The 127,901-nt window shown below is 34.1% G+C and overlaps 7 protein-coding genes, 1 long non-coding RNA gene and 3 pseudogenes across 24 annotated transcripts; 6 read left to right on the forward strand and 5 right to left on the reverse strand.

Moving 5' to 3' along the window:
* Window positions 1-1,681: 1,681 nt before the first annotated feature.
* Window positions 1,682-4,765, reverse strand: LOC148199387 (arginine--tRNA ligase, chloroplastic/mitochondrial-like). Of its 14 annotated transcripts, none has more exons than XR_015785565.1 (6): window positions 4,217-4,763; window positions 3,107-3,255; window positions 2,871-2,940; window positions 2,277-2,753; window positions 1,992-2,060; window positions 1,682-1,844 (listed from the first exon to the last, which is right to left on the reverse strand). XR_015785565.1 is itself a non-coding variant. In XM_088111616.1 (5 exons), the coding sequence occupies exons 2-5, from the start codon at window positions 3,146-3,148 to the stop codon at window positions 1,707-1,709; spliced, it is 342 nt and encodes a 113-aa protein (XP_087967742.1). In that variant the 5' UTR covers window positions 3,149-3,255; window positions 4,217-4,761; the 3' UTR covers window positions 1,682-1,706. The 14 variants fall into 14 exon arrangements, 2 of the variants coding, with proteins under 2 accessions (XP_087967742.1, XP_087967741.1); XR_015785566.1 differs by having other exon boundaries at window positions 2,277-2,369; window positions 4,217-4,760; XR_015785570.1 differs by lacking the exon at window positions 3,107-3,255 and having other exon boundaries at window positions 4,217-4,765.
* A 26,463-nt stretch (window positions 4,766-31,228) lies between these two features.
* Window positions 31,229-46,005, reverse strand: LOC148199388 (uncharacterized). The gene is made up of 14 exons (XM_088111673.1): window positions 45,831-46,005; window positions 45,641-45,728; window positions 44,721-44,823; window positions 44,304-44,388; window positions 43,938-44,015; window positions 42,734-43,149; window positions 39,383-39,458; window positions 39,119-39,295; window positions 38,978-39,031; window positions 37,391-37,480; window positions 37,235-37,303; window positions 33,408-33,454; window positions 32,315-33,028; window positions 31,229-31,658 (listed from the first exon to the last, which is right to left on the reverse strand). The coding sequence occupies exons 1-14, from the start codon at window positions 45,957-45,959 to the stop codon at window positions 31,280-31,282; spliced, it is 2,505 nt and encodes an 834-aa protein (XP_087967799.1). The 5' UTR covers window positions 45,960-46,005; the 3' UTR covers window positions 31,229-31,279.
* Window positions 46,006-55,918: 9,913 nt separating this feature from the next.
* LOC148199389 (pentatricopeptide repeat-containing protein At2g15690, mitochondrial pseudogene) lies at window positions 55,919-58,011 on the forward strand (annotated as a pseudogene).
* Window positions 58,012-58,155: 144 nt separating this feature from the next.
* LOC148199390 (uncharacterized) lies at window positions 58,156-60,059 on the forward strand. Its single transcript, XM_088113618.1, has 2 exons — window positions 58,156-59,070; window positions 59,611-60,059. The coding sequence occupies exons 1-2, from the start codon at window positions 58,456-58,458 to the stop codon at window positions 59,617-59,619; spliced, it is 624 nt and encodes a 207-aa protein (XP_087969744.1). The 5' UTR covers window positions 58,156-58,455; the 3' UTR covers window positions 59,620-60,059.
* A 1,285-nt stretch (window positions 60,060-61,344) lies between these two features.
* LOC148199391 (SNAP25 homologous protein SNAP33-like) lies at window positions 61,345-63,445 on the forward strand. Of its 2 annotated transcripts, none has more exons than XM_088111776.1 (6): window positions 61,345-61,499; window positions 61,763-62,232; window positions 62,348-62,441; window positions 62,529-62,659; window positions 62,895-62,992; window positions 63,159-63,445. In XM_088111776.1, exons 2-6 carry the CDS (start codon window positions 61,783-61,785, stop codon window positions 63,256-63,258), a joined length of 873 nt encoding a protein of 290 aa, XP_087967902.1. In that variant the 5' UTR covers window positions 61,345-61,499; window positions 61,763-61,782; the 3' UTR covers window positions 63,259-63,445. The 2 variants fall into 2 exon arrangements, with proteins under 2 accessions (XP_087967902.1, XP_087967901.1); XM_088111775.1 differs by having other exon boundaries at window positions 61,356-61,499; window positions 61,630-62,232; window positions 63,159-63,444.
* An 18,358-nt stretch (window positions 63,446-81,803) lies between these two features.
* Window positions 81,804-84,099, forward strand: LOC148199392 (UPF0481 protein At3g47200-like). 3 transcript variants are annotated; one of them, XM_088112147.1, is made up of 3 exons: window positions 81,804-81,878; window positions 82,198-83,586; window positions 83,962-84,099. In XM_088112147.1, the coding sequence occupies exon 2, from the start codon at window positions 82,217-82,219 to the stop codon at window positions 83,582-83,584; it is 1,368 nt and encodes a 455-aa protein (XP_087968273.1). In that variant the 5' UTR covers window positions 81,804-81,878; window positions 82,198-82,216; the 3' UTR covers window positions 83,585-83,586; window positions 83,962-84,099. The 3 variants fall into 3 exon arrangements, with proteins under 3 accessions (XP_087968273.1, XP_087968275.1, XP_087968274.1); XM_088112148.1 differs by having other exon boundaries at window positions 81,808-81,878; window positions 82,202-83,586; XM_088112149.1 differs by lacking the exon at window positions 83,962-84,099 and having other exon boundaries at window positions 82,198-83,713.
* LOC148199393 (uncharacterized) lies at window positions 83,996-85,096 on the reverse strand. The gene has a single exon (XM_088112150.1). It carries the CDS (start codon window positions 84,753-84,755, stop codon window positions 84,327-84,329), a length of 429 nt encoding a protein of 142 aa, XP_087968276.1. The 5' UTR covers window positions 84,756-85,096; the 3' UTR covers window positions 83,996-84,326.
* Window positions 85,097-86,603: 1,507 nt separating this feature from the next.
* Window positions 86,604-87,250, forward strand: LOC148199394 (glucan endo-1,3-beta-glucosidase 2-like; annotated as a pseudogene).
* A 9,316-nt stretch (window positions 87,251-96,566) lies between these two features.
* Window positions 96,567-103,206, forward strand: LOC124825075 (receptor-like protein EIX2). The gene is made up of 6 exons (XM_088112644.1): window positions 96,567-97,151; window positions 97,238-97,473; window positions 97,548-97,709; window positions 100,634-100,775; window positions 101,729-101,842; window positions 101,944-103,206. The coding sequence occupies exons 1-6, from the start codon at window positions 96,603-96,605 to the stop codon at window positions 103,204-103,206; spliced, it is 2,466 nt and encodes an 821-aa protein (XP_087968770.1). The 5' UTR covers window positions 96,567-96,602.
* Window positions 103,207-103,554: 348 nt separating this feature from the next.
* Window positions 103,555-105,335, reverse strand: LOC148199395 (sugar transport protein 10 pseudogene; annotated as a pseudogene).
* Window positions 105,336-113,306: 7,971 nt separating this feature from the next.
* Window positions 113,307-116,084, reverse strand: LOC148199396 (uncharacterized). Its single transcript, XR_015786224.1, has 4 exons — window positions 115,527-116,084; window positions 114,184-114,567; window positions 113,591-113,683; window positions 113,307-113,375 (listed from the first exon to the last, which is right to left on the reverse strand). It is a non-coding gene; the product is annotated as an uncharacterized LOC148199396 (long non-coding RNA).
* Window positions 116,085-127,901: the final 11,817 nt, after the last annotated feature.

Raw genomic sequence — 127,901 nt, forward strand, 5'->3', positions numbered from 1 at the left:
TGTGACACTGAGACAGGACATGCCCCTTGACATTGCCCACTGACAGCGACCAAGAAACGGTTTGTGATTGCCAAGGCGTGAAGTTAATGATGCAGAAAATTGCCCAGATCAAATTTTGTCATAATGGTTGGGTTGAGCCAGTGCATTCAAGGTTGTCATATGAGCAGAAACCTGTCATTGAGCAGCAACAAGGGATAGTTCTTGAATGACAAACTTCTCGAGGAGGTCATCAAAAGGAATGGCAGTGTCCCTTGCATTGATGTCGTCGATGATAGCTCTGTAGTCGTCTTTGAGGCCACACAAGACATGGTCAGTCATGTCTTCAACGGAGACAAGAGAGCCAAGTGATGCAAGGAGATCTGCAGTTTGCTTCAGAGAATGCATGTAGGTGGTGATGGATTGTGTACCTTTGGACACAGTGTGGATTGAGTACTCTTTTTGTTTGTCTCTTGCACAAAAGAAATAATTAACTTTCTAATACTCGATTCTAAACCTCAAGTCATATAAAAAAGAAGAGAAAAATAAATTTGTGATTATATTACAACAATATATTCTAAAAAAATAAATCGGTGCACCAAGCTTATAGTTTGAACTAAAAAGAAAAAAAAATGAAATAAGAAATTTAAAGAAAGTTCATAAGTAACCAAAACTTAAGAAAAAAGACCTGAAAGGAAAATACATATTTTTTAAATTACTAATTTTATTTAGTATTATGCTTCAAAAAGGAGAAATTTCATTAACATGTCTGGACGACTAGAAAAGAAAACAAGTTCCAACAAAACAAATTTGTACATATTTGACTTAAATAATTTATTTTTCATGAAAGGATACTGAGTTTTAGTTAGTATTATCTATCGTTTTATTTCTCCAACTAATTCCTTTTTTCTTTTAATGATTCTGTTTTATTTTATTTTTGTTAGTTAGTATTGATAACTTCGTTTCGGGATTTGATGGCAACAACAAAAACCAATGCGACAAAAGGTGTCATTAATTGTAGACTTTGTTATTGTCTTAACAATCCTACAATAAAATAGTATCAACAACAGGATCTTACAATAAAAAGTTATCGGCCATATCATCTCGTGATTGTCTTAACGTAAAAGGTTATCACTTAGACGACCTAAATCATGAACACTACAAAAAAGAAGGGCATTACCGAAGGCCAAGAGCCCTCGGAAACAACCCGAAACCGTCGGTAAAAGATAATTACAGACTGCTTATCGACGGCCAAAGAGCCCTCGGTAAATCCCTTGTCGCTAACATTTACCGAGGGCTTCCGCCCTTCGGTAATTACCGAGGACCAAAAGCCTTCGGTAATAACCGAAGGACGTTCTGAACCTTGTCCTGTCATGCACCACTGAACTTTCATCAAACAGTTTAGTTGTAGGATTTTCCAACAAATTTAATCAAGCAATTAATACGCTTGCAACATAAGGTGGCACTCAAAATGAACTTAGGAGAGACTCTAAAGTGGATTTAAAAAGCAAGAAACAATTATAAGTTGCAGATATAGCTAATTTGAACTCAATTTTAAAATAGGCAAAAAGTGTTTGATAAAATGCCTAAGAGAGCTACTGCAAAATGTGCATCACCAAATTTACCTAGGATGCAATTCTCTAGGATATAAGTACCTTAACATATGTCACAATAAATATAAAAAAATCTATTTACGAAAAAAGAATGGGAAAAGCATAGAAATGTAAATATTATATAGGATAAGTTAATGCCTTTAATGGTATACCTGACACATTAGGATAAAATTTCTTTGTAAATATTTCTGATAAATTGTATAGGTATTCGAACAACAAATCCGGTAATAAATTAGTGCATGCCTCTTCAAAAACCTGACAAATGAAACAGTACACAACCTTGTATAAGGTACAAATCTTTTGGATTGGAAAATAATGTGTAGGAACCCCAATGACAAAATCTTAAATATTACTAGTATAAAAAAAGTCTCAACACCAACATATATTATTCATGTATCCCACCTCAGGAAATTGCAGCAAATGGAGCCCTAGTGCACGTTCATCTTCACTATCCAACACTGTTTCTCCATTCTGTTAAAAGTTGATAATTGTGAGAAATGTGCACAAGTCATTATTCAGCTAACGAATGACTAAAAACACATGATCACTAAGTCATCACATTTATAATAGATTAATGCTTAATTGAATGCATCACAAAAATTAAATAAAGCAAATATTATTTCTTTAAGAATAAAACTAAAATAAACTATAGTGAGTTGTCTTCCTGGGAAGGAAAGGTAAACTTACTATTTTTACTTCTTCTATGTCTCTACCAGATTTCCTAATGATAGAACAAATCCTAGGATGTGCACACTTAATGAAATATACAACACTATTCCCCTGTTTCATAACAAGCTTACGAAGGTGAGACATAAATAACTTCAGATCAGTTAATTAAGTTGGGATTGAAGAGTTCAACAAATGGCAACATAAGTTTAATATGCATATCTTTAGATGTTTTGCAACAATTGTTACTTAGAAAAAACACACATTTATAGGCTTGAAGGAGTAGTTTAAACTCAAAAAATTATATGACTCTTGAAGTGATGGTTTCACTTCAGAGAGTCATCGATAAATGATAGGAACTAAAGAGAACACCATAGGGAGTCAATTCAAACCAATGGTTTGTACCATGTTCTTCTTTTATTTCATCAAAGTCAAGAATAGTGATATTTTTCATCCATGGTCATCTACCACAGACTTCTCCAGGAAAATATGAATAACCTGTATATATTAACACAAGAATATGCTCACAAAAAATTAACTACGACTTAGCATAAATGAAGAGAATGTTGATTTTGCTTAAAAGTAGGGGGGCATTATTGAGTTTAAGGAGCTTACTTAACAACTCCATAACCAATTGCCTGAGATGTTTTCTCAATCTCCTCCTCAGACCAATCTTTAGCTGTAACTAAAGGAACATAGTATCTGGAAAATTAACTGTCTAGTCCCAAGAATTTCACTTAATGAAATTTAAAATACGCACCAGCATTGATGAATCTTAATAAAGCATAAAATTCACTCATGGTTGCTTGCATGCAGATAAGGAATAGGTAAAAAGAGCTTAGGTGCTTTACCACGTTCAAGAATGGAAGTTCTACATCGTCTTTTAAATTCATCAAGTAAATCAACCAACCGAACAACCTCACTACTACAACTCCGAAATCGTTTCCTATCTTTTACTTGAACAAGACCAAAACCTACACCAACTTGCACGCCTGTAGGCCTAAAAGGAAAAGTAAAGGAGAAGTTTGACATTTTAACTCATTGGAATACTGGCAACAGTAGGTCAATAAATATATCTTAGTCCAAGATTTATCCTTTAAAAGTCAAATGAATAATATGAAATAAAAACATTCTGGACATTAATATCATAAAACATAGACAAGTCAATACCCAAGGTGCAAGTACAAATTGCTACTGCCATAAACAAGTAGAAAAAGGTTGTTGGCAATAATTAGTAATCATAAGATACCATGAAAACTATCATTCGAAATATACCTTAAATAGCATATCAAAGTGTTGTTGTTGCCCAATATCTGTAACATATACAATCCACTCAAGTTTTTCTTCATTTATCCTACCATTTCACTATAAATATCCTCGAACACAAGCTGACCTCCTTATAAAGTGCCCTCAAATCTTAACCCCGAATTTCACATAACTAGAGAGGTTAGTTTCCTACCAATTTTTTTATTCCTAAATTAAAATCAGTTTCAGCATCTAAAAGATAGACAATCCACGATAGTTGGATCATGATAAAGAATATAGCTTAGCTGAGAAAAACAAGATGATCAAAATCAAATTTAGATATTATAAATGAACTGAAGCTACCTATGAACAATGAAAAAATCTATTATTTTTCAACATCAGAACACATCTAATTCACCTATACAGTGTGGGTAAAAAAAATTACACGCCAAAAAGGGAATTATCAGTCGATCCTTCAATTTACACAGAGCATAACCAAGCACGCAGAAATGCCCAATTATGAATGTTAATATAGTTTAACTTTGCATTGCTTTCTCATGAAAGTTATAGGATTCATCACCTAAAAAGAAAAGTAAGAAAACACTCATGTCAGCCAATCCCCTGTCACTAATTACAGGGTCTGAAATGTGTGCTCCAAAGGAAATTTCAAAAATTATGACACTTCACTACAAATTCCAAAGCACACAACTCCTGACCTTTGGCAATTGAGCACTACGCATCAGCGAAGACCACTTCACTACAACGTCCTCGACACGCCAACCTCCAACAATCCCCATCCCTGTCGCAACACTCACAAGGACCAAAAGACGAACCCTAGGCGCAAACCAACCACCAACGAACCGTCGTCAGCGTCGACAACAGCAACCGCTTCAAACTGCCTTAGGGCGACAACCTCATGCAACCAACGAACCGCTTCGAACAGAGAGTAGAATTGAAGAGCGCCACCCAGCAACAAACCTTCGTCAGCATCCACACCACCAAACTCGCACTGTTAAACTGTAGCGTCAAACCGTAGCATCAAACTAGCTCACCGCCACCAAAGTCACGACCCTAAGTGACTGAGTTCGACAAACCAGAGGGAGGGAGTTCTTTTGGGAAATTTGATGAACGAATAATCAAATTTTAAATTTAAATCATCGTAGACATTACCGAAGGGTAGAGCCCTCGGTATTTAATTTCACCGACACATTACCGAAGGTCTACTAGCCGTCAATAATGAACCTTTGGTAATACGCGCTTTTCTTGTAGTACAATGAATCCAAAGATTTCGTTGATCTTAATATGATCATCAATTTAACTTATTTGATGATATAATGTAAACACATGAGACAAACTTAAATAAAAATAAAAAAACTCTTGAAGGATTTATTGTGAAACTCCATGTCGATGATACTCTAAATTAGTACATATACAAACTTTGAGTTGAATACATAAAACCTATTTTTGGTTCGCAATCTATGTGAACAAGTCATACTCTTTTGTTTTTCTATGTTTAGTTATAATTTTTCAACTTCTATTAAATTAAATTCCGTTAACTATTCTACCTCCATTATAAAGTTAACAATATGTAATATTCGTTTAGACGAGCATGTCAATATTTTCATTGATATTTTAAGTATTTAAAAGAACTTTTCCTTTCATTTACTTCCAATAAGTTCAACTATAAATATCTTCAAGAAGGGCGTTCTCATGCTTTGAAAATTTAATTTTGTAAAATAAAATTAAGAAATTCTTCTTCTTTTACTTGAGTTAGAAAACAGAACTAATCTTCAACCAAAACCAAAATAAAAACTTCAATATTTTCATGTGTTCAATCTCTTAACTTGATGGTGGCTATCACCAACCACCACAATTTACTGTTTATTTTTTTATTTGTCAAACCTAACACAACTTTACGACATAACTACCCTAATTTTGAGATATCAAAACAGAATTCGATTTCAAGATAAAATGTAATGTGTAACCTAGTGATTTGCTCAAATATCAAAATTCTAATTTCACACCAGTTTCAATTCAAAAGTTTCAATTCAAACTAAAATTAAACACTATTTACATAAGTGGTAATTGATATTTAAACACTGTAAGTTAACATTTAAATAATATATACTTCTTGTACAGTTTAAAGACGTTATCCATCCATTAGCTCGTTCATTGATTGAACTAACTTCTTTTATTCCTTCATTTTTTTTACCCTTATTATAGCAAATGTGAATGTGATTATTTTCTTGGTAGAAAGTATCTTAGAACACCCACATCAAAATAGAAAAACTCTCTGACCTGCAGATCAAACCTCAAGAGAACATATTTCACTAGGAACCAACCAACCTAGTGGACCCAAAGACCATGCATATGTTGCAACCTACACACATATAAAGAATAAGAGAAGACTCGCTTTTTCATTGGTAAAATAGTCTTCACCACTCACTCTAAACTTTAGAACAATCGTGATTCCGACAACAAACTACACATTTTATGAAGTTCAAAAGGTTATCATGATTGTCTTAATGATCTTATAGTAAAAGGTTATCACTTGCATGACCTAAATCACGAAGGAATCCAAAGATTTCATTCACCTTAATATGATCATCAATTTAACTTATTTGATGATATAATGTAAACACACGAGACAAACTTAAATAAAAAGAAATAAACTCTGGAAGGATTTAGTGTGAAACTTAAATAACAATAAGTAACCGGTTACTTATATCATCCCAAGCATATATAATCAATGTTATATATGATCTCAACTTAACTAAATTTTTTTCATTACAAATTATGGTTATTTTTAACCAACATTTATTTTTATTTTTTAATTATAAAAAACTCAACATACAATATGCAACATCCCAAAAATACAGCAATAAACTATATAATAGAATAATTACATTTAATAATATTTCAGTTCAGTCTTACACTAAAAAAAACGTACGCTTATGGCCGAACGGCCTTATAGAAAGATTACAACTAAAACTATACAGGATAAGCAAAACTGACCGAACGGTTTACAAAATAATATACCGATCAGTCATACATAACAAAAGGGGAAGGTGATCGAACAACCACCTCACTACAAAACTAAACTACTAACCGAACGTCCTACTGTTCGGTCTTAACTTCGACTTCTACCAAATTTTCTTCTTCCAGCGTATCTTCCAACAGCGCGTCCCCTTCTAATCACATCCACACGGATGATCATTGCAACGACAAGACGAACGTACAAAACAAGACAGAACAGGAAAACACAAGGTAAGCTTACGTAATTTAATTCATGCATAACCATACATTTCATCCAATCAATCAAACAAGATAATTCATCATAGCATCATACAAAGCCTATTACTAGACTGACTGTCCAGACTGTATGAAATCTGTGTAGCTACAGGCGTTCGTGCACCCGAGTGATGTAGTAATTGGGATGCCCTCAACAGCTGCCACCCGAGGTTAGCCCTATCTGTCCAAAGTACCCCTCCGGACTAGGACCTCCTGTCGTTCCCACACATGACCTACTCTCCTCTACGTGAAGACGAGTACTCACAGAACATCAAGATGAACAGTCAGCTTAGCATTACCCACAGTCATACTTTACAAATTCAATAATCATCCATGAGTCGTTCCTCCCCAGAACGCTCGTCCATATTCCACAACATTTCCATATCACATTTTCTTCATCATTTATTACTAAACATCTCATTTAATCACCTCGTACAAAGATTCATAAAAATTTTAAATGACGAACGTTCGACCCGAACTCAGAACGAGACCGAACACTTAGAACTAGTCCAAGAGATCTCCAGTTCCATAATGGATTTAGAACAAGAAGTTTACTATCGGTTTGAGAAAGAAACCGAGTACAATCACACATCATGAGAAACGAGTAGAACGAAAGTAAATTATGAAATGAGCCAAATAGATGAATTGACTCTTACGAACTCCAACTGAACATCAAAAAGACCATACTCCGCACTAAGGCACTAGGCCGGAACCAATGGACACAGACACTACAAGATATTCAAAGAATAATATGTACAGGAGTTTCCATGAAGAAACCGAACGCTTATGGACACTTAGATTATTTACATTTGGTATCAAGAAATACGATTGCCAGTTAAAGACTGAACACTATAGTGAGCGAACCCTAGTGGTTTGAACGAACGCTCGTATTAGAAAATTTAGTTTAAGGAGATAGAACGAGTGTCTATTGTAAGACCAAACACTTGTTTAGGACGAACACTTGGTATAAGACCAGGTCCTACTAAACTTATATAAAAGAGGCTTGATAAATATACTAAGATACTATTAGATTAGTATTTAAGAATAACTAAAATATACAATTTCACATATATATATATATATATATATATATATTATATATATATATATATATATATATATACATACATACTTAAGTTCATAATAGGATATTAAGAAAGAACTATGCTTGGCCGAACGCTCAATTGAACGATCGTCCTAGAGGCAGAAGTATGGTTTGTCTGACTACAATTCCTTCTACTCTCAACGCTCAACCAACTCTTCAAACTAAAACAAATAACAGAAAACCAGAATTGGTTCAGGCAAGATGACAACATGCACTCAGAACTTGAGTTGCATGTACCAGAGAACGAACGGCTAGAGACGAGAAAACTTACCAGTTCAGAACTCGAAACTGTTCAGTTCAGAATGAAGCTTAGGACGCCGGAAACGCTTCTACGGTGCCTGAATGGTGATCGGAGAAGAGAAAGGGTAAGATTTCTTAGAGAGAAGGGAGAGTTTTTAGTGAGAAGGAGGAGAAAATGAGAAGTTCAGAGTTTTGGGGAAGAAGGGTGCATGCAGAGAGAGTGGAACGGGGTTTTCAGAAAAATTAGTTTTTCTTCCCACGTTAAAACGAACGTCCGCTCATCTGCTGACACCTGCCTCCCACTATCTGATTTTTGGATCCTTGTTGCTTGACACCTGGCGTCCGCGCAGAGGGTTTTGTGTGCGTTTTTAATGGTTCTGACAGAGGGGTTTTTGATGCGTTTTAATGAATGGTTCTGACATAATACTATCATTATTCTTATTATTATTATTATTATTATTATTATTATTATTATTATTATTATTATTATTATTATTATTATTATTTTAATCTATAATTTTCGTCTTCACTCACCTATGACTTCGAATAGTAGAGGAAAAAATTCTCTGTGTTCAAATTCAGTAAAAATTACTTTTCGTTTAGACGAACATGTGAATATTTTCGTTGATATTTTATGTATTTAATTGAACTTTTTCTTTCATTGACTTCCAATACGTTCAAGGATATATACCTTCAAGGAGCACATCTCATTCTTTGAAAATCTAATTTTCTAAATCAAAATTAAAAAATTCTTCTTTCTTTTACATGAGTTATAAAAGATAACTATTTTTCAATCAAAACAAAAATAAAAAAATCTAATATGTCCATGTGATGTCAATTCCTTATAATTGGAATCAAATTTTATTGATTTTGTGTTTTTCAAATGAACATTTCTCTTTATCAGTCCAACAATGTTAATTTGTAACATAGTTATTAGTTAAAATATCGAAATTATAATTTCACGCCAATTTCAATTCTAATTAAATTTAAGCACGGTTTACATAACTAGTAATAATTGATATTTAAACAAAGTAAACATTACTTAAACTTACTTTTTTCTTATTCCTAATTCTTTTATCCATTCATTAACTTAAAATAATATTTACTTTTTGTGCTGTTTAAAAGTCATTATCCATTCATAAACTTGTACATTACTTAAACTTACCATTTTTGTTATTCCCTAGTTCTTTTATCCTTGTCATAGCAACTGTGATTATTTTGTTAGTACAAAGTATCTTAGAACGTTTACATCGAAATAAAAGAAAAAAATCGTTCTAAAAAAGAGAATTGTCCTCAAAGAAAATCAAGTTTGGAGGAAGAGAAAAGAAAACAAGTTTCAACAAAACAAACTTATACATGTCTAACTTAAATAATATTTTATTTTTCATCAAAAGGATCTTAGTTTTAGATAATATTATTATCGTTATATTTGACCTAATAATCTTCTTTTTCTTTTATTCAAAACCAACACTTCCAAAATCATCTTCAAAGTTATGCATTACATTATTTGCAAACTCCAAACAGAATTGTTCCATTCCACTAAACCCACCTATATAAAACACACCTATGAATCTCTTTTCTGTCATGCAATTGTTGAATATTCATTATCCAACTGAGGTCACTGCTGGTCAACATGGTGACACTAGTACACTAAGAGCATACTGCACCGGTTATTTTTGCTTTTAGGCACCGGTTCTACAACCGAGGCATATACCGGCGAGGTAAAAAGATTAAACTTTATGCCTCGGTTATAGACCGGGATAAAATGAGACAAGAATATGCCTCGGTTCTTAAGATAACCGAGGCAGTAGAGTGTATTTTTTTTAATTTTTCGTACTGAGTGTCGTTTCCGGTTCATTGTTCATTCATTTCTCAGTCATTCTCTCATTCACGGTTCATTTCTCAGTCATTCTCAGTTCATTCTTCCAATTTCAGCTCCCAAAATTTCTTTCATTTTCAGCTCAAAAATTTAAAACAAAGAAGAAAACTGTAACAGGAATCAATCAGTCCATACTAAATCAGCAACACAGTATCATCAATGTCCAAAACCAGAGAACCAAAATGCACAAAGCAAAGGGCAACACAGTATCTTCCCTTCCCTTTCCTTTCTCAGTTCTAATCAATCTATTTCCCTATCCTCTCTCAGATCCCACTCGCAGTCCAACAATCACCCATGTAATCCACATGCGCCGCCGCAAGATCCCGCCCGACGCCGATTCCATCCCCCGCCGCAAGATCCCGCGCCCCTCCCCGAGGCCCGCGTCCGCCACAAGCTCAAAGACCTCTTCGTCTCCTCACCTCCGCCACCCCTTAACGAAGAAGAAGAAGAAGAAAACAACAGCAAAGAAAAGAAGAAACAGAAGACCTCTTCCATCAGCAACAACAGCAAAGAAAAGAAGAAGAAGAAGAAAACAAGATCTACCTGTCGAACTCATCCCTAACCGCCCTGAGCCTCCGCCTCCGCACCGGATCTCCCTTCCGGGGCACTCCGCCGCAGCTCTCCGCCCGGTATCCTTCGTCTTCCGCTACCGGTTGCTGAGAAGAGCGTGGCGCCGCAAGATCCCCCGCTCCTCCCCTCGCCGCAGCCACGTCCTCGCCGCAGCCTCGTCCTCGCCGCCGTGCGTCCTCGCTGCGTCCTCGCGTCCACTGTCGTCGACGTTGTAGGAGAAGAGGAAGGAAGAAATGGCGCAGTAGGAGAAGAGGAAGGAAGAAATGGCGCAGCAGGAGAAGAGAAGAGAAGAGGGGAAGAGGAGGATTTGGGGAAACTTTTGATAAATCTCAGATTTAAGGCCCAGTAATATGCCCCGGTTCTATTTTCAACCGAGTCCGTAGGCCCAGTAATATGCCCCGGTTCTATTTTCAACCGAGTCCGTATGTTTCGCATTTGAGCATTACGCCTCGGTTCAGTCTGGAAACCGAATTAGTATCTTTTTTAGACACCGGTTATCTAATAACCGAGGCATATAATGCTTTTAAAATTACCAGAGTGCCACCGCGTTTTGATAGACTTCGGTTCCGTAAAAACCGAGGCATAATGTCCGAGTTTAAAACGCCATTTTTTACTAGTGTGAAACAAAGGTATCATGAGAATGTGCTTATGTATGTAAAATTTTGAATGCATAAATGATTTCTATCTAATTGTAAATTTTTCTTATTTTTATTTTTATTTAGCATAAGATTTTTAACATATTTTCATGTTAACACATATCAATTACGAGGCTAAATATTAATGGTAGTTCGATAATCATAAATAGATTTAACAGACAACAAATTTTAATAGAATAATTTTTTTAATTTTAATATCTTTTTAATAAGTACATTTTAAATTTAATTTTATCTTATTGTAAAATAAAATTCGTATAAATTTATGTATATTATAAATTTAGTTTACCTTTAATCCGATAAAAAAAATTATAGTAATAAGAGGAGAATGCTGAGGGTCGTGTTCATTTGGTACATGAATTTTGATAGTGTGTTCGGATTTATGTAGCAACTACTAACTGCCAATTCATCTCAATCCATCAAGAGAAAAGCTTTTACATTTGGACTCATTGGAATGTCACACAGTTAAAAAAAATTGTTTTTTTATTTCTATTCAACCTTAAAACCATTATCTATTAATAATCTATTAGAAAATATTCTTTAGTGAACAATATAGTATTGGTTGAGTTTGTTTTCTCTCCTCAAATTGGGAAGGCCAAGGGTCCAAGTCTATGTTGACTGGGTTTTTCATTTTGTAATTTGGCTCACATCTCTTATTCCCACTTTGTTTTCTCCTTCCACAGTAATTGTGCATGTGTTTTTCTTCCCAGAAAAAAAATAATAATAATTCTCTCTTTCTTTTTTATGGATTCCAAGTTAAACTAAAAAAATTATTAGGTGAGGAAAAGAAGGCAGAGAGGTGGAAGAAAAAGGAACCTTGAACCTTATATTTCTCACTATAGCCTGCTAACCTTATTTTGTTTTAAAAAAAAAATAGAAATTATATAGTTTTGATTCATCTATATACTTTAATAGTTTTTTTTAAAGAGTCTATGAACACATTTTAATAATTATTAAAAGTTATTTTTTAATATAATTTTTATATATTTATTATATGAAAAGATAAATTTTAATTTTAATTTATATATTTTTTAATTATACCTCTCACTTATTCTAGTCTAACTTTTGTGTACAAAATATAAACATTCCATTGAATTAAAAAATATTTTACAAATAACTCTTATAAGAAAATAATCATTCCTTTGAATCAGTAATCATGTTGATATATTTCGAGATATTTTATTTTTTTAAACTTTAATATAAAATTGACCAATATTAATTAAATTTAAGTAAAGTTAAATAAAGTATTGTATAATGTTTCATAAAATTAAGGATACAAAAAATAAGACAAAAAGCAAGTTGGCCAGAAATAAACAAATAAGTGAATAAAATTAACAAAGCAAACTATTTCTTTCTATTCCCGTTTACAGTGTGTTTCATACACAAATATGATTTAATATTTTGTAAAAGAAATTAAAAATCTTAAGAAAATAAAAGAATAACAACCATCCAATTTCAAAAACAGTGTGTAATGGGTTAAAAACAAATAATTTATTTTTAATATTTTCAACTAATCTAAACTATTTAATGAAAATTAGGTTCATTTTTTGTGGTAAATATATTGTAATAAAATAAATCATTATATTTTTTAATTTATAATCTTATATTATTTTATATAATTTTTTATTAAAAGAAGTTTTATAAGTTTTAATGAGGACCAAGTGAGACAATACTATAAAAAGATAAGTGTTTTTAATACAATATTTTAATTGAAGTATTAGACATCATTATATATTTTCACAATAATTATATAATAAATATTAACTTATATATTGATTCTCAAATATTTTATTATTTTTTACTAAATTATTAGGATGATTAGCTTATTTACGTGTGTTTGTGAGATCATTTGAAAAACAAAAACCTCTCCCATTGCCACTCTCTCTCAACCTCCATCTCCCTTTCCTTCTTACAGCTTTCACCTTCTTTTCTCTTTTTGGTTAGGAGTCGTCCTGAAATAGCTATGGAAGACCTTTCAAGCTAAACCATGGATGGAAATTAAGAATACAATAAGTTTCCTTCTCCTCGACTTTTAGATACTCAATATGTGTTTTTCGTTTTTTTAAACTTTTCTGAGTTGCATGTAGGTTTTCTCTACTCCTACGAACTCTATGCATGTTGGTGAGTTCAGTTTTGTTTCAAGATCAATAAGATGACTCCTTTGCGTGTAGATCGGGTTTCGTGAATGAAAGTTGTTGGATAAGGTTGGTGAGCTTCAAGGACACCAATTAAGGTGAGAGAAACTAATCCTTGTTGTTTTTGAGTCATGAATTGTTTAGATCTATTATGATGTTTGAGATTTAATTTTGGATGTTGAGAGGAGGGTGAAACTCTACTATTTTTGCTCAAGAAAGAGAATTTCACTTTACTCTCTATCGAGTTCTCACCCAAGCGACATATTCTTGTCCAAACGAGACTTTTCTCGTTCAGGCAAGAATGTCATTACACTTATTTTGGTCTCTATCAAGTTGTTGCCCAAGCGAGAGTCCTTTACTTAGGGGAGAGAACTCGAGTGGCTCATCCTAGACTCTTAAAGTGGACCCAAGCAACTAGATATCACTAAGCGAGACTTCCACTAAATTATTTTTATTTTAAATGTGATAATGGATTATTGGTTGATAATAAAATGTATTTGATGAGTTTATCATGATGAACAAACATGTGTTATATGAAGTGCAAAGCATGCACTGTGATGGAGCATGTGGTGGATAGTGCATGAAGTTTATTTTGACTAAAGCGGAGTTTAAATGTTAAGAATACAAAGAATACACGTGGTTTTTAGAACCTTTATGGAATTTTGTTACGATATTATATTATGATATCTAATAATGAAGGAGAAATGTTGGTGAAAATAGTTGTGAATTGTGTTATAAGTAAGTGTGATAACTTTAAGAGATTGAAAATGGATCAATCAAATGGAATGAGAAAACTTTTGAATTATATAATTGTTTGGGGTTTTGACTTTTAAGGAAGAATTACAAGTCTTTATTAATTGTGTTATTCATTAACTAAGGATATGTATTTGTCAAAAGTCATCCTATACTCTACTAGGCATACAAACTCACATAAAATGTCATAATCTAAGTGGTGAGAGTTGAAGGAGGTTTTTATGGTAGAATTAGGGTGAGACCCCTCGTCTCACAATGCCATAAGTTAACTTACCCTGTCCAAAGAAATTTTATTAGTTTATTAGACTAGGTGGAGTTAGGGCCTTTGTTGCAATCCACACTAAAAGATTTTATGACAAGTGCAAGGCCTCTTCTGTCCAAGTCATTGCATAAATCTGAATATCGAGTCTAGTATTATGTTTTTCTTATGTATATGTGAATGACATGATGGTTGGATCATGAAATGCTAAGTTTTAGTTTGTTGAGATATGGAGTATAGACGATTTATGTATGTTTAATGTTATCACTAGTTTACCCTCATGTTGTTTGTGGATTTCTTGTTTATGTGTTTTTCTTTTGTAATGATCACCATTAATTGATATGTGTAGATGAAGAACTAGAGGTTGAGCTGCCTCAAGAAAAAGGCGATGCAACTATGCAAATATAAAACCCTGAAAACTATGCAATACCTGTTATTAGTTTTAAGTTCCTTCCGTTGAAGATGTAGGACATCTTAATACTAGTATGGTTATTTTCGATAACTATTATTTTATATCTTATTTTAATTTTTTATGGATTATAAGCTCTCTTATTTAAAAATTTTATGTTGAGATGTTACATTTGTCATAAACATTATAAGTAATATCTATCCTAATCTTAGACTTATTGATAGATTTTTGTCGCATATCTTCTAGTGAGAAAAGTAAACATGTAACTGACACTAATATTGTATGTCACAAACAAAATGTATCTACGGATTTATCAATTGGGCACCTTTGTGACTAGGATAATGTGAGGTTTCTCAAATGTTATATCCCAATTGTTTTGAGGTTTACTTCCAAAGTTACTTCAAGTGTTGTAACCTTAAAACCTGTCATTGGATGTGGTCTTTTTCACTCACAAACATTTGATTAGTTTTGTTTAAGAAGAGACTATGCTATATATTTGTAATGCACTGAAATAGTATTCAACTTCAGAGGACAATTGGATCCCCATGGAACATGAAATTTTGAATAGCTTTAGTAACAACATTGCAATCATGCCAAAAGTTTAGATTGGAGTCCCTTCATTTCATTTGATGTAGGTCAAAAGGGAATGCCAATAAAGAACATATAACACTGAACACTTGGTTTCTTGAATCATGGGATAGGCATATGATGATTGTTGCACAGTGCTTGCTTATTCCATCAATGGTAAAATAAACCCAAACCCACACGGATGTCATCCCTATATTAAAGTTTTAGAGCATCTGAGGGATGTACAAGTTACCTTTCCTATCAAGCTAGCATTATAAACACAATAGAACTATCAGAGCAGTGTGAGGTGTCATCTGAAATAAGGAACCAATGGTAGTATATCAGAAAAAATGGGCCCAGCAATTCATGTAAGGTAATCAACCGAAGCAGCAACTAGAGAAGAGAAATCCAAGAAGTTGAAATTGCGTGAAGCAAAGATCATGACAATTCTTGTTTAATGATTTAATCATCACTATTCATATATTAGATCTTAAAACTCTAACTCCTTTTTATCACTGTATGACATATTTGTCCTCGTGTCTATGTGACACCACTGTCGTGAGGTTATTCTTCTAGTTCGCTAACAAAGAAACACCGCTGATCAGATATCTAGCAGATTCAAACAATATCCAAAGAGTTCATGGCACATGAGCAAGTGTGTTACGTACCTGAGTACGAGAACTTGCCACTCACACCCTTTCAAACTCCCACAGGCAATAAACAATGGTATTTGACTGAATAAAACTCTTTATTAACTGGAAATCTTGGTATCACAATAAACAACCAATAACTGGGAGCAGGGTCTCCGTCAGTTACCTGAGAGCCTAACCTCTCTTACAAAACTCCTTAATCAAAAACCTCCCCTAAACCCTAGGTTCCTCCTTTATTAATACTAATTACTCCTTCCCAAAAAGGTAAAGAATAATAGTAATTATGCCTATTTATTATAATTATCTGGTAAAAATATTTCTATCCTTATTTACCATATTTACTTCTATAATATCCTGAAGTACGTCCTTTGAGTTTCCCGCCTGTCCTACTACTATCAGATAGAACGCTCGTTGTTGCTTCCACTCGCTTAGGACGCTCGTCGTTGCTCTACTCGCTCAGCCCTCTTTTTCTCTTCCCCCTATCGTTCGGTCATCGTGCTCCCCCCTTTCCACCGTTCGGTCATCGTGCTCCCCCCTTTCAACCGTTCGGCCCTCATGCTCCCCCTTTCAACCGTTCGGTCATCGTGCTCCCCCCTTTCCACCGTTCGGTCATCGTGCTCCCCCCTTTCAACCGTTCGGCCCTCATGCTCCCCCTTTCAACCGTTCGGTCATCGTGCTCCCTCCTTTCAACCGTTCGGCCCTCATGCTCCCCCCTTTCAACCGTTCGGCCACTGTCCTCTACCGTACAGAACCCTTCTCTCTCTCTCCTATATCTTCTTCTCTCGTAAACTCGCCAGCCCCTAACAAAGTGTTTACTTGCCAAACTAAAATATTCCTGTTGTAACTACTCTCAATGAGGTTAAACATGCTTCATGAACTACGGATTTCTCTTCTATTATCTATACATTGATAATGGTTAACATTTATACAAGTAATCCTCCCTCCCCACTCTATCTTCAAAAGGATGAAAGCCTTGATAAATTAACTTTGTTCAAATTATCTTACATTTGAAAAATATTTGCATTTTTTATTTTGCAGCTTCCACATAACTTTTGAAGTAAATGATTACTTCTCATAATTAAATAGATTCCAAACAACCCATTAAACTAAAATATGAAGTTGGAATAAAGGCATGGCAACCTCTTAAAACAAAAATAAGCTACTTGTATAAAAATAATATTAAATATTCTTATACGGGTCTAGGACAGAGGAGAAAGTCTGGTTGTTGTCTCTGTAGCAGTATCCCACAAAAGGGACAAAACGGTTTTGAGGACACTGCTTGAGAGGAAGATTTAATGAAAGAGTCTGAATCTACATGAAATGAAAACATTCTAAAAAGTGGCTCTGGTGCTAATGTAAACCCTGACCTACGGCAATAGACACAATACCACAAGGGAGTAATGGGGCAAACCTACATACAAACAACACATCTCAGTAACCTGTGAGGCTTAACTTCATCACTGGAATTTTCACATTGACAAAAACCAAACTCAGGGGAGTCAAATGGAACGGATGCTGAACAAAAACTGCATGTCTCCACTGCTGAACATCTATTGGCCAGGAACCTGTATTTTAAGAGAAACACATTAATATAGAATAGGAAGAATCAAGAATTGTGTTCGACTGCTTGTTGTATTAAGTGCGAAATATAAGTTAGTTTTGATATTAATTTGACAGTTTTGATTTTATTAAATATAAGTAGAAATCATTTAATTTAATTTGTTGATTTTGATGACCACATAAAGTTAAAGATGAAAAGTCAGAAAATGGTGGAATAGGGAATTTTGGGCAAAAATGACTTTAGTGCGGTTAAAGCGAAAATCTTGAGGTTTGAGTCACACAAGCAAATCCACCTTGGAGGGAAGCCTTAAGCACTATACCTGAGGCTAAGCCACAAAGAGTTCTTCTTGAAGAAGTCATCTCACGGGCTACAACACCAAAAGCATGACGCCTGAGCCATAAACAAAGCCCACATTGGAAGGAAACCTCTGTAGTTAGAGCCATGCTTCCATCGTTGAAGCCACGTCCTAGAAAGTTTAAAAAAATAGAGTTGCTCCTTTTTTTTAGGAGACTTCTGGAATGATCTTAGAGAGATACTTTTAGAGAGTTTTTCATACATTTTCCTCTATACTTTTAGAGAATATTATTAGAGGTTTAAGAGATGATATCTCTTTTTTGTATTGAATTCTTTCCATCCATCACGAGGAGCTAAATCTCCAAAAATGTTGAAGCAATATGTAACCCTTTGAATCTCTCTTGTAACTGGTATTGTTTTATTTATGAAAGTATGTTTTTAATTACATGTTTGCTAATTGGTTTATACTTGTTGTTGGATGAACTGATCACTCAATACAAGCCTTGAAAAGTCCTTGTGATGATAACTTGCTTGTGAGTGTGTTTGGTATGTGGTTAAATGAAAGGCAAAGTTGATTCATGTTACATTATGATGGTGGATGTAAGAGTGTCACCTCAATATACACTTTTGAGTGCTTGAGTGAAACACTTTTGAGTGCTTGAGTGAAACACTTTTGAGTGCTTGAGTGAAACACTGCCTTTGGTGAGGAATAGTTTCATACACATAGGGTAACATTTTATCTGCTTGTTGATCACTCATAAGGTTGTTGCATCTGTTGTGTATTTCTTGATTATGTGAGCACCATAATTGAAGCTTGATTGGCTATGACATCATCTATCTTGATTGATCTTTCTATGATGAGCAAACATGAGTGATTTACTTGTTCTAGATAAAAATGCTTTTTTGGTGTGCTAGACCAATGTAGTTTAACTATGTTATTTAAGCCAGGTTTTGTTTTGCTTGAGGACAAGCAAAGTTTCAAGTTTGGGCTTGTGATAACAGTTGAAAAACCGTTATTTTTATACTTAATTTTGATATTAAAAACACCCTTTCTGACTTAGAAACTTGCTTTAACTCATGTTTTTGCTTTAGTTTTGTGAATAAGAGAACTGAAGGTGAATTTAATGGTTTTGTGCTAGATTCCCTTGATTTTGTAGGCTATTGGAATGATTTGAAAGAAGAGTTAAAGTACCGAATGGTTGAAATGCAGAAAAGTCAACCAGAATGCAGAAAAGTCAACCAGAGTGCAGAAAAGTCAACCTGAATGCAGAAAAGTCAACCAGTCAATCAGAGTGTAGAAAAGTCAATCAATGTGCAGAAAAAGTAGCGCTGAGCGCCAGTTTAAGTGTCGTTTTCCGCCTGGGCGCCCCACTTAGGGCGTTGAGCGTCAGCGAAGTGGGCTTGGACCTGTTTTCTGTTATTTTTCTGGTCTATTTAAGGACTTTTACGTCCTAGGGAATGTATCTTTTGATGGCTTGATCACAAAAACACATTTTTCACCCCTTGGGGGTAGATTTTGGGAAGTGACAGCTCTCCTCTTCTCTTTCTAGGTTTTTTCTATCTCTTTCGTTCTTTCATTCTTTCATTCTTTCATTCTTTCATTCTTTCATTCTTTCATTGTTCATCTAGTTTCTCCATGATAATGGGGAACTAAACCTTATTTGTTGTTGGGAAAGATGTAACCTCTTAAACTCTCATGTATTTAATTGATTCTTGATTATATATGCTTTACTTCATTAATTGTTAGGGTTTTTCCTCTATACTCTATGCATGCTTTGTTTAACTCATTCAATTGCATGATTATTGGTTGTCACTATGGACACATATAAGAAAATCTAGAACTGGGAAAATTCTCCCGAAAGCAATATTACCTAGACTTAAGAATAGGAGGATCGGTTGCCTTTAAGCTTCTGTACGAATGTAATGCATGATTAATTGCTAGGGAGACAAGACATTGTGAACTAGTAATTAGGAGTAGGCTTTCTTCACCGAGACATCGGGTTTAAGGTAAATTAAAAAGTGGCATTAACATTAATGAAGAAGATGAATTCATATATGCATGAGAGTAAATTAGGTGAAATCTAAACCCAACAACAATATCATCAACTTTAGTCATTCATTATTGTGTTTAGCCTCAATTGATCAAATTGCATTCATGTTTATTTTATTGCATTTGCATTCAAAAACCCCAAAATTTGTTCTTTAGAGTCTTAATTAGTTGAGTAATCACATAAATGTTTAGTGTCATGAGTCTCTTGGGAAACGATACTTGGTCTTACCATTTATTATTATTTGATACGATTCGATACACTTGCCAAGGTCTTAACAAGTTTTTGACTCCGTTTTTGGGGATTAAAAATTTGTTTATCAAGTTTTTAGCGTCGTTGTCGTGGACTCGTGGTATAACTATTCTATTTGTGTGATTCTTAACCGATTTTAGACTTTTTATCTTTTTATTTTTTTTATCTTTTTATTTTTTATCTTTCTATCTTTTTATCTTTTTCTCTTTTATCTTTTTCTCTTTTTATCTTTTTCTCTTTTTATCTTTTCATCTTTTTACCTTTTTATCTTTTTATCTTTTTACCTTTTTATTTTTATTTTTCTATCTTTTCATCTTTCTATCTTTCTATGTTTCTATCTTTCTATCCTTCTATCTTTCTATCTTTTTATTTTTTTCTTTCTATCCTTCTATCTTTCTATCTTTTATTTTTTTCTTTCTATCTTTCTATCTTTCTATCTTTCTATCTTTTTATCTTTTTATCTTTCTATCTTTCTATTTTTTTTATCTTTTTAATTTTTTATCTTTCTATCTTGTTCTAAAGTTGCTCTATTGTTCTATCTTTCTATCTTTCTATCTTTCATATCTCTTCATTTTTTTATCTTTTTAATTTTTTATCTGTTTGTGCTAATTGGGTGATCTAGTGTAGTGTTCTTTAGTGTTTGCAGGATAAAATTTGAAAATCTGTACTAGGTGCACAAGATCATCAAGAGAAGAAGGAGGAAAGCATCTACTGAGGGATGCTAGGAGGACTCGGATGACAACATCTACTGATGGATGCTGTTATGATGAGGGTGATGAATGATAGCGTCTATTGATGGAGGTTATGTGATTAAGCATCTATTGATGGATGCTATGTGATTAAGCATCTTCTGTGAAGCATGAGAGAAATATAAGGCATTGTGAAAAAAATTTCCAAACCATAGATTTGATGATCTATAGCACAACTGAACATGTTTTACAATGGGCTTAAGCCATAGACCAAGATGTCACTTGATGGTTATGTAGGTGAAATCATGATGATGAGAAGTGTTGAAGAGGTCATTATAATCTTTGAATCATTGGGAACAAGTGACTATCAAGTCCAATATGACAAAATTCACCCTTCTAAGAGAGGAATTATGGAGTTGGGAAGACAAGGTGCTATTCTAGCACAAAATAAACTCATTTCTCAATAAATGGAATAATTAAAGAAGCAAATGACTACATTGAACTTAGGTTGCGATCGTAGGCTCAGCTCAACAAAAATATTGAAATGTGACGTTTATTACAACATTGACAAGCACATCAAATCGTTTCCCAAGAGACTCGTGTAATACTAAATAATCATACAATTAGTAACTCATATAGACTAAAGAATAGTTCATGAATGTATGTGCAAGAATGGAAAAACTTAGAAATAGACATAAGGGAAGTATCATTTCCAAAGACTAAAGTTTTAAAGAGGATAGGTGCATAAAATGTGATGACATTGTTGGAAAAAGGGAATCAAAGAGAAAAAAGTGAGTTGAGGTTTGTATTTTAGTTCCGTAATGTTCTTCCATGGATGTTCAACATCTTTGGCTGCTTTAGTCGCCTTAACGAGATCTTGAAACTCCTCTTCAACATTATCCATGCCACAAATCTTTTGCAGCATTTTCTTAGCTTCTTCTTTTTTACCTCTTTCGATTAAGGAGTTAAGGGTGTCACCTAAAAAAAGAGATCCTACACATAGCATGATTTTAGGAACTACATCAGCACCTAAAGAAATTCTCCAACCATATTCTAGTTTGCCAGTGTCGTAATTAATAAGGTTTGCAACCAATATGGCAATTGTGATCATTATTTGAAATCCAATATTAAGTGCACCTCTTATCATGTTGGAGCCATTTCAGACAAGTAGACAAGTACAGACTATTGGAAATAATAATAGCAAAAAGAAAAAGGAAATGTTAAAAAAATTCAATAATGAAGGTTTCCCCATAGTCATATAACCAAATTGGAAAGCATTGACAATGATGCAAAGCCTTACCTGATTATAATATCCAACACCAAAACCAAGTAATAATCGACCTATGATGAGCATTTCAATATTGACTGCAAAATTGTTCAACAACGCACCAGCAAGGAAGAATAAACCACCTACAAACATTAAGGTCTTGTGTCCCATCATTCTTGAGGTGGTGGAAGTAAAGAAAGAAACTATTAATGCACCAAGATATAAAGAAGTGAACAAAGTAATGAGTTTGTTGTTAAACTTGCGGTATTGACTTTCATGGAGAGACTCATCTTTCATTTTTTTATAAAAACTTGGGAAGAGTTTTAATAAGAATGGTTTCATGGAAGTCACTCCTCCCGTGATTCCAAGAACATAACCAAATAATAGAACACTCATTGCTACTACAAAACATGTGACCAACACGAATAATGTGATCTTACTTCCATATTGTCTTCCATTTTCTAAAGTAGCATAAGCTCCATCTGCCATCTTTAAAATGTTATATTTTAAGTGGATCACTTTCTTTTCTTAAACTTTCTTTCTTTTTCTACATATAAGATTTTACGAACTTGTTTTATAATCTAAAATATGCTAATAATAACATCTAACGGATAAGAATGAGTTATTTAATTGAAATAACTTTGCTAACAATACAATATCTTTTTATGCTTCTAATTATCTATCATGTTGTTAATAGCCAAACTGAAATGTATGGTTCTTTTTCGTTAGAACTCATAAGTTATTTTAAGGACTTAAGATAAGAACTAGTTAGTGAAAATTTAAAGAGTAGCTGTTTTTTTAAACTAAGGTTAATTTGGTCATTATGGATGATAATAATTTGTTTATAATTTAACAACATCGATTAATACTCAGTTTATTTGTTCATTCGTTTATAAGAATTTATAAAAAAAAGTCAACAATATTTTAATTTATAAAGTAAAGTGCTTTTATTGAAATTTTGAATAATTGATAAAAAATATTGTATGCACAACTTATTTAAGAGACAATTGAGTACTCTTGTTGTTTGTCTCTTGTAAAAAAAAATCGACTTTCTAATACTTAATTCTAAACCTCAAGTCATATAAAAAAAAAGAGAAAAATAAATTTGTGATTCAATTACAACAATATATTCTAAAAAAATAAATTGGTGCACTAAGCTTATAGTTTCAACCACAAAGAAAAAAAATTAAATAAAAAATTTTAAAAGAAAGTTTATAAGTAACCAAAACTTAAAAAACAAAGAACTGAAAGAAAAATGCCTATTTTTTAAACTATAAATTTTATTTAGTATTATTCTTAAAAAAGAGAAATTTTATTAACATGTATGGAGGAATAGAAAAGAAAACATCTTCCAACAAAACAAATTTGTACATAACTTAAATAATTTATTTTTCATGAATGGATCTTAGTTTTAGTTCGTATTATTATCATCTTATTTCTCCAACTAATTCTTTTTTTTTAATGACTCTGTTATATTTTATTTTTGTTAGTTAGTATTTATGACTTTATTTCATGTTATGGCAACAAAAGAAAATGACAACAACAAAAACTAATGTAACAAAAGGTGTTATTAATGGTATTGTTATTGTCTTAAAATCCCTACAATAAAACATCATCAACAACAAGATCTTTCAATACAAAGCTATCGATCATAAGATGTCATGATTGTCTTAATGATCTTTTAGTAAAAGGTTATCACTTCGATGTCAATCATAAAATCTCATTGAATCAATTTAGATGATATAATATAAACACACTAGGCAAACTTAAATAAATATAAAAAAACTCTTGAAGGATTTAGTGTGAAACTCAATGTCGTATACGTATAGATAAGATGATACCCTTAATTAGTATAAACAAACTCTAAAGGGTTTAGTACATATAGCCTACATTTGCTTTCCAATCCATGTGAATAAGTCATAATTTTTTAAACTATTCTATATCCATTACAAAGTTGTTAACAATAAGTAATCTGATTACTTATATCATCCCAAGCATACATAATCAATGTTATATATGATCTCAACTTAACTAAATTTTCTTTATTACAAATTATGTTTATTTTTAACCAACATTTATTTTTATTTTTTAATTACAACAAACTCAACATACAATACTATCATTATTCTTATTATTTTTATTATTATTTTAATCTATAATTTCGTCTTCTCTCAACTATGACTTCGAATAATAGAGGAGAACTTTTTGTGTTCAAATTCAGTAAAAACAACTTTTTGTTTAGACGAACATGTGAATATTTTCGTTGATATTTTATGTATTTAATTGAACTTTTTCTTTCATTGACTTCCAATAAGTTCAAGGATATATATCTTAAAGAAGCACATTCTCATTCTTTGAAAATCTAATTTTCTAAATCAAAATTTAAAAAATTCCTCTTTCTTTTACATGAGTTATAAAAGATAACTATTTTTCAATCAAAAATAAAATAAAAAATCTAATATGTTTATGTGTCTCATATCTTAATTTGATAATGATTTCTATTAGGAATCTAAGTATGAGTTTAAGCCTCATTTATGTAGAAATGAGAGAATGGACCACCGTATAAAGGTAAAGATATAATAATCCATTCTCTTAAGATTTTAAATTGAGGTAAAGATATAATAATCCATTCTCTTAAGATTTTAAATTGAGAGAATAATATCAATTCTTTATGATTAGAATCATATTTCACTGGTGTTGTGTTTCCCAAGAAAACACTTATCTTTATCAATCCAACAATGTTAGTTTGGTAACAATATTGTTATTAGTTAAACTATCGAAATTATAATTTCACACCAATTTCAATTCTAATTAAATTTAAGCACGGTTTATGTATGTAATAATTGATGTTTAAACACTACAAGTAAACATTGAAATAATATTTACTTTTTGTGGTGTTTAAAAGTCATTACCAATTCATTAACTTGTCTAATGCTTAAACTTACTTTTTGTATTCCCTGGTTCTTTTATCCTTGTACTATATGAAATATACCGATCGAAATTAATTGTTATTTATGGACAATTAACAGATATTAATAGGTCAGATTGACTTACACTTTACAATTATACGGTATTATTGGGTTTGATTGCCTAAAAATATATTCCACTAATGGTTAATCAATGGATTTGGCTATCACAAGTCCTATAGGTACAATGATCTTGATCTATTATAATCAAATATAGACATCTTTATAAAACATATCTGACTTGAGCGTCGGAGTGTCTTCTGCAGGTCAACAACCCATCGGAGTGGATTGCGTTCTCGGAGAGGATTGGACAATCGAAAGAAAGTAGAGCAAGGAAGGATGACCGACCCTCGGACAAATACAACCGAAACATTTTGGCACCCACCATGGGGTCGAGCGACATCCCCATGAAACCACGAGGAACGAGACATGTAGACGTGCGCTCGGCCTCGACATTGCTACTTCTAATCAATACCAGGTTTTGCAATAAGAGTACAAAATTCCATAATAATCTCTAAAGGCATGTCTTTTGTTTTGAGAACTTTCAAGAACTTTCAACCCTACATCCAACCTTGAAGGTTCAGTCTAACGTTCAACCTTGTCAGGTTCTGCTTTTATTATAATTTATAAATTATAATATATTGAAGCATTTATTTTATTTTGTTTAACTCATTTTTGTGAGTAAAAATATTCTTTACACGAAGGTTCAGTCTTACGTTCAACTTACGTTCAACCTTGTCAGGTTCTACTTTTTATTATAATTTATAAATTGATATATTGAAGCATTTATTTTATTTTGTTTAACTCATATTTTTGTGAGTAAAAATATCCTTTATAGGAAGGTTTAGTCTTACGTTCAACCCTGTTAGGTTCCACTTTTTATTATAATTTATAAATTATAATTTTTATTTTGTTTAACTCATATTTTTGTGAGTAAAAATATCCTCCAATTTACATTATTTTATTTAAATCATATTTTTTTGAGTAAAAATATCATGTGCGGGAGTCCAATGTTTAGCCTTGTCAGGTTCTAATAGGGCTCCTCATTATAAAAATAAAATATGAAATATTTTATTTAACACATTTTTCTGAGTAAAAATATCTTGCACAAGAAAGTTCAGACCAATGTTCAACCAACTTTCAACCTTATCAGGTTCTAATGTCATCTCATTATTGAATATTTTATTTAACACATATTTTTGTGAGTAAAAATATCTTGCACAGGAAGGATCAGACCAACGTTCAACCTTATCAGGTTGTAATGTCATCTCATTATTCAATATTTTATTTAATGCATATTTTTGTGAGTAAAAATATTCTAAGCAGGAAAAAGTTCTAAAAAGAACTCCTATCGTTTGCTGCTCGGCTTAGGAAAAAGTTCTAGAAAAAGAACTCTTATCAGTCGTCACTCAACGTGGGAAAAGGCTCTCGCTCTATTAAGCTCAAAAGGGAGTCCCCACTGATCATTGCCCAACATAGGAAAAGGCTCTCGGGCTATTATGCTCCAAAGGGAGTCCCTACCGTTCGTTGCTCAACGTGGGAAAAGGCTCTCGGACTATTAAGCTCAAAAGGGAGTCCTCACCGATCATTGCCCAACGTAGGAAAAGGCTCTCGGGCTATTATGCTCAAAAGGGAGTCCGTACCGTTCTTACTCAACGTGGGAAAAAGCTCTCGGGTTATTAAGCTCAAAAGGGAGTCCCCACTGATCATTGCCCAACGTAGGAAAAGGCTCTCGGGCTATTATGCTCAAAATGGAGTCCCTACCATTCTTACTCAACGTGGGAAAAAGTTCTCGGATTATTAAGCTCAAAAGGAAGTCCCCACCGATCATTGCCCAACGTAGGAAAAGGCTATCGGGCTATTATGCTCAAAAGCGAATCCCTACCGCTCGTCGCTCAACGTAGGAAAAGGTTCTCGGGCTCTTAAGCTCAAAAGGGAATCCCTACCACTCGGCCTAAAGAAAAAAGTTCAAAAAAGAACTCTTATCAGTCAACTACTCAACAAGTCCAATCATTTCCCGCTCAGACCACCTACGTTCAGCTTTATCAGGTTCCAATGTCTTCTCATTATTAAAATAGATATTGAAGTGTTTACTTTATTTTGTTGAACGCATATTTTTTGGAGAGAAAATTTCTTGGACAATATGCCGCTTGGTACAGAAAGAAATGAAGACTTAAAGCGCATAGAAAATAGACTCCCTAAATACAACGTGAGCGACCTCTTTTAAAGCTCATAATAATCCCTACGCACCTCTTTTAATAAAGAGCTTGTTTGGGCTTGGGGGGCTTATGTACATATGAAATATATCGATCGAAATTAATTGTCATTTATGGACAATTAACAGGTATTAATAGGTCAGATTGCCTTACACTTTACAAATATATGGTATTATTGGGTTTGATTGCCTAAAAATATATTTCACTAATGGTTAATCAATGGACTTGGCTGTCACAAGTCCTATAAATATGCAATTGATGTCCAGATACAATGATCTTGATCTATTATAATAAAATATAGACCCTTTATAAAACATATATGACTTGAGCGTCGGAGTGTCTTCTGCAAGTCAACAACCCATCAGAGTGGATTGCATTCTTGGAGAGGATTGGACGATCGAAAGAAAACAAAATAAGGAAGGATGACCGATCCTCGGACAAATTCAACTCAAACAATCCTTATCATAGAAAGTGTGATTATTTTGATAGTAGAGAGTATCTTAGAACATTTAAATCGAAATAGAAAACAAGTTTCAACAAAACAAAGTTATACATGTCTAACTTAAATAATATTTTATTTTTCATGAAAGGGATCTTAGTTTTAGTTCATATTATTATCATTATGCTTGTCCTACTAATCTTTTTTTTTAATAATTATATTTTATTTTGTTTAGTATTGATGACTTCATTGCACATCATGACGAGAAAAAACTTGTAACCAAAAAGTTTAATAATGAATAGCATTTAAAAGTATAATATTTTTTAAAATGTAATATATCAAACATGGCCAATCTTTTAAGACATCAATGTTGTAAAACGTTTATTTGAAATATATAAAGATGGATTATTGTGTTAATGCAATATTTACAAAATAAAAAATATTATTGTAAGCGAAGTTAAGTTTAAAAATTGCATATTCATTATGCATTACCTTCAACACTTCCAAAATCATCTTCAATGTTATGCATTACCTTATCTGCAAACTCCAATTGTAAATTCGTTTGATTTCTGATGGAGATCTTCAACATATTTTTATGTTAAGACATATCAATTATGAAACTAAATAATAATAATAATTCAATAATAAAAAATAAATGTTAATACTATTTTAATAAGTATATTTAAAATTTTATTTTATTTTAAAAAATTTGTTTGGAACTAAAATTAACATAAATTTATATATTATAAATTTGTTTTACGAGAAAAAAAAATTATAGTAATATGAGGAGAATGTTGAGGGGTCGTGTTCATTTGATAATTTTAGGCTTAATATCTCTTTTGGTCCCTCGAAAGAGGAGAAATGTTCATAACTGTCCTATCTTTTTTAAAAAGTTAAAAATGATCCCAACTTTTTAAAAGAACTGGTCAAATTAATCATTTTTTGTTACGACGTCAAATTTCTAACGGTGCATCTGCCACCCTGGAGAAAACTTAATGACGTGGCACACTGAGGTAATATAACGTGTCAATTTTGAATTTTTTTTAAAAAAGTTGTTTGCCACATCAACTCTATCTTCCACCTCTAGAAACGTTAGAGCCACAAGCAGCCGCCGTCAACACCTCAGACCACCGCTAAGGCTACCAACTTCTTCCTAACAACCCGATCACATTTTTCTCCTCCATATACAACTGCAATGAAACCAAAAAACCACCATCATCTTCTCCGCTAGACTTTCGAAAAAACTCAGAAACAAAAATGTGAGCTTCTCCACCAATCTCCTCCTTCGAAACTTGCAAGAAACCGTAGAAACCTAAAGAAATCCAAATTGAGCCTCATCCATAGCCACCAAGAACCTGCGAAAACCAAATCCCATATTAACACTAATCGCAAAACAGGAAAGCCCAAATTAGGAACCCTAATCGCGAGTTCATCACGAATAAAAAAACGCCCAAATAATTTGACTGGAAAAAAATTGGAGGAAGGTAGTGTTGGGGTTGAAGGGTTGCTGGTCGTCAGGATCGGAGGGGTCGACGTCGGATCGTATCTCGCGAGGATGCGGTTGGTCTCCTCGATAAGGTTCTGGTTGACGGCGTGGAATCGGAGGAACCGAGATTGACGCCAATGGTGCCGCGGAGGACGAGGATGGTGACAAAGCCGCATAGTATAGTGATCTTGATGTTGTTGAAGGTCTTCTAGATCTGGCAGCTATGGGGGATCCCGATGGCGCAGCCTTGGACGTTGGAGTTGCGCTTGTGGTGATTGTCTTGCCCCTCACCCCTCACAGTGTAAGGCAATCACAGAAACTTGACACATAATTAAGTTTTCTCTAGGATGGCAGCTGCACCGTTAGAAATTTGACGTTGTAACAAAAAAAGATGAACTTAACCAGTTTTTTCAAAAGTTAAGACCGTTTTTAACTTTTAAAAAAAAATAGGATGATTCTGAACATTCTCATCTTTCTAACGACCAAAAGAGATATTAAACCTGAATTTAAATAGTGTGTTCGGAATTATGTTAGCAACTACTAACTGCCCATTCATGTCAATCCATCAATAGAAAAGCCTATAAAACCATTGTCTATTAATAATCTATTAAAGATATTGGTTAGTGAGGGAAGGCCATGGATCCAAGTCTATGTTTGATTTTACTTGCCTGTTGTCTGGGTTTTTCATTTTGTAATTTTCTCTTATTACCACATTGTTTTTCTCCTTCCACACTAACTGTGCATGTGTTTTTCTTCCCAGAAAAAATATAATAATAATTCTTTCTTTCTTTTTTATGGATTCCAAGTTAAACTAAACAAATTATTAGGTGAGGAAAAGAAGGCCAAGAGGTGGAAGAAAAAGGAACCTTGAACCTTATATTTATTTCTCACTGTAGCCTGCTAACCTTATTTTGTTTTAAAAAAAAATAGAAATTATATAGTTTTGACTCATCTATATACTTTAATAGTTTTTTTTAAAGAGTCTATGAACACATTTTAATAATTATTAAAAGTTATTTTTTAATATAATTTTTATATATTTATTATATGAAAAGATAAATTTTAATTTTAATTTATATATTTTTTAATTATACCTCTCACTTATTCTAGTCTAACTTTTGTGTACAAAATATAAACATTCCATTGAATTAAAAAATATTTTACAAATAACTCTTATAAGAAAATAATCATTCCTTTGAATCAGTAATCATGTTGATATATTTCGAGATATTTTATTTTTTTAAACTTTAATATAAAATTAACCAATATTAATTAAATTTAAGTAAAGTTAAATAAAGTATTGTATAATGTTTCATAAAATTAAGGATACAAAAAATAAGATAAAAGCAAGTTGGCCAGAAATAAACAAATAAGTGAATAAAACTAACAAAACAAACTATTTCTTTCTATTCCCGTTTACAGTGTGTTTCATACACAAATATGATTTAATATTTTGTAAAAGAAATTAAAAATCTTAAGAAAATAAAAGAATAACAACAATCCAATTTCAAAAACAGTGTGTAATGGGTTAAAAACAAATAATTGATTTTTAATATTTTTAATTTAATCTAAACTATTTAATTAAAATTAGGTTCATTTTTTGTGGTAATTATATTGGAATAAAATAAATCATTATATTTTTAATTTATAATCTTATATTATTTTATATAATTTTTTATTGAAAGAAGTTTTATAAGTCTTAACGAGGACCACATGAACAAGTGTTTACATGCCAAACTAAAATATCCCTGTTGTACATGCTCTCAATGAGGTTAAACACATGCTTCATGAACTACGGATTTCTCTTCTATTATCTATACAATGATAATGTTAACATTTACAATGAAATCAGTCCTTTTATACAAGGAATCCTCCCTCCCCACTCTATCGTCAAAAGGATGAAAGCCATAAATCAACTTGTTCAAATAATCTTACCTTGAAAAAATATTTACATTTTTTACTTTGCAGCTTCCAGAGAACTTTTGAAGTAAATGATTACTTCTCTTAAAATAAAAATAAACTACTTGTATAAAAATAATATTAAATATTCTTATACGGGTCTAGGACAGAGGAGAAAGTCTGGTTGTTGTCTCTGTAGCAGTATCCCACAAAAGGGACAAAACGGTTTTGAGGACACCGCTTGAGAGGAAGATTTAACGAAAGAGTCTGAATCTACATGAAATGAAGACATTCTAAAAAGTGGCTCTGGTGCCAATCTAAACCCTGACCTTTGGCAACAGACACAATACCACAAGGGAGTAATGGGGCAAACCTGCATACAAACAACACATCTTAGTAACCTGTGAGACTTAACATCATCATCACTGGAATTTTCACATTGACAAAAACCAAACTCAGGAGATTCAAATGGAACGGAAGCTGAACAAAAACTGCATGTCTCCACTGCTGAACATCTATTGGCCAGGAACCTGCATTTTAAGAGAAACACATTAGTATAATTATCATATTTGAAGTTTTGAACCAAATCTACGTATTTGTATGTCAATTTTAAAAGCTTATGGTTGTTGCAGGAGCAATTAGATATATAGTCCGTATTTGTATGACAATTTTAAAAGCTTATGGTTGTTGCAGGAGCAATTAGATATATAGTTTTGAACTACCGCAAGGGAAATATGTACAAACAAAAATTTACAAATAAAAACTAGGGCAAAGTGTGCACATAAAGCAAAACTGGAAAGATAACCTTTTTCAGAAAAATGCCAATGTATATGTGTTCTAATTAGAGAAATATTTATAGAATTTTCTTAATTAGAAAAAATATCTATAGAATCTTTCTAATTAGAGAAAATATTTGTAGGATCTTCTAGATTATATTTTAGTATATTGTTTCCTTATTTCTCTTTTTTTAGAAGATTAGATTATTACAGACAGAGGTAAGGAAAATGTAATTGATATGAATGAATATAATAAACTCATTCTCTTTTTCAAGTATATGTTACTCAGATTGACATTTGATTATCCTCGGGGACAAAAAATATTTATGCACATAAGTAGAGTGAATAAAAAAATCATTATACAGATGACAAACAGTAAAAAGAAACAATATCTAAAATCTAAAAAGTACCTTTTCTTGTGACTAACTTCTGAAACAATGGCTTTCAACTGGTCACCTAAATGTTTCTGGTCTGCAGCAATCCATTGTTCCATCTGTGCTAGTCCAACTGGATACCAACAACCATGTTGGGAAGATGTTTCAGGATTGGACATGCTAGTTCGGTAAATGGAAAAACTGAAACCCACAAGCCTTTTCCGGAGCTCCCTTTCACTGCTCAGAAGAATTTCTGTCCACTTTGTAATGTGTTTTTCCATGGCAGGACATACCGTTTCCAGCTTTTCAACCTTTCTGGTTAATCCAGTTATTTGATCAGCATCCAGCTCTGCTAATATTACACGTCTACAGATTATGTTGAACAAATGCAGCAGTCGAGATGGAATATCTGACAAGCTTGAAGAGACAAATGATAAAACTTTTTCAGAGGAAAGATCCATATCTAATTGAAGGAATGATGATGCGATCCACTTAATGATTATATGTTCTGCATATTTTGAATTGTGATCCTTCAACGCCAATAATGCTGTAATTATATCCCAAAGAACCAAAGGTTTATCATGAAATTGATATTGGTTTAAAGACCATATGATATTGGTTCCCCAATAAATTAATTCTTTTTCCAGATAACTAGAATTTCCTTCAATGCAACATGAAAAAGGAGATTTCAGCTGAACATCCATTTGTAGCCCTCCAATCCAAAAGTAATCAATGGCTGCCCTCAGAATCCTGTCCAAAAGTTCAAGAAAAATTTCAAATTTCCACATGTATACTTTTTCTTTCATGAAACCCATGTTTTGGAAGGACAAGTGGTAAAAAAAAAAATAGAAGACCTAGTATATAAACATTAAATTACACTTGTGTCTTGTTTTCAACTTTAATAAGTCGAATGTCAGAATAATCATTGTATACGTACAAGATTTCTATCCGTTGCCATTCTTTTGCTACTTTTAACATGATTGACTTGAATAGCAATTTTGTAAATAGTATACTTCCAATTGGTGCCAAATTCCAAATTATAGGTAACCAATAAAAATACGTATGTCTCTCCACATACTCAACAATAAGAAAAGGCAAGAAAATAATAATTTGCAAATCAAGTTTATACCTTCCTTCATACATTCGATTCAATTTCTCAATATCAAAGCAATGAACCTGCAATGAATAAGCAATAATAATCAAACATAACATATTCAAATATGATCCAAGCAAATAAAATAATAGGCTAAATCACAACTTCAGTTCCTCTTTAAATCCTGATATGTGATTTTGGTTCCCTTATTTAGTCACCATGTTTTAGAAAATATGCAAATTTGGTTTAATTCTCAACTTTACAAATTTGTATTATTTTTCATAATTTAGTTAAACTAATTATTTTTCTAACCGTAGCTTAAATGATATGTTAGATTTAAGGTTCAATTGATCAATAAATAAAAGAAATAAATGCATTTAAAAATGAGATTTGGACCAAAATTTCAGTTTTCGAAAATATAGAAGCTAAAATCACAAAAATGAAATTAGGGAAACCAAAATCAAAGATTAGGAATAAAAGGTAGACCAAACTTGTAATTTAGCCTAAAAAATATTAAAGATGAAAATGAATTGCTATGTTATGTGGCAACATATTTATTTCTCATGCTCTGGTTATTGTTATTTAGCCAATTATCAACTAACCCAGTCAACATAATGCCTCTTTGAGAAAAAGACAGGAAAAAAGTGACATATGTAGCAGGTTGGAACCTAAGATTAACATAAATTGTTAGAACTCAATTAATTAGGGTTAAGGAATGATTGGTGAACTACAAAGTCAGCTCTCACTTCTTTGTATTATCTACAAGAATAATGGAATAAATAGTAAATTACAATCAAACACCACGGAACATAAAAACCTCGCTCTATCATGGAAAAGATTGTTCACATAAAATAAGTTATAGAAAGTCGAGCTAGGGAATTAATATTTGTGATTCAGACAAAAGACTAAGGGGCTTCAACAAAAACAAAACAAAAAAGACAAGAGCTTAAGGGTGACATTCAAATCCCAGGATATAAGGAATTTTACATAAAATGCGCCCCTTATCCACAACAACCATCTAAAAGGGACACATTTACCCAGGCATTTCACCAAAAGAAGCATTCCTCCGATTGCCTTTGCCTCTGTTCTGCAGCAACAGCCAAAAAAAAAAAGGCAAGGTGGTTTCCGTTCTACTTGAGTAGGTCAAAGATGTCAAAATGTCAAGGCAAGAGAGAGCATAGTATATGACATGATTTTTTTCTTAGAAAAGCTTGCTTGTATTTTGCAACCCTCTTTTCTTAAATAGGCAGCATAGAATATTTTTACATTAATATGGAAGAAGATTGCAAAAGAAATGCAATAAAGGGATGGATTATAGGAGATTTCCTATTTACAGAAAGTAATTGTTGATACCTAATAGCAATCTATTAAAGATAGAACATAATCTAATAAAGAGTAATAAAATACATTAACACCCCCCCCCCCCCCCCCCCCCCCCCCCTCAAATTGATTATGGTAAGTGAATAGGGGAGATGTAAAGTAGAGAGTTGACAGTGTTGGTCAAGGCTTTCCAAATATAATGACAATCTACTTCATTATACTTGGTAGATTCATCAAACACTGGATTTGCAGTAATTTGAATAGCACTCATATTATCGACATGAATAGGTGTAGATGTAGGTTGAGAAAACCCAAGTTGCTCCAAAAGATCAAGTAACCACACAACTTCAGCACAAGCAGATGCATTGAACTATATTCAGCCTCAGTATAAGATTTAGAAACATGATCTTACTCCTTACATTTCCAAGAAATTAAGGCACCACTAAAACATACACCAAGCTTTAGTAGATCAACGAGTATCTGGACAACTTGCCCAATTAGCATCATTATATGCCACAAGTTGTAAAGAATAAGTCTTTTGGAAAGAATGACCAAAGTGTAGGTGACCCTTTAAGGTATCGAATAATGCGACAAACAACAGCAAAATGAAGATGATGAGGAGCAAGCATAAAGTAGCTCACCTGGTGAACAACATACGAAATGTCAGGTTGAGTATTGGTTATGTGGATAAGACTTCCTACCAAACACCAATAGAGTGGGATCCGACAAAATATCTCCTTCATCTTTTTGGTACTTGTCATTGACTTCCATAAGAGTATCAACTGACAAAGTTCCATCTAAACTCTCCAATTGAATCAAATCTTGAATGTACTTTTGTTGGTTTAAAAATATTCCATTGGATCGATGACGTACCTCCAATCCCTAAAAAATAGGTGACTATCCAAGATCTTTCATGTGAAATGTTGCATCTAGCTCAATGTGCAACTTCTTAAATAAGTCATGATTAGTTCTTGTAATGATGAAATCATCCACATAAATCAAAAGGAGAACTATATAGTGGAAGACTTGTGAAAGAAGAGACAATAGTCATATTGACTCTATGTGAAGGAGAACTGAAGTAGATTAGTACGAAACTTCTCAAACCAAACCAAAGGATCCAAGTTTAGGCCTATACAAGGAAAGTCATAGTTTACAAATATCAGTAGAAGAAGAAAGCAAACCAGAAGGAAGTTTCATGTAGATTTTTTCTTTGAGATCACTGTGAAGAAAGACATTCTTCACATCCATTTGATGCAATTGCCAAGATTGAGAAGCAACAAGAGCAAGGATTGTCCGAATTGTAGTCATCTTGGCAATAAGAGAACATGTCTCCTTATAATCAATCCCATACTCTTGTCTATTACCAAGAGCTACTAATCGAGCTTTATAGCGATCTAAAGAGCCCTCAGATCGAAGCTTGACAGAGAAAACCCATTTACTTCCAATAGGTTTGATCATTGAAGGACAAGACACAATGTCCCATGTGTGATTTTCTTGAAGTGCCTAAAGTTCTTTGTATTGCCTTTTTCCAACATTCATGTTCCATAGCCTAGGTATAACTAGAAGGAATAGAAATAGAAGACAAGGTAGTTGATGAAGAAACAGAGTGGACCAGCAAAGAGGTAGAACAAACAGAACAAGTTCCAGTGCAGGAGGTGGGTCAGGATCAAGTGTTAGAGCATCATCATGAAGGGTACTAAGAGGATGGGGACGACGTCTTTCATACACAAAACCAAGCTTGAATCGTTCCATAGTTTGTGAAGGAGCTCACCCAGCCGAGTAGACAACACCAATCTCACGAACTTGTGAGTGCTACGTATGAAGACGGAGGGTAGGTTCTAAAACCTGCGTTTGCGGTGCAACGAACTCACGAAACTTTTAGGATCAAGACAAAATGAAGATACCATCCTTAAGAGGTGCTTTACTCCAACCCCAAGATACTCACAAGAAACACACTAGAACCCAAGAAAAGATCACAATTTAAAGACCAAGCTCTGATACCATGTCAAAATGTCAAGGCAAGAGAGAGCATAGTATATGACATGATTTCTTTGCTTAGAAAAAAATGTTTGTATTTTGCAGTCCACTTTTCTTAAATAGCCATCATGGAATAATTTTATATTAATATGGGAAATTACAAAAGATATGCAATAAAGGAGGGGATTATAGGGCATTTCGTATTTACAAGAAATAATTGCTGATAAATTCTAACAGCAATATATTAAAGGTAAAAAATAATCTAATAAAGATTAATAAAAACATAATAAAATACATTAACAAAAGATCCCCATAAGCCCTTTGACTCCGCATATGCTTAAAAGTATTCATCTATAACCCAATCCCACCCATGGAGAAAAGTTCAGGGGACTGACCACGGGTAAACTTAGTGAACTTATACTCTTCTTTAATTTCCTAGACATTAGGGCATATAATACACACTATTTGGGCATTTAAGAACCACATCATTTTGATGCATTTAAAGAATACGAATATGTCAAGGATTGATGTACAATAGCAAAATCTGAACGAAAAAAAAAACATACAGTAGCAATGACAAGATTTCCAGGGGACACTGCTACACCAAAACATGAATCAAATGCATCTCTCGAAATCTGAAAGGAAAAATAAGTATAATTTAGTAGGGAAAAAAAAGATCGTACTCAAAAGGAATGGTAGCTATAAAGATAACAGTAACATACATTGATTGAGCTGTCACGGGGCATATCAGAATTGAGAGTTACTTCATCAAGATGATTCTCACGCAAAATCCAGCTACGCACTAAATTATCCTATCAACGTTCAAATAATAATCCATCCATTATAAATACATCTAATCAATACACATTAAAAGCACAAAAACAAAAATTGAAAGACACTTTAGCAACCATACAAAAAAGTGGGAGAGAATCATGCAACATCTTGCTGAATGTATTTTAAACTGTACAAAGCTCAATGCATAATATAATTAACTAATTTTGCTTTCAAGCTCTCCAGTTAACATATGCGGAAAATTAATCATTCTTGGTATCAAGTTTTTTCTTCAGTATGAAAACTAACTAGTCTAGTTGTTTAAGAGAATAAGAGTTTCAAGTTCTATTGCTTCAACTACAGTCTAGTTGTTCCTCTAGAAATGGGTAATGCTGATTTATGAGGAGCAGCATCTAGTGGCTACTATCGTTTTTCAAATGCAAACTTATATTTCAAAACAAAAATCTAACACACTTCCATTATTTTGCTAGTTTAAGTCTACAGTTGAATTGTAGTTTAACACTAAACTTCAGCCTTCAAACAAATTCAGATGGGGGAGTTTTATGTCTTTTCTGTCCATTTTGGAAATTGTACAAAGACTCTATTGTCACTCATCTTTAATGAGTCAGAAGAAATGAAACACATGCATATAGTAGAAACAGGTCTCGTATTCCTGGCTCAAGCCAAGCTCCCTTTCAGTTTAAGGACCATGCCTTTTTCACTGCAGTTTTATTAACAGACTGCCCTTTCTACACATTCTTAAAGGTCTTTTTACACTTTATTTTCATTTCTCAGACCCTATAATCCAAATAAAACGCCCCTTTGCTAAAATAGATGCATATTTGTAGGCTACACCGTCTATCATATTGGACATAGAAGGTAAAATTTGTCTTTGAAAATATTATAATTGAGATGTTGAGAAAAGAGAGACCGAGAAAGTATAAGATGAACTCCGTGTACAGTGTATAGTACTGCTATAATTTCATATGTAACACAAGTATTTTTATTTATAATGAAGAAGATATACATTGATAAGGAATAAAACAAATAGTTAATAATGAGAAATATTAGCAAATATTTCTCTACAGGTGTAATCAAATCATATCATATTTTCCCGTTTAATGTAATAAATCATATCATATTTCCCTATTTGATGTAATTATCATATCTTTAACAAATACATTGCCCTAACATGCCTCTGGATATGTTATTTAAATCTCACAGTTAGTTATATAGTTCTAAGGTTCTAGAATCTTCTGTAACAGACTTCAGAGACTAACAGATTTGGCAACAGCCTTTCGACTATAATTAGGCACTTATGTAGTCAGATCCCATATGATTTAATTCACTTATGTTTAACCATGGAAATGAAAATCATGAATATAATTGGTAGAAACGAAGATACAAATGCTGAAGAAACTTGGTATGGATCAAGCAATGTATTTTATGTCCACGTAAGTATGATATTTCTTTTCTGCCAAAGTCATAAATTGAACGTATACAAAAATAGTCAAATCACTTAAGAAAAAGATTATAACCTGGCTACAGCTGTATAAAAATCTTCCACCGAATGCCCAGGCCAATCCCGTAACCTAAAGGAATTAAAAAATGTAGAGATCAGAGGATAGCCTGCTTTTCTTTTCAACTAACTCCAAAAGAAAAAGAGGGGAAAAACTTACGACATAATCATGAGCATAATATGAGCCAAGCTTATCAAATTCCCTTGAAGATATGTCGAATAGCCATATTTCAAATGAACCAGAAACTTTGCCAATGGCTAAAAGAATCTTCGAAGGGTATTGAACATGCACAGTTACTGAGAGTACAGAAACTGGGACAGCATTTTGTGTCATAACCTATTTGGAATTCAAAGATGCACTTACGAATTATTCAGAAAAAGCCGAGGGAAATGAAAACTGATACAGAAAATGAGTAGCATGTACCTCCTTCAATAGCGAGAAGGAAGTTTGATCCATTTTGGACAGCAATTTGTCATTGTCAGCCAACCAAATCTTCACACTGCAAAGAACATACATGATACTTTCAGCTAAATTAAGATGCTAGTAACAAAATGTAACATCTTACAAAAAGGTCAATCCAATTGGAGTACAAGGGAAGTGTACAGGAATATGCCAATACAAGATTCTTGAATGAATAATATGAAAATAAAAAGTTTGAAAGTGCACTTCTCTAGGGATTAATCTACAGCTTTTGTTCTTGTAAGCATAAGATGGTAAACGGTGAGTGACTTAGCTGAAAAATCAAACATCATGGAGTCTTTCCCTACCTTTTCCTGATGGAGACATGTTCAGTTTCTTCCATTAAAAGCCATTAAAATAAATTAAAAAATGTCTCTTTTCACGAGAGAACTAAGATTTAGAAAGATTGAACATTTAAAATGGATGAATGGCAAAAATGAAAGACATGTTTTCAACTTCAGTCTAATCAAACAAGTTTACTTTTAGGTTAATGTGACAGGTTTCAAGTCCATGCAATGTACATAGGATGTAAAAGGTTAATATTTGTGCGTCCTAAGAACACGTTTGAATTCTAATGGGCCATAAATGGTTGCAGTCTACAAATTGTCATTTGGAATTTTGAAAGTACCTCTTTCCTGTGTGTTGGTGCCAACATTGCTAATACCAAAGTGAATATTATATAGATAAGGAGAAACCAGATGAATTTTGACTAGATTGTTGGAAATAGTAACACTTAATTATTATTAATTTTCAAAGAAGGTTAGCTATTGTTCTTAGCTGACAACAAAAAGCTTCGAGGTGGTTTGATTTGTACTCCATTTGTACCCTCAAAGATTCACAAGGTCAAGTTGCAGAAAATCTTACCAAAGGAGTGTGCAATTCAAATTTTGAAAGAGTTATATGCAAGCTAAGAATAGAAACCATCTATTCTCCAACTTGAGAGGAGTGTTGGAAATAAGAATGTCTATGATTATTTACTTTTGTAATCATTATTATTACAAATTGTTAAATATATTGCATTTTATGTTAATTAAGGAAACATAAACTTTTGCTATTGTTTGATATTGGTAGATATTGTTGATATTGTTTTTAACAATATCTTCTATTTACCATATCTATATTCCATATTTATATTTGGTTGTCATATATACTTGTATCATTCTTCATTATAAATATGTTTACCCTATGTGTGTTTTAGACACTCAATATGGTATCAAAGCCATGATTTAGAGTTTATCCTACCGAGATTTCTTATTTGTTCAACCTATTGTGTCACCCGCTATCGGAATATTTGTTGTTTGTTAGGAATACTGTTTCACCCGCTACGAGGCCGCTACCGAACCACCCATTAATGTCTAGTCCCACATACCAGAATTATATACCTCGACGTGAGGGGGTTATGTTGGAAGTCTCACATTGACTAGAGATAAGGCAAATTTAGAGTATATGAGTGGGTGCAAACGTCACCTTACAAATTGGTTTTGTTGGATTGAGTTAGCTTAAAATCCATTTCTTAACATGGTATCAGAGCATGGTTCCAATCAGGGACCTGTAGGTTATGGAGATACTTTTACTCTAATGGCAAAGATTACTTTTGTTCGTTTATTTGTGGCCATGGCTGCACTTCAACAATGGCCTCTTTATCAACTGGATGTCAAAAATGCTTTCCCCAATGAAGATTTGTAGGAAGAAATTTATATGGAGAAAAATCTCAGATTTGTTGCTCAGGGGGCGTCTTCTAGATTTGTATGTCATCTTCACAAAAATTTTATATGGCCTAAAATAGTCTCTTAGGGCTTGGTTTGGCAAATTGAGCAATGTGGTTCAACAATTTGGTATGACTCGAAGTGAGGCAGATCATTCAGTCTTTTACCGTCACTAAGTGTTGGATATGTCTATTTGATAGTATATGTTGATGACATTGTTCTTACAGGCAATGACCACCATGGTATATCCCAGATGACAACACTTCGGTCACCATTTTTAAACCAAAGATCTTGGTAAACTCAGATACTTCTTGGGTATTGAGGTAGCACAATCTAACGATGGTATAGCTATATTTCAAAGGTAGTATGCATTTAATATTTTGGAGGAAATTGGGTTAATGAATTCAAAACATGTTTACACACCCATGGGTCCTAATACCAAACTCCTACCAAATTAGGGGAGCCTATTTCAAATCCCGAGCAATATAGAAGATTGGTTGGGAAATTAAATTACCTTACAATTACTCATCCTGACATTTCCTTTGCAATTAGTGTGGTGAGCAAATTTCTCAATTTCCCATGTGAACATCATTGGAATGCAATCCGTATATTAAAGTACATTAAAGGATCTTCAAGAAAAGGTTTGTTATGTGGTTCCAATAACTATACAAAAGTAGTTTGCTATTCAGATGTTGATTGGGTAGGATCTCTTTTTGACAAGAGATCTACTTCCAGGAATTGTGTCTCCATTGATGGTAACTTGATTTCTTGGAAGAGCAAGAAATAAAGTGTTGTGACAAGATCTAGTGCAGAAGCAGAATATAGAGCTATGGTCTCAGCCACAAGTGAACTTGTTTGGCTTAAGCAATTGCTTAGAAAGTTACAATTTGGAGATGTCACTCAAATGACACTTATATGTCACAATCAGGCGACTTTTCATATCAGTTCTAATTCGGTCTTTCATGAAAAGACCAAACACATTGAGATTGACTGTCATTTTGTTTGAAGAAATGATTGTATATGGAGACATCTTGTTAACTCAAATGATTAGTTAGCAGATATTTTCACTAAGCTTTAAGAGAACCAAGAATTGATTATATTTGTAACAAGTTTGGTACATACGATTTATATGTACCAGCTTGAGGGAGAGTGTTAGATATGTTACAATTTATGTTAATTAGAGAAACATAGACTTTTGCTATTGTTTGATATTGGTAAATAAAGTTGATATTGCTTTTAACAATATCTTCTATTTACCAAATTTATGTTTGGTTGCCATATATACTTATATCATTCTTCATTATAAATGTTAACCTATGTGTGTTTTAAACACAAGAGAGATTAAACCTATACCTAGGTTTACTATATTCAATAATATCACTCTACTAAAAGGTAAACAAGCTAAAGCAAATTCAGAAAAAAAAAATCTCAGCTCTGAAATTTTTTCTCCACGTCATTAGGTGTAACTCCCATTGTCACTACAATGATGCAAATAAAGCTCCAATAAAAAATCTCGCCTAAGTTCCAGAAGTGCATATTAGTCGTTTAATGAGATGAAATCAGACCGAGAATAGATATAACATACTTGCCTAAGCATGCTTAAACTCACCTCCCATCAGAGCTTCCAGAAGCTAATAAAATTTGAGGATTTGAAGGATCAGAAGCAAACAACAACCAACTTATAGTAGTAACCCAAGAATTGTGTGCATGAAGGAGGCCAAGAAACTTCACAGTAGTTGGAACATCTTTGTCGTCAATAGTATAACAATCTGGTGGATGAAACCTCCATAAAGAAATTTTACCAGATTTCCCTCCAATAGCAAGCAGACTGAAAGAACCGCAAACTGGATAATATTTAGATGCTAAATGCAGCAAGGGAGACCATGAAACAACAAGGGAACATAGCATTGCACTACGAGAAGCATATTGATCAGCACTTATCAGGGGCCAGTGGTTCTCAGGCTTTTCTTTTAACAATTTCCCATTATGATTATACAAAGAATCCATTCGATCTGATGCATTTTTCTGCAGGAATGATCTAATATTAGGCTACTAACAATCAAATAAATGCAAACCATAGTCATCTTTTAGAAGGCTCATAAACAAATTGTTTCTAATCAAAATTAACCCCGATTTGCATGAGAAAATGCTGCATAATTAACTAAATATTGGTAAAGTTTTACACCAAGTCCTGTGGTGGTGCTCTTTTACTATTTCTTTTTTATGAATCTGGTAAGAAACATCAAAGGAATTCTGTTATTTAAGAAAAGGGTTTTGCTAACGAGTGCCCTAAGGCCAATGATTAAGAAGTATTAAATACATCCAATTACTTAAAATAGAAAGCATTGAAGTACTCTCTCTTTTGATACAATATTTCTATTTTGTTTGCTTGACTCGTGTCTTAGCACACTAGATAGCATTTGTCGTAGGGGCTAGAACAAGCATATTAACGTTGACAACCTGATGGCAATAAAAGTCCATCATTGGAATCACTAGACACAATAAAGATCATTGCACAAACATCAAAACAGCAAAATTTATGAACATATCTTGAACTGTATATGCACATTTGACGAGGTACATAAATAATCTAAGTAACAAAAACTAGTTCATGCACACTCCACATATGTCATTTAAAACTGTTTTTCACATGTTATAAACTTATCTTAGCTTTTCTACAAGCATCTGATAGATATAAGGAATAAGAATAAAATGCATCCCAGGTACAACCTGTCTTGTTAACTAATTCACCAGAAGGAAATTTAGAAAAAGAAACCCAACCAAGGTCCAAGAACATAAATAAGATAACTTACATCCAATGTGGCAATCCCTATACCTCGAAACTCTGTACATTTAAGATTCTCATACAGCCTTTTAGTTATGTCCACAACCTGAACAAAATAAGATCGACATATTATACTTAAAGCAGTCTACACATATAACATCAAAATATTCATTTCTTTATATAGCAAAATTCATATATGGGAAATAGAATGAACCCCAAATACTTAATATAATACAGGTATGATATGACATATACACAGGAATTCAAGAAATTCTTAAGAGTTCAAGATTCAATTAAACCTAAGTATCTCAACATGAATTTTAAAAAGAAACGTAATTTACATAAATGTACAATATTTGTGAAGAAATATTGACAATTTCTCAATAATACATACCTCAATCCATTCAGCACAGTAATCACAAAAAGGCGGACGATAAATCTTCACATGTCCTTCAGAGGTGCAAACAGCGATCAAACATCTGTAGCAAGTTATATCTTTAAAAATCCATAAAATCATATTGATTTTTTCATGAATGAACAAAATATGATGCTGCTAGAAGCAAACTATGATCCTAGGAAGCCCTACTCTATCAAATCAGATATTTGAAACCAAAAATCACTGTCATATAGAGTTTTACATCTGCAAAATCAGAGATTCAAAATCTAGAATCATCTTGTCAAAAAGTGCTACCTGGAGACAAACTATCCCACAATTACATGACCAATTCAACATGTGCCAAAAAGACTGAGTCTATAATTGCCTTCTAGTTCTAGGATACATGAAATTATTCAAGAAAACTGAAATCCATACCCTGAATTAGCAGCCATGCCAAGCGGAGACCATGATATTGATCGGACCACAGGCTTATCATCCCTATACAAAGCCGTTGGCAGGAGGCATCCAGAGAGTAAATCTGCACATCAATTCCAACATGTAAAAGTTATGTGTTAACACTACGCGGTTGGTAACAGGCCAGTGAAATTTCTCATTCACATTCAACATCATCACATGTGAAATTTTAACTATAGGCACTACACTAATAATAATAATGTTGCTTAATCTTAAATTTGGGGTTTTAGCTAACTTAACCCAATCAATTCATAAATGAGGAAGACTCCCCCTCATATGCATTATTTTTACGACATTACTAGTCAACAAGAGATCTCTAACACAACTCCTCACGCCAAGGCCTAGATATCCCTTTCCTGAAGTTCAAAAAAGCTGGACATCTACAAGTGACCGATAATCAGTGGCCCCATCAGTCCAATAATAACCATTAGGATACATTCCGATATCAGCTTACAATTTCAACTTAGACCTAATTCAACCTCAAAAGCTAGTTGATGAGATGAGGGTTGCCCCCGCTCATAAATCCCATGTCAAATTTTGAACACACACCTCGAATTAAGAGACTAAACATCTCAAGCATAAAGTAGACAAAGTAGGCAAGACCGAACATGTACAGGTGGCCAGATAATAAATCCAACGACATCCACTGGGATAAGTTCTATACCATATTAAATTTGGAAAAGAAACTAACTCATCTTAAAGAACAAGCTCATGAAGTGATGCTTAGCTACACTTATACACACTAATTTGAGTCATTCACCATAGATAAGACACGCCAAAACAGCCCATCGAACTAACTAATGCACTAAACAAGCGAAGCAAAACACTAATGACTAATTAACGAATGATTTTCAGAATGAAGGTTGCAGTAATGGCAGTACCTTGTCTTTCTACAAGTCCTACACAAAGAGGCTGGCTTGGGACGATTTTAATTACGCCTCGTGGTCCACCAACAGGCAAATCAGGTCTCTGAAAATAAGAAAGAAAATCAAAGGAACAAACTTATTCCATGGAAAAAAGAGAAAGGAAAGTGAACAGCGCATTCAACTTGGTGAAGGTTGGATTCAGTACAAGAATGGTGACGAGGTGGCCGGAAGCAACGGCAATGAGGTTGTCGTCGGACCAAGCAATGGCGTTGGGAAAAGAAGGAGCGCCCAAAAGCATCGCAGGTTGTAACGGACTGGGACAAGAACGCGCCATGCTGTGGTTTTTTGAAGAGCGAAGAGATGTGAGTGCGAGAGTGAGGGTTCGAATCCCTAATATCATACAAATAAATAAATAACGATTAAAAAATAATATACTGAACTGAATGATTATGTGTGTGTGTGTGAGGATCCCCTGTATGAAGGTGCATGGTATGGACGATGAGCTTCAAACAAAATAGGGTTTTAGATTTGGCTTTTGGTCAACGGTAGCCGACGACTCCCATTAAAAAATAGGGCAATATTGAGTTTCCATATTTTTTAAAGAGTATCTTTCAATTTTAAAAACAAAATCGAACTAAATGTTAAGATTTTTACAATATAAATTATGATAAGGATTTTGTAATTTATATTTTGATAAATTTTAATTATATCATTAAAATTAGAAAAATTAAACACTTTATTTTTTTTTATAAGATTTGAAAATATTATACGACTTTCAAACAAACACATTTAAAATTACAAAAAGTTACTGAACAAATTTATAAGAAATATAAGGTTCAGAAAGAAAAGTAAAATCAATAAAAAAATCAGTCTTTTAAAAGTTAATTACTTTAAGAATTTCAAAATATTATTAACAATCTTTTTATAAGTAATAAAATTCTTAACTTTATGCATTCAGATTTAAAAGGTTAAATAATTAATATTTTTAATTTATAAAAAAATTATAATCCCACAATAAATGAAGGATGGGGATGATGGAGGCCACGTCAACAACGAAATACAAACTTAATAATTTGACTCTTTTTTTCCCTACATACATTCATACATTCATACATTCATATATATATATATATATATATATATATATAATGATTTTATTTATTATATGTAAAATAAGATAACAAAATATATTATTTATTATATATTTTAATACATTTATATTGTAATAAAAAATTATTTTATAGAAATGAATATTTTTAAATTTTAGGTCTAGGGTAGATAATTATTTATTTTAAAATGTGTTTTACTTTTAGTTCTTTTTCTTGTTCTTTTTTTTCGTTATTTTCTATTTTCTAGATCAGTATCATGAAAAGAAAAAATTTTATATATATATATATATATATATATATAAATATAATGATTTTAATTATTGTATGTAAATTAAGATAATAAAATATATTATTTATTATATATTTAATAAATTTATATTGTAATAAAAAATTAATTTGTAGAATCGAATATTTTAAATTTTTAGGTATAGGGTAGATAATTATTTATTTTAAAATGTGGTTTACTTTTAGTTATTTTTCTTGTTTTTTTTCGTTGTTTTTATTTTCTAGATCAGTATCATGAAAAGAAAAAACTTAATATAAATAATGTAATTATTATTATTATTATAGTTTTTAATATTGGTCCCAGGGTGTTGTTTAGGCCCAATGAAAACAGCGGTGTAAGGATGGCATGGGAGGTGCATCCGGAATAGGAGTGTTTCATCCTACACCTCCAAGATCTCATCATGCACCTTTAAAAATTCCAATTTTATCCTTCTGACATCTCATCATCATCCTACGTCTCCAACTTTTTCAAAATTTTATTTTTAACTTTAATAAATATTTTTTCATTTTTTTTTCTTTTTTATTAAAAATAATCTTCACTACCTTAATAATAATTTAATTTAATTTATTTTAAAATTTAAATATTATTTAAAATAATTTTGTATTTTAATAATTATTAAAATATAATTTATATTATAATAATAGTTATATTAAAAACATAAAAATAAAATAATAATAATAATAATAAAAATAGTAATAATAATAATAAATAATAATAAAAATAAATTTGATTTAATATATTCAAATATATTAAATTATAATAAAATATTAAAATAAATTAAATAATTATTAAATTTTAAATAAAAATAAAAATTTTAAAAAGCTTATTTATATATTAAAATCTATAAAATATGTTAATACTTTGCTTTTTATTTAAAATTTAATAAATATTAAACTTAAATAAAAATTATAATATTATTTATTATATTTTTATATTTTAATAATTAATAAAATATAATTTATATTTTTAAAATAGTTCTATTAAGAAAATTAAAAAATAATAACTAAAATAAGAATAAAAATAAAAATAAAAACCACACTTAATATCATATTTAATATATTTAAATATATTAAATTATATTAAAATATTAAATTTAATTTAATAATTATTAAAATTTTAAAAAAACAAAATTTTGAAAAATTTGTTAATCGGATATAGATATCGATAAGTTATAAGTCGAATATCCATATCCGATAAAGAATGTTTTTAAAATTTTATTTTATATATAAATTTTAATAATTATTTAATTTAATTTAATATTTTAATATAATTTAGTATATTTAAATATTTTATTTAATATAATTTTATTTATTATTTGATAAATAACTGTTTTAAAATTTTGTTTATTATTTAAATTTTAATAATTATTTAATTTAATTTAATATTTTAATATATTTTAATATAATTTAATATATTTGAATATATTAAATATTTTATTTAATATAATTTACTTTTTTGTTATTATTTTTATTTTTAATTATTTTATTTTTATATTTTTAATATAATTATTATTATAACATAAATTATATTTTAATAATTATTAAAATATAAAATTATATTAAATAATATTTGAATTTTAAATTTAGTTATTATTAAGGTGATATAGAATCTTTTTAATAAGAAAAAGAAAAAAATAAGAATATATTTATTAAAATTAAAAATAAAATTTTTTATAAAATTAAAGGTGTAGGATAATATGAAATGTCAGAAGATTAAAAGTGAAATTTTTGGAGGTGCAGGATGAGATCTTGGAGCTGTAGGATGAAACACTTCCGAAATAGTGTGATCAGATTTAACCCTTTTTTTTATTTTTTAGGGTTCTTTTTCTGAAAAAAAAAATGGCAGCTGCCTTTCTTCTTTCCTGGGTAAAACAGGGGTCATCCTCTTCTCTCTCCGTGGGAACAGCAGCACCCACCGAGCAAGCACCGCCACGCTCCCTCCGGTCGGCCAAAGTTGTAGCTGGCGACGCCGCTCGTCGCCAGACTCATCGCCGGCCACCGCGAAAGCCCTCTTTTCCCGTCTTCTCCTCGTGTGCGAGAGAGAAACACCCTCGATCGATTCTCCTATTCCCTTATTTTCTGTTTTGATTGGGTTGGTTTCCTAATGGGTGCGTTGATGATTTCACCATCGAAACTTTTGAAGATGAGGTTTTGGTGACGACGGCGTTGTGGAGGAGGGAAGGGTGATGATGGTGTTCGGTAACAATGGAGATTATGATAGAAGACAGAAACGATGGTGATTAAATACGGGACAGGAGACTTCAGGTTAAAGATGAAATATGGCTATGCATTTGGATGGTGATGGAGAATGGGGAAAATAGCCATGATATATATATACAATTCTTTTGGAATATTTACACAACAATATCATACACACAGCAGAAATGTGTTCAATAGCAAGTGAAAAATTTGGTATCAAATGCAGCAAACTAACTCAAAATGAGGTATAAAATGCAGCAAACTAACTCACTAAAACATGATGACACAGGTGTTCAAGGCATTGCTTACCTCTTGGAGCTCCTTTCACTGTTTCGTCTCGTACCTCATATGGTTTCCTCTTCCTCATATGGTATAAAATTGCACAAATGTATATGTTTCAAAACATTTTTTTTTATCTCTTTTTTTTTCTTCTTTCCTTTTAATTATATTAAAAGCAAAACTATTACACACGTTTTTGTCTAATATTTTAGAATCTTTTTTCTTTTTATTTTAAAAAACAAAAACAAATAAAAAGAGAAATCAGTGATAATTGAAATTAAAAAAAAAAAAGTTCAAAAATAGAAATAAAAACGAAAAGAAGTAAATAAAAATAAAACACGACAAAATAAAATAAAACAAAAAAACAATAAAATAAAGATAAAAAAATAAATACAGTAAAAGAAAAATGTAACAAACAACTTTTTCTTAAAAATAATAAGTTTATACAAAGTTTATTTTACGTTTTAATTATTTCTTCTTAACTCTAAGTATTGACACTGTCATAATATTAGCACTTGACCAATATATCTATTTGTAATTGTAACGTAAGTAATAAATCTATATATTTGTATAATAAACATAAAGTAAATAAGTATATATATATATATATATATATATATATATATATATATATATATATATATATATATATATTGTTGCGATCGAAATCGTGACCAGATGACAGAATAAAAGATAAACGAATTTAAGAAAAAGATTTTGGGAGTCGTCATAATTTATTCTGGACAAAATATGAAAAATCATAAAATAAAACATGGTCTACAAAAACTAGATTTTAAGTTCGGAAATGAGTTACAAATAAGGAACTCCTTATCTAAAACCAGTACCTTCAATTAATTGTACAGTTTTCAAAATATTTAATTTTCCCCAAAATTATAATATAAAAAACTATTAAGAAACAAAAAAAATTATTTTTATCAGCAAGATTGATATTGCTCTTATTTATGATAGAAAATGAGAGATCGCGTAGTTCTTTATAAAAAAAGGTTTGTAAATTTATTTGAAAATTATTATGGATTGTTTTAGATTTTTGAAAAGTAAATCCGACAAGGGTTAACCTTGTTTCTACATATATTCATTTATGATAGAAAATAAGGGATAACGTAGTTTTTGTAAAAAAAATTTGTTTAACAATGTTGTCATTTTTAGTTTTGAAGATTTTGTATTTTTTTATTTTAAGAATGGTGGAAAAAGAAAGAAATCGACTATAAGCCACGCGGTACTAATACCCTTTATTTTATGATTTATTATTTTTTTAAAACAAAATATGTGATAAGAAAATACTTTTTATTTTTGAAATTGTTTATTTATAATTTTTTTTTTGAAAGAAAAATTTAAAATAGATATAACGTGATGCGAGATATCTAAACAATACCAAAAGAAACAAGGAAAGACCTTCTTTTTTATGATTCTAAAATGTTGTTTGTGAGCAATGCCTTTTAGAAGAAAATTCCAAAGTTAAGTGTAAAATAAAAGCGCGTACAAAATAATATAATACACCAAATCAAAGGAGAAAAATAAATGTGGAGGTAACATACCTTTCCAGCTTTTGATACTTTCCTAGTTCTTCTTTGGCAGTTGTTGTTGACAGAATCCCTTTTGCGTGAAAACTTATTTTTCTCTATACTCTCATCTCTCTTTCTATGTTTCTCTATCTCCATTATTTTTGTATGCCTCTCTCTTTTCATCTTTTTTTTATGATAGGGTGCGTATTTATATACACATATTGTAATATTAGGATACTTTTGTCTTAATTATGAATTAATTGACAATTAACCAAATATGGAAAAAATGGTCTTGGTTGCAAAAAAATCAAATCAAATAATATTTAAAACATTGATTATAATTATTTTTAGAAACTTTGTTGTCAATTTTTAAGACCATATTTTTCTCTTAAAAAAAACTGACGCAGCAAATTATAGTATAATATCAATATATTATTTATATTTATCACTAGGAATATCACTTATAATTATTGTCATATCTAGAAACTAATATTTCAAATAGGTCCCCTTCTTTTTCGGCGTCTCAATTGGGTCCTTATTTTTGTAAAATTGAATCAAATAGAGGCTTGCCGTCAAATTGAAAAAACGTCGTTAAGGAGGGTGTTACGTGGAATGCTCACAGTATACATGTGTAAGGAAAGTCGGCATGTTGACACCTTGGTGGGTGGTCAGCCTAGTGGGTCGGTCGGCCTGGTGGTCGGCCACTCGATTTGGTGGTCGGTCGGTCGGCTGGGTGGTCGGCCTGGTGGGTGGTCGACCACTAGACCGAGTGGCCGATCATCAGGCCGACCACTAGGGTGTGAGCATGCCACGCCAGCATGCCAACTTCCCTTACACATGTATACTGTCAGCATGCCACGTAACACCCTCCTTAACGACGTCTTTTCAATTTGACGACAAACCTCTATTTGATTTAATTTTACAAAAATAAGGACCCAATTGAGATGTCGAAAAAAAAGGGACCTATTTGAGATTCTGGACGAAAATAGGGACCTACCGAAATATTAAACCTAACAAATAATTACATACGTTCTAATGTTGATCACTCTCTTTTCTGAAACATGATACATGTTATACTACTGTGATCTTAATCTACGTGGATGACATTGTTCTTTCGGGAAACAACGCTACTGAGATACAACACATCACCACTTCTCTTGATAATCTCTTCCACATCAAAAACTTGGGTGATCTCACTTACTTTCTCGGTTTGGAAGTTGCCCGGAATAGTTTTGGCATTCATCTTTCTCAACACAAATACACCCTTGATCTCCTTACAGAAGCTGGAATGCTAAATTGTGCCCCAATGCCCACACCTATGACACTTTCCTCTCGGTTAACCAGTCAAGGAGACCTCCTTACTGATGAAGACGCATCATCCTACCGCAGACTCATCGGACGCCTTATATATCTCACCAACACCAGACCCGACACACTTTTTCTGTTAACAATCTCAGCCAGTTTGTTTCCGCTCCTACCACCCTACACCAACAAGTTGCCAATCGCATCCTTCGATATCTCAAAGGCAGTCTTGGTCATGGCATATTCCTCCCAAACAAAAGCATCAATCAGCTCAAATCGTATAGTGATTCCGACTGGGCTACCTGTCCTGAATCCCAAAAATCCATACTGGATATTCCGTTTACTTCGGTAATTCTATCATCTCTTGGAAATCCAAAAAGCAACAAACTGTTTCTAGAAGTTCTTCAGAAGCCGAATATCGGGCTCTAGCCATTGTCACTTGTGAGCTACAATGGTTGACCTATCTCCTTCAAGATCTTCGCATATCCATTGTTCAACCTGCTATTGTCTATTGTGACAATCGCTCTGCTATTGTCTATTGTGACAATCGCTCTGCTATTCAGATTGCTTCAAATCAGGTGTTCCATGAACACAACAAGCACATAGAAATAGACTGCCACATTGTAAGAGACAAAATCAACAATGACCTCTTGAAGTTGCTTCCCATTTCTATAACTCAACAAGCTGTTGACCTCTTCACGAAACCTCTTGTTGTAGCTACGATTAAATACCTTCATTTCAAGATAAGTATGACTGATATTTACTCCCATCTTGAGGGGGATGAAAGCTGTTACTATTGGGCCTGTTTTGGAAGCCCAACCCACTTCCTTTTATCTTTCCTTTTTCTTTGTTTGCTTCTTCCCTTTTAATGTACACTGCTACTCTGTTGACTGTGCTAGGGATTTCTTAGCTTTCAATTCACTGTATTTTCTTTCTCTTTTGGGTGTACGTTTCCTGCACTTCATCTTCTTTGTTCTTCTTTATCAATGCTTTGTGCTTTCATCATCATATATCTTGCTGCTTTTACCTTCATCATGTTTTACTTTGTAAGTTGCATATATTGTAATAGCCTTTACAATTTTATGATGTAAAAGTGTTAGACATTCATTCTATTCATAGTAAAAGGTTAATAACAGGTTGGTTCAGTAATCGGTAAGGTTTTTATGCTTTTAAAAATGTGAATATAATTATATTTTGTATGCCACGAACGAAAATGGTTCTTGGTGAATGAAGTTGGGAAAATGGAAAAATAAAATTACACCATTTGATAGAGGACACTTTTCTGCCTTCAAATTTAATAAAGATTTTTGTACTATCCTATTGACCTGAAGAAGGCTTCAGTAGAAAAAAAATGCGTAAAAGTGTTCTTGTTATACTCTTTGATATCTCTTGTTTTGGTGAAGTTTGATATTTTTCAATAGGCATGCAGTTTCAATCTCCCTTGAGTTGGAGAATTTATTGATTTGTATGTTGTCATCTTAATTTCTTCATGACTTCCTATATTCACATGTTAGAGTCCTTCACGACTATTTTGTCACAATGATCCAATTCTGTAAATATCTCAACCAATTTTCAATAATATTTAGTTAAGATTCTTTTATTTTATTTTGTAGTGAATGCCCTTTCATTCATAACAAACATATGTATCTCATGAAATGCTTTTGACAAAAACATTCCAAATATCAAGGCCAATGGGTAAGAAAGATAAATTTTCATGATTGACTTCATATAGATCAGTAACCATTTTTTCTTTGGTTTTTAGTATTCCATTTTTCATATCCTATCGCCAGTGGAGAAAACTCTAAATCTGGATCTGCAGGTATTTTTTTTGAACTATTCTGCAGTATCTTGATAAGTTTGACCCTTCAATGTACTATGAAGCTATAGAGTTTATGTAAAAGATGAGGTTCTCAGGGTTGTTAGATTGTACGAAAATACGTAAGAGCACACCTATTTTTTTTCGTATTCTTAAATGCAATTTCAATGTTTGAATATATATATTTTTTTTCACGGAGAAGGTGAAGTTACTTAGACCTTATTTTGGTTCGCTTCAAATGCTGTGATCAGGTCAGTGGAGTTGCTTTCGATTCATGTTGGTCATCACCAAATTCAAATGACAATGGAGAGACCGTTATGTATCGTTTTGGTTCTGCTGGTCAGGTACTCAGAAAAAAATGTTTTAATTCTACAAATTAGAAATTTAAAATAATTATTTAAAATATTAAAGATATGAAATTTAAAAATAGCAGTTTATAGAATCTAAAATCTAAATTCATATATTCTATAAAGATTAAAAAGAATAATTTCAGATTTTATGAATTAAAGAATACAAGAATATAAATCAAAACTTACTAAAATTTAAATGAATTAGGAACTGAAGTTAGCAAATACTAAATGTAGCTACATTTTAAAGTTATCTGATCTTGCTCCGAAGATTGGTCTTGGGAAGCTTTATTCATCAAAACGATTGAACTTTGTAATTATTTTTAATATACAAAAAGTTTATATTTATTAATTTTAATTTTAAAATATAATTTAGGATAAAATAAAAACATATATATATATATATATATATATATATATATATATATATATATATATATATATATATATATATATATATATATATATATATATATGGAAGAAAGTAATCTATATTTATTCCTTTTCTTGATATTTATCTTTATTTTTAATTTTATCGTTTAAATAAAAGCTTTTTAAATTAAAATAATTATTTTACCAATTTTACTATTCAAATGAAATTTTTTTAAATTTTGTAGTCGAAAAAGTTTTGATCTATATAAAATAAGAAACAAAAGTTTTGATCATTTAAATCGAAAAAAGAAGCTATACATATTTGTAGTCGTCATTTTTACTTTACGTTGCTGTCACTTGAACAAAATAAAAACACTGTCGGCATTGTTGTTCCCATTGTGCTATCGTGTCAATGTTAAAAACCATTCCTGTAACAATTTATCTAATATAGCATATCAATTCGCATTTAATATATTTTTTGATTGCGTCTAAATACATACTTTTGATTATTTGGCTTAATTTAAATTGTCTTTTTTACTTAAAAAAATTTACCATTGTATTTAGAAAATTCACAATTTTAGTTATTGTTTCATCAAATCAAATATTTAAATTTAAATTTCTTTTTCTAAAGTTCGTTATTTATTTATAGATATTTCCCTGTGAGCATTTGCAAGCCCTCTTAATAAATCATTTAATACAAAATATCTAATTACTTATTAATAAAGAAATGAATTTTTTATAAATTAAATTTTATAAAATATTTTTTAATCTTTTACAGTGATTCTATTGAGCTAAAACTATTGTCTTACTACTTGATATTAGACTATGTATTGTGAGGATTTCAAAAATATTTAGAGAATAATTCAATGATCTCTTTGTGTATTTGGTATGTTTTTCATTAGAATTAAAAAAATTTAATATTATGTGATGATAAATAGTAGATAATGACAATTCAAGTAATAATGACTAAAAGTACTTACTAAATTTCTGGAGAAAGGTAATATAGCTTTTCTCTCTCCTCCACGGCGCTCTCCTTCATTATTTCGCTTCATTTGCGTGGCTTCAGTTGCCACATCTTCGTCTGTGATTAGCGCTCTCGCTCCGCCACATCAACATCTTCTCTCGCAAGAGCATTTCTCCCTCGCAGGAACCTCATCTTCATTTTCGTATCTTCTGCTTCTCACGGCCTAGAGAAACTTCATTTCTCTTCAAGTCATCTCGCGCCTCAAGGTATTTCTTCTACTTCACGAGTTCATTCGAAGCACCAAACCCTAGAACACCTCTTCCTTAGGTTTTCTTCCATTTTCTCCGCGTACAACAATGCTTTCTTCCTCCTTCAAGCTTCGGACACACCTTATCCATGGCAACTACTACACCCAAACCCTAACCACTAAATTTCTAAGCACCTCTGCTCTTCCACACCAGTATCAAAGATTCCCTTCCCACCAAAACCAACAACAATCACCTTCTGATCCTACACACTTTCAGCCTCAACAATGGCAGCAACATCAGCCTCAACATTTCAATCCACAGACCAATCAATTTCTTCACCATAACCATCAACCTCGTCAACATAATGTGCCTCCTCCATTTCCAGAACATGGCCATGATCAGTGGAATCCTCAATCCCCAACCCATCAAAGCCCTAATTTTCAAACTCCCACTTCTCAAAATCCTAACTTACGCCCATCCACTTTCCCCAAGCAATGGAACAATCAAAACCCTGCTACCCCGAATCCGTGGAGCCGTAGGACTCAGGGGTTCCCAAACCCCAACCAATTCCAAAACCCTAGTAACCAGCTGAACAACAATCAAACATCTATTCAAGGACAAGCCTCCCCTGCTCTTCCACCGCCACCTCCTTCAATCACTGATTTAGCACTTTTGTGCAAGGAGGGTAATGTTAAAGAAGCAATTGAGTTGATGGACAAAGGGGTCAAAGCTGATGCTGGTTGCTTCAATCTTCTGTTTGACTTGTGTGGCCAATCCAAGTCCCTTGAAGATGCTAAGAAGGCCCATGACCACTTTCTGCAGTCTTCTTTTAGGAGTGATCTCATGCTCAACAACAAGGTGATTGAAATGTATGGGAATTGTAAAAGCATGACGGATGCTCGTAGGGTGTTCGATCATATGCCCAGCAGGAATATGGATTCTTGGCTCTTGATGATGCGGGGTTACGCAAATAACACCAATGGGGATGATGCCTTGCAGTTGTTTGAGCAGATGAATGAACTGGGTTTGGAGATTACTTCAGAGACTTTGCTTGCTGTGTTGTCAGCTTGTGCCAGTGCAGAGGCTGTGGAGGATGCTTACGTACATTTTGAGTCAATGAAAAGCAAGTGGGGAATAGAGCCTGGGGTGGAGCACTACATGGGGCTTTTGGATGTTCTGGGACAATCTGCATATCTCAATGAAGCTGAGGAGTTTATTGCCAAATTGCCATTTGAGCCCACTGTAACTGTATGGGACAAACTGAAGCATTATGCTCGGGTTCATGGAGACGTTGATCTTGAAGACTATGTTGAAGAGTTGATGGTTAGTCTTGACCCATCAAAGGCTGTTGTGAATAAGATCCCCACGCCACCTCCGAAGAAGTATACTGCAATTAGCATGCTTGAGGGAAGGAACAGAATTATTGAGTATAAGAATCCTACTCTTTACAAGGATGATGAAAAGTTGAAGGCCTTGAGTGGGATGAAAGATGCGGGATATGTTCCTGATACAAGATATGTTCTTCATGACATTGATCAAGAAGCAAAGGAGCAAGCCTTGCTCTACCACAGTGAACGTCTAGCAATTGCCTATGGCCTTATTAGTACTCCACCAAGAACACCTCTTAGAATCATCAAGAACCTTCGTGTCTGTGGTGACTGCCACAATGCCATCAAGATCATGTCCAGGATTGTTGGGAGGGAATTAATTGTTAGAGATAACAAAAGGTTTCATCATTTCAAGGATGGAAAATGCTCTTGTGGGGATTACTGGTGAAATCTTTACTTGAAATCTTCCAGTAGCATGGATATATCATTTTCTATCCCCTCATACCGGAAAACAGATGTGCGCCCAAGCTTTAAATACTACTAGGATGGAACATGAAGTATGTAATATGCATTGATTTAGTTTTGAATTTCTAAATTTGGTTGTTTGTTTCTTTTGTATAGTTAGCCATTACAGTTTTCTTTTAGTTGCATTAATTCCTCATCTTAGCTTAGGTTTCTTTAGCTTAGAGTCTTTAATTCTTTCCTTTTAGTTTCATTGTTTTCTTTTAAAGTGTCCCCACCTTGCAATAAGTAGTTAGTTAATAAATAAAAACAGGACCTAATTTTACATTTTCTAAACTTAATTTTTGCCAAGTCTGCTGATTGATTCCCTGGTCAGCCCTTTACTTCATTGGTGGGGATTAGGTTTTGTTGACTTTTTGCGCAACGAAAAAGCCTTTCAACAAATGGCGCCGTTGTGAATTAAGTTTAAGAGTGCAAAGTTAGCCTTGTATCCATATAGCTTGTACAGTTTTTCTCTTTCATAGATTTTAGCTTGAGTTTTGTAATAGAGGTCTTAGTGGTCTGATTGGTGTTCTTCTAATGTGCATTTGATAAGCATGGATCATTCCTCTGCATATGGTAATTGCTTTTTCCCTTATAATGCTCAACCACAAAGATTTGACCTGTTCTGTGAGCCTTTTTTTGAGCATTCCTTGCAGCAACCACCACCCTGTTTTCAACCTTATGGTGAGCAGCCATCCTGGCCTATGCAGCAACAACTGCCACATTCATATTGGGACCAGTATGCTGAACCAGAGCAGGAGAATTTTCAGTCAGTACAGCCATGGCAGGATCAATTCTGTGATCAATTGCAGCAAGGCATGCCATCATCTGAACTTCAAGGACTGACCACTCAAGTGGCTCAGTTGGTAGCTGCTGTCAACAAGTTGACATGGAAAGCTGAAGAGGAAAATGATGCAACAATTAAAGAAACACCATTGGAGGCACCTGCTTTCATTGAGAGTCACACTTTCGAGAGCTTAACTACTTCAGGCATTGCAAGCTCTACACCACAGTGTTACCAAGATGCAGATCAGCTTTGGCAGACCCAATTTCATGAATCAGAGCAGCAAGTGGCATACTCTTCAGATTGTATGGCCTATATGTGGAAGGTGGCAGCAAAATTTGCTAGAAATGACTCCGATGAGGTAGTTAGTGAGAAAATATTGCAGGTATATTCTGAACTTGATATTAATGCTTTTGAATTGTTTAAACTTGAACCCATAGAGCCTGTTTTGGATTCTTTTACTGGTACACCTGTGCATACTCATATTTTAGCTTCACTATTTTCCATAGAGCACATTGACATATCTGATAGTCACCATCTTTGCACTGACATGGAATTCTATGAAAGTTTTAATGATGCAGCTGCTGACTTGGAGTTGGTAAGGTGATTTTTGAGGAGCCACAACAGGTTGATTCTAAAATTGAACTTCCTGTCTGTTTGGGTGAGGTGCAGAATAATTTTGATGATCTTGTGCATGTTAAATCTGAGAAACCCTTGCCTGATATTCTTGCTATTACAGTTGGTAATTCTGAATTGGTGGATGAGATTTTTGCTTTGAATCATACAAACACACCTACTGATGGGTGTTCTGACTTGAATGAATTGTTTTTTGATGACCTGCTTGAGGATCTGATAAGTGCCTCTGATATAAATGAACATGTTTTTATGGATACACATGCTCACTTTGAATTTGATGTTAGTGCAGCAGAGTTAAACGAGCAAGAAGCTGCAGAGACAAAGGTAGTCCTGGTGGAGGCAAGAGATGATGTCAATACTGCTCAAGGAGTTTGGAACTTTCAGAATCAGCAACAATTGCAACAGGAGTCGTGGTTGATGCAGCAAAGTGCTTGGAAAGTGCAGAACCAACTGCTAGCCTTAAATGGAAAGCTATTGTTGCTGCAGTGGAGAGCTGAGAAAGAGCAATTCAATGCAACCTTGGAGGCAATGCATAAAGTGGATGAGCAAAATGGAGAAAAACCAATACGATTCTTCTTTCCCTTTCTCTTAAATAGTAGTTATAGGTCTTTTATAGTAATTAGCATAGTAATAGGTAGTATCATAAATAGTAGGATAGATAATATGTTGTTCTTCATAAAAATAAAGAAAATTAATTTTGATATGTGGCCAATTTGAATAAGTTTTCTTCTTGTTTTAGTTTTCTTTTTCCAGTTCTGTACATGTATATTTTGTGTTCAAGTGGGATTAGCTTTTCAGTTCTGATTTGTACAATTATTGTTCTTTAAATTCTGTTCTGTATAAATTTCTAGCTGATTGATTTGTCCATATGTTTCTGTGTTGTATCTGACCTTCCTCACTCACATTGAGGGCAATGTGCCTCTTAAGTGTGGGGGTGAGAGGGTATAGTTAAATTTTTTCTTTACTTTGTTGCCATGGATAAAGTGTGTCCGAAGCTTGAAGGAGGAAGAAAGCATTGTTGTACGCTCACGCTGAATCAATGGAAACGTCAAGCAGGGTCTTGGAGGGGACTGCGGATTTGTTAATAGGAGGAAAAGTTCTTCGGCTGCTCGTTTTCGTTTTGGGCCCTTGGTTTTTAAAAGATTATGGATCAATACATATTTTATTCACTTTTACTTCTTGCATCCCAAAATTTCTTTACGCGGTATCCACCCACTTACCTCTTATAAGGTCCACGGTAGATTAATTCAGAGGAGAAAAAAATGACTAAAAACATGTTAAAGAAAATATTTCGATAGTTGTGAATTAATATAATTGTGAATAATTGATATTTAATAAACTACAAAACATTTCAGTTCAGTTGTTTGTATATAGGTAAACTAACTCAAAAACTTCACCATAAACTTTATATATATATATATATATATATATATATATATATATATATATATATATATATATATATAAACTAACTGAAATTTCATATTTTACCCTTTTATAACATTATGGAATTATGAACTTGCTTCTTTTAATAAAGTACTAAATAAATAAATTAGAAATGAATAATATTACTTTTCCAATATTATTGTCATTATTTTAGTTTTAAATGAAAATGAATATACTTAAATGTTTCTTTCTCTAATATAAAAGAAGAACCAATAGAAAAAAAAATTATGACCTTCGTTCAATGGATTCAAATACGTTTTTTTTGCCTTTCTTTTTAGATCAAACTCAATGTTAGTTCCTATGGTTTAAAATTAGATTAATCATTACTAAATATTAAATTTAAGTATAATAAAGAACACATCATTTATGTAAATGTAATTCTTTTATGAACTTTGTGATGAATAAAAATTGTCAGTAAATATTCAATTCAATTATAAAATATTTAAAATCACTTTTTTAAAACATGAAAGATTTAATTTACCAATTTGAAAGTATAAGGATGAATAGAAAACAATTTAGTGTAAGAAAATTGACAACTATTGTTGATAACATTAATGTAATGCAATAATAATATAATATTAATTCAAACATGCGCATTCATCAGGCGAGCAACAGTGAGTTTTCAACTCGATTTTGCACAGCTTCCGCGTTGAAATCATCCAACGCTTTTAACCTTAAATTCGTTGTCTTCACTTCCTTCCTTCTTTCGTCTGATTACATTATCTTCTGCAGGTACCAAAGTCTCTTCCTTTCTCCTTCTACCTTCTGTTTTAGCCATTCTTTGTATATTTTTCTTAAAATTTATTTTCCACTTTCAATTTTGTGACTCCTTCGGTTTTGTCTGCAATTTTGATTATTTCAGCATAAATTCTATGAATTTGGATTCATCGTAATTTCAAAATTCAATTTTGAGTAGAGGGTTCTTGCTATAGAACTTGATTTTGATCTTTGGATTTTTCCTTGTTTGTCTTCCCGGGGTGAAATTGATACACAAGATCATTGAGAGAGAGAGAAGATGTTTGGTTCAAAGAAAACTCCGTTGAGAGAGGCTAAACCTAGCTCTGTTAGTCCTGTCCATAGCCCCTTTGATTCTGATAAAGAGTCAAGAGATAAAAAGTATAATTCCTCTAAGAAGACTTTAACCAACACCAATCCCTTTGATGATGATGTTGAAGTCAGTGGCCACTCTTCATCATCTTCCTATGGCCTTTCTTCTGCACATAGAAATAGGTATAAGAACGATTTCCGCGACTCTGGGGGGTTGGAGAGTCAATCTGTCCAGGAATTGAAGGACTATGCTGTTTACAAGGCTGAAGAGACCACAGAATCAGTGAACAGTTGTTTGAAGATTGCTGAGGAAATGAGAGAGGATGCTACCAAGACTCTGGTGATGCTGCACCAACAGGGGGAGCAGATTACTAGGAGCCACCATGTTGCTGCTGATATTGATCATGATCTGAGTCGGGTATTGATCTTGTTATTTTCTCAGTCACAGCTTCTTCATCTTCTGAAAGAAATTGATGCTGCTTCAATTGGTATTCTGCACTACTCTTTTGACTGTTTCGTTGACGTATTTACAGGGAGAAAAACTTTTGGGAAGTCTTGGTGGCATGTTTTCCAAAACATGGAAACCCAAAAAGACGGGCGCGATAACTGGCCCAGTTGTTTTTGGAGGTTAGTATTTTCTCTCCTTTCATCTTTTTAATATCAACTGATTTTGGTTGTGTGATAATTGTATTTGTTATGTGCTTCACGATATAGATGATCCTGTGAGAAGAAAAGGCAATCACTTGGAACAAAGAGAGAAGTTAGGATTGACTTCGACCACTAAAGGCCAATCGAAGTCACGGGCAGCACCTTCTGAGTCAACAAATGCGCTTGAAAAAGTTGAGGTTCGTATTCATTTGATGAAGATTTAACTGTTCATGTTGAAGTCATTTGAAGTACTGAGCATGACAAAGCTTCAGTTTCTTAGTGCTGTGAAATGTGATTAATATCTGAATGTGTTCTTGTCCTTAATGACCACCATATCACTAGTGTGAAGCCAACCATTTTATTTAAAAACAGACAGTTTTGCAACTATTTCTCAGCATCGAATTCGGCTAATGACTAGAATATCCTGAACAGGTTGAAAAGAGAAAGCAAGACGATGCACTGTCAGATATAAGTGACCTCTTGGGAGAATTGAAAGACATGGCCATTGACATGGGATCTGAACTTGAGAAGTAAGTTTGTTGGATTCTATGATCGATCTCTCTAATTTTACCAAACAGATATTCTTTGACACTGGCAACAATGTTTGCTCAGGAAGTACTCCTAGTTAATGATATTCAGAACCGTTTCACTTATTTCAAGATGTCATAATTTATGCTGGTTTTGGTAATGTTGCAGGCAAAATGATGCTTTGGATGGTTTTGAAAATGATATGGATAAGTTGGTCATCCGTGTGAATGGTGCTAATCAACGTGGCCGTCGTTTGCTTGGAAAATAGGAGTGTATGCCATGAGACTGATACTGATTTTTACTTTGCATTTTTCAATTAAAGGAGCTTCCATGTTCCAGGATACTGGTTTCAAATATGGTAATGTACAATCCGCTTGTGAAATATTTGTCTCTGAAATATATATAGTATTGATTCAGTATAAAGTCATGTAATAGTTTCTACAGTACCAAAATTTTAGATGGAGGAATATGAGAACTCCAAATACATAAAAAAAAGAAAAAAAAAGCTATTAGAAGAAAAAGAATTTCTAACAGTTTTTTGAGTAAGCTTCCCCGAATCATTCCAAAAAACTTTAAAAGCCATAATTTTTATAAAATAGAAAAAGGTACCATGGTTATTTTGAAATAAAGGGTGACGCAAGAATGAATACAAGAAATTAAAACCACCTTTTAAATGACAGATAGTTTTAAACATATCATTTATCCAATCCAACTTTAGGCATACATATAAATTCTTTGAAAGTCCTAAAACCTCTAACCCAATCACATACTAGTTATAGTTTAAGCTTAATATCACTTTTAGTCCTATATTTCTAATAATATTTTAATATTTTTCTCTATTTACTTTTTTCTCAATGTAATCTTTTTTGTTAAATAATATTAACGTTATTTAGAAAATATTTAACAAATACTCCATTGTTAACCAAAACCAAAAGCAAATTTAATAAATACTCTCCATAAAAGACACATGTGAAACAAATTTCAAAGATTTTTTAATGTTCTTGAGACCTTACTTCAAACGTCTTTTTATTGTAGCACATACAAATATTAGAGTTAAGATCTTCCCTTCTTAACATAAAAACTTGAAGAATCATTAAACCAATGAGAACCACTCACAATTAGTATCTGATAAAAAATTTCCATCGTTGTTCTAAAAATCAAATTAAGCTAAATACTTAAATATTATTATTGAACAGGAAGACACAACCCTCTACATTAGAAACACCTTATTGTAGCACTTATGCTGTGTTCTTTTTTGTAGTGATTTGCGGGAGATAATTTCTGGGAGATGATTTGAATGGATTTGAGTAGATTTGAGGGTAATTTTTTTGAGTGAATTTGTGGATAATTGAAAGTGGATTTGGAAGTAAAATTTGTGAGAATTAGTGTAGAATTTGATTGATATGATAGATAAAAAAAGGCTTAATTACCTACTTAGTCCCCATGTTAGGAGGTAATTTTCTGTTTAGTACCCGGTTTTAAAAATGTAGGCATTTGGTACCTATGCTTTGAAATTTGTATCAATTCAATCCTATCTAGTTAACGGCGTTATAATTGATGCGAGAAATTAAGGACGTTAATGATAGCCTGGGTGGAATAGCGTTTGAATGCATCTTCATTGACACCATAATTTCTCGCATCAATTATAACGCCGTTAACTGGATAGAATTGAATTGATACAAATTTCAAAACATAGGTACCAAATGCCTACATTTTTAAAACTGGGTACTAAACAGAAAATTACCTCCTGGACTAAATAGGTAATTAAGCCATAAAAAAATTGTTTAATTGATAGAAATTGAAGATTACCAAAATACCCCTAGTGATTATTATAATATAAAATTATATTTGTTAATTTTATATTTAATATTTTATATTTAATAAGTGAAGGTAATTATTATAATACATGATGCATGATGCAGTGTGTTTCTAAAATGGACACGCAAGCACACACGTTGCAAGACATCATCTTTAGTGCTCCTCCCTTCCTTCAGACATAACACCAACAGCATGCTCTTTCTTCCCCCACCACTATCATCATCGCCTACCTCCTTTCTCCCTCATTCTTCACTTACAAACTCATCCTTTTCTCGGAATATTATTTTCTCCTTTTTCTTTGTAAAGGAAACCAAAAAAGGTCAATTTTTGCCATTCTTTTCCTCTACCCTTTCGATCGCACGCACGCTGCATTCTCTCGCACCTAAATTCATCCAATGTCTACTAATTCAACCTTTTAAAACTCAATTTGGGATCTACTTGGCGGATCTCAATTACTGAAATCCAATGCACGATTACACCTGCCTGGGCGGAGCAGCGCGTTCGCCGCCGTCGTCGCGATTCCACCATGGCCGGAGCAAGAACGGAAGCTGGAATTCATCTAAGGAGAGCAATTCCATGGAGAAGTTGGTGTTTATTCTTATGTCGGCAGTTTTCAGAAGGCGGGGTTTGCTTCTATTTGTGCCTTTGCTATACATTTATGGAATGTTGTTGTATATGGGTTCCTTCAGCTTCGATGTTGTCAATATAAAGAATGTTGTCGAATACTGCTACAAGGTAATTGAATACACAGCTGGGAACCGACTTCATCTTCAGAAATTCTTCACTCTCTGGAACCGAATAGTGCTACAAGGTAATCGAATACACCTCCAGTTTTTCCTCTTCAAATGTTTCGAATTGTTCTTCGTCTTCAACCATTTGAAGATCAGCTAGGACTGGAGTTGAAATTATAAAATACGCAAAGGGTAAATTAGATATTGTATGTAAATCTTTGCAAATCTTTGTACTTTGCGGGTGATGAAAAATACTCCAATCTCGCAAATCCGCGCCTTTCCATCGTCGCAATTCCGTTAACGTGAACACGCATAGTCCCGCAAATCCACGCCCCCGTTCTCTCTTGAATAGTGAAATCAGTTCAAACGAACACATTGTTAGAGTTAAGATCTTCCCTTGATAATATAAAAACTTGAAAAATCACTAGACCAATGAGAACCACTCACAATTATATTAGCATCTAGCATTGCTCATGTTAAAAAAATTCCATTTTTCTTCTAAAAATAATATTAAGCTAAATATTTAAATATTATTATTAAATAGGAAGAAACAACCCTCTCTGTTAGAAACACCTTAGAAATCATTATAAACTATCATAATGTATTATAATAGCCAAAATTCCAAACAAACAATTAATTTTCGAAAATCTATAATGTAAACATGTGGGTCCTATTAGAGAGAGGAGAATTAAATGTTAAACAAAAATTTATTCATGAATCAGAATGAAAAAAGAAATAAATATTAGACACCTATCAATTATTGTCCATAAATTTGAAGAACTAGAAAGGTATTTATGTGAACGATAAATAAATAAAACAACTTAAAGCGCATTTATTATATTATTTATTTTATTAAGTAAAATGGGTGTAGGAGAGTAGCCGTTGCACTTGTCTAATGCTTCCTCTCTCTTTTTTTTCTTTCTCTATAGCTATTAGTCACTATTTCTCTCTCTCTACCCTCACAAAGACAAACCACCATTGAGTAAAACGCTGTCAACACAATACTTTTCTTTTCGTATAGGCTTTTCCAGTGACCTAATTGTTTATTTTCAAATTTCCGGTTGAATTTCAATTGCATAAAAAGAGAAACACTTACCCTTGAAGCATGTTTCTCAAGTCATTTTTCATTTTCCTGTGTAGTGAACAAAACCATACTGTTGGATTCGAGTGTGAAACAAAGAAACAGAAAACCCAGAAAAGAAAGAAGAGAAAACACAGAGAGAAAAATGATCTGAATATTTTGAGATTGAATTCGCTTGAAAAACAAAGACATGCTACAATATATAGCCAATCCAAGCGACAAAAATAAAACTGAACGATCATAAGCAGTAGAGGCCGAACGTAGGCCGAGTACAACAAAGACCGAACAACACAGCCAAGAACAAAAAATAAACAAATATAACCGAACGCTCACAAGAGAACGTTCGACCACAAACGACCAGTACAAGCCGAACGGTTATCAACAAGAAACCGAACGTTCAAAAGTAATAGAAGTGAGTCTAACTAATAAATCTCCACCTAGACTCAACTATTACAAAGAAGAACAAAATTACCAAACGATACACAGTTACAGACCAACGGTAAAAAACCAATCCTGGACAACAACTTCAGAAACTTCTCTTTAGCGAGCAGCTTAGTCAACATATCTGCAAGGTTGTCTTCAGATGCAATTTTGCAGATTTGGACATCACCGAATTCCACAATGCTCCTGACAAAATGCAGCTTGACGTCAATATGCTTTGTTCTAGAATGGTAGATCTGATGGTTGGCCAAATGTATGGCGCTCTGACTGTCACAATGAACCTGGATGGTTGTTTGATCAGTACCCAATTCCCGAATCAAGCCTTTTAACCATAGTTCCTCCTTTACCCCTTCAACGAGCGCACAATATTCAACTTCAGTGGTTGAAAGGGCAACAACCGATTGCAATGTAGACCTCCAGCTTACAGTAGTACCGAACAGTGTAAACACATATCCCGAACGGGATTTCCTTGTGTCATGCACCCGGAAAAATCTGAATCAACAAAACCTTCAATATAACCTCCACCTTGAAAGTTATTCTGGAAGAGTAATCCAGTATCAAGAGACCCCCGTATGTATCTAAGCATCCACTTCAACGCTTCCCAGTGAATTTGTCCAGGATTAATCATAAACCGACTGAGAACACTTACCCCATGCGCCAGGTTAGGTCTTGTGCAGACCATGCCATACATGATGCTCCCAATCCCATTTAAAAATGGAACAGATTCCATCTTCCTCCTTTCATTCTCGGTTTTTGGGCATTGTTCTTTGGTGAGTTTCAAGTGTTGACCGATCAGTGTGTCAGCTGGTTTGGATTCAGTCATCCGATACCTTGAAATCACCTTATGCAAATAACTCTTTTGAGATAAAAACAAGTTTCCCTTCAGTTTATCTCTCTTTATGTCAATGCCCAAGATCCACCTTGCTTCTCCAAGCTCCTACATTTCGAAAGCACCACTCAACTTTGCTTTCATCTCATGAATCATGCTCCTATCACTATTGTCAATCAGAATATCATCGACGTATAGAAGAAGATACAATACCTTACTGTCACGGTTCAAAGTATACACGCAGTCATCATAATTGCACCGCTTGAAGTTCAGCTTCATCAGAATTCATCAAATTTCCTATACCACTGTCTTGGACTTTGCTTTAAGCCATAAAGAGACTTCTGTAATAGACACACTCTATCATCCACAACAAATCTCTCCGGCTCTTCATATAAATTGTTTCCTCCAAGTCTCCATGCAGAAACGCAGTCCTCACATCCAACTGTTCTAGATGCAAATTGCGGTGAGTAATTATCGCCATTAAAACTCTGATCGAACAATGCTTCACGACAGGAGCAAAAATCTCATCATAATCTACATCTTGAATCTGAGTAAAGCCTTTGGCAATAAGTCTTGCTTTGTACCTTGCTTTCTCACCCCCTGGTATAGCTTCCTTTTTCTTGAAGATCCATTTTGAACCTACAACCTTCTTACCCTTTGGTAGATCCACCAATCTCCAGGTGCTATTCTTCCTCAATGCCTCCAGCTCTTCCTCCATAGCACCCTGCCAAAGATGACTATTGCTGCTGTGAAGAGCCTCCTTATAACTTCTCGGTTCACCCGAGCTTTCAAGATCTTCAGCAGCATTCAAGGCATAGTAAATAAATCCGCCTCTCCAAACCGTTTGGTTGGCTTAGAGATCCTTCTTTCCTTATCTCGGACAAGCTGATAATTCCTCAATTCATCACCAGCTCCTCTTGAGTGACTCACATCACCAGATATACCATCTGTTTCATCACCAAGATCTGTTTGCATTTCACCCGTTCGGTTCTCCTCTAATGACCGAACGTTTTCATCTTGCCCTTCACCCGTTCGGTCTTCCTCAATCAACGACCGAACGACCCCATCAGTAGTATGCTCCACCTCAACAAGCGTCTTCTTCTCGCATCCAAGATTTTCAGCATGCATGACCATTTTTGTTTCGTCAAAAGCAACATCCGTACTAATGATCAGCTTGGACGATTTAGTATCTAACCTCCACAACCTGTATCCCTTAACTCCTTCAGCATATCTAAGGAATACACTTCTCACCGCTCGGGCATCCATCTTATCTCCTTTGACATGAGCAAACGCCAAAGAACCGAGCACCCTCAAGTTTGAGTAGTCAGCTGGTCGTCCACTCCAAACTTCCATTGGTGTTTTGTAATTGAGAGCCGAAGATGGACTCCTGTTAATCAGGTATACGATTGTATTGATAACCTCTCCCAAGAAAGCCTTTGACAACCCCGATCCAAGCAGCATGCACCGAACCCTCTCCAGAATTGTTCTGTTCATCCTTTCAGCCAAACCATTTTGTTGAGGAGTTCCCACCACAGTCTTGTACCTTCTGATCCTTTTAACCTTGCAAAACTCATTAAATTCCTCTAAAACAAACTCAGACCATTGTCAGTTCAGACATTTCAACCTATACCCCAATTGGTTCTCGGTCTGAGTATGCCACTCCTTGAATTTTTGAAACGTTTCAGATTTATTCTTCAGAACATAAATCCATACTCTTCTTGAAAAATCATCAATTATGCTAAGGAAATACGTTCCTCCACCATGAGTCTGAGTTCTTGCAGGCCCCCACAAGTCAGCATGGGCGTACTTAAATGGTCGTTCAGTTAAGTGCTTCCCTTGACCAAACGGTATCCTGTGTGATTTCCTCAAGATGCAAAGATCACAGAAATCCAGCTTCTACAGTTTATCACCCAGAAGTAAGCCTTGCTTTTCCAATTCTTCAAGACCCTTCTCACTGATATGACCCATCCTCAAGTGCCAAAGCCGAGCGTTGTTCTTAGTCTTCCCACTTGCTATTGAGACATGACCAATGACTTTGGATCCCTCCAGAATGTACAAGTCATTCTTCCTTTTGCCTTTGACAACCACCGAATTTCCAGAACACACCCTTATCACTCCATCCTCGACTTTTGTGGTGTAACCTCCAAGATCAAAGGAACTTATTGAAATTAAATTTCTCTTCAGTTCATGCACATACCTCACATCCTACAGTACCATCTCTCGGTTATCAAACATCTTCAGCCTTACCAACCCCACTCCTTGCACTCGACAAGCCTTGTTATTTCCCAGCAACACATTTCCATGCTCCTTCTAGTCCAGATTCTCAAAGAACTCCTTCATCGGACACATGTGATAGCTACAGCCAGAATCCATGACCCAGCTCCTTTGAGAATCTTCAGATGAAGCCACCAGAACACCAACATATTCATATCCTTCAGAAGCCTCTGCCACATCAGCTGTTTCTTGTGGCCGAATGGTTTTGCCCTTCTTTGGACAATACTTCTTGATATGTCCCATCTTCTGACACTTGAAACATCTCACCTGTTTCACACCTTCTAGCTTCGACTTCTTCCCATTTCCAGCCTGCTTCTTCCATTTCCCTTTCATCGAAATCATCCTAGATGCCACCTCCTCGGTTGCCTTCGAATCTTGGAGCTTTTGAAACTCCTTGGTTCGAATTGACGTCACAACCTCCTCTAGAGTAATCACCTTATCCTTGCCATAGAGCAAGACATCCCTGAAATGCTTAAAGGTTCTTGGAAGCGCATTCAGAAGAATAACAACTTTATCTTCATCTTCCAACCTCACGTCAATATGTTCCATATCATCAACAATCTTGCTGAATTCTGAAAGCTGCTCCTCTATGGTTCTTGATTCTGTCATCTTGAACGAATAAAGTTGTTGCTTCAAACACAAACTATGAGCCAACGATCTCGTCATGTACAAAGATTCCGACTTTGCCCAAATTCTAGTCGCAATCTTCTCCTTCGCAACCTCTCTCAATGCCTTATCACCCAAACACAGTATGATTGCGCTTCTTGCTTTATCAACCATTCTTTTCTTCTCTTCTTGAAACATCGCAGCACCCATGTTCAACTCACCCTTCAACGCTTCATCGCATCCCTACTGTATCAAGACTGCATTCATCTTGATCTTCCACAGCCCGAAATCATTAGAACCATTGAACTTCTCAATATCGAACTTGGTTGCCATCGCTTCTTGAGTTTCTTGATTCACTGCCCCACGGTGGGCGCCAATTGTTGGATTCGAGTGTGAAACAAAGAAACAGAAAACCCAGAAAAGAAAGAAGATCAAACACAAAAAGAAAAATGATCTGAATATTTCGAGATTGAATTCACTTGAAAAACAAAGACAGACTACAATATATAGCCAATCTAAACGACATAAATAAAACTGAACGATCGTAAGCAGTAGAGGCCAAAGGTAGGCAGAGTACAACAAAGACCAAACAACACAGCCAAGAACAAAAACGAACGAATATAACCGAACGCTCACAAGAGAACGTTCGATCACAAACGACTAGTACAAGCCGAACGATTATATAGAAGAAACCGAATGTTCAAAAGTAATAGAAGTGAGTCTAACTAACACATACAATTTTACATTGTTTGGGAATGATGAGCATCAGCTGCCAATGAGACCTATCATGATTCATAAATAGTTAGTAAACTAATTAAGAAAAATTTAATGAAATTTTACATAAAGCAACCCATACCCATCATTGTATGTCACAAAGTATATGTCTCTGTTTGACTCAACCATCCATGTTTCTAAATACTTTTGTTTGCTCTCAGTTGTGTTGCCAGAAAGTTGGATGGTCTGAGGTTCAACAAATCCGTACATGGAAGACCGACCTTGGTCCACAATGACTGTGTCCATGTACCTAAAACAACAAAGTTAAGTTATTAGAAACTAAGAATGTAAATAAGTTTAATATGGAAGACAAAATTAACTATCTTACATGCACCATAGTTATAAGTTCTCATTATGCTGAACATGAATAGATGGTCACGCATATTGCCTAAGTCTTGGAGTGTTTGATTAAGTCAACGAACACAAGGACAAAAATATGTCCCGTTCATAGACTTAGCATTTTGTTCAACATATTGCAAGAACTACGAAACACCCTTCTCATATTCTTCACTGATGCGACGTTCATTTATCTAGCTTTGATCCATACTATGTTCGTAATATACTTCATCAGTTTCAATTTTTTAACTCTCACAAAGTTAGGTCCTACCCATTCAGAAAAATTATTTTTCATAATTTGCTAAGACACATGCAAAGAAGTCTACATCATAAATTTGATAAGATTTCGACAACATTTCGACAACATTTTTCATAATCAAACTTCACCAACCTGTACGCAAAACCCCAACCTATAGTGGCCACCAAGCCGTGCCGCTAACTCACATCATCAATATAATAAAAGAAACCCAACATAACCCCAAAGGCTCTCCCTCTACCAAGAAATTCTCACGCAAATTAACACACTCAGCTATGGCTTTTTCCATTTATATATCACAAGTAAAACTATAATGAATCATGGAGAGGGACCACGTGATCCAATTTATTATTCCATACCGAGTTTTAGAAACAAAACATGTAACGTCTCCCTGCATCAATTTCGAACACCCCATTCAAACAAGGTTTAATACATCATTTGGTCCCTACTTTTAGGGGTTTGGTTCAAAGTAATCATACCTTTTAAAAAAGTTCAGTAAGACCCCATATTTCGTTAAAAAATGTTCAGTCCGGTCCTTTCCGCTCACGCCGTTAAAAACATAACGGTGCAAATGCCACGTCATGATCACCATCTCCAGACAAACCCTAATTTCTCTCCAAGAAACCCTAGCTTATGCACCATCCAGTGCCGTCACCACCATCCTCGCCGGCAACCGTCCTCTCCAACACATCACGCGCCACCACCAAAGCGTCTTCTCCCTTCTGTTGCACCTCCATCACCTTCGCATCTCACCTTCGTTCTCGCGCCACCACCCAATGTGATCCCTTGCTATGTCGCGACCACCAATCTTCACCATTTTCACCCTTGCACCAGCCAAATCGTCGTCGTGCCAACAGTACTGTCGTCCAATCTCCACCACAAATCGTCCACCACTAACCACCAGCCAAATCGCCAGCTGCTGCAGATTGCGAATCGCCACTCTTCTCCACCGCTAATCGCGCCACTGCTTGCCTCCACCTGCAACCACAATCAGACTTGCAAGCAAACCGTGGAGACCTAGGCGTTCTCGCGTTCTCGTTGCAAGCAAATGCCACTCTTCCCTACACAAAAATACTACTAAAACTCTATGCCATTTAACCATGCAACAACCCTCCATGACTGTTATTCAAACATATGCGCACATCTCATTCTTTTCTTTCCATAAACCAATCACTACCCGAGAACCACCCAGTATCCTCCCACACCAAAACTCTCTTTCTTAGATACTACCTGAAACTCTATTTTCTCCTTTCTTCCGACCACTACTCTCACCCATGTATTCAATGTAGTCTAACTCATGCATGCCTCTGCCATACACTGATATACACACAAAACGCAACATAACCCCATTCTCTCTTTCTCAACATAATAAGACAACTTCCCCAACAACACAATACTATCTATATAAACAAAATCCTCTTATGGTCACAAAGTAAATAAAATATTTACTTTTATTAAATTGATATAAATACATTATTATATAACATTAATTAGATATCTGTAAAAATTTATGGTTACGAATAGTTAATAAATCTTAACATTGTTTCATTCTCAAATGTAGGTGCAGATTTTACTGTAATTTTTTGTTCAATATTGATAGCTTTTTGGTCTTAAAGGGAGTGTTTTCTCATAAATCTAAACTTCTGTAAAATATAAAAAAAGAAAAATCAAGAAAAGACTGAATTTATTACAAGAATACATTATATCATTATCCTATCATTAAATGCTATATGTTTTTATTGGAAAGCTTTAAATTTAGAATTTGGCATCTTGAGAAACTTTTTGAAAACAGATAAAAAAATAAACAGCTTTTGGTTCTTTGCATGAAAATTTGACTTCTTGGCCTGCTTTTTCGAAAACGTCGCGCGTTCACGTTGTTGAGTTGGAAAATGAGTAAAGAAAAAAAAAAAGGTTTAACACTTCTAAAAAGATACACGCATTTAAGTTGTTTGCCTTAGAAGGAAAGAAAAAAGAGATAAAACGAAAATAAAAGGAGGGGATAAAAGATAAAGAACTGGAATAAAGGTAAAACAAAAACATAAAATAAAAGTAGAAGAACAGAAAAGAAGAAGTGAAAAAAAGAAGGTAAAAAAAAAAGAGAAAGAGAAATAAATAATATAGAAAAATGAAAAGAAAAAATAAAAAAAAAGAATGAAAGTGAAAGAAATAAGTAAGAAAAAACGAAGAGAAAGGAAAGGAGATAAAAGAACCAAAGAAAGAAAAGAAGAAAGAAGAGAAAAAAAGAAAAAGAAAAAAATAAGAAAAAAGAAGAAGAAAAGAAAACAAAAGGTTTAATATTTTTGGTCCTTGCTTTCGTTGGATAATGTCAATTTAGTTCTCATTTTTTAAAGTGTTTGGAATATGTCCACAGTAAAATTTGCGGAAAGGGAATGGAATGGAAATGAAGAATCGTTCCGCTAAGGGAATGGAGGGTGAAATAGCCGAACTCCTCGCGCGAGTTTCTTCTTCAACCTGCCATATTAAGAAATCAACCCCTAAAGTCGCGATGAGCCCTAATCGCGTGAAGAAATAACACAGATGACCAAATTGAACCTTTGGGAGAAACGAGACCGTTCGGTTTGGGACGGTTGTATGATAAAAAACTTGTTGGATGATCGGCAAGTGTACCGAATCCCAAAAGTAATATAAAATGGTAAGACCAAGTATCGTATCCTAGAGGACTCTTAGCACTAGACAGTCGTGTGATAACTCGATTAATTAAGACTTAAAGAAAACGAGATCATTGATTTCAAATGCAGAGACAAAAAATTAAATATGAATGCAGTTTGATCAATAGTAGAATAACACAGTGAACAGATGTTGTTTAATATGAGATGAATATGTTGTTGGGGTTAGATTTCACCAAGTTCCCTCTCATGTATGTAAGAATTCTTCTTTATGCATTAAAGTCAACATCTCTCACTATATCACTTAAACCCGATCCCTCGGCGAAGAAGCCTGTCCTTAATCACCAGTTCATGCAATTCCTAGCATTCCTAGTAATTAAATGTGAAGATCAAGAACTTTAAGACGACCAAGACTCAGACCCTCATCCTTGAGCAATATTACTCTTGGGAGAATTCAACAAGAACCTGAATTGTAAGGAACCTCAAAGCATGTAATAAGCACAGATGAATTACTCTAACAATTAATGAAAAAACATATGGTATTAAGAATCAATTCAAATACATGAGAGTTCATAAGGTTACATCATCCCCCAACAACAAATAGAGTTTAGTTCACCATAGACATGATGAAACTAGATGAATAATGGAAAATCATGAGATAGCAAAACTCTAAAAGTAGCGGATGGAAGCTCCCGCATCCAAATCCGCCTTCAGAGAGTGGAAGAGTGTGGTGTTGTGCTGCTCTAGCCAGAGATGCAAAACCTAGAACGCTTGGGTTCTTTAAATAGAGCGAAGACAGAACAAAAACAAAGCCCAGGCTCATGTGAGTAGCGCTCAAGCGCCCCACTTAGGGTGCCCACGCGGTGAGCGGTGGTTTCCTACGCTCAAGCCTCCAAAAAGGGCGCCCAAGCATCGAGCACTCCTCCCTTCTGGTGCTTTTCCGGGCCTTTCTGAGCTTCATCTCCACGACACTTCATCCTTGCTTTCCATATTATCTCATTTTCTATCAAAACAAGGAGAATTAGTCATAAAATCATTAAATTCAACCTCAACTCTCTTATTCACACAACTTAACAAAAGAACATGATTCCAAGCAAGTTTCTAAGCAGAAAATGGTGCATTTAGTATCAAAATTACATCACAAATAACACTATTTTCAACCGTTATCAGTATGTGGATTTAAGAACATGCCCTGGAACCAAATGTGTGGCAAAAACGTTGAGAACCACATTTTTGTTGGTAGAGGCAAACACTTCATACAATGTTGTGATAAACAAAGCCTACTTAAATGCCTTACGGGATATAATTTCAACTCCCCACCTAACTCTTAAATTACCATCAGATAGAGAAATTATCTATACTGTTTGGGCATACCAGAAGGTGGCCCGGTAATGTTGTGTCAGGGTTGAAGGTTGAGCCCTTAGCTTCTCGTTGAAGGATTAGAAGGTCAGAGATAGCTATGGCAAATTTAGATCCAAGAAATAACACAGATGACCAAATTGAACCTTTGGGAGAAACAAGACCGTTTGGTTTGGGATGGTTGGATGATCAAACCACCTCCATTGGAAGTGGCCTTGTAGAGGAACAAGCAAGAATGATAGGCAGGTAGCTTAAATGTAATAGTGATCTCTTTGCATGGACAACTGTTGACATGTTGGGAATACATCCCAAGATTATGTCACAGAAGTCAACCTTGTTCAAAGATATTAGCCCGATAGCACAAAAGAAAAGGAGGTTGGGGGAAGAGAAGAGACAAGCAAGAGACGTCGAGGTGAAGAAAATTTTGAAGGCAAATTTTGTTCATGAGGTCAGGTATACTACCTGGTTGGCTAATGTTGTGATGATGAAGAAGTCGAACAAGTAGTGAAGAATGCATAAAGACTTCACAAAGTTAAGCAAAGTTTGCCCTAAAGACGCCTATCCTCTCCCCAATATTGATGCTTTGGTGGACGGAACCTTAGGGTACCAGGTTCTTAGCTTTCTTGATGCTTATTCTGGGTATAATCAAATCCCCGTGTATCTCGAGAATAGTGACAAAACGACCTTTATTACTGAGCCGTTCGATTTGAAAAATGCGAAGGAACTTACTAGGGTTTGATGGATAAGGTGTTTCATCATAAGATTGGGAAGTACATGGAGGTTTACGTAGATGATATGGTTGTGTGGAGTAGGTCGATAGAGGAACATGTTCGAGATTTGGCTGAGGTATTCGGCCAAGTGCATAAGTATGGAATGCATTTGAACCCAGCTAAGTGCAGCTTTGGGGTGTCGGCCGGTAAATTTTTGGGTTTCATGTTGATGGCACATGAGATAGAGGCCAACTAGATAAGTGTAAAGCGGTGGTAGAAATGAGGAGCTCTCAAAATCTTAAGGAGATGCAACACTTAGTGGGACGCGTGACATCATTATCCCCTTTTATTCTAAGGTTGGTCGAGCGTATCAAGCCTATAGTAAAGATAATGAAAAAGAATGCCCATGCAAATTGGGACGAACAGTTTGAGGCAACCTTTGGAGAGGTGAAAGGAATCCTAGCCAGTCCTTTGGTGATGGGTTGGCTTGATCCAAAGCATGATTTGTAGTTATTTTTGGTAGTATCTGAAGCGAAGGTTAATTAATACAAGAGAATCCAAAGTTCAAACTCATGTATTTCATTAGTAGGACTCTTCAAGACACCGAGGCAAGGTACTAAAAGGTGGAGAAGGTTGTTTTAGCCCTTGTCACAACTGCTTGGTGCGTGAGACCTTATTTTCAAAGCCATCAGGTAATCGTTAGGACTGATCATCCTATTACGAAAATATTGCACAAACCAGATTTAGTTGAATGGATAATAGGTTTGTCGGTAGAATTGTCTAAATTTAGTCGGGAGTTACCCAATCAGACAAAAGAACCATCACATCCATGGAAGCTCTTTATAAATGGGTCAGCAGATAGGAGGGGAGGAGCTGTAGGCGTGGTCTTAGAAAGACCAAACGGGCTTGCGATTGAGTAGTCTCTGGTTTTCCGATTTCAAATAAGTAATAACCAAGCTGAGTATGAAGCTCTCATTGCAGGTGTAGAACTGGCCAAAGATATGGGAGCAATGTCCGTGGATTGCCAAACGAACTCACAATTGGTAGTGGGGTAGATAGATGAGAGTTTTCAAACTAAAGATGATCAGTTGCTCTAGTATTATCACAAAGCTGAGGAATTAATCAAAAAATTCCAAGCAGTAGAAGTAAAGCATGTACCCAAAACAGAAAACACTCGGGCAGATACCCTTTCGAAGCTAGCTAGTGGTAAAGAAAAGAGCCAGTTATCCTCAATAATATGACAAATGCTGACGAAACTGACTATCGAGTGTTTATCAGTGTCTAAAGGGTCAAATTGTGCGAACTAGAGAAAGGAGGCAAGGGATTTGATTAAAAAGCAGGAAGAAGGCCTACCCATCCAAACCCTAGAGGCAAAAAGATGAATATGTCATGAGAGAATTGCACGAGGGGGCATGTGGAATGCATATCGGGCAGCGGGCTCTTCGTACACGGGTTTTACATGCAGGGTACTTCTGGCCGACTGTGGAGAAGGATTGTAAAACTTTTGTTCAAAAGTGTAGCAGAAATTAGGAGCACGAGAACAATCTCAATCTACCATCGATAGAGTTGCACAACCTAGTGTCCTCTTGGCCTTTTGCGCAATGGAGAATGGATATCGTAGGGCCTCTCCTGATCGGCCGCTCATAGAAGATATTCCTACTAGTGGCTATTGATATTTCACAAACTGCATAGAGGCAGAGCCTTGGGCTATTATAACAGCCACACAGGTCCAAAAGTTCAAATCATTTCCTAGTTTGGTGTACCACGAATGGTAGTGACGGACAATGGTCGACAATTCATAGATAAAATGCTAGCAGACTTCTATACAAATTTGGGAATTAAGCATGTTAATAGCTCAGTTGAGCATCCTCAAACAAAATGGTCAGGTGGAGACAACCAATAAAATGATAATTTCTGAGTTAAAAGGGCGCTTGGGAAACGCCAAGGGTGCACGGGTTGACGAGCTACCAGAAGTTCTTTAGGGATATTGTTGCACGCCGCATGGGACACCCTTTAATTTGATGTACGAAACTGATGCCATGTTACCAGTATAGGTTGGTCAACCAACACTTAGAAGAAGAATGAAAGATATGATTATAAATGAAGGGAAATTAAGGGTGGTGTTGGATACCCTTTTAGAGAGAAAAGAGATTGCAGTTGTTCGGGCAGAAGCTCAAAAGAGGCTAGTAGCTCGTCGATATAATCCTAAAGTAAAACCTAGGCAGTTCGCTGAAGGTGATTTAGTTTGGCTCAAAATTGGAGAAGCTCGAAAAATTGTGCTAAGGGAAAATTAGCTGCTAATTGGGAAGACCCTTTCAGAGTCATAGAAAACTTGAAGAATGGTGCCTACTGCCTGGAACATCCAACTGGCAAGGTCGTGCCAAATACTTGGAATGTTGTACATCTCAAGTTTTACTTTAGTTAAAGCTTTCAATGTAATACGACAATAATCATTAACAGCATATGTTTTGATTCAATTTTCGAGCAGGCTATGTCAAAGATCTTCGAGGCTCGGTGAGGAATGTTCTTTGTAAACTTTCACTATAGACTTCTTCTACCTAGGGATGTTTTAAGTGAACAACTAGAGTTTCGACGCTTGATGAGGAATATTCTTTTGAACTCTCATTAGAGACTTCTTCGATCTAGGGAACGTTCTAAGTGAACTCTTAGAGTCTCGACGCTCGGTGAGGAACATTCTTTGTGCACTCTCACTAGAGAATTCTTCGACCTAGGAAACCATCTAAGTGAACTCCTAGAGTCTTGACTTTCACCCAAAATCGAGTTATCTAAACACTCAACCCTTGTAATGGCTATTTGGCAAGTGTATAAAATTATACAAATAATAGAAGGGAAAGTTCAAATATTGGTTTCCCAAAAGATTCACATTTGTTTAGAAAAAAAATGATTATTTATTGATTAAGGCTAAGAACTTTAAAATAATGAAAAGATTGATTTTTTAATAAGATAGATATAAAATTCTAGAAAACAATTAAATTGATGAAATTAACTATGCGGTAAAAACTTCACTAGGGTTGAATTTCATACACCAATTCAATGTTAAAACACCAAAGAATATACCTCTAATTTAAGTCTGGCATTCACACCTGAAGTTAACAAGCCCTAATTCCTCGGTGACAAGTATAAACCTTGCAAAAAAAAAACCCTAATTCCTTAGGTGTTTATAGCATATATTTGCATTAAGTCTGGATGTTTTAATGACTAACTGTTATGTTTTACGTCTAAATGCAAATCAATTAATTGTTCTATCCTAATCAGAATTCTAAATTATTTTCCAATAATTTAAATATCACAAATATGCAATCATTAATCATGTACTTAAGAGCGAGAAGAATACACAAGAGTATGAAAAAGAAGTATATTGAATAGCAGAAATCACAAAAGAGTGAAGATATGTTCTATTCAACCCTAATGAACAAGGGAGTTAGTTACCCCTAGACATTCTAAGCACTAAAAAAGAGATAGATGATGAAAAAAATGGTGTTGATGTGTCTTTGTCGTCTCTTCCTTAGAGTTTAGTTTCCTATTCCCTAAAAGATTATTATCTAATTATGTGATGCTTTCTATTTAATGATCTGTTAAACATGGAGATTGTTCGACGAGCTATAGTTGTTGGGTGACTTGACCTTTCTCCCTAGGCTAATTAAGCTGACTCATTGGGGTGAATGGGGGCCCTGTGTTTGGAATTTGTACTGGAAAGACTTGAAATTGATAATCTTTGATATATATCTTTCATATTTTGATATATATTCCAACATATTTGATATATTCTTCAAATCTTATGAGATTTCCATTTATTTTACAAAATATTTTAAAATAAAATTCAAATACTTATCTTTGCAAAATTATTTAATAAACTCTTAATTATTCAAAAATATAATAGTAAAAGCACTAATAAAAGATAAAAACAAACAAAATAAAGAACATGATAATGATAATTATCAGCCTTCAATCTTCATCTCGGACTAGTCTATGTTGACCCTCTACCTAGATTGAGGATGACTCGTCATGACCTTCAACAAGGTACAACTTCATTCGACCTTTGGTTCGGGCCGACTAAGCTTGAACTTCAATTTAGATAGATTCTATCGAGCTTTGACTTGATCCTACTTAGTTTGATCTTTCGTTTAGGCCAACTTTGCTCGATCTTCAAACCAGAGTGACTTGACTTGACCTTTAACCCGTGTTAAAGGTGTTTCCTAATTATATTGAATATAATTATAGTTGTCATCTTCTATCATCTTTAAAATAATTTACTATTTTTTTTTGTTAGTTATACTTATTGAAAACTTCCTATTATAGTTTATTGTTTATATTAACATTAGGGGACTAAGTAAATATAAAATATATGTAAAATTAGATTTAAATAAGTATAACTAACCACAAAAACTAAAATAGATAATTTTCAAATGGGAATAGTAAATATAAAATATATGTAAAATTAGATTTAAATAAGTAATAAAATTTTTATGCTTTCATAATTTTTAAACCGACCACTCTAATGTTGTGCTAGATTTATTACATATGACAGGGTCAAAATGATTAATTGTTTGATTTATTACAAATTAGTTTAATTAATGTAACTTTTAAAACATTAATTAAACTACTTGACTTGGACAACCCTTTATAGTGTGCATAGTTTGGAGGCACAGCTTTCACAATACCAATTCCCGCTTTGTATCAGATTGTTCTTAAGCATGTTTCAATGCCTCTTAATAGTGTCAATCATTACAGATCATATGAAAAAAATGTTATATTAGATTTGTACTGGTTAAATAATTTCTTCCTCAGCCCGGTTGCACTAATTATTATAGTCAACTGTGACAGTTGGAAGAGACCAATTCCAAAGCAATCTTTTGCAAATTTGTCCCACACGCTGTTGACTAGGTTAGAAGACTTAATTTAAAAGGGCTTGAGAACAATCTGAAAGAGTGATATATAATTTCAAAATCTCTACAGTGGACCAAGTTGTGCAGAAGTTAAAGTGAATTGCTGAAGATTATTCCTTAACAACTTCACCATCTGCAGGTTCCTTTCCCTTTCTCTATTATTTTCCCATTGCATACTGCATTTAATATTTAACAATCCTTTGAAATGGCATTAGTTTCATGTTTTTATTAGGAGTTTAACGTAGTAGTATGTGCTACGCTCTAACCATAACATATGTTATCATTTTACATGTTAATTTTGTTACAATGAGTTCGGTCAAAGTACAAATTACAAAAGAATGAGAAGTGCTCATACAATCTAGTTTGAAATATTTGTGCTAAACCTTTTTATTGGAATAAATGATAGTTGATCCAACTTCAACTTCATGTTGTTGATATGTAACTCTCACCATGTTAAGTTAGGGGGATAGTAAGGAAATGGAGGAACAATCAAAAAGTAATTCACAAAATCAAGCCAAGTATTTAGAGACAGAATTGACCAAGAAGCTTCAACAAGTGGTTGTAGAACTGTCTGACATTAATGAGCAATGCATTTACAAAGTACCAGAAAAATTTAGCCAAGGTAATCCCAAAGCCTATATTCCTCAAGTTGTTTCCATTGGCCCGTTTCATAGACAGTGCGAGTCTAATGGAGAGAACAACAATTCGAAGAAAATGGAAGAACTCAAATTGGAATATCTCCAGAGATTTCTAGATCGAAACAAGCAGATAACTATGAAGGATTTGTTTCAAGAACTGATTGAAAAGGAAAAGCGAATTCGAAGCTGTTATGCAGAACCTGTTAATTGCAACAGCAATGATTTCTTAACTATGATTCTAGTTGATGCTTGTTTTATAATTGAGCATTTTCTTAGATTCTATACAGGCTTGGCTTCGATTGAAAGAGACCCTTTGTCAAAATCATGGTTGGCAAATGATGTTATTCACGACCTGACACTACTTGAAAACCAGCTTCCTTTCTTTGTTCTTGAAGACATATTCAACTCTGCTAAGCCTGGTATGGAAGTTGAGTTTCCCTTTAAGAATGTTAAATACATGGATGAATTCACTGGCCCTGTAACAGATTTTGATTCTCTCTCATTTCTTGACATTACCTTTCAATATTTTCGGAAATACAATTATATGAACATAAATGAAAACGCAATTGAGAGTCCAATACACTTCACTGATCTTCTAAGAACTTTCATGCAACCATCAAAAATTTGTCATGAAAATCTGAAAGTGGGATATATGGTTAAACATCTACCGAGCGCAAGCCAACTATCAGAGGTGCGTTTGATATTCAAGGCTAGTTCTAACAAATGCTTGTTTGACTTCAAATATCATCGTCTTAGGGGTGTAATGGAAATGCCATGCTTAACTATTGATGACAGAACTGAGATAAGGTTGAGGAATATATTGGCATTAGAGCAATGTCATTACGTTCTTTCACCAAATATTACTCATTACTTATTCTTTCCGTATTTTCTTATCAAGACTGAGAAAGATGTGAACATACTAATTGATAAGAAAATTATAGTGAATTGGATGAGTGATGCAGGTGCTGTGGCTAAAATGTTTAACTATCTTTGCTCAAATGTTATTGTGTCATATATCAGTGAAGAGTATTGCTTGCTCTATGATGACTTGATTAAATTCCATGAAAATCCTCGCAACAAATACAAGGCTATCTTTTATCATGAGTACTTCAACACTCCATGGAAAAAGGCATCTACAACTGCAGCAGTTCTACTGCTTTTGCTTACTCTAGTTCAAGCTATTTGTTCAGTCATCTCAGTATTTTGAAGGTAAGAAACTATGATACACTAAATCCTAAGTATACTGTTGTGATATTTCTTACGAGGACTCTTTTATTAGCAAATTGTATCTTTCTTACGACAAGGATTAAAATAACATGTGTCCATTTTCTGTCTCCTTTCTTCTCTTTCCAATGATTGTCATGGTAATTATTATGACACATAAGCATAGAATAGAATTAACATGCTTAGAATTAGAAATAAACTCACTTGTATCTACTTTGTGTTTGCTTTGGCCTTTTAGTAATTCTTTTGTCACTTCAATTAATATAACACAGTACAAAATGGAATTAACACTATTAGTAGCACATTTTTATCTTTCCACCAAACTCGCTAATCAAAGGATGACCATCCTCTATCATGCAGTTTACAACTTTCCGTACCTCCTATCAAAGCAAACCAACCTCGTATTAGGTTTGTACATGGTTTTCTCTTTTACCTTTACTTGTGGAGAAATTGAAGGTAGCAGCTTGAAGATCTTGGAAACTGAATACGTTTAACATGAAGGAAACAGAGTATCAGGTATTAGGAAAATTCGTGCTATGTTTCCTGGGGTAGATTTCTGCTACCAAAACATTTCCAGCATTTGATTTGAAGTTTTAGAGAAGGGTTAAAAGTATTAAAAATAGATGGAAACATAAAGCGTGAGACTATATCTAGAAACATAAAGTGGAAAAGATGGAAAGCTACCCTAGTTCTGCATCTTCATCTGCTATGAGAACATCAAATCCTTATTTCCAGGTCAGTAATGGACGAGATGTTTTAGCATGATTCACTATGTTACCATCGGAATCATAGATTATAACACCAGAGAAATCAGGGAGCTGACACTTCCCTCCCATGAGTATGTTCCTCTGCCAAAGGGAACCCTCTTCTTGTTGCTCACCGCAAGTGCCCATCACCTCTTCATTGTTGAATTCTATGACAGGTTCTTCTTCAAAGGCATAGCACGAGACCCACTTGCGCCATTTGCGTGAATGAGAAGCACACATGAGCAATGCAATGGCACACACCATAAGGGTCATCACAGTGAAGCCAATATGTGAAATACTTGGTAGAGGGTGGATCATTACAAGTGGCCGAGCCATGGCAAAGTTAAATATGAAAGTGTGATGTTTGAAATATGAAGTTGGTATGAGAAGATGAGTACATACATCCATATATAAGGTCTTGTGCTTTGATTTTTAATTCTGAACTAGAAAATGTAGTTGGTTCTTTTGGGGTTTGTTAGCATTTGGTTTTTGAGGTTTTGGTATTTACTGAACTCGAGGAAGAGGTTTTGGTTTTTGAGTGTAACAGTTGAGATTTGTGTCAAGAATGTGCACAAAAAGTTTTCACTCAAAATGAAACTCTGGGGAGAAAATAAAGAAACAAGGATAACAACAGAAAATTAAGGTAAACAAAGTATTATGATTTTATTTAAGTTTTATCTATCGTTTACTTTTGAGAAGCAATTTTTGTAATTTTCTACTGATAATAAAGTTAACTCCTTTATTTTCTTGAGAAATTATCTTGTTAAATAAGATTCTATTAAATTTAAACTTTAAAACATTTCAGCCGTAATTATTACGTGAAATTGTTAATTTATTTCATAAATGATACATGTTTTGATTTTCTATTTCTATATCATAGCGTATTTTACTACGAAAACAAGAAGATTTTTTTATCATCCTCAAACATGTCTTAATAATAATTGTATGATATCTAACTTAAACTCATACCGTTTGGGCCATTTCTTTAATTGAGTCAGTACTAAAGGTAAGTAGATGAGAAAATTTCATGAGCGTTGCTTCCTCCACCATTACAAAGTGCTTTTAGCATCTCTCCATTCCTTTTTTTATCCTTATGTAATATTTTAATGTGGTGGTTAAAAATTTTAACTTTCTCCAATTTCCAACCACTTCATTAATGGTTCTCACCAATATATGAATGCACTCTCACACTTCACCATTTTCACGCAAATCAAATTCCTCTTCTTTTCCTTCTCCTATAATTGTTCTTTAAAAACAAAACCATTCAAAACAAAATATTAACTTTAATTAAATTAATAATAATTAATTCATTAAATAAAATAAAACTAATTTAATTATAACTACATAATTGCTTAAAATATAATTATAATTAAAATACAATTACTTAACTTTAAAAGTATCTAAAAATTAATTTACAAATCAATAAATTAATAAACTAAAAAGTAAAAAAATAAAATAAAGGTTAAACCCCTTTAGTAGCCCCTATTTATGTGGGTTTTCCCAGTTAGATCCCTGTTTTATTAGATTCCCAATTTAGTCTTAAAAATGAAAATTTGAGTCAAATGAGTCTTTGTCGTTAAATTGATTTAACGGGGTTAAGTTTATTATGAACTCGGACGTTGACGTGACCTGTTTTTGAAACGTGGCTTTCTGGTTTCTCTGCCTCCTCCCTCACGCCCTCCCGCATCCTTGCATCGGCGTCACCTACTCCACTCCCAGTGGCTCCAACAACCACCACTCCCAGGAGGTGGAGTTCATCTCCGGTGGCCTCCGGTAGCTGAAGGTGAGACCCCTCCAGTTGGAAAATGCAGGTCCCTCCATCACCCGGAGCCTCCTCTACACTAACACGACACTCTTCCTCACCATCCCCAACTACATGGTCTCTCAAATAAGGATTATGCCCATCCTAAAAAGAAAATATAATCGAAGCATCAAGACCTGTTGCATGTAGACTAGGACAAACATAAAATATATCAAAATCTGCCAAAATGCTACACAAATCACCCAGTGACCTTTTCAAGTCCTATGCGAGTTCCTTCATTAATTGGGAAAAGTTGTAACTTTATTTTTAAAGAAGTGAGCATTTCTCCATGATGAAATTTGATAGCCCCTCTATTTTCTGTAATAAAGGAATTTTTGTTCAGAAGTTCTGAACACATACTCATAGGTTCCTTAAACACAAAATGTCAATTCTCTTTATCATTCAACGACTCTTCACTGCATCCTAAACAGTAGAATATTTAACTGTTAAACAAAATGAACAAGATAGTGGCAACTGAACATTTCTATGAAATTGAATAGTGTCCCCACGTCCAAGAAAATAAAATGTTCATTTCTTCTAGCACAACATCTCAGTAGAGCTCTACACCGACTTGCCCTCAAACGCATAGTTTCAAGAACCCCTGGGGATCACACTCTTCGGTCCGCTCCTCCAATTCTTGCAGGATACAGATTCCTGCTTCTTAATCAACCTCTACCCTTACAACCTCTACCGTTTAAACCCTGCGATCCCCATTGGCATCACGCTCTTCCAATAATACCCTTTCAACTTCTGCGATGACTTCATCACCAGCGTCCACTATTGCAACCTCTTCGACGTCATGGTCAACATCGTTGTCACCATCCTCACTGTCATCGGCTACGAGACCATCCCCCTCATCGTGATCGAAACCGGCTGACCTAGCTTTAGCGCTGTCGGGAACGAGTTCGACGCCAACCTCGGCTACGTCGAGATTTACTTGAAGGGCCTAGTGAAACACTTAAAGTTCGGGATGGGAACGTCGTTGCTGAAGGACGGTGTGCGCGAGGTTTTCGTGTATGATATGTTCGATAAGGAAGAAGGAACAAGAAGGAGTTGGGGGGTTCTCTACGCAACAAAACTGCGAATTTTAATTTCAATTTAAACTTCAATATAAACGAACTCTAAATCCCATTTCAGAAATCTCTATTATTAAAATCTAACATGTTGTCAAATTCCACGTACAAAGATCTCAGAACGCCGCGTTTCAAAAACTTGCCACGTCAACGTCCCAGTTCATAAAACTTAACCCCATTAAGCCAATTTAACGGTAAGGGCTCAATTCACTCAAATTTTCATTTTTTAGGACTAAATTGGGGAATCCAATAAAACGGGGATCTAATTGGGAAAATCCAACATAAATAGGGGCTACTAAAGGGTTTAACCTAAAATAAAAGAATCCGTTCAGGCTCATCATTTTTGGATGCATCTTGAACTTCATAAGTAGACCCCTATCCTTATTTGGGCGTTGACTAATGTCTTTTTTTTCCTATACTTCTGTTTTCATGGACTTCTAATTTTATTTTTCAAACGGGTAACGGGTACCCGCGGGTACGAATAGTGTGATACCCGAACCCAACCCGTTAACAAGCGGGTATTAAAATACCCGCTACCCGTTACTCGCGGGTACCTCTTACCCGCGAATACTAACTACCCGAAGAAGATTTTACCCGCGGATACCCGTGGGTACGGGTGTTTTTACCAACCTTAGTCAAGTATAGGGGTAAGCTTATTTTAATATTTATAAATATATGTTTGACACGAAGGTCAGTTAACTAATTATGAGTACTAACTTTTTATTGAATATTATCACTATAATCACCAAAGTCATTTACTTGAGCATCAGAGTACCTTTTGCAGGTACCCTCCCACACGGCTTGGAAAGAAAGAAAGAGAGCGAACAACACAATTTAAATGAAAGAAGATCATCAGGAAGATCATCAGGAAACCCATCCAGTCTTCAGAACAACTTTGAATGCTTTGAGTAAGGGATCTCAACCTTATAACCCGAAACAATAATAATAATAATAAATTATTATTTTTAATCTTCTTTTTATTACATCACAATTGTATTATTATTTAAGTTTCTTCTAATTTTTTATTTATTTTGAAAACTGGAGACATGGATGGAGTGTTTCTTTTTCCTAATTAGTTATTGTTAATCGAATATGAAAATTTTCACTGAGCTAAATTACTAATAACTCTAATAAGGTGTCTGGGAATAGATTCTAAATATTAGGGTCTACGAGATTAAGGATTTAAAATTTTATTTAAAATTTAAAATATTAAAGAACGAAACCGTGACTCAAATGACGCAAAAAGGAGAGGAAATAAAATATATATAAAAAGAAAAATCTTCAGACCCTGCTAATTCCTCGAGATGGAAATTAAAGTAAAATTTTATATTAAAAATTATATGTAAGCGTCAGTTCAAGTGACACATTTATATTAAACTTTGGAATTTAAATTATATGTCGTGTTGCGGTATGAGAGGTGGACAAATTGTTTCTTTTGTTATGGGTTAGCTACGGTTTAACTGACCCTTGTTTCATAAAAAAATATATATTTATTATGAAGTAGGTACAAGCTAGAGATGACAATGAATCGAACACACATAATATTTATTCAATTTGACAAAAAATAAAATTCACTCGCTGTCTGAGTTGTTATCTGTACGAATATTTGTTTAAAATATATCTATAGATATTTTAAAATCCGTGAATACCTATAAATATTAAAAAAAGAATATTTTATAAATTATTAAAATAAAATTACAAAAATTTGTAAAATATAATAAAAATTAAATTAAATATACATTAAAATTTAATTTTAATTAAATTTAATCTAATAAAATATAAATTAATGTTAATTTTGATTAAATTTAACTTAATAAAATATAAATTTAATTTTTATTTTTATTTTTTGTGAGTAGCGGACATCTGCGGATAGTATAATACCGATACTCGATCCGTTTATAAAATATTTGCTACTCGTTATTCGCGGATTGTAAATACCTGCGGATACCAATTATTCATTATGGATTTTATCTGCGAATATTTGTGAGTGCAGATTTTTTTGCCCCTGCTACGAGCTGACGTGCGGAAGAAAAACTTTTTAATTTGAACAGGTAGCAATTAATTTTCCACTCTCAACTTTCGTGTTTCTTGTTCGCATTTCCATTTTCCCTGCTCTCGTCAATGCAGCGCTGGAGGAAAGGTATTGCATCAGAGCTGCCATTATTCCGCTGTCAACGGTGCCGCTGTGAGGTGTGGACTTTGGGTAAGCAATATGTCCCTAAAATCCTATTTTATTTGGTTGGTATGTTCATTGTTCTTTATCGAAAAATGTTGCATTTGTGTTTTGCTAAGAAGGTGAATATTTCGTTGGTGGAGATGAAAACATTTGTGAAAAGTTGTAAAGTTCTGTCTCTCCTATTTTCCCATTTAACTTTCCATAAGGTGAGTTCTCATTGCTTAAAAAATACCTTCGTTAATGGGTTTTTATTATTATATAGTTGTTTTATGTGTTTCTGAAGTTGCCTTTTTTTCGATTTTGGGATTTTTTGTTCCCTAGTTTTTCCTTTTCCTTTTCTGTTTTTTAGTATTTTTAATTTTTTTTGTTTCTTTTTTTAAAAGGGAAAAGGGTGGTGATATACGTTTCTTGATGATGATATAACGTTTTACGATATTTATTTGTGATATAATATGTTTGTAGGAAAGAAAAAAAAATTGACAACCGTGTTATATTATATTTATAAATATTTGAATAAAATATTTCGAAGGAATCAATTTGGAAGAATAATGTTCAAGATATGAAAATAAAAGATAAAAAATCTTCAATTTTTTAGAAAAACTTTCCTTTAAGAAAATTAAAATGGAAAATAAATTGACAAAAAACGTGAATTTGCTTATTTGATCAATTTATATTTGGAGAGAACAAAATATTAAAAATTTAGAAAATATTAAACACATTAATTCAAATATTTATGTGAGTAAGTTTAAAAGGAAATGATTATTTGCAAATACATTGTATACCTACAACCTGAAGTGAGGACAAATCACTAGTAATAAAAGGGATTTGAAAGCGCCACATACGCATCGATTTAAGCACACTCGAAGCGTATAAAAACACGGTGGTAGAACCGTAAATAAAGCTACCCTATATGCCTCAGTTGCTCCAAACCTGATGCCTAAAGCGCGATACTAACTCGGTTCTAAGCAAAACCGAGGCATATGTCTCTGTCTCAGACTTGCCACCAGACCTGCCACCACCTGCCACGCGCTACTAACTCGGTTCTAACGAGAACCGAGGCGTAAAGCTCACCTTACTAACTCGGTTGAATCTAAACCGAGGCCTAAACATACCTTCCAACTCGGTTTTGAGAAGAACCGAGGCATATCTCTTGCTTCAGACCTGCCACCAGACCTGTCCCCACCTGCCAGACAAGACTTGCGAGGCTACTAACTCGGTTCTGATGAGAACCGAGGCAGTAAGGTGCTTCAGACCTGCTCCACTGCAAAAACCTCTACCAAAACCTCTGCCAACCTCTGACGTTTCAGTTGCTGTTTATGCACCGGTTGAATCTAAACCGAGGTGGTAAGGTTGTTATGCCTCGGTTAAGTGACGAACCGAGGCAGTAAGGTGTTTAAATTTTCTTCCGCGAACAGAACCGCCTACGTTCATCTTCTTCTCAGCGTGCCGCTACAGAAACGAAACGCTGCAATCTCCGTTTGCTTCCATAGCTTCCATCGCGTTTGCTCCCACGGCCGGTGACCTCGTTTATCATCGTCGTCTCCTCCTCTCCGTGTGGTCACCACCGTTTATCGTCGTCGTCTCCTCCTTTCCGGTGACCTCTCGCATGTGCTTTGGTGTTTCCTCCGGTTTGCTTCCATCTCCGCCGCGTCTCAATTTTGGTGGTGTTGCGTCTGCCTCTGCTTCCATCTCCGTCGCCAATGCTTCCATTTCAGTCGCGGCTTTCATTCTCGCCAACTTGCTGCCACGCTCCCAGGTAATTGATCCTAAAACTTTCTCCATCTTCATTGCTTGTGTAATTTGTGGTATTGATATAGAAAATTTGGCATGAAAAACAGTACGTAATTAACCAAATTAATTCATTGCTTGTTTTAAAGTGATCAAAACTAAGGAAAAAATAGAAAATTGTGGAAGAAAAATGAAGCCTCAGTGAATTATTACTGAATTATTTGCATACATTATGTTAATTTTCTTGTTTTGTCTTTTATTACAACATTAAGATAAATATGAATTAAGCAAAACAGTGAGTAAGTGGTGACGGATAAGGAAGAATTAAGGATCAAAAGCAATGAATGCTTCACGTGTGGTATGAGATAAATATGAGGGTTATTTTAATGTGTAGATTATTATTGTTAGTGTAGAAAAGTTTATTATTGATAAACTTGATTTAATAGGGATATATATTCTTAAAATCTTATGATATGCTTGAATGTATTGTTTGTTATTGTGAATTAGCCTTAGTTTCCCGTTTAAGATTCACTACAAAAATTATTTACTATCTCCATATTTTTTTAACAAACGTACTTTTTAGAAATGAAAATAGAGGAGATGGTAATAATAATTTACAAGTATTGAATCTTGAATTGTCCGGTTGGACAGTTTAAGAAGAGTAATAACTTTTTCATAGTTTATTATAACATATCAATTTTAATATACATGTCTTAAATTTCACGAAAATTTGTCGTTGTGTTTTGTATTGATCTTCGGGTGCATATTTGATTGTGATTTATAATCACTTTCATTTCGTGTAACCTGAAGACCAATGCGAAATGCTGGCAAAATTTCGTGAAATTTAAGATATGTTGTTTAAAATTGATATGTTTAATAAACTAAAAAAAGTGAATCTTCTTGAATGGGATAGGGTCACACCTTGAATACAAACACGATCAAAGTGATCATTCAAGATTATTGAAATTGTGTAAACAATTTCAGTAAAGATGCGTACGGATAGAGGGTGGATTAATTTACCACGCATCAGCACTGAGTACGAGAGAGGGTTAGAAGAATTTATAGAGTTTGCGCAACGTAATGCGAGTACAAGTGGTGATGATGAAGTCAAGTTCAGATGTCCCTGTGTCAACTGTTTGAATGGGAGGAAGTTGAACGCAACTGATATTAGGGAACATCTTATCTGTGATGGTTTCATACGAAGTTATACAACATGGATATGGCACGGCGAATTAGCAGACTTTCCAACTGTCTCTCCAACTGAAAATGTTTATGATTCCACAATGGATATGGAAGATCAAGCCGAAGAAGACAACTTAGAGGACATGATCCGTGATGTTGACGCAGAAGCTTTTGCCCAAGCGCATGTGTATGAAACGATGTCCACTGATGCGAAGACTCCTTTGTATGCGGGTTCAACTAAGTTCACATGGTTGTCAGTGGTGTTAAGGCTCATGAATTTAAAGGCGAGCAATGGATGGAGTGATAAGAGTTTTACAGAATTGTTGTCGTTGTTGAATGAAATGCTACCAGATGGAAATACGTTACCCAATCGTAATTATGATGCAAAAAAAATTCTTTGTCCGATGGGTATGGAATATAAACAGATACATGCATGTCCGAATGATTGCATATTATATAGGAATGAGAATGAAGTTTTGATAAAGTGTCCAAAATGTGGGTTATCACGATACAAGTCAATAAACAACGGTGAAGATGGTGGTCACACAGAAAAGAATGGTTCTGCTTTGAAAGTAGTTTGGTACCTTCCACTAGTTGCCAGACTTAAGCGTTTGTTCGCGAATCCCAAAGACGCTAAAAACCTAAGATGGCATGCAGATGAGAGAACAACTGATGGGCTGCTTCGTCATCCAGCTGATTCAAAGCAATGGAAAATTATTGATCAAGAATTCCCCCAATTTGGTGAAGAATGTAGAAATCTAAGGTTTGGCTTAGCTACTGATGGAATGAATCCATTTGGTAATTTAAGTACCAATCACAGTTGTTGGCCCGTTATACTGATAATTTACAACTTATCTCCTGGATTGTGCATGAAAAGAAAGTACATGATGTTGTCAATGTTGATATCTGGTCCAAAGCAGCCTGGAAATGACATCGATGTTTATCTAAGGCCACTAGTTGAAGACTTGAAGTTGTTGTGGGTTGATGGGGTTGAAATATTTGATGCCTTTGCTTCAGAAACTTTCATGATGCATGCCATGTTATTTTGCACCATTAATGACTTCCTAGCTTACGGTAATTTGTCGGGGTACAGTGTGAAAGGTCATAAAGCATGTCCTATATGTGAAGAAAACACTACATCTCAACAATTAAAACACGGAAGGAAGACAGTGTATATGCGTCATCGGCGATTTTTACAATCTAATCATCCATATCGAAGGTTAAAGAAAACATTCAATGGAGAACAAGAGAAAGACAATGCACCCATTCCACTTACTGGACTTGAAGTTGCTAAGAAAGTTAATAGAGTACATCATATATTTGGGAAAACGTCGAAGAAGTCTTCTGTAACGACCCCTTGGAAGAAGAAATCAATATTCTTTGATCTTCCATATTGGTGAAAGTTAGATGTTAGATATTGCATAGATGTCATGCATGTTGAGAAAAATGTTTGTGATAGCTTGATTGGTACACTACTAAACATCCAGGGAAAAACAAAAGATGGAGTGAATGTGCGTTTGGATTTGGTTGACATGAAGATCCGAGAAGAGTTGGCACCAAGAGAGATTGGTAAACGTACTTATTTGCCCCCTGCATGTTACACAATGTCCAAACAAGAGAAGATAAGTGTTTGTCTTTGTTTAAAGAGTATCAAGGTACCACAAGGATACTCTTCAAATATCAAGAGCTTAGTGTCAATGCATGACTTAAAGCTTGTTGTACTGAAGTCTCACGATTGCCACGTCTTAATGCAACAGTTGTTAATAGTGGCAATTCGTGGAATTTTGCCCAAAAAAGTTAGGCTGACCATAACTCGATTGTGCTCATTTTTCTCGTCAATTTGTAGTAAAGTCATCGATCCTACAAAGTTAGATGAACTTCAAAGCGAAATCATCATCATCTTATGTCAACTAGAAATGTTTTTCCCTCCATCCTTTATTGACATCATGGTGCATTTACTTGTTCATTTGGTTAGAGAAATAAAGTTGTGTGGATCAGTATACTTAAGATGGATGTACTCTATTGAGCGTTATATGAAGATTTTGAAAGGGTACGTCAAAAATCAATATCGTCCAGAAGGTTCAATGATTGAAAGATATATTGCTGAAGAAAGTATTGAGTTTTGCTCTGAGTATATGACTAAAGCAAATCCGATAGGAGTCCCTCGGACATCATGGTTGAGTAGATATTCTACAAGTAAAAGCATATGAGGTGTGAATGTGGTGACGAAAAGTCGTGAAGAATTGATGCAAGCACATCTGTACATATTAAACAACACAGATGAAGTGATCCCATTTTTGGAAGCACACAAAGCCGTTGTAAAGGACAACTATCCACGACAATCAGAGAAATGGCAGTTGATGGAGCATAACAGAACATTCTTGTCCTGGTTCAAATATGATGTTTTGAAAGAATCACGGTCCTCTAAGACTTTGTTGTGGTTAGCAAATGGCTTGAAGTTTGATGTTGTATGTTGTATAGGCTACGAAATTAATAATTTCACATTCTATACAAAGACTTTGGATGATAAAAGCACAGTACAAAATAGTGGCGTTAGTCTAGAAGCTGAGTCGCTACAGTTTTCCACATCCAAAGATCAAAATCCTATAGTTGGATCCATGAGATACTATGGTAGAATTGAAGAGATATTTGAAGTTCATTACACTAAGTTTTTCGTTGCACTCTTCAAATGTAAGTGGGTAGACAATAAGAGTGGTGTCAAAATAGATGAATCTGGTATGACACTTGTTGATTTTCGAAAGGTTGGTTATAGAGACGAACCGTTCATCATGGCATATCAAGCAAGTCAGGTTTTTTATGTCAAAGATCCTACGTCTGACCATTGGTATGTTGCTCTCCAAGGAAAAAGGCAAATTGAAGATAAAGAAGAGAATCTAAGTAATCTTCATATCACTGACAGCCATCCATTTAAAACGACAATAAATTTGGATGACGACCCTCTAATTGATGATATACAAGCAATACGAGAAGATCACAATGAGGGAATATATATATGACCAATCCATATGATTATGTATGAATTTCATGTTTGTGTAAATATTTATGGCTTTTGTTAAATAATATATGTTATTTTATAAGTGCTTTATTTATATTTCATCTTATTTATTGTGACAGATATATGGCTGAGTCACCTCATTCGTCAGGCGATGAAGTCCCCACCACTTCTAGACGGACGAGAGGAGCAACGAGGTTACGACAGCTTATACTTAGAAGAAATGCAGGTGAGAGGACACCTGTCATTATTGACGTGGTCACTAGAGTTGCATCTGGCCCAAATGCAGATGTATTTAGGTCTTACCTTGGAGTACTAGCACGTGATCGTATCTCTATACTTACTCCATCCTTTGACCATGTTTTTGAGGCTGATCGGAATCTCATCTGGCAAGATCTATTGGAAAGTTAAGCAATATTGCTCCAAATTCTATATTCATTATATTGATAAATCTGTATTGGTATAAGGTTATTACTTTCTTTGTTGCAGATAACATTTGATATGCCAAACGTCGAGAGCTTAAGGAATAAGTGTTTATCTGCAATTGCAGAAAGATTTCGAGGGTTTAAGACAAAATTGACGTCTAGATATATATTTGGACCAAAAAGTAATGAAAATCCATGTTCCAAATATTCAGCAATTGACGAAGAAACATGGCGTCAGTTTGTAGAGCTTCGTTCATCCGAGGCGTGGCAGGTAAGTGCAGTAAAATCATTCAATTCATCATTCATAATTCTCTACCATGACAATTGTTTCATTTTGTCACAGGAAAAAAGGTCAAAAGCACAGGGAATAAGCGCTCATAATAAAAATCCACACCTACTGTCTCGTGGTGGATATAGGAAGCTTGAAGAAAAAATAATGAAGCAGAAGTCAGATAGTAGACTTCCACTTTCTGAGGGTGGTGACCCTCCTCCTCCTTCACCACTATCTTGGCACGACAAGTGGAAGTTAGCCCGTATAAGACCATCAGGCTCCTACACTTCCGAGTCTGCTAGAGAAATATCTGAAAGAATTGTAAGATGTCATTTCTTATATTTTTACATTAATTTTGTTATATATATTACATAGATCTTTCAAATGATTTTGAACTTTTGTTATGTGACAGGACTCCTTGGTTGAGCAGAGCTCCCAAGGTCAATTCACACAAGAAGGTCGTCAAGATATTCTTGCCACAGCTATTGGACGACCTGAGCACCCAGGACGGGTGCGTGGTGCTGGGACTGGCATAGGCATACGACAATTTTTTGGCTCTTCCTCGCGTCCATATTTATACGAAAAGATGAAGGAGGAAATAAGAAAAGAGATGACGCAGGAGATCACAAAGAAGGTTCGAGCAGAGTTGTATGATGAAGTTGTTGAAATGGTTGCACGCCAGTTACAACAGCATTATGAGGATTATGGCAATCGTCCTCCGCCATCTCCTATAGCGGAACATGTTGTGCCCCCTACAGGTAAACTTATTTATTTTTGGTTACTAATTTACTTTTTGCATAACCTAACATTTAATTTGACAAGTAGAAGCGGTAAAGGAAGTTGCTCAGCTGTCGGTGCCCCAGGGGACGACATGGATGACACTCGTCCATGTCAGTTATATATTCTCTCTGATACTGGGACCATGCTAGTGGCTCGTGGTACAGTTTATGAGACAACAACTGTAGTGCATGGTGTACAGCTTGCAGAAGATGAGGTCAAGGTCACGGTGGATGAAGTTGTCATAGCGGATGTCGTTCTTCCTGTGCCTACAGATGAGTTCTTCACTGTGGAAGAAGCATTTAAGTCCTTTGTCGCCTGGCCTAGACATTTGGTTGGTGATGTATCTAATCCCCCGGTAAACACTCGTACTATATACTTCTCAATTTTAATATTTACTTCTAATTGACGTTATAACATAACCATTTTTGCATTTAACAGCAGATAGGTCAAGAGGGAAGTCCTCCACCGAAGAAGACTCATTTATCTGAGGATGACCCTCTTGGTGCGTTAGACGAGCTTGCTAAAATCATTTCAGATGTGCCGATGAATGTACATTGGGATTCTACTACATTTGGAAAAGAAGCTCAGATCGCATTGTACTTGCATCATCAAGATGTTAGGGAGCTTGCGTCGGGTAGAGAAGAAATTAATATTACACTCATTCAGCTGTGGATGATGTAAGTTTATGAAAACTTTTATATATAATTCTATTTTATCAACTTACTTATATCAGATTATTTCTTCATTTTAGGTATATGTTTGATGTTAGTAACAAGAAGGGGTTCAACGACGTATATGGGTTCATTGACCCCTCTATGACTCATGAAAGAAATAAATTTGATGATATCCAGACATACATCACCACCTGCTTTGGAATGGGGAAGGAGATATATTTTCTCCCTTATATACATCGGTAAGTGAAGTTTGTTAACTTCAACACATTCATTTATTAATTTTGGTATATGATTCATAAGTTATTACCAATTTCAGGTGTCATTGGCAGCTACTTGTGATCTCCATACCGGAGAACACTGCTGTCTGGTTTTGTTCATTGCAGAAGTCTCCTCCCAGCCCTCTTAGACATGTAGTAGATTGGTAAGAATCTCAATGTGTGGAATTTTTTGTTATATAAATGTATGCTAAAGGAATTTTTTTTAATAGTTCCCTTGCAACACATATGATGTTATCTGGGAGATCTACTGCTACAGCTAAAAAGCTTGCATGGGTTGCCCTTAAGGTTTGGTATTTTAGTCCATACTTTGTTACATTTGGTTCCATTTAAATGATGTTACTTAACATTTTATAATTATGATGATATATTGTAGTGTAATAGACAAATGGGGTCATATGAATGTGGTTACTACGTTATGTTTTGGATGATGACCATCATTCGTGCACATTACACCACTGGATGGGAAACGATAATATTTAGGTTTGAATTTTATTTTCTCTATATTTGGATTTCATATACACTAATTGAAATCATTGTGTTTTATGTAGAGATTTAATAGGACTGCTCCAATTCGAGAGAAGTCAATTCAACTTGTGAGGAAAACACTTGCTAAATATGTAATTCATTTATATAATAGTATGTAGTAGATATTAGGATATAGTAAGTTCTAAGTTTATGTTTCTAAGTTGTTTTATGTTTTTCTACATTATTATAAGTTTAACATGTACATTGCATTGATTTATGCTTGAAACTTGATTTATGATTATATTGGATTGATTTATGTTTCTAAGAAGTTGATTTATGATTTCATTCAATATATTTATGTTTTAATATAATTTTAATTTAAAATATACGTTTCTGCATTATTCTGGACTGTTCTGGTTATAAAAATATATGCAGGTCTGTTTCTGTGGTTGGGAATGTTGCAGAAATAGACATCATTTTAAAAAAAAAACGTACTTATATGCCTCGGTTCAGGCCAAAATCGAAGTCGAAAGACCACTTACGGCCTCGGTTATGGTCAAACCCGAAGCAGAATGTGTTGCGGATGAGAACAAAAAAAAAGAGTCTACTGCCTCGGTTGTAGCCTGAACCGAGGCAGTAGAGTGGGACTTACTGCCTCGGTTAAAGGGAACCGAGGCATAAAGTCCTACGAAAAAAAAATTAAAAAAACCAAAAACTTTACTACTTCGGTTAGGGCTGAACCGAGGCCAAATCCTCTCTTTTTATGCCTCGGTTAGGAACCGAGACCAAAAGTATTAGACTTTTTACCTCGCCTGAATATGCCTCGGTTCAGAAACCGCTGCCTATAGACAAAAATAACCGCTGTCGTTTCCCCTGACTGTACTAGTGAATGGAGTCTGCAATGAGGGAGTACCCAGAGAATAGAAACCAAACGAAGAATACAAATGTTTTGACAACCCAAAGTTGTCAACTTTTTGACAACGTGGTGTTTTTTTATTAGTTGGTGTTAATCTCTTTGGCAAGTGCACAAAATCGTTCAAGTAATAAACCGTGGTAAGACCAGGTATTGTTTTCCCAAGAGACTCGTAATACTAGAAAATTGTGCGATTAACAACTCATCTAGACTCAAGAACAACTCATCATTTAAGAATATGTGCAAAAAGATAAATTCACAAGTAATTACAAGGTTGGACTTTGGTATTGAAGGCACTTGGAAATGGAAAAGAGTAGAAATGGTATGAAATGACATTGTTAAGGTTAGTTTTCAACAATGCACTCTTGTGTATAACCAATTTCATCTCCTCTCTATCAATTTACTAAAGTCAATCCACTAAAACACTCTAGCCCTAATCCCTTAGGTGAAAGAGCCTAGGTTTTCCTTATCAAACTCCAATCCCTTGGACAATCTAACAAGGAAACCCACATTAAGAACTAGGATCTAAGACAACATGTAAATCATATCCCATCCCTGGCTCAATGACCCACAAGGACTCTTGTTTCAGTTCAAGATTTCATATCCCATCCCTGGCTCAATGAAACCCCCAAAATCAAGTCATGAACTTCCCCATTACATGCAAGCTTTAAGATCGGAAACAAGAATACTAGTAATAGATAGAAAAGGCATTTATAAATACGAAACAATCATTCATTACACAAGAGTTCATAGGCTACATCTAACCCTAACAAGATGAATCTGGTTCTCCATTTCCATGGAGAACCCTAAAGCTTACAAACATGGAAGATGGAAGAAGAAGGAGACCCAAAGGAAGAGGACGAGATGTTCCCACAAGCTCCTCGCGCCCTCCATGAGCTCCAGACGTGAAATCGCGCCTCCAAAGAACCAAAGACCCGTTTTCTTTCTGCCTTGTGAGTATATATACTGCCCGAATTCTCGCTTAAGCTAAATTATTCTCGCTTAAGCGAGAATTCTTCTTGGAGAAGATAGTCATTCTCGCTTAAGCTAAATTATTCTCGCTTAAGCGAAAATGACTGTTAAATCAATTACTTCCTGGATCACTGAGGCTCTTCAATGTAATGGAGGATTTTCCTAACATCAAAATAGATCAAAGAAAACAAGGGATTAGAGTATTATTTACGTAATGTAGCCCAAAATATAGATAAATACTAAAACTAAATAAAAGAGAGGATTTAAGCAAGTAATAAGCTAAAGAAGAGTTGATTTTGCTACTAAAATGATGCTTAGATAATGGTAAGAATTAGCATTATCAGTTGGTTTATAATATTTTATTAAGAGGGTGTATTTTGTTTTGGAGGGTATTTTTGGAAAGGTATTTGAGATTCTCCTCTTCATTTCGCAGTTTCATTTGAGGCTTCCTCTCTCTCCACCATTTTCGTTTCCGTCTTCTTCGTCTCTCTCCACCATTTTCACTTTCTGTGGAGCATTGCTTTTATTCTCGCAGGTCTTCCTATCCATCGAAAGAAATCTCGTCTTCATGTGTTCCGGTTTTCGGGTTGGCATCATTTTCCTCTTCTTCGTCTCTCTCCACCATTTTCACTTTGTCTGGAGCATTGCTTTCACTCTCACGGGTCTTTAAATGTTGGGTAATATGTACTGATAATATATTATAGGAATAAAATTTCAATTTTGATCTAGTACCATACGTTCTCTACTAGTGTTGTTCGACCATATATATTGAAACTTTTATTTGGTTATGGGTGTTTGGTATAAAAATTGATTCTGTAAGCGACCTTGACAGGCCTGAGTGTTGGTGCCTAAAAAAAGATCCAATTCAATTGAGTGTTTGTGCCTAAAAAAAGAATCACATCACACATGTGCCTAAAAAAAATATTCAATTCAATTACGTAACATGTCTTTGGCTACTTATGTGCCCACAGCGAGCTTCTACACCACCAACTTTTGTACAAAACCAGAATTTTATTTCTTGTAATCGATTACAATAGCCAAAAAGGCCTACACTTGATTACCAAGGCATAATGTGAAAGGTCTTTGAGTCTAGAATCCAACAAAACAAGAATCAACTCATTTGGAGTTCGGAAGAAGTTATCAGCAAAACAACTAACAAATGTCTGAGTTGGCAAAAATATATAAAGCGTTAACTTTAAGGAATAAACTATATCTACTCACATGTCAATAAATTACAAATTACAATAGCAAACTAGAAGGCAAGGTTCCTTCTTTCTTTGGGAGCATGTGCAGATTACAAAGATTAGACCTCTCAAATAACAGGTTGCATGGAAAATTTCCAAACTTTGTGCAAAATTCTTCATGGTGCAGCAGACACATATTTCGGGTATTCAACCTATCTTACAACCAAATTACTGGCATTATACCCAAAAGCATCAAACTACTATCTGAGTTGGAGTTTTTATTATTAGAGGGGAATTCTTTAGAGGGTGATGTCACTGAATCTCATCTTTCCAACTTTTCCAAATTACTTTCCTTATACTTATCACACAACTCTCTCTCTCTAAAATTTGTCTCTGGTTGGGTTCCTCCTTTTCAATTAAGGTTCTTGTTTCTTGCATCTTGCAAGATAGGTCCGAATTTTCCTAGTTGGATTCAAACTCAAAATTCCTTAATCCAATTAGATATATCTGATAATGGGCTGAATGATTTCGTACCAGAATGGTTTTGGAACAAGTTGCAAGTTCTGTGCACTTTGAATATGTCTCACAATAATCTCATGGGTTCAATCCCTAATATGCAATTGAAGCTTATCTATAAATTTAAATTCAAATAAATTTGAAGGAAAAGTTCCATTATTTTTGCTACAAGCTTGAGTTGTTACTCTCCGCAAATAAATTCTCAGATTTCGTATGTGTAAATGTCACAACTACAAGCTTGGCCACTTTAGATTTATCAGATAATCAAATAAAGGGGCAACTTCCCGATTGCTGGAAATCAGTAAATGGATTACTCTTTCTTGATTTAAGCATCAATCAATTGTCAGGGAAGATTCCTATCTCCATGGGTACCCTTGTCAAATTGGAAGCTTTGGTTTTACGAAACAATAATTTAACGGGCGAATTGCCTTTCTCTTTGAAGAATTGCAACAATTTAATTATGTTGGATGTGAGTGAGAATATGTTGTCCGGTTCAATACCATCATGGGTTGGAGAAAACATGCAGCAATTGATAATCTTGATCATGCGAGGGAATCAGTTCTCTGGAGATATTCCCCTTCATCTGTGTTATTTAAAGCGTATTCAATTGTTGGATCTTTCCAGAAATAAGATGTCTCACGGAATTCCAACTTGCTTAAACAATTTTACAGCATTCTCTCAAAAGAGCACCGACAAAGCTGAAACTGAAAGTCGTGTGCATTGGTACAATACTACTTACTATGAAATTTATAATTTTTTCGGTGCTAGTTATTATACGTTTCATATAACGTGGATGTGGAAAGGTATGGAACGCAGCTTCACACGTCCCGAATTGATTCTTCAGAGCATTGATCTCTCATCTAACAACTTAACAGGTGAAATGCCAAAAGAGATTACATACATGCTTGGGTTAGTTTCTTTGAATTTATCAAGAAACAATTTGAATGGTGAAATTCCTTCGGAGATTGGGAACTTAAGTTTACTAGACTCGCTTGACCTATCACGAAACAATTTCTCTGGAAAAATTCCTTCTACTCTTTCTAATATAGATCGTCTTGCCATGTTAGACTTATCAAAGAACCATCTCAGTGGAAGAATTCCGTGGGGAAGACAGTTGCAAACCTTTGATGCCTCGAGTTTTGAAGGAAATCTTGATCTTTGTGGGAAACCACTTGAAAAAATATGTCCTGGAGATGAGACAATGATAAAGTCTGAAGGGCCAGAAGAGCATGATGAAGATGATAATTCAATTTTCTATGGAGCATTTTACATGAGCTTATTGGGTCCATTACTATTTTGGCAATCATGGAGAGTTGCTTACTTGATGTTATTGAATAGACTGATAGACTATATACTTGTAGTGACTGAAGTGAAAATAGCAAAGTTTCAAAGATGGCTCAAAGACTAGTAGCACCCAAAGTATCGGCTTGGTATGAATGTAATCCACTGTAGAGATTAATGAATTTGAGGGTTTNTCTTTGTCCAATAATAACTTGTCATGGACATGCATTGAATCCTTTGAGTTGTTAATAATTTAAATATTTTATCATTAAAATCAGGCTTAAGACAAAACCTAGCAAAATCCAAACAATATTCTAAACTATTATTACAAATATTATGTAGTATAAAAAAAATTTGATGTTGGATGAGTATATCTATTACAAATCGTAGGAATTATGTAATTACAATGAGCTGTTTGAGAAAATGATAGAAATTTTGTTGGTACGAGTAAATGAAGTACTTGACCAATCTAATCTCAAACTGTAGTCATACGAGGATGACCACCAGTGGCTACATCATCCGGAATAAATTTCCCCCAAAACCAATGTGATTTCCAAACTTGATTCATTTCTTCAATTCGAATATTCCTTGTCTCAGGCAGGAGCAAGGCAACAAAAATGGTCATGATAAGCACAAATCCAGCAAAGAAGAAGAAAAGACCAAACTTCAAGTGACAAAGCATGGTTAGGAAAACTTGGGCAATGACAAAGGTAAATAACATGTTTACAGCAACATTGGTGCCCTGACCTGCAGATCGAACCTCAAGAGAGCATATTTCACTAGGAACCAACCAACCTAGTGGACCCCAAGACCATGCATATGCTGCAACGTACGCACATATAAAGAATAAGAGAAGACCTGCTTCTCCATTGGTAAAATAGCCTTCACCACTCACTCCAAACTTTAGAGCAATCATGATTCCGACAGCAAGCTACACATATTATGAATTTCAAAATTAGTTGTTCACGGTAACGAATGAATTTAGTGATAAAACTGTTATTTTTAAATATTAAAATAACAAACATTATTTATCAATTAGGTTAAGGTTTTTACCTGACAAATAAGCATTTGAATCCCACCTTCGAGGAACAATATCCTTCTTCCAAACTTGTCCACAGAGAAAATGGAAACAAAAGTTGCAACCACATTAACGCCTCCAGTGATAACTGAAGACATAAGGGAAGTATCGTTTCCAAAGCCTAAAGTTTTAAAGAGGACAGGAGCATAAAACATGATGACATTGATGCCAGTGAATTGTTGGAAAAAGGGAATCAGAGAGCAAAAAGTGAGTTGAGGTCTGTATTTTGGTTTTGTAATGTTCTTCCATGGATGTTCAACATCTTTGGCTGCTTTAGCCGCATTAACGAGGTCTTGGAACTCCTCGTCAACATTATCCACGCCACGAATCTTTTGCAACATTTTCTTAGCTTCTTCTTTTTTACCTCTTTCGATTAAGGAGTTAGGGGTGTCACCTAAGAAAAGAGATCCTACACATAGCATGATTGCAGGAACTGCACCAGCACCTAAAGAAATTCTCCAACCATATTCTAGTTTTCCAGTGCCGTAATTAATAAGGTTTGCAACCAATATGCCAATTGTGATCATCATTTGAAATCCAATGTTAAGTGCACCTCTTATCGATGTTGGAGCCATTTCAGACAAGTAGACAGGTACAGACTATTGGAAATAATAATAACAAAAAAGAAAAAGGAAATGTTAAAAACAATTTAATAATGAAGGTTTCCCCATAGTCATATAACCAAATTGGAAAGCATTGACAATGATGCAAAGCCTTACCTGATTACAATATCCAACACCAAAACCAAGTAATAATCGACCTATGATGAGCATTTCAATATTGACTGCAAAACCGTTCAACAACGCACCAACAAGGAAGAATAAACCACCTGCAAACATAGAGGTCTTGCGTCCCATCATTCTTGTGGTGGTGGAAGCAAAGAAAGAAGCTACCAATGCAGCAAGATATAAAGAAGAGGTGAACAAAGTAAGGAGTTCGTTGTCAAATTTGCAGTATTGACTTTCATGGAGAGACTCATCTTTCATTTTTTTATAAACACTCGGAAAGAATTTTAATAAGAATGGTTCCATGGAAGTCACTCCTCCCGTGATTCCAAGATCATAACCAAACAGTAGACCGCCCATGGCTGCTACAAAACATGTGACCAACACGAATAACGTGATCTTACTTTCATATTGTCTTCCATTTTCTAGAGTAGCAGAAGCTCCACCTGCCATCTTTAAAATGTTATATTTTAATTGGATCTCTTTCTTTCTCTTAAACTTTCTTTCTTTTTCTGCATATCAGATTTTAGGAACTTGTTTTATAATCTAAAATATGCTAATAATAACATCTAACGGATAAGGATGAGTTATAAAATTAAAATAACTTCGCCAACAATATAATATATTTTTATGCTTCTAATTATCTATCATGTTGTTAATAGCCAAACTGGTGTGTATTGTTATTTGTTTCACGTTAGAACTCATAAGTTATTTTAAGGACTTAAGATAAGAACTAGTTAGTGAAAATTTAAAGAGTCGTGGTTTTATAAACCAAGGTTAATTTCGTCGTTATGGGTGATAATAATTTGTTTATAATTAAAGAACATCGATTAATACTCAACTTATTTGTTCATACGAGTTAATATTGCGTTTATAAGAATTTATTAAAAAAAATAACAAAACTTTAATTTCATAAACTAAACTGCTTTTACTGAAATTTTGAATAATTGATGAAAGAAAATGTATGCACAACTTATTTAAGAGACAGTTGAGTACTCTTGTTGTTTGTCTCTTGCACAAAAGAAATAATTGACTTTCTAATACTCGATTCTAAACCTCAAGTCACATAAAAAAGAAGAGAAAAATAAATTTGTGAATCTATTACAACAATATATTCTAAAAAAAATAAATCGGTGCACCAAGCTTATAGTTTGAACCAAAAAGAAAAAAATTAAATAAGAAAGTTCATAAGTAACCAAAACTTAAGAAAAAAGAACTGAAAGGAAAATACCTATTTTTTAAATTATTAATTTTATTTAGTATTATGCTTCAAAAAGGAGAAATTTCATTAACATGTTTGGAGGACTAGAAAAGAAAACAAGTTCCAACAAAACAAATTTGTACATATTTGACTTAAATAATTTATTTTTCATGAAAGGATCCTTAGTTTTAGTTAGTATTATCTTCGTTTTATTTCTCCAACTAATTCCTTTTTTCTTTTAATGATTCTGTTTTATTTTATTTTTGTTAGTTAGTATTGATAACTTGGTTTCGGCATTTGATGACAACAATAAAAACCAATGTAACAAAAGGTGTCATTAATTGTAGACTTTGTTATTGTCTTAAAAATCCTACAATAAAATAGTATCAACAACAGGATCTCACAATAAAAAGTTATCGGCCATAACATCTCATGACTATGACTGTCTTAATGTAAGAGGTTATCGCTTGGATGACCTAAATCATGAACGAATCCAAAGATTTCGTTGACCTTAATATGATCATCAATTTAACTTATTTGATGATATAATGTAAACACATGAGACAAACTTAAATAAAAATAAAAAAACTCTTGAAAGATTTATTGTGAAACTCTATGTCGATGATACCCTAAATTGGTACATACAAACTCTGAAGCATTCAATACATAAAACCTATTTTGGGTTTCCAATCCATGTGAACAAGTCATACTCTTCTATGTTTAGTTATAATTTTTCAAGTTCTATTAAATTAAATTCCGTTAACTATTCTACCTCCATCATAAAGTTGGTAACAATAAGTAATATTCGTTTAGATGAGCATGTCAATATTTTCATTGATATTTTAAGTATTTAAAAGAACTTTTCCTTTCATTTACCTCCCGTAAGTTCAAATATAAATGCGTTCTCATTCTTTGGAAATCTAATTTTGTAAAATAAAATTAAGAAATTCTTCTTCTTTTACTTGAGTTAGGAAACATAACTATTCTTCAACCAAAACCAAAATAAAAACTTCAATATTTTCATGTGTTCAATCTCTTAATTTGATGGTGGCGGCCACCAACCACCACAATTAATTTACTGTTTATTGTTTTATTTGTCAAACCTAACACAACTTTACGGCATAACTACCCTAATTTTGAGATATCAAAACGGAATTCGATTTCAAGATAAAATGTTAATTTGTAACCTAGTTATTTGCTCAAATATCAAAATTCTAATTTCACACCGGTTTCAATTCAAACTAAAATTAAACACTATTTACATAAGTGGTAATTGATATTTAAACACTATAAGTTAACATTTAAATAATATATATGCTTCTTGTAAGGTTTAAAGACGTTATCCATGCATTAGCTCGTTCATTGATTAAACTTACTTCTTTTATTCTTTCATTTTTTTACCCTTATCATAGAAAATGTGAATGTGATTATTTTCTTGGTAAAAAGTATCTTAGAACACTCACATCAAAATAGAAAAAGTCCCTGTAGAAAAAGTCCCTGGAAGAGAGATGCAACTTGGACAGTAATGAGTCAAACCGAGGATGAAGCAGAGGCTTTGTGAGTATATCAGGAAGTTGATCATCAGTGGACACAACGGACACCCGAAACTTGCCTTTTTGAACATTTTCATGAACAAAATGATAAGCTAAGGCTATATGTTTCATCCGAGAGTGGGAAACAGGATTAGCGCTGAGAGTTGTGGCACCAAAATTGTCACAATAGATAACCGGATTGGCTGTGGGCATGTAACCAAATTCAGTGAACAAGGATAGGACCTAGGGATGGCAACAGGTCGGGTTGGGCACGGGTAGTGCCTACTCGCAACCCGATCCGCCGGATAAAATTGTACCCGCTATTCGACCCGCTAACCGTCGGATACCCGTTTAAAAAATACCCGCAGGTATTTTAAAAACCCGCGGGTACCCGCGGATAGCCACAAAAAATTAGAAAAATATATTTAATACATTTTAAAAATAAAATTTAAATAAAAATACAAATATATATATATATAATATAAATTAAATTAAATGTAAATTAAAATTTAATTTTAATTAAATTTAAACTAAAAATATAATTTTATTTTATTTTTAATTAAATTTAATTAAAAATATATAAATTATTTATTTTTTAACTTTTTGCGGGTAACGGGTACCCGCGGGACGGATAGTATACTACCCGTACCCTACCCATTTAGAAGCGGGTATTAAAATACCCGCTACCCGTTACCGCGGGTAGTAAATATCGCGGATAATTACTACCTGCCGTGAATTTTACCGCGGGTACCCGTGCCCGGGTAAAATTGCCATCCCATAATATAGGGCCGTGTCAGCCAAGGCTTTGTATTTTGCTTCGGTTGAGGAACGAGCATCAAAGCGTTGTTTTCGGGAGCTCCAAGAGATGGAGTGCTACCAAGATACAACAAAAAACCACTGGTAGAGATATAATCATCCTTATCACCCGCCCAATCTGCATCTGAGTAAGCATGAAAAGTTAGCGGAGCAGTTTCTGAGATGAAGATGCCTTTGTTGCAAGAGCCCGCCAAATAACAGAGCACCCGTTTGAGAGCATACCAATACGTCGTTCTAAGGTGTTGCATGAACTGCACAAGTTTGTTGGTGCTGAAGGCGATGTCTGGGCGAGTAAGACTTAAGAATTAAAGACTTCCCATGAGTTCGCGATACTCAGTTGGGCAAGGTAGGAGATCACTGGAATAGATCAGTGATGTATTTCCTTTGTATTTCCTTTGTGAAAGAAATAGTAGATCAGTGATGTGTTTCCTTTGTGAAAGAAATAATCCTGTAGCGGAAGGAATTACTTTGACACCCAAGAAATAGTTAAGACAACCAAGGTCTTTCAGCGAAAACTGAGCAGCAAGGGTGGAAATAAGGTTGGACAACTCTGTAGAGGAACTCCCAGTGACAATGATATCATCAACATATACTAATACATATAACGTGGAACCTGAATTTTGGTAGATGAAGAGAGATGCATCTGTAGTTGAATTGACAAAGCCAAGAGAAAGTAGAAACACTCGAAGCTCTGTATACCAGGCGCGGGGTGCTTGCTTTAGCCCATAGAGTGCCTTTCTAAGGCGACAAACATGATCAGGGAAACTTTTGTTGACAAATCCAGGGGGCTGGAGCATGAAAACTTCCTCTTTGAGCGTCCCTTGAAGAAATGCATTGTTGACATCAAGTTAGTGGATGAACCATCCTTGTCGAACTGCAAGTGTAAGGACAATGCAAATGGTGACCGGTTTAACAACCGGACTGAATGTCTCTGTATATTCTCAACCAGGGCGTTGGTGAAAACCTTTGGCGACTAGCCGAGCCTTGTACCGATCAATTGAGTCATCCAAGTGTCTTTTGATTTGAAAAACCCATTTGCAACCAACCAAATTTTGAGCAGAGGACCGACTAACAAGTTCCCAAGTGTTGTTGCGGTGTAAGGCGTCAAACTCAACTTGCATAGCTGAGCGTCAATCAGGGTTGCGAAGAGCTTGGGTGATGGTGCTAGGCTCGAGTGGAGAAGAGGGTTGGACATGGAGGTTAAGCTTCTTCAAGGGTTTGAAAATGTTGTTTTTGGATCGGGTAATGATGCCACTTCCATCGGTTTGGGGTCTCCTATTAGGGTTGACATCAGGTTGGGATGGTGGCACAAAACATTGTGAGGATGGTGTTGAGGTTGAAGGTGAGGGAGGGATTTTAGAGTGTCCAGTGGAGGGTTGGGCTGGAGTCGGGGAGTTGGGGAAGGGTGAAGATGAAGGGACAGGCGAGATCTCCTCTGGTGGGTTTAGAGTGGTACTGACCATGGATTGGTTTATGGGATGGAGTATGGAGATCTAAAGTGGGCCTTGTTGTTGCTCTGCACTCGGACTGGCTTGAGGTACTAGGGAGCTGTACGGGAATTCAGATTCAACGAACTTAACATGGCGAGAGGTGTAGATCCTTCCTGTGGTTGGATCGAGACACAAGTATGCATGTTGATCAGTCGAGTAACCTACAAAAACACATATAGCAGACTTTGGTGCAAGTTTATGGTTAGCATATGGTTTAATCTAGGGAAAACACAAACAACCAAAACACTTTAACTTATGATAATCCAGGCTAATTTTGAGTAATTTGGAATAGGGTGACTGGTACCCAAGAATTGGTGTTGGGAGATGATTTATGAGATAGGCGGCTGTTGTCATGGCGTGAGGCCAATATGTGGGGCAAACCTGAGTGGTGGAGAAGAGAAAGACCGATTTCGGCAATGTGATGATTCCGGCGTTCGAAAATTCCATTGTGTTCAGGTGTATGAGGTGGGGGGTGTGATGACTTATTCCATGAGTGCTTAAAAAAGAACGGAGACTAATATATTCGCCACCATTATCCGTGTGTAAAGAATTTTGATGTTGTGATGAAAGAAATTTTCAACAAGCGACTTAAATTTGGAAACAAAGTTTGCACATTAGATTTACGTTTTATCGGATATAACCAAATATAGCGAGTAAAATAAGCAACAAACATGCAATAGTAGCGAAGACCATCAATTGATAAAATAAGAGAAGTCCATACATAAGAGAAAATTATTTCTAAAGAATAAGATGATTTAAGAGTAGATTCATGGAAAGGAAGTTTATGACTTTTGCTAATTTGACATGAATTGCAATCTGATTGCTGGAATTTATTTGAACCCAAAGAAAAATGTTGCTGAATAAATGTGAAGATAGAAAAGGAGGGATGCCCAAGTCTATGGTGCCATGAAGCAAATGAGTCTGTGCGGACAAAGTGTACGGACGGAGAGTTGGCTGGCCAGAGATAAAGTCCATCTACACATGAGCCATTATGGGTTGTTTGACCCGTCTGCAAGTTCTTCACATAAAGAGTTTGGCAAGAAAACATCAGCAGAGTTAGTTTGTTTGGTGAGTTGAGAGACAGAAAGGATTTTCTGTTGCATGGAAAGAACGCACAAAGTATGTAAGAGGGATAAATCATTAAGTAAAAGTGTTCCAAAATGAGAGATGTTTAAACCTGAACCGTTACCCATAAACAATGAGTCTAGACCCGTGTACGGATGATGAAGCGCTAGATTGGCAAGATCATTCATTGGTCATGTGATGCCTCGCTCCACTGTCAACCAGAAAATTAGTTTGAGATGTGTCAGTAGTTGCAGTATGGACCTGAACCTGTGTAGGGTTAGCATAAGAGGAACGAGGAGGCATCGGGACACCAGGGTGCTACTGTTGGAAGGTGTAACACTGAGACAGGACATGCCCCTTGACATTGCCCACTGACAGCGACCAAGAAACGGTTTGTGATTGCCAAGGCGTGAAGTTGATGATGCAGAAAATTGCCCAGATCGAATTTTGTCATAATGGTTGGGTTGAGCCAGTGCATTCAAGGTTGTCATATGAGCAGAAACCTGTCATTGAGCAGCAACAAGGGATAGTTCTTGAATGACAAACTTCTCGAGGAGGTCATCAAAAGGAATGGCAGTGTCCCTTGCATTGATGTCGTCGATGATAGCTCTGTAGCCGTCTTTGAGGCCACACAAGACATGGTCAGTCATGTCTTCAACGGAGACAAGAGAGCCAAGTGATGCAAGGAGATCTGCAGTTTGCTTCAGAGAATGCATGTAGGTGGTGATGGATTGTGTACCTTTGGACACAGTGTGGATTGAGTACTCTTTTTGTTTGTCTCTTGCACAAAAGAAATAATTAACTTTCTAATACTCGATTCTAAACCTCAAGTCATATAAAAAAGAAGAGAAAAATAAATTTGTGATTATATTACAACAATATATTCTAAAAAAATAAATCGGTGCACCAAGTTATAGTTTGAACTAAAAAGAAAAAAAAATGAAATAAGAAATTTTAAAAGAAAGTTCATAAGTAACCAAAACTTAAGAAAAAAGACCTGAAAGGAAAATACATATTTTTTAAATTACTAATTTTATTTAGTATTATGCTTCAAAAAGGAGAAATTTCATTAACATGTCTGGACGACTAGAAAAGAAAACAAGTTCCAACAAAACAAATTTGTACATATTTGACTTAAATAATTTATTTTTCATGAAAGGATACTGAGTTTTAGTTCGTATTATTATCGTTTTATTTCTCCAACTAATTCCTTTTTTCTTTTAATGATTCTGTTTTATTTTATTTTTGTTAGTTAGTATTGATAACTTCGTTTCGGGATTTGATGGCAACAACAAAAACCAATGCGACAAAAGGTGTCATTAATTGTAGACTTTGTTATTGTCTTAACAATCCTACAATAAAATAGTATCAACAACAGGATCTTACAATAAAAAGTTATCGGCCATATCATCTCGTGATTGTCTTAACGTAAAAGGTTATCACTTAGACGACCTAAATCATGAACACTACAAAAAAGAAGGGCATTACCGAAGGCCAAGAGCCCTCGGAAACAACCCGAAACCGTCGGTAAAAGATAATTACAGACGGCTTATCGACGGCCAAAGAGCCCTCGGTAAATCCCTTGTCGCTAACATTTACCGAGGGCTTCCGCCCTTCGGTAATTACCGAGGACCAAAAGCCTTCGGTAATAATCGAAGGACGTTCTGAACCTTGTCCTGTCATGCACCACTGGACTTTCATCAAACAGTTTAGTTGTAGGATTTTCCAACAAATTAAATCAAGCAATTAATACGCTTGCAACATAAGGTGGCACTCAAAATGAACTTAGGAGAGACTCTAAAGTGGATTTAAAAAGCAAGAAACAATTATAAGTTGCAGATATAGCTAATTTGAACTCAATTTTAAAATAGGCAAAAGTGTTTGATAAAATGCCTAAGAGAGCTACTGCAAAATGTGCATCACCAAATTTACCTAGGATGCAATTCTCTAGGATATAAGTACCTTAACATATGTCACAATAAATATAAAAAAATCTATTTACGAAAAAAGAATGGGAAAAGCATAGAAATGTAAATATTATATAGGATAAGTTAATGCCTTTAATGGTATACCTGACACATTAGGATAAAATTTCTTTGTAATATTTCTGATAAATTGTATAGGTATTCGAACAACAAATCCGGTAATAAATTAGTGCATGCCTCTTCAAAAACCTGACAAATGAAACAGTACACAACCTTGTATAAGGTACAAATCTTTTGGATTGGAAAATAATGTGTAGGAACCCCAATGACAAAATCTTAAATATTTACTAGTATAAAAAAGTCTCAACACCAACATATATTATTCATGTATCCCACTCAGGAAATTGCAGCAAATGGAGCCCTAGTGCACGTTCATCTTCACTATCCAACACTGTTTCTCCATTCTGTTAAAAGTTGATAATTGTGAGAAATGTGCACAAGTCATTATTCAGCTAACGAATGACTAAAAACACATGATCACTAAGTCATCACATTTATAATAGATTAATGCTTAATTGAATGCATCACAAAATTAAATAAAGCAAATATTATTTCTTTAAGAATAAAACTAAAATAAACTATAGTGAGTTGTCTTCCTGGGAAGGAAAGGTAAACTTACTATTTTTACTTCTTCTATGTCTCTACCAGATTTCCTAATGATAGAACAAATCCTAGGATGTGCACACTTAATGAAATATACAACACTATTCCCCTGTTTCATAACAAGCTTACGAAGGTGAGACATAAATAACTTCAGATCAGTTAATTAAGTTGGGATTGAAGAGTTCAACAAATGGCAACATAAGTTTAATATGCATATCTTTAGATGTTTTGCAACAATTGTTACTTAGAAAAACACACATTTATAGGCTTGAAGGAGTAGTTTAAACTCAAAAAAATATATGACTCTTGAAGTGATGGTTTCACTTCAGAGAGTCATCGATAAATGATAGGAACTAAAGAGAACACCATAGGGAGTCAATTCAAACCAATGGTTTGTACCATGTTCTTCTTTTATTTCATCAAAGTCAAGAGTAGTGATATTTTTCATCCATGGTCATCTACCACAGACTTCTCCAGGAAAATATGAATAACCTGTATATATTAACACAAGAATATGCTCACAAAAAATTAACTACGACTTAGCATAAATGAAGAGAATGTTGATTTTGCTTAAAAGTAGGGGGGCATTATTGAGTTTAAGGAGCTTACTTAACAACTCCATAACCAATTGCCTGAGATGTTTTCTCAATCTCCTCCTCAGACCAATCTTTAGCTGTAACTAAAGGAACATAGTATCTGGAAAATTAACTGTCTAGTCCCAAGAATTTCACTTAATGAAATTTAAAATACGCACCAGCATTGATGAATCTTAATAAAGCATAAAATTCACTCATGGTTGCTTGCATGCAGATAAGGAATAGGTAAAAAGAGCTTAGGTGCTTTACCACGTTCAAGAATGGAAGTTCTACATCGTCTTTTAAATTCATCAAGTAAATCAACCAACGAACAACCTCACTACTACAACTCCGAAATCGTTTCCTATCTTTTACTTGAACAAGACCAAAACCTACACCAACTTGCACGCCTGTAGGCCTAAAAGGAAAAGTAAAGGAGAAGTTTGACATTTTAACTCATTGGAATACTGGCAACAGTAGGTCAATAAATATATCTTAGTCCAAGATTTATCCTTTAAAAGTCAAATGAATAATATGAAATAAAAACATTCTGGACATTAATATCATAAAACATAGACAAGTCAATACCCAAGGTGCAAGTACAAATTGCTACTGCCATAAACAAGTAGAAAAAGGTTGTTGGCAATAATTAGTAATCATAAGATACCATGAAAACTATCATTCGAAATATACCTTAAATAGCATATCAAAGTGTTGTTGTTGCCCAATATCTGTAACATATACAATCCACTCAAGTTTTTCTTCATTTATCCTACCATTTCACTATAAATATCCTCGAACACAAGCTGACCTCCTTATAAAGTGCCTCAAATCTTAACCCCGAATTTCACATAACTAGAGAGGTTAGTTTCCTACCAATTTTTTATTCCTAAATTAAAATCAGTTTCAGCATCTAAAAGATAGACAATCCACGATAGTTGGATCATGATAAAGAATATAGCTTAGCTGAGAAAAACAAGATGATCAAAATCAAATTTAGATATTATAAATGAACTGAAGCTACCTATGAACAATGAAAAAATCTATTATTTTTCAACATCAGAACACATCTAATTCACCTATACAGTGTGGGTAAAAAAAAATTACACGCCAAAAAGGGAATTATCAGTCGATCCTTCAATTTACACAGAGCATAACCAAGCACGCAGAAATGCCCAATTATGAATGTTAATATAGTTTAACTTTGCATTGCTTTCTCATGAAAGTTATAGGATTCATCACCTAAAAAGAAAAGTAAGAAAACACTCATGTCAGCCAATCCCCTGTCACTAATTACAGGGTCTGAAATGTGTGCTCCAAAGGAAATTTCAAAAATATGACACTTCACTACAAATTCCAAAGCACACAACTCCTGACCTTTGGCAATTGAGCACTACGCATCAGCGAAGACCACTTCACTACAACGTCCTCGACACGCCAACCTCCAACAATCCCCATCCCTGTCGCAACACTCACAAGGACCAAAAGACGAACCCTAGGCGCAAACCAACCACCAACGAACCGTCGTCAGCGTCGACAACAGCAACGCTTCAAACTGCCTTAGGGCGACAACCTCATGCAACCAACGAACCGCTTCGAACAGAGAGTAGAATTGAAGAGCGCCACCCAGCAACAAACCTTCGTCAGCATCCACACCACCAAACTCGCACTGTTAAACTGTAGCGTCAAACCGTAGCATCAAACTAGCTCACCGCCACCAAAGTCACGACCCTAAGTGACTGAGTTCGACAAACCAGAGGGAGGGAGTTCTTTTGGGAAATTTGATGAACGAATAATCAAATTTTAAATTTAAAGCATCGTAGACATTACCGAAGGGTAGAGCCCTCGGTATTTAATTTCACCGACACATTACCGAAGTTCTACTAGCCGTCAATAATGAACCTTTGGTAATACGCGCTTTTCTTGTAGTACAATGAATCCAAAGATTTCGTTGATCTTAATATGATCATCAATTTAACTTATTTGATGATATAATGTAAACACATGAGACAAATTAAATAAAAATAAAAAAACTCTTGAAGGATTTATTGTGAAACTCCATGTCGATGATACTCTAAATTAGTACATATACAAACTTTGAGTTGAATACATAAAACCTATTTTTGGTTCGCAATCTATGTGAACAAGTCATACTCTTTTGTTTTTCTATGTTTAGTTATAATTTTTCAACTTCTATTAAATTAAATTCCGTTAACTATTCTACCTCCATTATAAAGTTAACAATATGTAATATTCGTTTAGACGAGCATGTCAATATTTTCATTGATATTTTAAGTATTTAAAAGAACTTTTCCTTTCATTTACTTCCAATAAGTTCAACTATAAATATCTTCAAGAAGGGCGTTCACATGCTTTGAAAATTTAATTTTGTAAAATAAAATTAAGAAATTCTTCTTCTTTTACTTGAGTTAGAAAAGAGAACTAATCTTCAACCAAAACCAAAATAAAAACTTCAATATTTTCATGTGTTCAATCTCTTAACTTGATGGTGGCTATCACCAACCACCACAATTTACTGTTTATTTTTTTATTTGTCAAACCTAACACAACTTTACGACATAACTACCCTAATTTTGAGATATCAAAACAGAATTCGATTTCAAGATAAAATGTAATGTGTAACCTAGTGATTTGCTCAAATATCAAAATTCTAATTTCACACCAGTTTCAATTCAAAAGTTTCAATTCAAAAGTTTCAATTCAAACTAAAATTAAACACTATTTACATAAGTGGTAATTGATATTTAAACACTGTAAGTTAACATTTAAATAATATATACTTCTTGTACAGTTAAAGACGTTATCCATCCATTAGCTCGTTCATTGATTGAACTAACTTCTTTTATTCCTTCATTTTTTTTACCCTTATTATAGCAAATGTGAATGTGATTATTTTCTTGGTAGAAAGTATCTTAGAACACCCACATCAAAATAGAAAAACTCCCTGACCTGCAGATCAAACCTCAAGAGAACATATTTCACTAGGAACAACCAACCTAGTGGACCCAAAGACCATGCATATGTTGCAACCTACACACATATAAAGAATAAGAGAAGACTCGCTTTTTCATTGGTAAAATAGTCTTCACACTCACTCTAAACTTTAGAACAATCGTGATTCCGACAACAAACTACACATTTTATGAAGTTCAAAAGGTTATCATGATTGTCTTAATGATCTTATAGTAAAAGGTTATCACTTGCATGACCTAATCACGAAGGAATCCAAAGATTTCATTCACCTTAATATGATCATCAATTTAATTATTGATGATATAATGTAAACACACGAGACAAACTTAAATAAAAAGAAATAAACTCTGGAAGGATTTAGTGTGAAACTTAAATAACAATAAGTAACCGGTTACTATATCATCCCAAGCATATATAATCAATGTTATATATGATCTCAACTTAACTAAATTTTTTTCATTACAAATTATGGTTATTTTTAACCAACATTTATTTTTATTTTTTAATTATAAAAAACTCAACATACAATATGCAACATCCCAAAAATACAGCAATAAACTATATAATAGAATAATTACATTTAAAATATTTCAGTTCAGTCTTACACTAAAAAAAACGTACGCTTATGGCCGAACGGCCTTACAGAAAGATTACAACTAAAACTATACAGGATAAGCAAAACTGACCGAACGGTTTACAAAATAATATACCGATCAGTCATACATAACAAAAGGGGAAGGTGATCAAACAACCACCTCACTACAAAACTAAACTACACCGAACGTCCTACTGTTCGGTCTTAACTTCGACTTCTACCAAATTTTCTTCTTCCAGCGTATCTTCCAACAGCGCGTCCCCTTCTAATCACATCCACACGGATGATCATTGCAACGACAAGACGAACGTAGAAAACAAGACAGAACAGGAAAACACAAGGTAAGCTTACGTAATTTAATTCATGCATAACCATACATTTCGTCCAATCAATCAAACAAGATAATTCATCATAGCATCATACAAAGCCTATTACTAGACTGACTGTCCGGACTGTATGAAATCTGTGTAGCTACAGGCGTTCGTGCATCCGAGTGATGTAGTAATTGGGATGCCCTCAACAGCTGCCACCCGAGGTTAGCCCTATCTGTCCAAAGTACCCCTCAGGACTAGGACCTCCTGTCGTTCCCACACATGACCTACTCTCCTCTACGTGAAGACGAGTACTCACAGAACATCAAGATGAACAGTCAGCTTAGCATTACCCACAGTCATACTTTACAAATTCAATAATCATCCATGAGTCGTTCCTCCCCAGAACGCTCGTCCATATTCCACAACATTTCCATATCACATTTTCTTCATCATTTATTACTAAACATCTCATTTAATCACCTCGTACAAAGATTCATAAAAATTTAAATGACGAACGTTCGACCCGAACTCAGAACGAGACCAAAACACTTAGAACTAGACCAAGAGATCTCCAGTTCCATAATGGATTTAGAACAAGAAGTTTACTATCGGTTTGAGAAAGAAACCGAGTACAATCACACATCATGAGAAACGAGAGTAGAACGAAAGTAAATTATGAAATGAGCCAAATAGATGAATTGACTCTTACGAACTCCAACTGAACATCAAAAAGACCATACTTCGCACTAAGGCACTAGGCCGGAACAATGGACACAGACACTACAAGATATTCAAAGAATAATATGTACAGGAGTTTCCATGAAGAAACCGAACGCTTATGGACACTTAGATTATTTACATTTGGTATCAAGAAATACGATTGCCAGTTAAAGACTGAACACTATAGTGAGCGAACCCTAGTGGTTTGAACGAACGCTCGTATTAGAAAATTTAGTTTAAGGAGATAGAACGAGTGTCTATTGTAAGACCAAACACTTGTTTAGGACGAACACTTGGTATAAGACCAGGTCCTACAAACTTATATAAAAGAGGCTGATAAATATACTAAGATACTATTAGATTAGTATTAAGAATAACTAAAATATACAATTTCATATATATATATATATATATATATATATATATATATATATATATATATATATATATATATATATATATATATACATACATACATACATACATACTTAAGTTCATAATAGGATATTAAGAAAGAACTATGCTTGGCCGAACGCTCAATTGAACGATCGTCCTAGAGGCAGAAGTATGGTTTGTCTGACTACAATTCCTTCTACTCTCAACGCTCAACCAACTCTTCAAACTAAAACAAATAACAGAAAACCAGAATTGGTTCAGGCAAGATGACAACATGCACCCAGAACTTGAGTTGCATGTACCAGAGAACGAACGGCTAAAGACGAGAAAACTTACCAGTTCAGAACTCGAAACTGTTCAGTTCAGAATGAAGCTTAGGACGCCGGAAACGCTTCTACGGTGCCTGAATGGTGATCGGAGAAGAGAAAGGGTAAGATTTCTTAGAGAGAAGGGAGAGTTTTTAGTGAGAAGGAGGAGAAAATGAGAAGTTCAGAGTTTTGGGGAAGAAGGGTGCATGCAGAGAGAGTGGAACGGGGTTTTCAGAAAAATTAGTTTTTCTTCCCACGTTAAAACGAACGTCCGCTCATCTGCTGACACCTGCCTCCCACTATCTGATTTTTGGATCCTTGTTGCTGGACACCTGGCGTCCGCGCAGAGGGTTTTGTGTGCGTTTTTAATGGTTCTGACAGAGGGGTTTTTGATGCGTTTTAATGGTTCTGACATAATACTATCATTATTCTTATTATTATTATTATTATTATTATTATTATTATTATTATTATTATTATTATTATTATTATTATTATTATTATTTTAATCTAAATTTCGTCTTCACTCACCTATGACTTCGAATAGTAGAGGAAAAAATTCTCTGTGTTCAAATTCAGTAAAAATTACTTTTCGTTTAGACGAACATGTGAATATTTTCGTTGATATTTTATGTATTTAATTGAACTTTTTCTTTCATTGACTTCCAATACGTTCCAGGATATATACCTTCAAGGAGCACATCTCATTCTTTGAAAATCTAATTTTCTAAATAAAAATTAAAAAATTCCTCTTTCTTTTGCATGAGTTATAAAAGATAACTATTTTTCAATCAAAACAAAAATAAAAAAATCTAATATGTCATGTGATGTCAATTCCTTATAGTTGGAATCAAATTTATTGATTTTGTGTTTTTCAAATGAACATTTCTCTTTATCAGTCCAACAATGTTAATTTGTAACATAGTTATTAGTTAAAATATCGAAATTATAATTTCACGCCAATTTCAATTCTAATTAAATTTAAGCACGGTTTACATAACTAGTAATAATTGATATTTAAACAAAGTAAACATTACTTAAACTTACTTTTTTCTTATTCCTAATTCTTTTATCCATTCATTAACTTAAAATAATATTTACTTTTTGTGCTGTTTAAAAGTCATTATCCATTAATAAACTTGTACATTACTTAAACTTACCATTTTTGTTATTCCCTAGTTCTTTTATCCTTGTCATAGCAACTGTGATTATTTTGTTAGTACAAAGTATCTTAGAACGTTTACATCGAAATAAAAAAAAAATCGTTCTAAAAAAGAGAATTGTCCTCAAAGAAAATCAAGTTTGGAGGAAGAGAAAAGAAAACAAGTTTCAACAAAACAAACTTATACATGTCTAACTTAAATAATATTTTATTTTTCATCAAAAGGGATCTTAGTTTTAGTTAATATTATTATCGTTATATTTGACCTAATAATCTTCTTTTTCTTTTATTCAAAACCAACACTTCCAAAATCATCTTCAAAGTTATGCATTACATTATTTGCAAACTCCAAACAGAATTGTTCCATTCCACTAAACCCACCTATATAAAACACACCTATGAATCTCTTTTCTGTCATGCAATTGTTGAATATTCATTATCCAACTGAGGTCACTGCTGGTCAACATGGTGAAACAAAGGTATCATGAGAATGTGCTTATGTATGTAAAATTTTGAATGCATAAATGATTTCTATCTAATTGTAAATTTTTCTTATTTTTATTTTTATTTAGCATAAGATTTTTAACATATTTTCATGTTAACACATATCAATTACGAGGCTAAATATTAATGGTAGTTCGATAATCATAAATAGATTAACAGACAACAAATTTAATAGAATAATTTTTTTAATTTTAATATCTTTTTAATAAGTACATTTTAAATTTAATTTTATCTTATTGTAAAATAAAATTCGTATAAATTTATGTATATTATAAATTTAGTTTACCTTTAATCCGATAAAAAAATTATAGTAATAAGAGGAGAATGCTGAGGGTCGTGTTCATTTGGTACATGAATTTGATAGTGTGTTCGGATTTATGTAGCAACTACTAACTGCCAATTCATCTCAATCCATCAAGAGAAAAGCTTTTACATTTGGACTCATTGGAATGTCACACAGTTAAAAAAAAATTGTTTTTTTATTTCTATTCAACCTTAAAACCATTATCTATTAATAATCTATTAGAAAATATTCTTTAGTGAACAATATAGTATTGGTTGAGTTTGTTTTCTCTCCTCAAATTGGGAAGGCCAAGGGTCCAAGTCTATGTTGACTGGGTTTTTCATTTTGTAATTTGGCTCACATCTCTCATTCCCACTTTGTTTTCTCCTTCCACAGTAATTGTGCATGTGTTTTTCTTCCCTGAAAAAAAAAAATAATAATTCTCTCTTTCTTTTTTATGGATTCCAAGTTAAACTAAACAAATTATTAGGTGAGGAAAAGAAGGCAGAGAGGTGGAAGAAAAAGGAACCTTGAACCTTATATTTCTCACTATAGCCTGCTAACCTTATTTTGTTTTAAAAAAAATAGAAATTATATAGTTTTGATTCATCTATATACTCTAATAGTTTTTTTTAAAGACTCTATGAACACATTTTAATAATTATTAAAATTTATTTTTAATATAATTTTTATATATTTATTATATGAAAAGATAAATTTTAATTTTAATTTATATATTTTTAATTATACCTCTCACTTATTCTAGTCTAACTTTTGTGTACAAAATATAAAATTCCATTGAATTAAAAAATATTTTACAAATAACTCTTATAAGAAAATAATCATTCCTTTGAATCAGTAATCATGTTGATATATTTCGAGATATTTATTTTTTTAAACTTTAATATAAAATTAACCAATATTAATTAAATTTAAGTAAAGTTAAATAAAGTATTGTATAATGTTTCATAAAATTAAGGATACAAAAAATAAGACAAAAAGCAAGTTGGCCAGAAATAAACAAATAAGTGAATAAAATTAACAAAACAAACTATTTCTTTCTATTCCCGTTTACAGTGTGTTTCATACACAAATATGATTTAATACTTTGTAAAAGAAATTAAAAATCTTAAGAAAATAAAAGAATAACAACCATCCAATTTCAAAAACAGTGTGTAATGGGTTAAAAACAAATAATTTATTTTTAATATTTTCAACTAATCTAAACTATTTAATGAAAATTAGGTTCATTTTTTGTGGTAATATATTGTAATAAAATAAATCATTATATTTTTTAATTTATAATCTTATATTATTTATATAACTTTTTATTAAAAGAAGTTTTATAAGTTTTAATGAGGACCAAGTGAGACAATACTATAAAAAGGTAAGTGTTTTTAATACAATATTTTAATTGAAGTATTAGACATCATTATATATTTTCACAATAATTATATAATAAATATTAACTTATATATGATTCTCAAATATTTTATTATTTTTACTAAATTATTAGGATGTAGCTTATTTACGTGTGTTTGTGAGATCATTTGAAAAACAAAAACCTCTCCCATTTCCACTCTCTCTCAACCTCCATCTCCCTTTCCTTCTTACAGCTTTCACCTTCTTTTCTCTTTTTGGTTAGGAGTCGTCCTGAAATAGTTATGGAAGACCTTTCAAACTAAACCATGGATGGAAATTAAGAATACAATAAGTTTCCTTCTCCTCGACTTTTAGATACTCAATATGTGTTTTTCGTTTTTTTAAACTTTTCTGAGTTGCATGTAGGTTTTCTCTACTCCTATGAACTCTTTGCATGTTGGTGAGTTCAGTTTTGTTTCAAGATCAATAAGATGACTCCTTTGTGTGTAGATCGGGTTTCGTGAATGAAAGTTGTTGGATAACGTTGGTGAGCTTCAAGGACACCAATTAAGGTGAGGGAAACTAATCCTTGTTGTTTTTGAGTCATGAATTGTTTAGATCTATTATGATGTTTGAGATTTGATTTTGGATGTTGAGAGGAGGGTGAAACTCTACTATTTTTGCTCAAGAAATAGAAATTCACTTTACTCTCTATCGAGTTCTCACCCAAGCGACATATTCTTGTCCAAACGAGACTTTTCTCGTTCAGGCAAGAATGTCATTACACTTATTTTGGTCTCTATCAAGTTGTTGCCCAAGCGACAAATTTGTTGCTCAAGGGAAAACCCTTTCTCGCCCAAGCGAGAGTCCTTTACTTAGGGGAGAGAACTCGAGTGGCTCATCCTAGATTCTTAAAGTGGACCAAAGCAACTAGATATCACTAAGCGAGACTTCCACTAAATTATTTTTATTTTAAATGTGATAATGGATTATTGGTGATAATAAAATGTATTTGATGAGTTTATCATGATGAACAAACATGTGTTATATGAAGTGCAAAGCATGCACTGTGATGGAGCATGTGGTGGATAGTGCATGAAGTTTATTTTGACTAAAGCGAAGTTTAAATGTTAAGAATCCAAAGAATACACGTGGTTTTTAGAACCTTTATGGAATTTTGTTACGATATTATATTATGATATCTAATAATGAAGGGGAAATGTTGGTGAAATAGTGTGAATTGTGATAAGTAAGTGTGATAACTTTAAGAGATTGAAAATGGATCAATCAAATGGAATGAGAAAACTTTTGAATTATATAATTGTTTGGGGTTTTGACTTTTAAGGAAGAATTACAAGTCTTTATTAATTTGTGTTATTCATTAACTAAGGATATGTATTTGTCAAAAGTCATCCTATACTCTACTAGACATACAAACTCACATAAAATGTCATAATCTAAGTGGTGAGAGTTGAAGGAGGTTTTTATGGTAGAATTAGGGTGAGACCCCTCGTCTCACAATGCCATAAGTTAAACTTACCCTGTCCAAAGAAATTGTATTAGTTTATTAGACTAGGTGGAGTTAGGGCCTTTGTTGCAATCCACACTAAAGATTTTATGACAAGTGCAAGGCCTCTTCTGTCCAAGTCATTGCATAAATCTGAATATTGAGTCTAATTATGTTTTTCTTATGTATATGTGAATGACATGATGGTTGGATCATGAAATGCTAAGTTTTAGTTTGTTGAGATATGGAGTATAGACGATTTATGTATGTTTAATGTTATCATAGTTTACCCTCATGTTGTTTGTGGATTTTTGTTTATGTGTTTTTCTTTTGTAATGATCACCATTAATTGATATGTGTAGATGAAGAACTAGAGGTTGAGCTGCCTCAAGAAAAAGGCGATGCAACTATGCAAATATAAAACCCTGAAAACTATGCAATACCTGTTATTAGTTTTAAGTTCCGTTGAAGATGTAGAACATCTTAATACTAGTATGGTTATTTTCGATAACTATTATTTTATATCCTATTTTAATTTTTTATGGATTATAAGCTCTCTTATTTAATAATTTTATGTTGAGATGTTACATTTGTCATAAACATTATAAGTAATATCTATCCTAATCTTAGACTTATTGGTAGATTTTTATCACATATCTTCTAGTGAGAAAAGTAAACATGTAACTGACACTAATATTGTGTGTCAAACAAATGTATCTACGGATTTATCTATTGGGAACATTTGTGACTAGGATAATGTGAGTTTTCTCTAATGTTATATCCCAATTGTTTTGAGGTTTACTTCCAAAGTTACTTCAAGTGTTGTAACCTTAAAACCTGTTATTGGATGTGGTCTTTTTCACTCACAAACATTTGATTAGTTTTGTTTAAGAGTCGAGACTATGCTATATATTTGTAATGCACTGAAATAGTATTCAACTTCAGAGGACAATTGGATCCCCATGGAACATGAAATTTTGAATAGCTTTAGTAACAACATTGCAATCATGCCAAAAGTTTAGATTGGAGTCCCTTCATTTCATTTGAAGTAGGTCAAAAGGCAATGCCAATAAAGAACATATAACACTGAACACTTGGTTTCTTGAATCATGGGGATAGGCATATGATTATTGTTGCATAGTGCTTGCTTATTCCATCAATGGTAAAATAAACCCAAACACACACGGATGTCATCCCTATATTAAAGTTTTAGAGCATCTGAGGGATGTACAAGTTACCTTTCCTATCAAGCTAGCATTATAAACACAATAGAACTATCAGAGCAGTGTGAGGTGTCATCTGAAATAAGGAACCAATGGTAGTATATCAGAAAAAATGGGCCCAGCAATTCATGTAAGGTAATCAACCGAAGCAGCAACTAGAGAAGAGAAATCCAAGAAGTTGAAATTGCGTGAAGCAAAGATCATGACAATTCTTGTTTAATGATTTAATCATCACTATTCATATATTAGATCTTAAAACTCTAACTCCTTTTTATTACTGTATATGACATATTTGTCCTCGTGTCTATGTGACACCACTGTGGTGAGGTTATTCTTCCAGTTCGGTAACAAAGAAACACCGCTGATCAAATAGGCTTAATCATGTTAGGAGGTAATTTTCTGTTTAGTACCCGGTTTTAAAAATGTAGGCATTTGGTACCTATGTTTTGAAATTTGTATCAATTCAATCCTATCCAGTTAACGGCGTTATAATTGATGCGAGAAATTAAGGACGTTAATGAAGATGCATTCAAACATTTGATAGCTATTCCACCAAGGCTATCATTAAGGTCCTTAATTTCTCGCATCAATTATAACGCCGTTAACTGGATAGGATTGAATTTATACAAATTTCAAAACATAGGTACCAAATGCCTACATTTTTAAAACCGGGTACTAAACAGAAAATTACCTCCTAACATGGGGACTAAGTAGGTAATTAAGCCGATCAAATATCTAGCATATTCAAACAATATCCAAAGAGTTCATGCATGAGCAAGTGTGTTACGTACCTGAGTACGAGAACTTGCCACTCACACCCTTTCAAACTCCCACAGGCAATAAACAATGGTATTTGACTGAATAAAACTCTTTATTAACTGGAAATCTTGGTATCACAATAAACAACCAATAACTGGGAGCAGGGTCTCCGTCAGTTACCTGAGAGCCTAACCTCTCTTACAAAACTCCTTAATCAAAAACCTCCCCTAAACCCTAGGTTCCTCCTTTATTAATACTAATTACTCCTTCCCAAAAAGGTAAAGAATAATAGTAATTATGCCTATTTATTATAATTATCTGGTAAGAAAATTTCTATCCTTATTTACCATATTTACTTCTATAATATCCTGAAGTACGTCCTTTGAGTTTCCCGCCTGTCCTACTGCTGTCAGATAGAACGCTCGTTGTTGCTTTCACTCGCTTAGCACGCTCGTCGTCGCTCTACTCGCTCAGCCCTCTTTTTCTCTTCCCCCTATCGCTCGGTCATCGTGCTCCCCCCTTTCCACCGTTCGACCCTCATGCTCCCCCCTTTCAACCGTTCGGCCACTGTCCTCTACCGTACGGAACCCTTCTCTCTCTCTCCTATATCTTCTTCTCTCGTAAACTCGCCAGCCCCTAACAAAGTGTTTACTTGCCAAACTAAAATATTCCTGTTGTAACTACTCTCAATGAGGTTAAACATGCTTCATGAACTACGGATTTCTCTTCTATTATCTATACATTGATAATGGTTAACATTTATACAAGTAATCCTCCCTCCCCACTCTATCTTCAAAAGGATGAAAGCCTTGATAAATTAACTTTGTTCAAATTATCTTACATTTGAAAAATATTTGCATTTTTTATTTTGCAGCTTCCACATAACTTTTGAAGTAAATGATTACTTCTCATAATTAAATAGATTCCAAACAACCCATTAAACTAAAATATGAAGTTGGAATAAAGGCATGGCAACCTCTTAAAACAAAAATAAGCTACTTGTATAAAAATAATATTAAATATTCTTATACGGGTCTAGGACAGAGGAGAAAGTCTGGTTGTTGTCTCTGTAGCAGTATCCCACAAAAGGGACAAAACGGTTTTGAGGACACTGCTTGAGAGGAAGATTTAATGAAAGAGTCTGAATCTACATGAAATGAAAACATTCTAAAAAGTGGCTCTGGTGCTAATGTAAACCCTGACCTACGGCAATAGACACAATACCACAAGGGAGTAATGGGGCAAACCTACATACAAACAACACATCTCAGTAACCTGTGAGGCTTAACTTCATCACTGGAATTTTCACATTGACAAAAACCAAACTCAGGGGAGTCAAATGGAACGGATGCTGAACAAAAACTGCATGTCTCCACTGCTGAACATCTATTGGCCAGGAACCTGTATTTTAAGAGAAACACATTAATATATAGAATAGGAAGAATCAAGAATTGTGTTCGACTGCTTGTTGTATTAAGTGCGAAATATAAGTTAGTTTTGATATTAATTTGACAGTTTTGATTTTATTAAATATAAGTAGAAATCATTTAATTTAATTTGTTGATTTTGATGACCACATAAAGTTAAAGATGAAAAGTCAGAAAATGGTGGAATAGGGAATTTTG

This window comes from Vigna umbellata, chromosome 4 (assembly GCF_029865625.1).
Source record: "Vigna umbellata cultivar VRB3 chromosome 4, Vumbellata_1.0, whole genome shotgun sequence".
Classification (NCBI taxonomy): domain Eukaryota; kingdom Viridiplantae; phylum Streptophyta; class Magnoliopsida; order Fabales; family Fabaceae; genus Vigna; species Vigna umbellata.

What these genes read in the sequence shown, in the direction of transcription:
- LOC148199387 (XM_088111615.1), bottom strand. Translation starts at nt 4,297, where the DNA reads ATGGGGATTGTTGGAGGTTGGCGTGTCGAGGACGTTGTAGTGAAGTGG. An exon ending in ACATAGAAGAAGTAAAAATA is followed by an intron (nt 2,061 to 2,276) that starts GTAAGTTTACCT and finishes AACTTTTAACAG; the next exon opens with AATGGAGAAACAGTGTTGGA. An exon ending in ATTTGCTGCAATTTCCTGAG is followed by an intron (nt 1,845 to 1,991) that starts GTGGGATACATG and finishes TTCATTTGTCAG; the next exon opens with GTTTTTGAAGAGGCATGCAC.
- LOC148199388 (XM_088111673.1), bottom strand. Translation starts at nt 45,959, where the DNA reads ATGGCGCGTTCTTGTCCCAGTCCGTTACAACCTGCGATGCTTTTGGGC. An exon ending in AGGACTTGTAGAAAGACAAG is followed by an intron (nt 44,824 to 45,640) that starts GTACTGCCATTA and finishes ATTGATGTGCAG; the next exon opens with ATTTACTCTCTGGATGCCTC. An exon ending in ACTGTGCTGAATGGATTGAG is followed by an intron (nt 44,016 to 44,303) that starts GTATGTATTATT and finishes TATTTTGTTCAG; the next exon opens with GTTGTGGACATAACTAAAAG.
- LOC148199390 (XM_088113618.1), top strand. Translation starts at nt 58,456, where the DNA reads ATGGATCATTCCTCTGCATATGGTAATTGCTTTTTCCCTTATAATGCT.
- LOC148199391 (XM_088111776.1), top strand. Translation starts at nt 61,783, where the DNA reads ATGTTTGGTTCAAAGAAAACTCCGTTGAGAGAGGCTAAACCTAGCTCT. An exon ending in TTGATCATGATCTGAGTCGG is followed by an intron (nt 62,233 to 62,347) that starts GTATTGATCTTG and finishes ACGTATTTACAG; the next exon opens with GGAGAAAAACTTTTGGGAAG. An exon ending in TGGCCCAGTTGTTTTTGGAG is followed by an intron (nt 62,442 to 62,528) that starts GTTAGTATTTTC and finishes TTCACGATATAG; the next exon opens with ATGATCCTGTGAGAAGAAAA.
- LOC148199392 (XM_088112147.1), top strand. Translation starts at nt 82,217, where the DNA reads ATGGAGGAACAATCAAAAAGTAATTCACAAAATCAAGCCAAGTATTTA.
- LOC148199393 (XM_088112150.1), bottom strand. Translation starts at nt 84,755, where the DNA reads ATGGATGTATGTACTCATCTTCTCATACCAACTTCATATTTCAAACAT.
- LOC124825075 (XM_088112644.1), top strand. Translation starts at nt 96,603, where the DNA reads ATGAAGGAGGAAATAAGAAAAGAGATGACGCAGGAGATCACAAAGAAG. An exon ending in GTGATGTATCTAATCCCCCG is followed by an intron (nt 97,152 to 97,237) that starts GTAAACACTCGT and finishes ATTTAACAGCAG; the next exon opens with ATAGGTCAAGAGGGAAGTCC. An exon ending in GGTTTTGGAACAAGTTGCAA is followed by an intron (nt 101,843 to 101,943) that starts GTTCTGTGCACT and finishes ATAAATTTGAAG; the next exon opens with GAAAAGTTCCATTATTTTTG.